The sequence below is a fragment of the Rhinolophus sinicus genome, linkage group LG06 (genome assembly GCF_036562045.2).
Source record: "Rhinolophus sinicus isolate RSC01 linkage group LG06, ASM3656204v1, whole genome shotgun sequence".
NCBI classification, from domain to species: domain Eukaryota; kingdom Metazoa; phylum Chordata; class Mammalia; order Chiroptera; family Rhinolophidae; genus Rhinolophus; species Rhinolophus sinicus.
The window spans coordinates 12533010-12656567 of record NC_133756.1 but is presented as its reverse complement, the minus strand read 5'-3'; the positions used below and the strand labels follow the sequence as shown (position 1 = coordinate 12656567).

The 123558-nt window shown below is 45.4% G+C and overlaps 3 protein-coding genes and 1 long non-coding RNA gene across 7 annotated transcripts; 3 read left to right on the top strand and 1 right to left on the bottom strand.

Moving 5' to 3' along the window:
• The first annotated feature begins 369 nt into the window (after positions 1-369).
• Positions 370-39256, top strand: TRIT1 (tRNA isopentenyltransferase 1). Of its 3 annotated transcripts, none has more exons than XM_074334473.1 (11): positions 371-568; positions 22556-22698; positions 26790-26886; positions 27604-27749; positions 29797-29939; positions 31641-31752; positions 32138-32250; positions 32486-32563; positions 35217-35326; positions 35636-35753; positions 37946-39256. In XM_074334473.1, the coding sequence occupies exons 1-11, from the start codon at positions 386-388 to the stop codon at positions 38110-38112; spliced, it is 1410 nt and encodes a 469-aa protein (XP_074190574.1). In that variant the 5' UTR covers positions 371-385; the 3' UTR covers positions 38113-39256. The 3 variants fall into 3 exon arrangements, with proteins under 3 accessions (XP_019592722.2, XP_074190574.1, XP_074190575.1); XM_074334474.1 differs by lacking the exon at positions 371-568 and adding an exon at positions 20592-21354; XM_019737163.2 differs by lacking the exons at positions 35217-35326; positions 35636-35753 and having other exon boundaries at positions 370-568; positions 22556-22696; positions 26788-26886.
• A 20167-nt stretch (positions 39257-59423) lies between these two features.
• BMP8B (bone morphogenetic protein 8b) lies at positions 59424-94829 on the top strand. The gene is made up of 8 exons (XM_074334478.1): positions 59424-59647; positions 63757-68230; positions 80773-80962; positions 81400-81548; positions 83741-83935; positions 84772-84851; positions 85437-85547; positions 89586-94829. Exons 2-8 carry the CDS (start codon positions 67897-67899, stop codon positions 89733-89735), a joined length of 1209 nt encoding a protein of 402 aa, XP_074190579.1. The 5' UTR covers positions 59424-59647; positions 63757-67896; the 3' UTR covers positions 89736-94829.
• A 199-nt stretch (positions 94830-95028) lies between these two features.
• PPIE (peptidylprolyl isomerase E) lies at positions 95029-108524 on the bottom strand. 2 transcript variants are annotated; one of them, XM_074334480.1, is made up of 10 exons: positions 108458-108524; positions 107309-107407; positions 106208-106251; positions 105711-105737; positions 104439-104520; positions 103843-103943; positions 101450-101573; positions 99030-99215; positions 95627-95769; positions 95029-95418 (listed from the first exon to the last, which is right to left on the bottom strand). In XM_074334480.1, exons 1-10 carry the CDS (start codon positions 108486-108488, stop codon positions 95350-95352), a joined length of 906 nt encoding a protein of 301 aa, XP_074190581.1. In that variant the 5' UTR covers positions 108489-108524; the 3' UTR covers positions 95029-95349. The 2 variants fall into 2 exon arrangements, with proteins under 2 accessions (XP_074190581.1, XP_074190580.1); XM_074334479.1 differs by having other exon boundaries at positions 108005-108508.
• A 48-nt stretch (positions 108525-108572) lies between these two features.
• LOC141572076 (uncharacterized) lies at positions 108573-112853 on the top strand. The gene is made up of 3 exons (XR_012497185.1): positions 108573-108865; positions 110516-110603; positions 112721-112853. It is a non-coding gene; the product is annotated as an uncharacterized LOC141572076 (long non-coding RNA).
• The last annotated feature ends 10705 nt before the right edge of the window (positions 112854-123558 follow it).

Genomic DNA, 123558 nt, shown 5'->3' with positions numbered 1-123558 from the left:
GGTACTGTGCTAGGTACTGGAGATACAGCAATGACCTAGGCAGAGTCTGTTCCTTGCTTTTATGGAACTCACAGCCTGGAGTGGAAGTCAGACAATAAACAAGAGGTCGATTTATAATTTTACATTGTAATCAGTGCTATGAAGAAAAAGAACTGGGTGACGTGAAAGAAAGAATAATAGGGATAGATTTATTTCAGATAGGACTGACATCCCTCACGTAAAAGAGTTGGTAGTCGAAGCTCTGACACTAGCTAGTTGATGGCAGTTACGTGGAGAGCCTCTCAAGCTTGGGGACGTTGGTCCCGTAGCTCCCTACTGAGCCCTAGGTCTGCGCAGGCGCACTGACGGTTGTCATGGGGACAGCTGCTCCCGCGCAAGCGCAGATATGTTCAAGATGGCTGCGGTGGCGGCTGCGCGAACAGTATCTGTGGGCTCTGGGCTCCAGGGCCTGCAACGGACACTGCCTCTTGTAGTGATTCTCGGGGCCACGGGCACCGGCAAATCCACCCTGGCGCTGCAGCTAGGCCAGCGGCTCGGTGGCGAGATCGTCAGCGCTGACTCCATGCAGGTATGACAGTGCGGCTGGTCCCCGGCCTGTGAAACCCGGAGGCGGGTCTCTGGCCAGAGTGGATTCCCTGTGACATGCAGGTAGTTAGTGGGTGAACCCCGAGGTTTATGGGGCGGAGAGGGGTTGGTGAAAGGAAATCGTGATTATTAAGAGCCCACCATATGTCAGACATAGTGCCAGGAGTTTCACTTTCATCACTTCATTTATTTCTTAGGTCATTACTGTTTGTTAGGTACTATTATTATAATATCTCCACTTATGAGGGAATTCACCTAGGGAGGTGAAACAGACTTTCTCCATGTCACATAGCGAATAAGCGGAGGAACAAAGTTGACATATAGACGCCCACTAAATACCTTTTGAATGAAAATTATTACAGAGCTTTTGCTGTTTCGACTGTTAAGCGACACCAAGATAAGTCGGTTACTGCCTAAGAGTTGCTGCTGAGGGAATGGAACAGGGTGGATAGTAGGGAGATTTGAATTCTAGTCACCAGTCTGACATCGGCCACGTGACCTTAACTGTGTCGTTATTTTGGACTTATTTATCTGTAAAGTGGAGAAAATGCTACCTACCTCACGTGGCTGTGGTGGTTAATAAGTGAAGTGATTAATAAGCGAGATCATGAGTGTTAGAATGAAGAGATGGGTGGCCTGTTCTGAAGAAGGCCAGGAACTTGGTAAATGCTTGTTGAAGCTGAGATTTTTAACCCACTGGCTGATGGGAATCTGGAGGCTTTGTCCTCTTCCTTGAGTCAGAGGGAGGCCCAGAAGGAGTTCAGTACAGATGCCCTTGGGGGCATTTATGCTCCGATTTAGAGTGGGTGACATTTTGGGCAAATCTCTGATAGAGGAGTTACAAGTGCTGTTTGTTGAAGAGAATTTACAGTTGGGTTTTCACAGAGTAAATGAGATGCCTGGCGCTGAAGCTAGCTAGCATCTGATGGGTACTCGGCAAAGAGGGGCAGTCCTCCCCGCTTTACCTCGTAAGTCTCTGGGCAAAGTTTCTACCCTCGTTAGTTCATTTAGTGTGACCCGAGCATCAACACACATGAAATGATTAGGGTAATTCAGCAAATACTTGTTTGCAGCCTCTACTTTGTGCTAACTTGGAGAGACAGACTTGATATGAAATCCCAGCCCTGTCTTTTCTAAGATATGCGACTTCAGCCTGACTTCTTCATACCTTTATTTCTTTTTCTGTAAAATAGGAAGAATAATATCATTAACAACATTGTGATGATTAAATGAGATAAAGTATGTAAAACACTTAACAATACACAGCACATAGTAAGTGGTAAAAATATGATGGGTGCTATTTTTCTGAAAGGCCCTTTTGGAGAGACAAAACCATAATTCCTGTCCTCAGGAAAATTTAGTCCTGCTAAACATGAAACAAAACAGTTAATAAGTGTTTGAATTGTGCTGTTAATGATGCTTTGCAAAGTGGACGGGGTGGGGAGAAGAGAGACAAAAGTGTTAGATTTTATGATAGGAATGGTGTATCTTGATCCACTCAGATTTTTTTTCTGTGGTTATAAGTAATTAGAATATGAGAATTAAATTTCTTTCATCTGGGGGGAGGCCGTGAGGATAAATTAATATATGATAACACTGTGAAGATTATTGAGCTTTCTGGCTATAGGTTGTATTTAATTTTGATTATATCTTGGGTGTTCATAACATTTCCTTTTGGTCCCCATGGGAAAACTTTGACCTTAGATATTACTTTTCAGTCCAAATAATGAAATAAAGTATCTCTGCCCCATTCAGTGTGAATGTACCCAATTCTTCATATCTACCTCTGCTTACCATGCCCTTGTTAGGGTAGTGCTGCTTTGCTTGCTTTTTAGCCAATGGAAGGAGATGATGCTTTTCAGTGAGTTGAGGTTGACTCAGAAATTTTTTGGTAAGCATGTGAACAAAATGGCATTCTTAGTGTTGAATCACCAGGTCCTTGAAAGAACATTTTTAATTTCGAATAAATCTACAGGCAGAATAACAATAATAATAACTTAAATGCATATAGCACTGTTTATAAAATGCTTACATTTTTTTTATCCTCAACAATAACCTCATAAGGTAGATGTTATTATTTCACAGATATGTAAACAGGCTCAAGGCTTTACAGTAAGTAGCAGACATGAAGTTAAAACATCGGTCTCTACTTTTCCTGCCCAGCGCCTTATGTACACAAAGCCATCCCTTTACGTGAGGCAGGAGCTGTGGGATTCAATCATTAGAGAGTATTTCTTAATTTGTATGCCACTTTTCTTTGACAAGAGTGTGCTATATTTTGATCAGGATATAAAATGTATTTTAGAATTCATATTGTGAATCATAGTGTGAATTCATAGTGATGTCTGTCAAGTGAAGTGTTGAGCTGAGTGGTGGCCACATGATGCATTGCTTAGGGAGATAAAACGTGCTGCAACTAAGGGATCATTTAATGTCAATAATTTAATGATAGCAAAGACAGAGAATGTTTACTGGAACAAAGGGGGAAATCTGGCCTTGTGGAGAGCCTAGACAGAGCAGTACACTTCTTTCTTGTAACAGCCACACAGACCAAAGGGTGACGAAATGGAACGTGATGGTTAGAAATGTTTTCAAGTTTCCAAGTCAATCTTTTTAAAAACCAATATTTGCATTTTAGTAATACCTTTTGGAATGCTGTCCAGAATTTTGGATTTCAGAAGTGTACTAGTAACCCAAAAAGGATCGTAAAATACTGCCTTGAATTTTAAATTGTGTTGCACCTCATGGGTGGTGTGCCATCCCTTTGTCCTACCTTAACTGTAGGGTCATTTCAACCCCTACCAGGGGAGTTCCCATCCAGGGAAAGTGCTGGTTTTTGGTAAATGCTGACTACGTATTAAGGTAAAACCACAATGGAGTGTTAAGGGTATGTCTAGGATGATAATATTGTCATGGAGCCTGATCGATAATGACTTGCATCTGTGGCCATGTAACTGCTGAAGGTTCTGTGTGTCCTCGTTTCTGGTTCTTCTGTATGAGATTTGTTCAGTGGGAAGTCAGAACTCTGAGGGATTACTTGCTTAGGGACCCCTGCTGGGCTCTTCTGTGGATTCTCCATGGCAGTTCTGAGAAAAGGGAGAAACAACATTTATGCTTTGTTTTCTGAGTTTTCCAAACCTCAGGGTCACAAATTTTAGAAACGTAAGTATTTTCAGTCAGTAGCAAGAGTCTAAATTCAAGGAGTAGCAGGTAATACAATCCCTGTTTTCCAGGATGGAAAAACTGAGGTATAGAAAGATTACAGAGCAGGCTGGGGATCACACTGCAAGACACTTGCACACCTGGGAATTGGATCGGGGACTTCTGACTCATGTGCAGTGTCTCATATATTGCAGGAAGATGATACTGAAGGTCTTCTTTTCAGTCTGAGTCTTTTTCTTGGCATGTAAATTCAAGGTACAATGCATTGCCTTCAGTGACTGGATGAAACATTGTACTGAGAAATTTGAAGGCACTTGCCAAAAGACGTACAATGACTGCCTGGAAATACAGGCTACCAACTATACGCCAAGAGAAAATACACAAAGTGTTCTATTTGGGTTTGTAGAGAGGAAGTATCTCTACTGCCTTAGTTCGTCCAGTCCTGTGGAGAAGCAGTAGTCATACATAGCAGCACAGTTCCCTTTGTGTTCGTCTAAACCTACAAGAGGAGAAGCAAATTATTTTTGGCAGTCTCACTAGTAAGCAGGCTATGTGTCATTTAATAGATGTGGAGTTCTGCGTTCTTTTTGTCTGCTTTGGCACATAATTTAGGAGCAGTGTTTTTTTTTGTTTTTGGTTTTAGCAAAGGACCACTGTCTAATAGTGCTCAAGGAGATCTGGGATGCATGAGGGAGAGATATGAAAGGAGAGATGGGATAGTGGTTTCCTCTAGGACATGAAATAAGTCACGAAAACCTGTTAACCAGGACAGATGCGGGCTACTTGGAGGTTATTGGCGGAGGCAATCTTTTAAAAGGACTGAGCCTGACAAGAGGCCAAGAAGGAAATCTCAAAATTTTTGACTCATGTGAAAAATATGAGTTTCTAAGGTCCCTTGGTTCACCTTCATTGTAAGTGAATTTAGTTTTCCTTTGGCTACAGTATTAAGCTTGGGTGAGTTGTACATATACACTTTTTTTGCAGCTATGGGAAGAACTTTGGAGTCAAACTTCCTATGTTACTATGTAAAGAAAGAGAAGTGACTCCTGGCCAAATAGGAAATCGTAGGAGAGCATAACTCGGACTTGGAGGTTCAGATTTGTGAGTATCAGGTGGTGCCCTGATGCTTTAGAGTCTGGGGCTCCATTTTAAAAAGGAATATATGTTTGAGGGGTAAAAGTTATTTGGGGTGTATAGGAATTCATCTGTGTGTGTATTCATACATATCTAGTATGGCTTAACCGAATTGATTTTGGTTTTGTATGTAGTTTGTTGAATAAATTTGAATCAGACAGGGTCCTTTTTGTCTCTTTGCTTACCTTTGGAGCCCTGCTTCTGTGCTGGAGCCTCACCACTGCTCCCTTCTCATTGTTCAAGTTCTTAGCACTGTACCGTAGATGATAATAATAATAATATTCAAATAATAATAATACCCTGTTTCCCCGAAAATAAGGCCTAGCCGGACAATCAGCTCTAATGTGTCTTTTGGAGCAAAAATTAATATAAGACCCGGTATTATATTCTATTATATTACACCCAGTCTTATATTATATAAGACCAGGTATTATGTTAATTTTTGTTCCAAAAGATGCATTAGAGCTGATTGTCTGGCTAGGTCTTATTTTCGGGGAAACACAGTATATATGCCAAACACTGTTCTAAAAGTTTGACATACATTAGGTTGGTACAAAAGTAATTGCGGTTTAAAAGGTTAAAAATAATTGCAAAAACCACAATTACTTTTTCACTAACTTAATATTACCTCATTTAAGACCCTCATCACAACCATATGAGGTAGGTACTATTAGTAGCTCACCCCTACCAAGAATTACTTTCTTCAGCCCTCATCTCCATGCTAGTCTTAAGTTTTTCCCCCACCTCTTCCTATTTATCCATTCATTCTCCATCCATTTGTTGCCTGTATTCCACTGTATACATTTCATTAGGCAGAGAAGGAAGAAGAATATTCTTGACAAAAAGAACAGCATGAGCAAAGCAGAGGAAGAATGAGAAAGTGCGCAGGACGTTTTCAAGGAATGACCAGTAACTATCTGGCATCTGGAAACTTGAGGGACAGCAGTAGGAGCTGAAATTAAAACTGTGGATTCTGGGAACAAGTTTTAGAAGCCCTTGAAAGGCATGCCATGAAGTTTGGGGTTTTAAACAGGTAAATAATAGTAAATCTTTTTCATAAGGTAACTTAGATGGCTGAGTGGAGGTTGGGTTAGGAAGGGATACACAGTTTAGGATTCTGTTTATTCAGTTCAGCCTGAGTGAAAAAGCCTGGAGTTGTGCTGTGGCTGGGGATAAGAGGTAACCATTTTGACATTTGGAGACAGAACTAGTAGGATTTTGGTTAATGAAATGGAAGCATTGTGAGAAAAAATGTTGGAGAACAAAAGCCTTTTTGTGTTTGGAAAAAAGGACACATGCTTATTGAAAAAAATCCAGATAACATAGAAAAGTACAAAGGAAATGTCATCATAGTCTTTGCATCCAGAGATAACCATTTTAAAATTTGGTATACATCCTTCCAGACATTTGTCTATGTATTTATGCATATGTGTACATGTAGTTTTTTCCCCCCAATTTTTTTATTGTGGTAAACTACACATAAAATTTACTATCTTAACTATTTTTAAGTGTACAGGTCAGTGGCATTAAACACATTCATAATGTGTAACTGTTACCACCACCATCTTCATAACTCTTTTTATGTTATAAAACTGAAACTGTGCTCATTAAACAGTAACTCCCCATTTCTCCTTTCTGCCAGCCCTTGGCAACCACCATTCAACTTTCTATGTCTATGATTGTGATTATTCTTAAGTATTTCATATAAGTGGAATGTTATAGTATTTGTGTGTTTTTTTGTGACTGGCTTATTTCACTTAGCATAATGTCCTCAAGTTTCATCCACATGTATGTTTTTACATAAGTTGATGCGTACATTTCATGCTGTTCTGTGTCCTGCTTTCCCCCCCTCTTAACAGTATGCTATGGATATCTTTGTGTGTTAATGTGTATAACTCCACTTCAGTGGTCTCAATTTGGGGTAATTTTGCCTCCTAAGGGACACTGGGCAATCTCTGGAAACATTTTTGGTTTTAACAAGTGGGGCGATGGGTTCCTGCATCGAATGGGTAGAAACCAGTAATGCTGCTAAACGTCATACTATGCATAAAACAGACCCTCACGACAAAGAATTATCTGGCCCAATATATCAGTATATAGTACTGAGGTTGAGAAATCCTGTTCTACATTATTATCATCTTTAAATTTTGAAGCAATTGTAGATTTATACAAGAGTTGCAGAGTCCAGAGAGTTCTTGTATACCTTTCACCCACCGTCTGAAATTAACATCTTACATCATCATGGTACATTTATCAAAACTAATACATTAACATAGGTATAATACTGTTATCTGTAGACTTTATTTGGATTTCAGCAGTTTTTCTACTAATATCCCTTTTCTGTTTAGGATGCCATACTGCTTTTCGTCATCATGTTTCCTTAGTCTCCAATCTGTGACAGTTTTCAGTCTTTCCTTGTCTTTCATGATTTTGATACTTTTTAAAGGAAACTGGTCACCTGTTTTGTAGACTGCATCTCAGTTTGGGTTTCTTATGATTAGATTGGCATTATGGGTTTTGGGAAAGCATACCACAGAGGTGAAGTACCCTTTTCATTTCATTATATGGGGGTGTGATATCATCATGGTATCACGATATCAACATGACTTATTTCTGGTGATGTTAACTATGATCATTTGGTTTAGGTTGTGTCTGCCAGATTCCTATGCTGTAAAGTCAGATTTTTTTCCCCTTTCTATACTCTATTTTTCAGAAATGAGTTGCTACCGTGTTTCCCCGAAAATAAGACCGGGTCTTATATTAATTTTTGCTCCAAAAGACGTATTAGGGTGTATTTTCCGGGGATATTTTGTTTTTGCATGTACAACAATCTACGTTTATTCAAATACAGTCATGTCATTTTCTGGAACATCGTCATAATGTACTAAATGCGTCCGTCTGGCTGGTGATCTTAACTGGGGCTTATTTTTGGGGTAGGTCTTATTTTTGGGGAAACACGGTAAGTCCAATCCACATTGAAGGGGAGGGGAGTTAAGCTTGACCTCTTGGAGGGAGGAATATCAAAGAATTTGTGGACATATGTAGAAAGCACCACAGTAATTAATAAATATTTTAGAGGAGATACTTTGAGAGCATTTATCAATGAATGGCTTTTTTGTACTGTAGTTACTGTGATAATTTCCGTCATTCCTTCTACTTTTATTAATTGAAATCTTTGGCAAAGATTTGTCTTTTCTCCCCCATTTACAATTCTAAGTTATTTATTTTGTTGCTCAAATTATTCCAACTTTGGTTATTGGGTGCTCTTTCACGTTGACTCTGTGTTCTTTGTCATGCCCTCTATTTGCTTGTTTGTTTAGCACTTCTTACTTTCTGGCACTACAAGATACTCCCAGCTTAATTTGTCCTGTCCCTGCCCTAGAATCAGCCATTTCTTCAAGGATCCCTGGTTCCTTTTATTGGTGAATGGTATTTAGAAACCAAGATCTGGGTGCAAGGCGTGCTTGTTGGTACTGGGATATCATTGCTTCTAGTCCCTTCAGTGGAAAGAGCTAGGAAACATATGTATGTACCCTAATCGGTGTGTACACAAATACCTGTACTTCTGTATCTGTGTCTATATTAAAATAAACATGAGTTTATACTGGTATCTCTGACTACTCTGGCACCACAGGATTCATTCTAGTCTTCCTCCCTTGCTTATTTGTGACTTCTTTCTCTGAATGTAAGAAATCTGGCTCTCATCATCTACAATATATTTACTGATTTGTTACTTATATATATATTTTTTTGTAGTTTTAGTAGTTACTTCTGTGAGAAAGAAATTTACCAACTTAGTTCTTTTTGTTCATTTTAACTTTATAGTATCCAGTCATAACATTTTTTTTCACAAAGTTACCTTATTTTGCTGTGTATAATGTGCACTTTATTACCCAAATTTGTGAGGGGAAAAACAGGGATGCTCATTATACATGGGTAGTACTAATTCCGTATCTATATAAATGTTTTTATTATTTATTTATTTATTTTTTTGGAACAGGACTTTATTGGGGAACAGTGTGTACTTCCAGGCCTTTTTTCCAAGTCAAGTTGTTGTCCTTTCAATCTTAATTGTGGAGGGTCCCGTTCAGCTTCAAGTTGTTGTCCTTTCAGTCTTAGTTGTGGAGGGTGCAGCTCAGCTCCAGGGCCAGTTGCCGTTTTCTAGTTGCAGGGGGCACAGCCCACCATCCCTTGCGGGAGTCGAACCGGCAACCTTGTGGTTGAGAGCCCACTGGCCCATGTGGGAATCGAACCGGAAGCTTTCAGAGTTAGGAGCATGGGGCTCTAACCGCTTGAGCCACAGCGCCAGCCCCTATATAAATGTTTTTAATTCTTTTATTTATACTTATGAGTTAAAAGTGTAACTCTAGAGATCAATAATGATATGTGTATGCAAAATAATACCCTGGAACATGATAATAGGTTTTGTTGAACTTATGACGAACTTGGAACAAAGAAGATGTCTTGACCTTCTATGATGTGTAAATATCGTAAATTTGTTACCAGTACATAAAATTTCTTGTACCATAATATGTTGAAAAATATTGAAATTCCTTTATAATACAAAAAACAAGTACCTAAATGTAAACAAAAATTTGAATTAAAAAATGAAAATGAAAGATTTTTTCCCCTGAATGTTTGGGCAGAAAACGTGGGTGTGCATTATATCGGGCAAAATACAGTCCTTAGGTCAGCTCCTTTTTTGCCCTCACCCCTTTCAAATGAGTTTATATCAAACATTTGTAATACAGTTAGATTCACTTGTTACAGTGTGTATTCTATCCTGGGCTCCCCAGCCATTCTGGTTATTAAAAAAAAATGCATACAGTAAAGTGCATTTTTTGTTATGTACAATTAGTTCTGTGGGTTTTGCCAAATGCAGAGTTAGGTATCCACCATCACAGTACCATACCAAACAGTTCTATCACTATAACAATTGCCTTTTGTGACCTCTTTGTAGTCAACTTCTGTACCTTTCTCAAACTTTTGGCAACCACTGATCTGTTTTCCATCCCTATAGTTTTGCCTTTTCCAGAATGTCATATACATGGAAGTCATAATATGCAGCTTTTGGGGTCTGACTTTTTTCACTTAGCAAAATACATTTAAAATTTTTTTGAGTTTTATTAGTTCATTACTCTTTATTGCTGAGTGTTATTCTGTTGTATGATGTACCATGGTATATTCATTCATCTATGAAAGGACATCTGGGTTTACAGTTTTAGCAATTATAAAGAAAGCTATTATAAACATTTATGTACAGTATTGTTTAACTTTACAGGATTGGTATAACTCTATAGGAAACTACTAAACTATTTTCAAAAATGGCTGTACCATTTTGCATTCCTACCAGCAGTGAATGAGAATTTCCTTTGTAATCTCTCCGGCATTTGGTACTTTTTTTTTTTTTTTCAGTTTTAGCAATTCTAGTAGTTGTGTACTGGTATCTCATGGTGGTTAACTTACATTTCCCTAAAGGCTAATGATGTGGAACATTTTTTCACGTTCTTTTTTGCCATCTGTGTATTATCTTTGGTGAAGTGTGTCAGATCTTTGGGGGGGGTGTTGTGTCAGATCTTTGTGGGGGGGGTGTTGTCTTATTGTTGAATTTTAAGAGTACTTTTTATATTCTGTGTACAAATCCTTCATCAGATATGTTATTTGTAAATGTTTTCTCCTATTCTTTGGTTCATTTTCTCATTTTCTTCAGTGTCTTTCAAAAAAAAAGTTTCAGATTTTCACTTGTCTAATTTTTTATTTTATGTATTGTATCTTTTTTCTTTTGTGGATTGATTGTGTCTTTAAAAACTCATTGCCAAACCCACAGTCATACAGATTTTCTCCTGCTTTTTAAAGAGAAGTTTTATTTTTACAAAAGTTTTATTGCATTGCATTTTATATTTAGGTCTGTGATCTGTTTTGAGTGAATTTTTGTGTAAGGTGTGAGATATGTATGGATGTCCAGTTGTACTAGCACTGCTTTTGAAAGACTATCCTTTTTCCATTGAATTGCCTTTGTACCTTTGTCAAAAACCAATTGTATTTGTGTGGGTCTATTTCTGATGTCTCTTTTCTGTTCCATTGATCTGTGTGTCTATTCTTTTGCTAATATTACATTGTCTTGATTACCGTAGCTTTATAATAAATCTTGAAATTGGATAGTGTAAGCTCTCCGACTTTCTACATTACTGTGTAGAATTCCATTTTATAGGTTTATCATAATTTATTTAACCAGGTTTCTGCTGAAGGACATTTGGAGTGTTCAGTTTTTTGCTATAGTAAATGAGGCTGAGGTGAACATCATTGCACATCTTTTTGCACTTGTGTGATTCTCTTCAGGGTAAATTCTTAGAATGGGATTGCTGGATGAGAGGATGTCCATATTACTTTTTTTTCTTCTTCTAATTTTCTAAGAGCTTTATTAGAAGATACATTATTTTTCTCAATTGAGGTGAAATTCACATAACAGTAACCATTTTAAAGTGAACAGTTTGGTAGCATTTAGTACATTTACAATGTTGTACAGCCACCACCTTTATCTAGTTCCAAAATATTCCCGTCACCCCAAAAGAAAACCCTGTACCCATTAAGCAGTTACTTCCCCCTTTCCTGTGACAACCACCAGTCTGCTTTCTGTCTCTATAGAGTTTACCTATTTTGGATGTTTCATATGAATGAGATCATACAATATGCAACCTTTTGTGTCTGGCTTCTTCACTTACATTAGTTGTAGCAATATTGCTACTTCATTCCTTTTTATGGTTGAATAATATTCCATTGTATGCATAGATCACAATTTGTCCATCTGATAATGGACATTAGCACCTGTAAGCAGTTGTGAGTATGCTGCTGTGATCATGTGTGTACATGTATTTGTTTTCAGTCATTTTGGGCATACAGCTAGGAGTGGAATTGCTGGGTCATATGGTAATTCTGTGTTTAACTTTACAGGAAACTGCCAAACTCTGTTTACACAGTGGCTACACCATTTTACATCTCCACCAACAATGTACGAGGATACCAATTTCTTTAACACTTGTTATTTTCCTTTTCTTTCTTTTTCCTTTTTTTCTTTCTTTCTTTCTTTTCCCCCCTACCTTATAGTCTTCTAGTGGGTGTGAAAGTGGTGTCTCATTGTGGTTTGGGTTTAAATTTCCCTCATGGCTAATGATATTGGGCATCTTTTCATGTATTTGTTGGCCATTTGTGTATTTTCTTTGGGAAAATACCTATTTAGGTCCTTTGCTCATTTTTAAATTTGGTTGGTTGTCTTTTGGTTGTTGAGTTGCACATATTATATTTTGATACATATTGCCAGACTGCTTTCAAGAAAGTTTGTACCAGTGGTATGTCTGTTTCCCCTCACCCTGGCAATTTGTGTATTACCTGTCTTTTTCATCGATGTCAGTCTGGTAAACAAGAAATGGATTTCGTTCTAATTTCATTTATTAGGTTAATTGTCTTTTCAAGGGTACATTGACCATTTGTGTTTTTCTGTTTTGAATTTCCTGTCCATACTTGTTGTGCCCACTTCTATATAATGGTTTTCATTTTTGTATTTATTGAGTTGTAAGAGCTTTTTGTGTATTGCGAGTTTTAACCCTTTGTATAGTCTCATATATTGGAAGTATTTTTTCACTTGGTCATTTGCCTTTGACTGTCATGATTTTTTTTTTTTTTTTTTTGCCATGTAAAGGTTATAAATTAGTATACTCTTGTACGCTTTTCAGGACTACAAAAAAATGCTTGTCTGAAGTTTATAACGCATTTAGCTGTTGGAACTTACAGATGCAAATTAAAAATGTCATTGATTTCTAGTGTAAATGAAGATCTACCTACCGGGTCTTCACTGCACCTGTTGCTCTTCCTGTGGAGTCCCTTACACATGTGTGTAGGTAATTGCAGATGAAATATGGGATTCTTCATTGTCCCGGCTTACTCAGATCTGCATACCTTTGGTTAGCTACCCAATGAATTTCCTTTTCTCTGGGGAGGTAGGGGGTTTACATCCTGTTGCACCGCACAATACTTGTAACAGGGTTCTCACTACTAGCTGCACACTGCAATCACCTGGAGAGGCTTATAGTGTTCAATAAATATTGATTATAATTAGATGATTTGCTTAACTCTTCAGGTGTCAGTATTCTCTCCTAATTTATAGTCAATCTTTATTCTAAGGTCTTTATTTAGCCTACAGTGTTTCCCCGAAAATAAGACCGGGTCTTATATTAATTTTTGCTCCAAAAAAACGCATTAGGGCTTATGTTCAGGGGATGTCATCCTGAAAAATCATTCTAGGGCTACTTTTCTGGTTAGGTCTTATTTTCAGGGAAACATGGTAGTAGGCAGTTTAATTTACTGGGAAAACTGGGTTTTAGTCTCAGCTTTGCCACTAACTCACTATTTTGTCACTTTGGACAAGTGACAGCCCCTCTCTGTGCTTAAGTTCTTCTTTGGATATATTAGGGAAGGGAAACTGATTGGATTAGTTCAGGGATCGCAGACTTTCTGTTAAGGTCCAGGTAGTAAATAATTTAGGTTTTGTGCGCCATACGGTGTCTGTCTGTTACAGTGTCTGAAGTTCCTTGCAGTTCTGGTATTTTGTGGTTCTCTTCTTTCAAACCCTAAGCAGGAGTCTCACCTTAAAGAGCCAAGGAAAATCTTTTTTAAATATATCAGTTAAATATAGATGACATCAAGCACTCATATAGTGCTTCTATTTGCCTGGCACTATTCTAAACATTTTACATATATTAACTAATCATCAGACTAACCCAGTGAGGAGTATAGGTGCTATTACTTCCGTTTTGTAGATGAGAAAATTTGAGGCCAAGAAAAATTAGATAAATAACCTGTCAAATGAAGGCTACAGCTGGGTAGTAGTGTCAGAATTTGAACCCAGGCGTCCTGCCTTCATTGTACTCTATTGCTTCCCCTAACTTAGATGTATACCTCCAAATAATGGAGCACCTTGGCTATTATACTCTATCACAGGTATCCTAAGATAAAATATCTGACACCATCAGAATTAGGCAATCATGAGATTGTAAAGATGACCACAGAATGGAACCTTTATTAATTTTATTTTCTCAAAAGAACCCTTTTGTTTCAATCTCAGCATTATAGTCACATGGCGTTGTCTGTGTCTATATTTCTGTCTTTCTATAACACTTACTCTTGAGAACCTTCGCGGGGATCAGTATATGTTAAGCTAGTTGTCTTCTCCGTTTCTGGAACTTTATTTCACCTTAGTAGGAATTAATTAAGTAAGCCAGTAGACCAGAGTCAAATAGGGATAAAAATTCTACTGGAAGGAGGCAGCAGAAACAGTTTGGGTTGTGTTATAGGCAGAGCATCCGGGCTGTAGTCCTGTCTCTACTACCAGCCAGTTATATGGGCAGGGGAGCTCTCTGAGCCTCAGTATTCCAAGTATACAATTTCCAGTGATTGGACTAGATGGACGGTTTCTGAATTTCCTTATATCCATGCTTTCGACTTTTAAGCAGCCAATGCAAAGGTTCTGCATTATAAAGTTTCTCATGTTTTAACTTAAAAGTATGTGCCAATTTTGCATTCTCTGCCCTAATCTGTCTATATTTATTTAGATGTGAAAATGTTTCAAATTCTTTCTACCACTTAGTAAGATTGATACTGTGGAAGAATGCATCCTGTACATGTACTTTTCCGTTCGAGAAGCATGGCCTTCTATTAACGATTGTAGTCCCTTTTCCCTTAAAGAGAGCTAGGCATAGGAAGAATAAAAGTCATGATCTGAGCTATGAGTTCCAAACCACTCCTCTCACCAGACTGACTGAATAGGTCAGGTACAGGTTCTTCCTCTTACCAAGCATCTTAATATCTGTCTGATTTATTCAGCATGTCTGCAGATGAATTTCTGCCAAACAAAGCTGAAGGGAGTAGTTGCCTGCCATGATGTTCCTACAGGTAATTCATTCTTTCTAACCTAGTAACATGTAAATTTTTTTAAAAAGTCATCCTTTTATTAAAGAAAAGTTAGCCAAGAGACTGACCTTTTCCCTACTCTTCAACATCTCAGTTGAATAATCAAACTCAAATTCAATTTCTTTTCATCACAAAAGAAAATCAACTTTCTGGTGAGTGCCAACATTCTTAAAAAAAATTTTTTTTTTCTTTCACTCTCCAATGCCAAAACTTTTTTCTGTGAAGCTTGGACTGTTAGAATTAGAAGGGATGTTAGTTAGATGTGAGAAACTTGAGGTTTCAAGAGAGAAAGCTGACTTCCCAAAGTCACAAAGCTTATTTGTACAGAACAAAGATTAGCAACATGGTGGAAAAAGAACACTGACTGTGAAGTCAGGAGACCGGGTTCCAAGTTTGCCTCTGCCACTAACTAACTGTGTGACTTTGGGCAGGTTACCTAATACGTCTCATCTTCTATCCTCATTGGTAAAATGGGCGCAGCATAACTTCATAGGGTGTGAAATTCTTAGTGTAGGATCTAGCAATTGGTACCTCAGACACCCAGTATTTATGAAGTATATTCCAAGTATTAGGCACCGTGCTAGGTGCTGGAGCCAGAGAGAAGACGCACAATTTCTACCTTCAGAGCTTGTAGTCTAGTGGGGGAGATAGAAATCTTTTTAACACGTTGTGTACGGATCATGAGAATCTTCGTTTTTCTGTTTCCCACTGCACAAAGGAAGCTGCTTTCTGCAGTATCACACCAGGAGGGATTACTAACATCATAGGTGAGTAAATCCTAAAAAATTCCATAGAAAAATAATAAATGACATAGAAGCATTTACGCTTTAAAGAGAAGAGTGCATTTTAAAGTAGTTTCTTTTAAAAACCTGCCGGAACATAGGGGTATGAGGGATTTAAACCCCGCCGTACGCAACGTGTTAAGTTGTGTACAATAAGTTCTGTGATAGAGGTAAATATAGGGGACTGTGGGAGCACAGATGGGGAGGACTGGGGAGGGAAATCAAGGCAGGCTTTCATTAGGACGTAATGCTAAAGAGTTCGGGGCTGGATGAGATCCGACTTTCACTTTAAAAAGATCACTGGCTGCAGTGGGGACATATATTGGAGGGGTTGTATCCTAAAGGTAGGAAGATCCATGAGGAAGCTGATGGAAGAGTCTAGTTAAGAAATCATGAAGCCTTCAATTGATGTAATGGCATGGGAAAGGTAGTAATGGTGGTGAGCTTTGAGATAATTCTAGGGACTAGTATGGTTAGAAGTTGAGACAGATTGGAAATGTGGGAGGGAGAGAGAGACAGACAGAGATATTAGGATCACTTCAAGATTTTTGGTTTGATTATCTAGGTAGTTCATTCAAGTATGGCTGGGACGATACGGAGTTCGATTTTGGACATAACAGGGTTCAGGTGCCTGTTTGGAGTGACGATGATGATGAAAATGAGGATAATGCTAGCTTGCTAACATTTATTCACTGCCTCCTATAGAGCAAGCCCTGTTTCATATGCTTGCATGTATTAATTATTCATTTCTCACAGTTAACCCTTTGAGGTTAGATTTAAGATTATCCTCACTTTAGGGGGTGGCCGGATGGATCAGTTGGTTAGAGCGCGTGTGCTGAACAAAGCGTTGCTGGTTCGATTCCCACATGGGCCAGTGAGCTGCACCTTCCACAACTAGACTGAAAGACAACGACTTGGAGCTTATGGGCCCTGGAGAGACACAATGTTCCCCAATATTCCCCCAAAAAATTAAAAAAAAAATTATCCTCACTTTATATAAATAAGAAATCTGAGGCATAGAGAGATTAAATAACTTGTGCAAGGTTACATAGAGCCAGGACTTAAATCCAGAGTCCCGACTGTTAACTACTTCACTATCTTATATGCCCCGCATTCATGATGGAAATGTCCACTAGGCGGTTACGTATCCAGCTGTGGCATTATGAGAGAGGAGGAGATTGCAGGTGTGGGTCTTGGGAGTTACCAGCACAAACATGGTTATGGAAGCCATGAATGTCAATCAGAGAAAGTTTGTGGTATAGAAATGGCAGGTCGATGCCATAAAAACTGCCATTTTTCAGTATTGTTCCCACGACAGACATTGCTGATAGATCAGTGGCTGGCCTCAGTAAAGGAAACTGAGGAAAGGCCAGTTATTTCTATCTGTGTCTCTTACTAGCCTGGCCTCCTTGAGGACAGGGAAGAAAAGCTAGAGAGACTGGTGCCATCGAAGCCCCAAAGGAGAGTGATTTATGAAGGAGGGAGAGCTCAGTACCGTGTTTCCCCGAAAATAAGGCCTATCCAGATCATCAGCTCTAATGGTCTTTTGGAGCATTTTAATATAAGACTGGGTCTTATATAATATAAGACCGGGTATAATATAATATAATATAATATAATATAATATAATATAACATAACATAATATAATATAAATAATATAATACTGGGTTTTATATTAATTTATGCTCCAAAAGATACATTAGAGCTGATGGTCTGGCTAGGTCTTATTTTCGGGGAAACACGGTAGTATCAGATTGGGGCTTTTTCCATTATGTGTTTTGAGAGGTGAGTAGAAAACTGTTATATTTAGCAGTCAGGTTCATTAGTGATCCCAGGGAGTGAGATATCCATAGAGTTGTGGGGTGGGTGGTGGGAGAGGGCAGCAGCAGATAAGGTGGATGGTTGTATTGATCCGTAATCCAAGATCGTGGTTTTCCAGGCAGGTATAACCCATAGTGGCAAGAAAGTGATGGAAGGATTTCAGGATCTAATTTGGATTGGGAAGGAAATGTAAGGAGAAGATAACTTGGAGAGAAGGAACCAAACTAGGGGGGCAGCGTTTCCTCTCGCTTGTAGACGGCTGTGTTGGGGCATCAGAGCCAGCCAGGACCCAGACAGAGCTTCGTGATCTGCCTAGTGCCCAGGGTACTGCTGCTGGGCACACTCATTAAGACCACCCTACAGCATGACAGCCCCAAAGGGTTGGAGCATAATGAGTGGGATCTTTGCTGTACACTTAAAGATTTGGGAGAGTTTCTCCACAGTGACGTTTCTTTAGATCAGGGTTTCTCACCTTCCGGACTGTTGACAATTTTGGGCCAGATAATTCTTTGTTGTGAGGGCAGGGATTTGTCCAGTGCATTGTAGAATGTTTAGCAGCATCTCTAGCCTCTACCCACTAGGTGCCAGCAACACCCCCACCCCTGCAGTTGTGACAGCCAAAAACGTTTCCAGACATTGCCAAAAGTCTCCTGGTAGATAGATTCACTTCTGGGTGACAACCACAGCTCTAGATTCTGCTGGGTTTCCTCTGCTGGGTCTCTTGAAGATTTCCCTCACTGTCATTAGCTTCTCTGAGCACTTCAGCTCTGTTGGTTTGGGGAGGACAGGTTATTTCAGCTTTCTGGCCTTTCCCCAAATTTTTTTAGTCTGGAAATAAACTCTCAATAGAGGTCAAAGAGGCATATGTCCTTATAGTACCCAGTTAGATACCTAGAACATTAAATGTTTAGGGGTTATATTTAGAGAAGTTTGTACAATGAAACTTTAATGTCTGTCTTATAAACTTTTATATCACTTATCTCTTTATAGTAGTTATTTCTATCTGTGTCTCTTACTAGCCTGGCCTCCTTGAGGACAGGGACCCTTTCTTAACCTTCTTTGCATGCCTAACATCTGTGGAGTACCTGGCACATAGTAGGCTCTCAGTACATGTTACTGAGATAAATCAGTTATCTCAGCAAAGTAGGCTAAGTAGGTTGAACCTGTAATTTTTCAGAGTATTTCAGTTGTCAGGCCTCACAAAGAGGCCAGAATTCCCTTAATATTGTCAAAATCTGATTTGTGCAGAAAGAAGCATTTTATCCAGTCACTTCTATGTACGCAGGTCTCAGGTATCCACTGGGAGAATGGAAAATGGAACAGAGTGACATGCTTCCTTTAAAAGATAACAAAGGGACTTTTCGCTCTTCCTAGCACCCAGGTCTGATAGTTCTATAGGTAGAGAAACTATAATTAAAGCTGGAAAAGATGTGAAATGTAAGGCAATAAGCTACAAACCTAACTATTCTGTTAGAAGAATGTTTTCTAGGGAAGTAATAAAATTATAAGCCCAATTGTGATGTGTACAATATGAGTATCTTTATAGACCAAATGTGACATTTACAAAATTGATTGGTTTTTTGGCTTAGATATTTGGTTTAGATATTTATCCTTAGTGCAAATATGTAAAACATTGCTGTATTTTTGCTTTTTGGCTATGCAGTGATTTTACTTGATTAATAATGTACACCATAACATGCATGATTCATAACTGTACAGTTCAATAAATTATCAAAAACTGGAAATACCTATAGAATGTGCTGGTAGAGATGTTTACATTCTGGCTTTTTTGGAGGTAGGAGGTGGTAATTGTACATTTGCAATTGTGCGTTTCCTTAACATTAATCTCTGTTAAAAATGAGGATCCATTTACAGAGTTCAGAAATGTTCTGGCAAAATTGAGTCATTGCTATGTAAGTTCTTTAACATTGGGTCATTTGGAACTCGAAGCTACAACAGAGCCAACTACAGGCTGTGGGAAAGGAAGGAGAGGAACATGCAGTTATTAACTCCTTTTCCCCTTTGATTGTTTTCATTTGCACGGAAGAGCCCAGTATACAGTGTACTTGTATGGCACTTTATAACGACAGGAGGAAGTATTGTTCAAGATAGACAGAAAAGAACACCCTATGATTTAAGATTCCATCAGTATTCACGTGTAAGAATCCAAGTGTGTTGTCAGGCACAGATTAAATGAATTTAAGGCAGAGCTGGTTCTTTCTATGTGACTATATTTTTTCTGTGCACTGTTTTACTAATTAATAGTTTTCTTTTACTTGAAGATAGCTTATATCCTTGTTGGATAAATAACCTCAGTAGCTAAGAGCACAGAGGCTTCAGAATGATGAACAGTGACACTAAAATTATTTCCCATTCTCCCTGTGTTGTGACAGGAGCAGTGGTAGTGGTCATAATATAGGTAGTGATATAATGACACTTGGGCAGCATTTACGGTGTGCCAGGCAAAAACTAAGTGCTTTACATGTATTAACTCATTTAATCCACACAGCAACCCTATGAGATAGATATTATCATCTTCATTTTGCTGATGAGGGATTGAGGCATAGAGAGGTTGGTAATTGACTACTCTAAGTACAAATAACTAGTGAGTGGCAGGGCTAGGAATTGATCTGAGGCAGCCTGGCGCCAGGGTCCTTCCTCCTAACCATTATACTGTACTGTACTTACTTGACACCCATATAAGTAAAGGGAAATGTGAGATAAAAAATGCTTTTAACGTCTTTGTGGGCTCTATGGAACTTATTATTTGTTCATTCAATGCTCCCTGTAGAATCAGTGATTACAGAGAGAACATTTAATCTCAAAGCATTCATCCCTACTTTCAAAGTAGTATTTTCAGATTGGTCTTCATCTGAGACCTTGCATTTAGAAAAAGTACGCTTGAACTTTTTAGTCGAATTGGCAGATCAAGAGCTTACAGACAGGATATTGCCTTTGAGTACTTAGACTGCATATGCTGACCCCCTGAAGCAGTAATTTGGGTAGATCACAATGTTTCCACCAGAGGACAGCAGTATTAGGGGTTCTGATTTCAAAGTGTGTGTTTTTTATTTATTTATTTATTTATTTATTTATTTATTTATTTATTTGTTATTAAAGTATAGTTGACTGTGTGTTTTGTATATATCCCTGTAGATAGGCCATTTCTCCACAGATGGAGGCAATCTAATACAAATTCTAAACCGTTCAGAGCCATTTAAATCTAAGAAATATGTAAGCATTTGAAGTAGAACTATAAGCAATGCAAAACATTACCTTTCTGAAGACTTCTGATAAGTAGAATAAATAAAACCTAACCATTTTTATATGCTTAAAGTTCAGGCCAAAGAACCTCTGGTTAATCTTGTGGAATTAGTTCTCATTTAGGAACTAATTTTAATCTTTAAGTCTGAGCTAATAGCCACTACAAGTATCCTCGCTTTTTGAAAGTATGTTAAAGCCTCTTTGCTTTTATGAAAGACATACGAGGTGTAATCAAAATATATGATGAATGTTGCTGCCGCGTGCCATCCAATGGAAAGACAGGGATCTCCAATACGGGAAGCGGCGTGTGGAACCTTAGTAACAGTGTGTGACAAGTTTCAGTTTGGTCGGTGCAATTAGTCAGGTGTGAGCTACGCTTGAGCGAAGGTGTGTTTCAAAGTGTGCCGTCAATCATCCTCCATCATGACAACGCTCCGTGTCACACATCGCTCTGGTATACGGCAATTTCTGTCCAATGAAAACATTACAGTGTGTCCTCATCCACCTTATTCACCGGATCTGGCACCATGTGACTTCTGGCTCTTCCCCAAAGTAAAAATGATTCAGGACATTGAGGCAGCCACGACAGTGCAACTAAAGACACTCATGAGAGAGGACTTCCAGAGCTGCTTCAGAAAGTGGTAAGAATGATAGGATAAGTGTGTTCGAAGAGTGGGGGAGTATTTTAAGGGGGATTAAAACAATGTGTCTTTACTATAATACATTTTTTAAAATTTAAGCATTCACCATAGTTTTTGATCACACCTCGTACATTAGTATTTGGTTTTTTTTTTCCTAACCAAAAAATCTGCAGAGGATTTTGAATTAAGAGACTTTTAAATCAATGATAATTTAAAATGTTCCTTCACTTTACACCATTTCGTTCTTCTTTTGGATAGCAGGGGAAACCTGTATTATGCTAACCAAAAGAAATCCAGTGAGAATTTTTGCTTTTATGAAAACAGGTGAAATACGAAAATACCATTCAGGATTTGTTTTGTAGCAAGTTGTTACAGAGGCAGTGCCAAGCTCCTTCCCTGGGAACTACACTCATCATCTCAGCATCAAACCGTCATAGCTTTTTTTTATTTTTTAAAAATATTCCACTGGGGAAGGGGAACAGGACCTTATTGGGGAACAGTGTGTACCTCTAGCACTCCTTTCCAAGCCAAGCCGCCGCCCCCCCAATCTCAGTTGTGGAGGGCGCCATTCAGCCCCAAATTGTTGTCCTTTCAGTCTTAGTTATGGAGGGCGCAGCTCAGCCCCAGGTCCAGCCACCGCTGCTAGTTGCAGGGGGCGCTGCCCACCATCCCTTGCGGGAGTCAACCGGCAACCTTGTGGTTGAGAGGACGCGCTCCAACCAACTGAGCCATCCGGGAGCTCAGTGGCAGCTCAGCTCAAGGTGCCATGTTCAATCTTAGTTGCAGGGGGCGCAGCCCATCATCCCTTGCGGGACCCGAGGAATAGAACTGGCATCCTTGTGGTTGAGAGCCCACTGGCCCATGTGGGAATCGAACCAGCAGCCCCCAGAGTTAGGAGCACGGAGCTCCAACTGCCTGAGCCACCGGGTCGACCCTATGAAAGGTTTTATAGGAATGCTCTACTTTCGGATAATAGGGAAAACCCATATTTGATAAGAAAGCCAGTGTTCTGTATTCTTCCGCTTCCTTTATCTTGGGTTCTGTGGATATGGCTGTGCCCTGGTTAGATCACATCTACTCTGGTGCTTTGGGACAGTCAAGTATTTGGCTGGAGGGAGGAACAGATCGCCAGTTCCACCCATCAGGTGTGCATTTTCTGGAGGCAGCTGACTTTCTCATGCTAATTTTCTTTTCCCCCTAGGTTTATGAAGGCCTAGACATCATCACCAACAAGGTTTCTGCCGAAGAGCAAAGAATGTGCCAGCACCACATGATCAGTTTTGTGGATCCTCTTGTGACAAATTACACAGTGGTGGACTTCAGGAACAAGGCAACTGCTCTGATATCCTTAGGAAAGAGCCACTGTGCTTGGTAGGGGCAAGGCAGCCCAAGCCAAGAAAGATGTTTCCTTTCTAGTGACAGTTTCTTCTAAGCAGGGCCACCCAGGACCTAACTACCGATAGGTAGAATCCCCATCAGCACTATGTGGATTGAAAGATACGGTGTCCTTGCTACTCAGTCTTCTCCTCAGACTGCAGCATCAGCATCCCTTGGGAGTTTGTTAGCCAGGCTGAATTTGGGCCTCACTCCAGACCTACTGAATCAGAATCTGCATTTAACAGGAGTTCTGAGTGATTCATCGGCACTCCTGTTGAAAATTGAGAAACACTGTTGTAGTGGAGAGAACCTTGATTTAGGAACCAGAAAATCTGTGTTCCAGTTTTAGAACCACCTGTTTGATCATGTGAATGTTATTGGGTAAAGCATTTACCCCACTGAGCTTCAGTTTTCTACCCTTTAAATGGGGATATAAAATAAATATAATGGAGTTCCAGTTAGAATTTCAAAGGGATTGTTGGGGGCAGGGGACTGGAAGAAAATAGTTCTGGGTATTAACAAGAAATGCTTGAAAGGTGAACAGTATAAGGAGGACTGTTCTTGTATCTTAATGTCTAGACTGTCTTTAATATCGACTGCCGGATATTAGAACATATTGAAAATTCATAATTACAATAGCATGGAACTCATATAATACTAGATAAACATATGGTACAGAGTAGAAAACTCAGATACTAATTTAAATAGACATGTATTTAGCTTATCAAGGTGGCAAAACAATGGAGAGATAATGCAATACTTAATAATTATTCCTGAGACAGTAATAAAATCAGGTCTTCATTATATATGACAAATTCAGATTTCAGAGTTAAATATATATGTTTTTAATGAAACTTTAAAACAAATGGGATAATATATAATTGAGTAGTTATGTGATTTTAGAGTAGGGAATGGGTTTTGTAGATTCTTTAAATTTTTTATGGATTTTTTAAATTCAATTTTTTTCTTTTTTGTGTTAAAATACATAACATAAAATTTACCATATTCACCATTTTTTTATTAGTTCTAGGTGTACAAAACAATGTAATAGTTAGACATTTATACCCCTCACAAAGTGATAACCCCTCATCCCCAATTTACTACCCCTCTAACATTGTGTATAACGTGTTGCCCCAAAAATAAGACTGGGTCTTATATTAACTTTTGCTCCAAAAGACGCATTAGGGCTTATGTTCAGGGGATGTCATCCTGAAAAATCATGCTAGGGCTTGTTTTCCGGTTAAGTCTTATTTTCAGGGAAACACGGTAGCTATTACAATTCCGTTGACTCTATTCCCTATGCTGTACTCCACATCCCATGTCTATGTTTATATATATATTTGGTTATAGTTGACCATCTTAACCATTTTTAATTGTACAAATTCGGTGGTATTAAATACATTCACATTGTTGTGAAGCAGTCACCACCATGTATGCCCATAACAGTCATTTTTTTTTTTAAAGGAACATAGCTAGAGTTGAATATGTAAGAATTAAGAATTTGTATTGGCAAGAATGTATATCAACCAGAACTCCTAGGTATCTACCCTAGAGAAACCTTGTCACAAGTATATCAGGAGACACATGGTAGATACCATTCCATAACAGAATTGCTCTTAACAGGAAAAATATATAAACACTGAAATTCCTACTTACAGAAGAATGTATAAAATTTGCTTTATTCATGTAAGTACTTTTTCAGCAGTGAAAATGAATAAATTGCAGCTACATGCCATCATTTAATGTGGAAAAATCTCAAACAACAAAATTTTGGAAATTATAGAAGGATACATATATGTGCTTACCAATTATTAGAAATGTTAAAAAATAAGCAAAACTAACCATATATTTAAATATTGTTATATATTAATTATTAATATTAATTGTATATATTAATGTATTCTCTAGGGGTACATACACATCAATAATAGTGTAAAGAAAAGCAAGGGAATGATGAAAAACAAAAAACCTCAAAATAATTCAAGATAGTGGTTCCCTCAGAGACAGGGGAAGTTGGGATGGAAATGAATGCACAGAAACTTCAAGGGAATTAATAATCCTTTTCTTACATTGGATTCATGAGTATTTGTTTTATTATTCGGCTTCATAATTTACATATGTTACAGTGTTCTTGTATATATACTGAATATTTTATAATAAAAAAGGAAAACAGCCCACTATAAACAAAATTAAAAAACAGACTCCAAACCAGGGGGAAATACTTGTAACATAGGAAAGGCAGATGGTTAATATATGAAGAACGCTGTTGAATCAATACAAAAAATAAAGGTCATGAGTAGTAATTCACAAAGCAAGAAATAGAAATGGTGATAAACATGAAGAAGGGTTTGCCCTTGCTGTTCATCAGGGCCATGCAAATCAAAATAATGAGATCATATTTTTTTGCCTATCAAATGGGCAGAGATTAAAATGCAGATAATAATTCTTGCCCTACCTGCTTTACAAGTCAGTTGTACCAGATTAGATAATGTATATGAAAGCCCTTTGCAAATTAAAATATATCACCAAATGTACATTATTGCTATAAGACACTTTAGTTGTTCAGAAAGAACTGATAGAAAATGGAGAGCTAATTAAAATTTTCAAAGGGCCACAACAGGGGATGACTTAATCAGATCACTTCCAGAACTGGAGATTTAATAAATTTAGATAAGCACCTACACAATCAGAATGTCAAAACAAATCAGAAGTACCTTAAGAAGTATCCAATCAACCTTGATTTGACAGGTAAAGGTACTAGACACTGACACCCAGAGAAGAGAAGGGTTTTGCCCAGGATCGCAGTTGTTTCATGGCTCGGGCAAACAAGTTAAACTCTTTCTCACCAAATCTTTTCTATCCCATTTAGCTCCCCCTTTTCCACTCTCTCTCCCCTTCTGATATTTTATTTTGCTTGTTCCCTTACCCTTTGGTAATCATATATTTGAAGTTTTATTACAATTACTATGCAATGGTATGCTCCCTGTACTTCATTTAAAGGGGGATATAGAATTTGTTTCTCTTTTTTAAAAAACACATTTCTTTTTAAAAAAGCATAACATTTCTTCTATATGATCTTTAATTGCTAACATCTTTCCACCCCATCCCAACCTCTTAAAGGGTTAGTGGGCTTCTGATAGAAAAGAGGTCATCTATGTCTGTGCCCACAGCCTGGCTGGCAAGGGGAAGAAGTATGTAAATGAGTCTTTGTTTGGGTTGAAAGTCTCTTTTTATCAATTATCCTCAGAAGCAGAGCCCTTCTTAAAGCAGATAATTATCTGTTCAACAGAGATTCTAAAGAGAAGAACTCAAAGTAGCAGAGATATAAAAACAGTAGTGACTAAAGTAAATTGAGTGCTTAATTACTCAGTTGAAAAAAATATTTCAGGCATTGTGGTTGGGGATTTATTTGCATTGTCACATTTAATGCTCGTAAGAATTCATGAGGATTTTACTGGTGAGAAAACTGAAGCTCAGACAGGTTCACTAACAAGGCCTAGAATTGGAGCTGATAATTGAAATCTATTTGTCTTTAGAACCAGTGCTTCTCAGTTTATCTGGTGGAGTCTCAAGTGGCTGTAATGGGCACTGCTACCACATAATGGTGAAGGCTGAGTCCAAAAACCACGGCTTAGAGAAATCAGCTTATATTTTGCCTTAGAAGGCAAAGTCACACAATGTACCTCAACTTGGTGGCTTTCTGAGCAGCTGACGCTTGGTTCTGTGAGGGTCTTTGGGCTTATGCTTATTTAGCTGATTTGGAATTCTAAGCAAGCTTTGAATTTTAGCAGCATTACCTAGAAAGTTCTGGAACTGGAAGGAATTAAAATTATGCACCTATCTCTGGTTTATGCAAATACCTCCAGAACTGATAGGAAATGGTTCTGAGACCTCATGGGAAAAATGGAAGGCTAGTTTCAGTTCACCTTGGTTTCTACCCTTTCTCCTCTGCTCTGCAGACAAATGAATGTGGTTTCTTGTTAATACCTTCCTTTCCAAGTCAGTCAGTATTCTCTTCTTGATATTAAATATTGTGATGTCTTTCTTAATATTCACATTGAAGATATATTTGCCCGAGATAAAATTCCTATTGTCGTGGGAGGAACCAATTACTACATTGAATCGCTGCTCTGGAAAGTTCTTGTTAGTGCGAAGGTATGTTTAGTTCACTTGTAACTCACTGAGGAAATGGGTTCTTCTTTCTTGCCAGCTAATTTTAGTGGGAGGAACGTTGACTCTTCCCTATTTCTTATACTCAGCAACTGTAATTTTCCTACTTAATATTCTGAAGCAAATGCCACCTCCATGTGTGAAGTGTGCTGCTTCAGGCAGTGCTAAGGGCAGGGGCTGTCTGTGGGAAAAGTGCTCCTCTGTGGGTTAATTAGCATGTGCATGTAAATTAACAGTACATCAGTCTGATTCAGCATTTCCTGACTGTGACAATCTATGTGTCAGGGAGATGTCCTACATTAACCTTTCTTACAGAGATGCAGTTGTATAGTGTGGGACCTTGCCAACTAGAATGTGCTGGCCATTCTGATCCACTCTGGTCACACTTGTTGGGAAGACTGTAGACTCCTCATGTGTTAGTAATGTAGACGTGTTAGCCCTGCTATTTATTTGTACTTTTGACAGGGAAGCTGGCTACCTGAGGATTTCCCCAGGGAGTCAGTCCTCCTTCCTCTTTGCTATGGCCGCACAGCACTCCCATGGTGTGTTGTAATTTTCTGTTTATGATTTGTCTCTCACTGTATGGCAAGACCTGGTTCATCTCTTCTGTATTCCTAACACTGAGCTAAGTGCCTAGCACATACACTGTCTCAGTGTTTGTTGAATTGTTGAATTAGTTATTTCTAAACCTTCATTTAATAGCCCCAGGAGATGGGCACTGAGAAAGTGATTGACCGGAAAGCAGAGCTTGAAAAGGAGGATGGCCATGCACTCCACAAACGCCTAAGTGAGGTGGACCCAGAAATGGCTGCCAAGCTGCACCCCCATGACAAGCGCAAAGTGGCCAGGTAAGGAAGTGTGGGCCCCCTGACCCCGGGTTCCTTTAGAGTTAGGGCAGTCATTTCTTCATTGGGTGATGTTGGGTGATGAGAGAGAGGTTTGGTAATAGTAGTTGTATATTCTACTGATGTGTTCTAGTTCAGCAGGTTAGGAGGCCCTGAGTTACTGCCTCAGCCAAACTCCCTCAATAAGTAGTTACACCCTACGTTGTAACTACATTTAAAATGCGTAATACAATATAGTTTTTCCCTAGGGCCTATGTAATGTTGCTTCATTTTCTATTTGATCTTTGCTTGTATAACAGTTTTCATATAAACTTTTTCTGGCATGCAGTTGGTTTACATTGTGATTCGAGTTTCATAATTGATTGTGCAATGCTGAGTTCTACCCCAGCAGCTTTTCCCAGTGGGAGGTAGATTTTATAAATGGTGTCATAGATCAGCTCACCTTTACACATGGAGATTTTCTTGAAGAGAGAGAATGAACTCATAAGGTCATGTTTTCTTAGGTTTTGAAATTGCAGCCTCATGTGTTACGTGTATTTTTCTTCAGTGTTGGGAGTGATACCATATCTGGCAGAGGATCTAATGAAGTTGTCTACTATATGGATGGTTGTACAGATGAAATATTATAGCAATATCTGGTATTGTAGGGATTATGAAGTGTTCCACTCAAATGAATGTTCTAGATCATGTTTCTTAACTCCTTTTTCATTATTGCCCCCCCACCCCGCCCAGAAGCCTTTTTAGAAATTTTTTTTCCAAATTGTGCCTCCCTCCATCCTTCCAGGCTTCATGCAATTTTAATACTGAAGAATAAGATTTTTTTAGAGGGGTTTGGTTGCCCTTTGGAGGATCACATGTCCTGTAATAAATATCTGGGTTTTTTTGCCCCCTTGAGGGCAATATTATCCTGGTGATAGTGCATATTCTAGATAAATTAAGTTTATATTTTTCAGTATCCAAACATTTTATTTAAACATTTTAATAGAAATATTTCAAAGATTTTTTTTTGGGAAAACTCAAGAACATTATGATGAGCGTTCTTTTTTATATTGTTTTATGATATGATTCTAGAGCTTGGTCTTATCCTCTTCTTTTATTAATCAGTTCTTTCTTATCACCTCTCATTTTGCTACTTCTAAACTAGTAATGAATTGAGAATTGTGTCTTCGTAAGAGTCAGTAGGTTCTAAGCTAGAGCTCTAGAGTGTCTCTTTTAGAGAGGTTTAGAGGACTTTTTTCATCTTTTAGTTTGTACCTATATTCTAACTTCCAGATAAGTGCGATATCTATTACTATACATTGTTGCCTTATTGGTCCCCTTTGAATGACCAGTGGTACAGAATGAAAAGGGGTCTCTACACTTGTGTTAGGGTTTCAGGAAGTAGAATTGGGTCAGGAAGGGAAAGATCACTTTCAAGCTGATAAGTTGCAATCACCCAGAGTGCTAGAGTATAGATTTGGGAGTTGAATTACCTAGTGCTGCATAACATAATAGATACTGACAGAATGGATGGTAGCTCAAGGGTAAGTATGTGAGTTCTTTCTGCAGTGATCTTTGTGCTAGTAGAGTACCGAATTAGTCAGAAGCATTCTTCATTAATTTTAGACATATTTAAAAAGAAAGTTGATGAGCTCGATATACAACATACTTTTGTACTGTGGGAAAGGCATTCTGGCGAGACTGGACTTGTTGGCTTGTAACAAAGTGTCCCAAACAAGCTCTTTTACTGCTTACCTGAAAGTGAGTCCCATTCTGTTTGTGTATAAGAAACCTGTTGTTTCTGAGTCTGTTTAACTGATTTCAGAACAATTTATTTGTGTTTAGAAGAATAGTATTGTTTCTTGCTTTATCTAAATGATTCTTCAGGACACTTTTCTGAGTAGCTATAGAATTATAGTAACCCTGGACTTTCATGTCTTCAGGGGCTATGCAGTGAGAATGAGAACGAGATGTTCTATAATAAATAGCCTCTCTCCGTGTTTCACTTGAGAATTAATAGTTCCTAATAGTTTTTATGGGTGTGCTCCCCCCACCCCTCCAAATGACTTAGGAGCTTGCAAGTGTTTGAAGAAACGGGAATCTCTCATAGTGAATTTCTTCAGCGTCAACATGCAGAGGAAGGTGGTGGTCCCCTTGGAGGCCCTCTGAAGTTCCCTAACTCTTGCATCCTCTGGCTTCATGCTGACCAGACAGGTAAAAGCCCTTTGATGTCCTAGAGTCCATCCGAGATAGAGCTTGTACATTACTATGTATAAAATTCTTAGAACCATGAGTGGCTCATAATAAGCACTAAATAAGTATTGGCTATTAATTTTACTTTTGTTACCACTGTTCATTGACTTAGTAAGGCAAATGCCATTCTCCTGAATGTACATCTGGAAAGGGAGTGAGGGTAGCCCTGGCACTAGGATGAGATACCAAGGGTGGGACAAGCTTGATGGGTGGGGTGGGAAAGAGACTGCCATCCAGGGAAGATCCAAAGGAGAGAGGGAAAGCTCCTGTGGAAGAGGTCTGACTCCCTGGGTTGGCTGGAAGCTGAATCACTGATTATTCTGGAAGCAGTAGGCCTGAGAAGTGGGTATGACAGTTAGCTAGCTGGCCTGATGGTGGTGTTTCCCTGTGATGGTAGTACTTTCTTTATCCAGGAAACATACAGGAAGCATTCAATGAAGTATCAAGTATTCTGTGTAATACTTGGATTTCAGAGATGAATGTGAGACAGTGCCTGCTTTTAAGCTCCCAGTCTAGTAGGGCAACAAATATTGAGATAAATACTACATTGTGATAAATGCTGAGCTAGATAGTGGGGCCACAGAGAAGAGATGATGAGCATTCTCTGGGGGGAGTAAGGGACCAATGTGTTGTAAAGGTAACCTGTGAGCTAAGTCTGGAAAGATGAGATTATTATGAGAACAGGTAGTATAACATAGTTAGTTATTAAAAGCACATTCTCTGAGCCAGTCTGTCTGGATTCAAATTCCTGATCCACCATCTTCTGGCTATGTGAGTTTTAAGGCAAGTTTAATTTATCTTTCTGTGCCCCAATTTTCTCTTCTGTAAGATGGAGATAGTGATAGTACATACCTCATAGTTTTGTTGAGGATTAGATGAGTTAATAATACATACAAAGTGCTCAGAACGTGCCTGACACATTTTGAACCCTCAATAAATGCAAATTTTTAGAAAGATAGAAAAAAAAGATTAGTATCATTGCAAGCCAAGTAGTAGCAATGGCCGACACGTAGAAGAGCATGACTGAAATGATGAAAATTTGTTATTAATCTCAGTTATAAGTGTATAGAAAAGTGATGTTTTAATAATGAAATGTTTGTAAATAAAAACATGTCCTACAATGCAGCATAAAAGAATGGTATCTGATCTATAATAAAGCTGTGTTTGACCACCACATCTGAATGATTATGACCTGTCACTCTTGACTCCTTTGTCAGGCTCAGTGTTCAAGATAGACTTAGGATGGCTTTGGACTCAAGTTCCTCTTCCTACCCAGATTGTTCTTAAATGTGAAATAACACAGAGTAACAAATACGATGGAAAAAATAAGAAACTTAAATCAGTGGGCTCTCAGCTGCCTCTAAAATGAACAGTGGACATATTAATACATTCCATATGAGAATAAAATATGTGTCCCTCTTAATAGCTGTAATTGTACGCTTTGTCTTTAATAAAAAGATGTGTGTTTCATTCTGGTTGTTTTTATTGGAGTTGCAGAGTCTTTAAGTGTGACTAAATATAATGTGAATTATATAATCCTTGGCCTCTGAACCCTTTCTCCCATGTGGACAAATTCTCTTTGTGGCAGCCACCTATTCATCATATAAGTGTATAGTACACACCTACAGCAGGCTTGCTGGTGATGGGCTAATTTGATTCAAGTTCTAGATGAGCGCTTGGATAAGAGGGTGGATGACATGGTTGCTGCTGGGCTCTTGGATGAACTAAGAGATTTTCACAGACGCTATAATCAGAAGAAAGTTACAGAAAACAGGTGAGGATTTGACTATTACTACTTTGACCTACTCCGTCCCTTGCTTATGGTCAAAAGAGCATAAACATAAAACTGGCTTTGGATCTATTTGTTTGTTAGCCTTTGTCTTTGCCTTTGGCGTTGGCAAGGCTTGTTGGAAGGAGGTGTGGTATACTTGTTACAGTTGCAATTTTCTAATCTGTCAAACATTCCCAGGAGTTAATTTTCAAGGGAAGTACCTGGGAGTTTATGGGGGGTGGTAGAGGAAGGATTTTAGAGAAGCAATAACTGCTAAGGATCTCACTTTCCTCATCAAAGGGATGAAACGGCTCAGCTAGATCATCTCCAAGGCCCTTGCTAGCTCTCAGATGCAATGGCTCATCTGCTGATGCTCTCCTGTTCCCAGCCAGGACTATCAACATGGTATCTTCCAGTCTATTGGCTTCAAGGAGTTTCACGAGTACCTGATCACAGAGGGAAAATGCACACCAGAGACAAGTAACCAGCTCCTAAAGAAAGGTGTGAATTCCTCCATCTAACCTAGCCGTGGACATCCTTGGGTGACAAAATACCTTGCTGGTGTGGTCTGAGGAAGAGCTAAGGCTAGAAGAGTCCCCAATGGCCTTCAGCTCAGAATTCAGAATTTTGTCTACCAAGTGTGCTGCTGTGGCTAATTTTCTCTTCTGCTAGGCTGGGCGGGTCTTTCATCAGGATGAGAAATACTCAGAGGGTCTTATGTTACATTATCTTTCAGGTATTGAGGCTCTGAAACAAGTGACTAAGAGATATGCCCGGAAGCAAAACCGATGGGTTAAAAACCGTTTTTTGAGCAGTAAGTCTCATGTTTTTCCTTATCTCCTGGGTCTGTTTTCAATAGAATATAGATGTTCTTAGCTCATCCAGAAAATTAACTTTAGTTTCTGAACCTGTTTTTTCGGATTTTTTCCCCCTTTCTTCCGCCTCCCCCCACTCCGGTTCAAGCCATTGGGTCTCAGTCCAGTTGTGTAGGACACAGCTCCCTGGCCCATGCTGGTATTATGAGCTTTGCGCTAGGCGGTCGCCAGTCGTCAGTCAGCCGCTGACAGCAGCTCACGGCAGCTCTCGCTAGCTCTCGCTAGCAGCTGGCCATTCATGCTGGCCATCGGCCGCTCATGGCAGCACGCGGTAGCCCACAGCAGCAGACGCCAACCTCCAGCTACTCACAGCAGCCCAGCTCCAGGGAGAGCTGTTCACAATCTTAGCTGTAGCTCACTGGCCCATGTGGGAATCGAACCAGCGACCTCGTTGTTAGGAGCACAGCGCTCCAACCACCTGAGCCACCAGGCCAGCCCTCTGAACCAGTTCTAAGATTGGGGACCTGACCTGGAGGGAGGGCCTATTGCATAAATGATTGTCCAGGAATATTTTCTTGTGATATCTCAGAAAACAAAGTAAATCTTTCCAGTGAGGAGTCAGCTTATGCCTTGAACAAATGCAGGTAAGAGCAAAATAGCAACACCTTAGGCAGAGTTGGTGCTAAGGGTTAATTTTAGCTTCCAGTTTTGTACCTGAAGAGCAATCCAGTTTTGGTAGGGAGGCTCTCCTGATTAAGATGGTTCTTAGGCCAGATGTGTAGTATAAAAAGACAAAACCACCCATTCCCCCAGCAGCACCTTTGGGTTCAGATACGTGGTGCTTCAGACTGTGTCAACTTTAATTTTAGTTGAACAGCACTTTAAGGAAAGGGGAAGGAAAAGCTCATTCATTTGACCCTGCACTGTGTCCTTGCACTAAATTTGGTGCTGTACATAATTATTGAGCCTTCGAGGTAGGTGTTATTCTTCTTTTTGCAGATAAGGAAATGGAGGCTTAGAGAGGTTAAATAACTTGCCCCAAATCCCCTAGCTAATGAGCAGTGGAGCGCTGAATGCAGGTCTGACTCTGAAGTCCACACTCTGCTTTCTACCACTCTTCTTGTTTCCTTTAGCTGTAACTAGCTAGACAGCGTTAATATTGGCCTTGGGTAAGAAATTGTGTATTTGTGAGCTAAAAGGAGATTAAGCATAAGTGAAATCCCAATTTTATCTTGGGGACACTTAAAGTACGGTTCTGAATTATCCCGTTGAACTTTTATTTCTGCTTTCAGTTAGGCATACGGCAGAGAGGCCTCCACCCATGCCCCTCAGCGCCTCTGAGCACAAACACCTTGAGTCACATTGTTGACTATGAGATTGCTGAAGTTCTCTCTCCCAGAGCTCTGCAGTGTCGTTCTGGCCCCCACAGGCTCTTTATACCTCCTTCTACTTACCTTGCTTTCTCTGCATGTAGATAGAAGTCTGAATTAGCTGAAATTGAAGTTCACAACCACACATTTCTAACGCAGCTTCTCTTTTCCCCAGGGCTAACAATTAGTCTGTAACAAAAGATGTTTTTTGTAATGATTTGGAACTTCCTCCTGTGGTAAAGCCACAATAACTCCCCCATCTCTGAGTCAGGAGGGGTTGGTGGCACAGTGCATCATATGCTCATTCCTCATTCATGTGTATGCCGGCACAGTCCTGGTGCTAGAGTGAAAGGCACAGCTGCCCTGGAAATCAAGAGCCGTGTGTGATTGGCCAGAGCTGGTCTGCTGGGATATGGTTCTGGCAAGAAGCCAGAGGGACTTCCCCACCCCAGCTTGGCCTTGGACTCAAGCCAGGAATAGCAGCTGGGAGCCGAGAACTTGTTGAAAGGTGCTTAGACAGGGCACAGAAGCCCAACAAAGGACTTAGAGGGGAAAGGAAAATATAGAGTGGCCTGCAAACAGGTGCAGAGCTTAGCCAAGGCCAGGTGTGCTGTGGATGCTGCCTGCATCCTCCCAGTCTCACCTTTCCGTGTGGTGGCAGGTGTAGCCCAGTCCACTTTAAGAAGAATCTTATTCGTGGTTGGCACAATCAAAAGGCCGGCACCTGCCAGCCGTTGGCATCCTGAGGACTTTGATGTTTTTTTCTATGGGGCAGTGCTCTTTGCCTTTAGACGACTGACTTACCCTAGCTGTGAAAGGCAGTTTAGTGTGTCCACAGACTGGAGAAGCTATAGCAAAGACTGAACATGGTTGGCTCAGGTGGATGAGATGCCTATAGCTATACTCTCGGCTACCTCCAGTCCCATCTCCACTCAGAAGTACTTTGTTTCCTCCTATGGTGTGCTCTCTTTATATTGTAGCCCACTCAGTGGTCACTATAGCTGTTACTCTTTATTTTTTTCCTGACTGATTTGGAAGGTCCTACTCCCGAGACTCGATTACACAGCTGGACTTGTTGGCTGCAGACCAGTCAAACTTCTAGGTCTTTCTTGGATTTTATGTAGCTATTTGGTTCATGTTTCTAGTTAGAATGAGTGACATGGTCAAAATGTTTATTATTCCTTTGGCCCCCATCTGTTTCCCTTGATTTTTGGAGTCCTGGGAGCAGAATAGATTAGGTGTTGGGGGCTGACTGCTCGTAACTTTCCTTTGTCATCATTAGGACCTGGTCCCGGTGCCCTCCCAGTATATGGATTAGAAGTATCTGATGTCTCAAAGTGGGAGAAGTCTGTTCTTGAACCTGCTCTTGAAATTGTGCAAAGCTTCATCCAGGTGATTATTAGTCCTGGTACTATTCTTTTGTCTGGTTTTCAGACAGCTTTCCTTAGCTTTCACCTTTATTGCTATGTGGGAAATCAAGCCTTTTCCATGGAATAGAGCAGAAGGGCTGGCTGCTTTTAGATCCCTAGAGGCGGCATCTTCCACATTCAGAAAGGTTGTTGCTAAAATCTGCTCACAGCCCACCTGCTCCCTGGGATGAGAAAAAGGAATCTTGAAAAAATCCCACTCTCCTTAATATCAATGATATCCAAATCTCTTTGAATTGAATGCTTCTCTCCCATCTATCCCTTGTTCTTTCAGGGCCATGAGCCTGCTGCTACCCCAGTAAAAATACCATGCAATGAAACTGAGAACAAGAGAAGTTATCACATGTGTGACCTCTGTGATCGAATCATCATTGGGGACCGCGAATGGGCAGGTAGAGTCTGGGGAAGGGCACAGAGATATCTGTAAGGGTGGGTCACATGGACTTCATGAAATTTAAGGTCTTTGCTAGGTTGAAGCTGGAGTCTGTTTATTTATAAAGGGAGGACCAGATTCCTCTGAGAACCTGCGCTCAAATTTCATGGATGCCTTCCCAAATTGAGTTATTTATCTCTGTATTCTGAATTTCAAAGGGAAATCATATGCCCTCTAGCTTTAGCTGGAGTAGATATTTTATACTGAGAGGTCTATAGGTAACTTTCCAGAGCTCCTTTGACTTTCGTGATCCTGCCTTGTAGTAATTCCTTGGCCTTTCATGTTCAGACCTCAGTGAGGGGAGGTAGGATTGTAAGAGAAGCCAGGCAACTCACCCAAGAAACCAAAAAAGCAGCAATAGCTGGGAGGGAGAAAGAAGTGCAGTTACTCTTCTTGAGTACGTTCTTCAGAAGTGGTGTCTCTTCAGAAGAAGTCAGTAACTTTTAAGGTAATACGTTGAAATGGTAGTTGCTAAAACTGATGAGAAGTGTTAAGGGAAGCTGTGTGGAAGCAAAGGTGGTTAAGGGTAATACCTTCTTTATAAGATACTTCTGACCACCCCAGCGTCGGCCCTGCCGGAAGGCTCTGTCTCTGTTTTAGAGCCTGGGTTGGCCTCTGCCACAGAGTCACACTGCACTCGTCTCTGTCAGATTTCTATAGTCATCCAATCAACGCCCAAAGGGCTTTAGCCTCCAAGCCTTGAATTTATATTGTATTTAGAAACTTGTTTAAGGCTCACTCCTTTTAGGCACAGTAGGGCCTGTAGTTACCCAGCAGCTAGAAGCCTCCTGTTCAGAGTACTGCTTTGCATGGGTTCTCACAGAAGTAGATTTTTCTCCCCATACCAACCAATAGAATGATTAGTTCTATTAACTGGAAATTCTGGCAAAATGAACTGCATTGTCAGAGACTGGGGATGGCTGTGATTGCCCAAGCAGCAGAAGAAGCCTCGATTGTGGTTGGTTTATAATGATGAAAGGGGAAGAGAAAGAGAGTGTCTGATTGTTTTTTCTAAAGAAAACTTAGTGGTTCAATTTGTCGAATGTCCTTCAGGGAAAGCCTTAGAGAAGCAACATTTGTGAGCCTGTCTGAGCTCAGCTTGTGGAAACCTTCTATAGTGCCATCTGTCAAGTTCTTGCTCCTGTCTCCTGCTGCCATAGCTCACGCTCTAGCTGGAGAACAAAGCTGACCTTTTTGCCAAAGTAAACTGTTTTTGACTTCTAACCTCTTCCTTACTTATTTTTGCTTCTAAGTCCTTAAAAATGATGTTTTAAATATGTATGAAAGAATTGAATCTAGTTGTCTATTTCTTTAGTGTTCCAAATAAGATTTCCTTGAAAAAGAACAGGCTGTGTGAGTTAGTCAGAGGGTGGGAACTGTCTTTGGGATGAGAGGTCAGAAATTGGTCTCAGGCAACAGTAGCTTTATTGCTTCTATGGACCCTCAGAAGGGATCGTCAGAGAAGAATGTTTCTTGTTGTCTGTCCGGAGCATTGTGTGCGTGGTGAGCCTTGTGGGTTAGTCATTCAAACGGCTTCTCTGACTTAGGCAGAGGAGTGTCGGACGAGGAGGGGACCACGGGGGCAACCTGTGAGCAGGGAAGAAGTGGGAGGGGCATCTGTGGGTGCTGCAGGCCTGTGGCCGGACAGCGCCTCTGTCCTGCAGTACAGACAGGACTTGGCTTTGTAACGTTTTTAGTCATGTGAGTTGAAATGTGTCTGTAACAGGAAGCCCCATACTGAAAATTGGAATTAAGAATCCTGATTCTGGAAAATTAGGTCTCGTTTTGGAGCTATAGGTAAGCTAAGGAGCTTATCTACTGTGTGATCTTGAACAAAATGTAAGACCTCTGTGAACTCAGTTTCCTCCTCTGTAAAATGAGCGGCATAGTTCTGTCGGCAGGCTTGTGGGGAGGATTAGCGAGGGAAAGCACCTCGCAGGGTGCACTTGATACATGGTAGCTCACTGTAGTTGGCTAGCTCGCTGGCCCTGTAACTTATTCTTCCCTTAAAAATGCTAAGCAGCTATACCGATACATGTGTTGATCCTGTTATTGTGAAAAAAAAAAAAAGGATTTCATGGTTAACTTTATATGCTTCTAGGATGAGTTCTAGAAAATCCTAATGAGTTATTTTGTTTTGTTTTGTTTCAGCACATAGAAAATCCAAATCCCACTTGCACCAACTGAAGAAAAGAAGATTGGACTCAGATGCCATCACCACCATAGAAAGTTGGAGTGTTTCCCCAGACCGTGACAAAGAGCTTAAAGAGAAGGGATCCCCAGGGCAAAATGATGAAGAGCTGAAATCCAGTGTTTAAAGAGACCTGTCCAGTGGCCTTTGCAAAGGTGGCAGGGATTCAGTTCAGGAGGGAGGTCATGTCTGTGTCCCAGGCTGGGCCGAGGAGTGCTGTGTAGAAAGTCCCCACCCTTTTTTTCATTCAGTGGTGTGGTTTTAAAGTCTCATGTTCTCTGTCCTGTGAACCGCAGGTCTTGTCATTCCTTGTGTGGCTGATGTGTCTGGCAATGATGAGTTCAGGAAGGGATTTTTTTTCTTTTATTTAACCTTAAAGGTTCTATTTTTAAGAAAGGCACAGATTGCACTTTTTTTACACTTAAGGATCTTTTTGGTGATGAATACCAGGATTCACCATATCCCTTAAAAAAGAAGTTGTAGGGGCCGGCCTGGTGGCTTAGGCGGTTAGAGTTCCATGCTCCTGACCCCGAAGGCTGCCAGTTCGATTCCCACATGGGCCAGTGGGCTCTCAACCACAAGGTTGCCAGTTCAACTCCTCGAGTCCCGCAAGGAATGGTGGGCTCTGCCCCCTGCAACTAAGATTGAACACGGCACCTTGAGCTGAGCTGCCACTGAGCTCCCAGATGGCTCAGTTGGTTGTAGTGCATCCTCTCAACCACAAGGTTGCCGGTTCGACTCCCTCAAGGGATGGTGGGCTGTGCCCCCTGCAACTAGCAATGGCAACTGGACCTGGAGCTGAGCTGCGCCCTCCACAACTAAGACTGAAAGGACAACAACTTGACTTGGAAAAAAGGCCTGGAAGTACACACTGTTCCCTAATCAAGTCCTGTGCCCCTTCCCCAATAAAAATCTTAAAAAAAAAAAAAAAAGAAACTGTATGTCCCAGAGTCTGGCTAAAAATATGTAATTTCCAGACACTTTTATAGATGACTGAAATATTGTGAGCCACAGGTCAGTTCTGGATTTGCACGGATGGCAGGAAAGGACTGGCCCCAGTGCTATGATTCAGTGAACCAAATCACTTCTTGGAATTCCGTAGGGAACAAGAGAATGAGACCAAGGTGGTCATGACATGGGGCTTGAAAAGCTAGAACCTTTGGCGATTCGTTGATTTCTCCTATGTGATAATTACTATCACTGCTGTCTTTCTATTGAGTTAGGAATCTATTCTTTCAATGAAAGTTAAATAAAGAGTTTGCAAGAGCCTCTTTAAGGCAAGAGCCTTAAAAAGATATATGTCCACATCTAATTTGTACACAGTATGCTCAATTATCAACATGATGGCTTTTTCTTAAATTTAACATTCTTCATTTGATCATGCTGACCATTTATTTTGCAAATGTTTATTGAGCACTTAATTATATTCCTGGAAGACATCTGGAGAGCATCTTTTATTGGAGATCTATGTCATCTCCAGTAAAATTTGAAACTCTCTTTCTGGAATGATATAAAAAGACATTCATTAAGAAATCTCACTCGTACCTCCATGCCCTTCTCCCCCTATAATCACTTACTAGTTTCTTACATGTCTCAAGAGTTTTTAAACAAAAAACAAGTACAAATATATATTCTTATTTTTTTTCTCTATACCCAAAAGATAGCATATAGTGTCTTCATCTGTCACCTTAACTGTTGGCAGTACCTGGGCATGTATGGATTTCTCCTGCTACCTCTGCCGGGTCTCCTGTTTTTGGCTCTGACCACTCTGAGGAATTCTCAGAGGCCAGCCCATGCATTCATTCATCCAGCACATATTTTAGAACTTATGTGCCATGTGTGCTGTGTTAGACTCTGGGAATACAAAAATCCACATTGATCAAATAATTACAGAATTCCAGCTGTGATAAGAGCTGCAAAGAAAGGATACTTGCTGTATGAGCAGGTCGTGTGAGGACCTGCCCCACCTTGGTGTGGAGGAGTGTGTGCGTGTTGGGGGAGGCATGTGCTGAGGCTCCTGGCGTGGCGTGGCACGACGCTGGCAGGAGTGTGGCCAGGACTGCGGGTGTGGTACCGCGTGCCCTGGAAAGCGGGGTCTCTTACTTCAGTGGCTTCTCTTCTCCCTCTCCCCAAGTCTGTAGGATGTCTTGGGCCCCTTCAGCCTTACCCCCTTTAACTGATTTGAAGCTCAAGAATAAATTTTTCTCTGGTCAAAGAAGAAATTGGCATTGTATCTACTCCATGTTGTTCTTTACATTAAACATGGTATAATTTTCCCAGTCAGTTTATTAACTACTTCAGGAGCTAACCGGAAGCCACATCTTTCCACTGGAAGTGGAGATGAATACTTAGTGTGAGTCAAGCAGAACCAAGCACTTTATATACGTTCCCTTCTTACACAGCTCTGGGAGGGAGATGCTGTTTCTGTTTCTGTTAACCACTGGGGAAACTGAGGCTCAGCAAAGGAGTACAGCTAGCGAGTGGCAGAGCTGGAACTGAGGTGAAGCGGCAGACTCCAGAGCTCAAGCCGTTCAGCACTGTGTTAAGCTGGCTGTTTTTAGGGAGGAACCTTAGTCTTTCTGAAACGCTTTTCACTCAGGTTGCTAAATGTGTTTGAAAGCTGTAGAAAAGTTTCAATGGACAAGCAGGAAAAACTAGTTTGAATAATCCTACCTCAAAAAGCCTTTAATCCTTCCATCTGAAATACCTGGAGCGGCAACTTCCCACTGAACTCATCGCTATCTCTATGGCAATTGGAAATCAGGAATTTCTTGAAAGAAAGAAAGTGCCTCATATTAACAAAGCCCCTACATAGTTTAAGGTACTGTGGTTGTGCCCACTGCTCCTGTTCTTAGAAACTGTAAATTCAGCAAGGTGGAATTTCTTCACCAGCAGCAGAGCCTGGGGGGAAGGCAGAACGCTGGAAATCTGCTTGTCGCCCTGGTCTAAGGCAGTGCCCTGAGGTAGCTAATCCTTTCTCTGCCTGCTGCCCTCTGAGTGACTTTGCTGTTAAGCGTAGGGACAGACAGTAGTTCTTCCTAGTGCTTGTCATAAATGTAGAGGTGAAAGGATCCTTAGCACCTTTTTGTACAGAAGGGGAAACTGAGGCCCGCAATGTGAATGTACCGCAATCACAGAGCAAGTTGTGGCAAAGCCAGGACAAGCCTCTCAACTAGTAAATCTCATTTGAGAGCGGGGAAAGGACCACAGAGAACAGCTCTGGGCTATTTGTTCAGCCTGGAGTGAGGATGAGGAATGCCATCTCGCACCATCTGGCATTAGCTAATCCCCAGACAAGCAGAGCCCTAGTCCAGGTACCCAGAGTCTCTAGTTCTAGCAGTGCTGTCTAAATGGCTGTGGTAATTAATTCCAACACTCAGCAAGCTATCAGGCCCATCTACCTCTGCCAGTAAAAATCGTTTTCCCCCAGTTTTATTGAGATCTAATTGACATAGAAAGTAAAAAATCTTGACTAGACTTGAGACAATTCTCGCAGTTCAGACAATGCAGTTTTAAGTGGTTAGGAAATACTTTGACTGAAAAGAAAGTTGGATTCTTAGTCTCTAAAATATTTTGCTTGAATTTTTAGGGCTAAGCAAGAAAACAATTTATAGGCACATGGTTTGAACCTTTGTAGCTCTCAGTAATTATTTATATCCTTAGCCTCAGTTCCCCATTCTACAAAGAGGTTTTTCTGCTTAAAACACACAGCACATTAAAAACACTCACTAGAAAGCAAGCTCTTATGACTGTAGGAACCTGTGTATATATCCTCAGCATTTAGAAAGTGAAATATTTGTTGAATTAATTACGTGAAAGCCAAGTGGGGGTATGTAAATGATCTGCTTCAGTTGTCAAACAGCCTTTAACTAGGGTGAAGAAATCTTGGGATAGTGGCCACAGGAAGGGATTTCATTATTTGATTATCACATACTTGGGAGGTCAGGGCTATTTTCCAGAACGATGGCTAACTGGTCATTTGTAAAGCTATTCTGAATATGTACAAAGGAACCTGCATGGTTGTACTAGTTAGGGTAAAAGGCTAAGCTGTTGTAACAGACTCAACAATACAGTGGCTTAAAGAACAAAGGAGTTTGTTTCTTTCTCACATAACAGCTCTGAGGGGAGTTAACATTTCTGAAGTGAGCAGTCCAGGTCAGTGGGGCAGCTCTGCTCCAAAGGGTCATTCAGGGACACAGTTTCCTTATATCATGTTGCCTCTACATCCTCTGGGGGTGGGCATTGTCATCAGCTGTGTGACTGAAGCTGGGTCATCACTGGTTTCAGCCAGTGGGGAAGGAAAAAGCACAGAGGAGGCACACTCGATGCCTGAAGGCCTAGACCCTGCAGTGGTTCGCATACTTTTGCTCACTCTCGGTTGGCAAGAAGTTAGTCATACGGCCACACCTACCTGCAAGGGAGGCTGGGAAATGTTGTCTAGCCGTGTGCCAAGAAAGAATGGGAAAACAGATTTTGGTAGGCAACTTGCAGTCTCCACCAAATGAGTACAGTGAAATGAGTGCCGATTTCCAGGCTGGTGTAACTAATTAGCTCTGATAGCTTGCTGAGGGCAAATCTCTCTATTTCCCCATCTGTGAAATCAGTGAGTTGTATGAGTTGACCTCTAAAATATTTCATAAAGTCAAGCTTGACAAAATCTTGGCTGGTGAGATTTTAAGACAAGAATTTAAAATGCATTATAGGGGACGTGAGAATGAATGAGCCTTAGCGCCAATGCTAACACTAAAGATGGTGGGGAAGAAAGAGAAGGGATTTGGGTGGCATTGGGGAATAACCCGACTAAGGGCTGTAACTATAATACTTACCTACAGACTTCTTTTTATGTAAAAACAAAAAACTGCTACTTGGTCTTGCCGCTGAACACTTTCCCATCTAACATACTATCTGTGTGACCTTGGGAAAATTGCTCAAGCAGCCTGATTTCCTCATATATAAAACAGAGTTATTACCTCCATTCCAGGGGACATCGTAAGGATTAAATGAGGTCCTTCTGAAAACAGCATAGTGTTTAGCACTGCAGTGCCCAGTAAATGGTAGCTATAAATTGGAGTTATTTGCTTCATTGTGGAAAAATAGTTAATGCTACTAAAGCATTGGTGTATAGTATGGTGTCAGTTCCCAAAAGTTATCAGGAAAAGTGCTGACTTACAACTGACTAGATTGGTGGTCCCCAGTGCTAATGGCCAAAAAGAGTGCTTCAGACTTTATCTGCCACCCAAATGGGCTTCAGCTACTAGTTATTATTGGTGTGTTTTTTAATGCATATAATTTCTTCATGAGTTAGTTTGTTTGCCAAAATATTTTCTTCACCCAAAATGCCCTGTCCCCTTCTCCTCACCTCGTGAACTTCTGCACATCCTTCAAGGCTTCTTTGCCTCCTCTAGTTTCTCCTTCCTATCTGTTCCTGTAGCAGTTTATACATAACATTAGCAAGTATTTATATAGCACTAGGCACAAGTCATGTTCTAAGTGCTTTAAACATCGTAACTCATTTAGTCCTCACAATAGCCCTATGAGGTGGTCTCCCTCATTGTTCTTATTAGCTCTTTTTCAATTGAGGAAACTGGGTAGCAGAGTTAAGTGATTCTCCTGAGGGAGCTGGGATCTGAGAGGAAGTGGGTGGCTCCAACGTCTGCTCATACCCACCATATTCTTTTCCTTCCTCATTCCTCTGTTACAAGCATATATCACCTGTACTATCTCTTGCTCCCATTGGAAAGTAAATCCTACCAAGATGTGAGTCCTATTTTAAGACAAATGTGGGACACACAGTGGGTGCCCAATAGCTGTGGAGACTAGTTCCTTCAAGGCATGACTCCCACGTCTAAAAGTGACCATGGCTCCTCATTGAATGCCTGCTATGTGTTAAGCACATGTGCGCCTTATAATGAGTCCTTTAAACAAATGGACAAGTTAATTTATGATCCCCATTTTGTACACAGACATACATATTGAGAGCTTAATGGTGGCTGGCACAGAGTAGATATGCAAATATTTGCTGAGTTCTAGAAGAAAGCCCTGTGAGGGCAGGGATTTTTGTTCATTAACTGTTATCCTTGGCACCTACAAGGGGCCTGCTGCTTGAAAGACACTCAGTAAATATTTGTTGAGCTAGGATTTGAAGCCAGTTGGCGCTGACTGACTCCAAACCTGTGCTCTAACCATTAGGCTGTACTTCTCCAAGGGCATTTAGGGCTTTTAAAATGTACAAATTATTTATATCCCATCTCCTTACAAGAAGGAATCAAGACAGAAAAAGCAAAACAGATTTCTGAAGAACTAACTCTTACTAAGATGTTTATTATGGTTAAGACTCATGGTTACAAATAAAACAAGCCAAACCTAACTCAAAAAGGTGAATTTATGATAAGGTTACTGAGGTGTCTCATCAAATTCAAGGACAGAAGAGCATCAAGGCCTCAGGTACAACCAGTACTACTTAGTGTGATGCTGTGGAGACTCCCTTTCTCCTTTCTCTTAAACAGACTTTCTCTACATGGAGGGAGACAGGGCTGCCAGTAGCACCTAAGCTTTACCTCTTAAAGCTTTTAAATCTGAGAGATTGTGCTGATGCTTTCTCTGGTTCTAAGTTCAAAAGTGCCAGGACATCTCACACCCATTAGGATGGCTCCTGTCAAGAAATCAGGAAATAGTAAATGTTGATGAAGATTAGAGGAAATTAGAATGATTGTGTACTGTTGGTGGAAATGTAAAATGGTACAGCCACTATGAGAAACAGTATGGAGGTTCCTCAAATAATTAAAAATAGAATTTCTATATGACCCAGTAATTCCTCTTCTGGGTATATATCCAAAAGAACAAAACGCAGGGTCTCAAAGACATTTTTGTATACCCACCTTCATAGCAGCATTATTCACAGTAGCCAAAAGGTGGAAATAACCCCCAAGTATCCATGGACAGATGAATAGATGAACAAAATGTGGTCTCTGCATATAATAGAATATTACTCAGCCTTAATGAAAAAAATTCTGATACGTGGATGAACCTTGAGGATATGCTAAGTGAAATAAGCCAGTCAAAAAAAGAACAAATACTGTATGATCCCACTTATGTGAGGTATCTAGACTTGTCAACTTCCTAGAGACAGAAAATAGAATAGAGGTTGCCAAGGCCTGGAAAGAGGAGGAAATGAGAAGTTGTTTAATAGGTATAGAGTTTCAGTTTTGCAAGATGAAAACGTTCTGGAGATTGATTGCACAACAGTGTGTAATGCTTAACCCTACCGAACTGTACCCTTGAAAATGGTCAAGATAGTAAATTTTATGTGTGTTTTGTCACAATTAAAAAACAAGGAAAGATATATATTAGCCCAGCTTGGGTCTGATGTTTACCCTGAGGCCCTTCAACCCATCTAGGGATGGACTCTTGAAAGAATAGGGCAGTTCCCATAGAAACCAAATGGATGGAGTGGAGGTGGAGTGATTTCCAGAAGTAGGGAACATGAGTTGGTGGGAGGGAGGGCAACAGAACCAACAACAGTGTGAATCCACTGTGGAGTTACTGCCTTCTAGTCAGCAAGACAGTTGTTTTTCTAGCAGCAGGAGTGATCCTATGCTAAGTCCAGACTCCACCTGTGTCGCACTGGCCATTATCTTCATCATCAGACATCTGTCAGTTGTCACTCCTTACATATTTATAGCGCAGTGTGGCTTTAAGTGTTAGAGATCTTCGTAGTCCTTGCCAAAAATCTTCGAAGTAGTTTCTACAAATGAGAAAACAGATTCATACTATTTAAATGACTTCATGTAGGGTAGGTGTCAATTCAGTTGTAAGGGTGAAAAGCCAATTTGAACTAATTTAGGTATAAAGTAGGATTTATTGCTCATGGAATCCAAGGACAAGTTGAACAACCGAGCGTCTCCCAGAGGGCAGGGCAGGTGCAGCGGGACATCAGGAGTAACTGCCACCGGGGACTCAGACACCACCAGCGCTGTCTCTGTCCCTCCTTTCTCTTCTCTGTGTGCTGACTTCACTTTTTCCTCCATGCCAGTCGGTTTTCTCCAAATGGTCAATTGGAAGTTTCCACACCTCACTTCTCATAGTTTTTTCCCACTGCAGAGAAGTGGACCTGCTTCCCAAGTTGAAAAATCTCAGGAAAGGACTCCGAGGAGAACTGAATTCTGTTGTCTCCCCCTGGATTACGCAGGAAAGCCAGTCACTTAAGAACATGGCAACTCCCAATAGAACCATATGAGTAAAGTGGGGCTGAGGGAAAAAGTAGTTTTTAGAAAGATGGTGGGTGTGGGATTGATGCTTAGCAGACCAAACGATAGGTGTCCACAGCAGTGACACGGAGCCAGTAAGTGGCAGATTAAGATTAAGAGGGTCTTCTGACTATAGCTGTCAGTAACTATTGAGTTCTTCCCATGCAAAAGGAAGGCCCTGTCTGTGCAAGGCCCCTGGGACAGTGCATTCTCAAGTGTGACCCCAGTCAGCCTTGGAGTCACCAGATGGGGGGTGACGAGCCAGCTGAAAGTGAGACTTACAATCATTTTGGCCTGTGTCTTCTGCCTGAGCTTCCTTGTTAATATCAAGTGGATTGAGGGATAAAGACCTTTATATAAATGTTATTTGTGGATTCAAAAATGTCTCCGTGTCCTACTAGATCTGCATAATGAGGTAGTCACATGAAAACCATTGGGTTCCTGATGGAGGATGGAAGTGCCAGCCCACCCTCTTCAAACTTTCACAGTCAGAATCTTCACGTGCTCTTAAGGAACTACCTTCTTGATACCGTGTTTCCCCCAAAATAAGACCGGGTCTTATATTAATTTTTGCTCCAAAAGATGTATTAGGGCTTATGTTCAGGGGATGTCATCCTAAAAAATCATGCTAGGGCTTATTTTCCGGTTAGGTAGTATTTTCCAGGAAACACAGTAGTGGCACTCATGGCTTTCAATTGTTTTAAGTTGCAGCATGTAAAGGATACTGAGAATTCAGTGATCACCTGGTTCAGTTTCAAACTTGCTTTAGCTGTGGATCCTTATTTTTCTTCCTCCAAATAAAACCTCACCTGAACTCATGTAATACAAATTGAAGCAGGGTCGCTTAGGGTCTGGGTGGGCCACAGGTGCCTCTGGACCCTCTAATGCAGTCTCCTCTCCTGTGGAGCACGCCTTGAAAGTCACCATTTTATTTCGCAGATGGAGAAACTGAGGCCCAGAGAGGTTGAGTTGGCCATCCATTATAGCACAAAGCCTAGCAGTTTTATGACTGGAGCCCTGGTCCCCTGGCTTAGGAGTTGTGTTCTTTCTGTTGTATCCCGGTGCTTCTAGCTGTTTCAAATGAGCACTCCAACAAAGTAGATGTATTTTTCTCCAGGTTCACAATAACTTGAACTGGACTAACATGAAGGCAAGTAGAGGACGTTGGGACCCTAATCTAATAAACAGGTAAGAGCTTTATAATTAGTTATAATTAACTTATTCAGCAGACTTAATGAGTGCTTACTGTTCACCATTCTAGGTGCTAGAGGTATGTCAGTGAACAGGACACTTCCCGTCTTCCAAGAGTTCCAAGCTGTCCATGCTATTTCAATGATAATGCTGTACTGAGATGTTCAGAGAACATGCACAGTTGGACCTGACCCAGTTCAGGGAAGTCTGGGAAGTCTTTCTGAGGAAATTGCATTTAAGAAAATAATGGGGAAAAGTAACAGGAGTGAGCCAGCCAAGTAGGGGAGAGTTAGGACAAAAGCTGGAGAGGTCTGCAGGGACCAGGTCACAGAGGGCCCTGTAAACCATTAACCCCAAAATAACAGTGTCAGATGTGTTTACTGGAGAGATCACTCTGATGCAATGTGGAGAATGAACTGGCTGATTAGGGAGATGGTTAACGTATTTGGCAGGTAGAATTTACAGGACTTGATGATTGGTTAAATATTGGTGGTGAGGGAGAGAAAGGGCTCAAAATAAGGCTCAAGTTTCTCACTCGAGCAATTGATTGATGGTGGTCCTTTGGCCAAGATGGGGAACACTGGAGGAAGAGCAGGAGTGGGCTGAGGGCACAGGATGAGCTCAGTTTGGGACTTGTTGGGATTGAAGTCTGCAGGGAATCCTAATGGGAATTACAGTGAAGCAGTTGGTATTCAGGTTGAGTCCAGAAAGAATTCTGGGCTAGAGATAGGATAGGGATCTCTTAAGTCATCAGCATTGATGGTATTTCAAGCTGTGGAAGAGGAGGTCACTCGAGCAGGGGCTGAAGAGAGAAGAGAAACGGTCTAGAACAGAACTTGAGAAACATCCGACAACTGTGGAAGAGGTGCTAGCGTCAGGAACTGAAGAGTGAGAGGAGAGTAACCAGGAGGCCAGGACCACAGAAACCGAGTGGAACAAGCTATGAGAAGGGAGTAGTAAGCAGCAGGGAAGAAAGTGTAGAGAGGCCATGTCCGAATGAGACACATTTAGTGGATTTTAGTGACGAGGGCATTGTGCTAACCTTGGTAAGAGAAGGCTCCGACAATGGTTAGAAACTAGAAGCCACATCTCTGTGGTTTGAGGAGTGAGTGTGAAGAGAGAGGGTGGCCATACTGAGTGTGGTCTGCTCTTAAGTTACAAAAGGAGAGAGGGTACTTGCCAAAGGGAGGCTTGGGGTTGCAGGAAATTGTTTCCCTTTATTTCTGAGAGACTTTCACATGTTTAAATGGTACTCGGAAGGGCAAATAGGTCTAAGTACTAGAAAATGGTTTCCTCCTTTTGTGACAAATTTGGAAGAACGTCTGTACCAGTATGGCAGAGCTCCTCAGTGCTGTCAATAGCTGGAGGTAGGGTGACCAACTCATCCTGTTTTGACTGGGACTTTCCTGTTGTTAGCACTCAAAGTCCCATGTTCTGGGAAACCCCATCTAGACAAACCAGGATGGTTGGTCTACACCTACTTCTCCGTAAGGATAAATGAGAAATATTCTACAGCTGCAGAGAGGGTGATTTATCATTTCCCCGAAGTTTGAGAAGAGCTGCCTACCTCAGAAAAAGACCTATTGCGAGGAACAGAAGAAAGTGTAGGCAATACCTGATTGATGTAGCAGTAAGCTTAAAAAAGATGGTACACAATTAATTTACAGGCCTGCAAAAGGGATAATCTGAGGTAAGGAAATGTGGAGGGGAGATTAAAATGTGGCTGTTCAATGAAAAAACGGCATGGGAGCAATAAATGCCGGGGGGAATACAGTGGGTCAATTTAGTGAAGAAAACAAACTTCAAGAACACAGACGAAACCGATAAAGATGAAAATAAGGGGAGATACAGAGCAGAACAATGAAAGATTAATTTTAAGAATTTATATGAATGGATTAATGATTAATAATGAATAAGTGAAAACATGTTGAGTGTGTACTCTGATAAGCACTTTGTAAGCCCTTTACGTGTGTGAACTCATTTAATCCCCAATACTGTGGGTACTTTTATCCTGTCCATTTTCCATATGGGAAGACTGAAACACAGATCATTTAAACAACTGCAAGTTTGCACAGATAGGAAGTGAGGGAGCTGGTGAACCCAGGTGATCCGGCTCCAAAACCTTTGCTCTGAGGGGCGGTGCTGCGCTGCCTCGTGGTATAACATTGAAACCAGATTTTTCAGGCTTTCATTCTAGTGTTTTTTTGTATCTCCTAAGTGCCAGACTCAGTTCTGCCACTGGGACAATATCAAAAAACGTGAGCCAGACTAGGTCCCTGCTCAAATGGAGCTTACATTCTAATATGGAGAGAAAGAAAATACACTAGTTAAACAAACAAGGGGTTTTCAACAAGTATTAAGTCCTATGAAGAAAAAACCTGAAAAACAGGGTAGAGAATGACTAGCATATGTGTCTACGGAGGTGGGTATTACTACTTTAGGTAGGACGGTGTCAAGTAAGACCCTCTGAGGAGATGACGTCATCTGAATGTGGAATGATGTGGGGTCAGCCATGCAATAATGGGGGGCAGAGAGAGGAGCAAGTGCAAGGGCCCTGAGGTGGGAATGAACTTGGCGTATTGGAGGACCAGCAAGAAGGCCCCTGTGGCTACAGTAGAGTGAATGAGGGGAAGATTTATAAAAGATAAAGTCAGAAAAGTAGCCTTGGGCTAGATCAGGGAGGGCCTGATGGGCCATGGTAAGGGGTTTGGATTTTATTCTAATTGCAACAGGAAGGAGTTTTTTGTCGGCCCCCCCTCCCCCTAGTATTTAGCAGGGGATGAATCTAATCCGATACACATTAAGAGAGAAGCCTGGCTGCTAGGTGGAGAATGGACTGTGAGGCACAATAAGGATGTGAAATGTGGATGCAGGAAAAAGTTTAACTGGATGTTCTGGCTGGACCTAGGGCTGGGAGTCTGGGGTAGGTTAATGGTTAATGCTAGCTGTCTCTGCCCTGGGGCATTTCCTCCTGTCGATCTAATCACACCCACTAATTTACATAGAGATGAAGGATCCTTCTGGGTTCCAACCCCCTTAGAGGTAAGAACGACCCTGCCCTTCTGGGTCCTCATATATTAGACCAAGTTGAGCCAATCTGACTCTACCTGAGAATTTCAAATTGCAACTAGTCTTTACTGAGTACACTTGAACACGGAAATGGAACAGTGGTGTTTGGGCATATACACAAAATAAATATTTGTCGTGTGATTGTGGGTGCATGGCAGAAAGATCTGCAGAGAAGGAGAAAAGAAGCAGAGGTGTGAGGGAAGCCCAGACGAGGAGAGAGAGATTCCTTCTGACTTTCTGATTCCTGGTTTCTGACCCTCCTGAGGGTAAGGTGCTTCCGTGGGCTACTGAGATACCTCCGTTTCCTTATTTAAAAACCCCCATTTTTGCTTAAGTGGATTTATTTTATGTGGTACCCAAGGACCCCTGTTCCAGGGGGTGCATGGTATTATGGCTCCTGTCCTTCATGGCCACTGTCATCTGAGGCTGGTGGTGCCCTTGTTTCCCACAGCCTCACCCACGGAGGGCTTTGCTACCTACTTTTGTTTTCTCTAGAGGGGAACAGTGTGTTTCTCCAGGGCCCATCAGCTCCAAGTCGTTGTCCTTCAATCTAGTTATGGAGGGCACAACTCAGCTCCAAGTCCAGTCACTGTTTTCAGTCATTAGTTGCAGGGGTTGCAGCCCACCATCCCATGCAGGAATTGAACTGGCAATCTCCTTGTTGAGAGCTCACACTCTAACCAACTGAGCCATCTGGCCGCTGCTCGTGTTATCTTAAGGTAGCTGAGTTTGCATTTATTTTATTCACTGGTAAGACCATCATTTTCCTGAGGTAACTTTATATTCATATTGTTTACATGTTAAACACTTTCTGAGTAGAATCCAGTTTCACACATAGCTTACAGACTTAATTCAGTTCCTTGGAAAATAAACATATCTTTTTTTATTGGTACACATATTTTTCCACATTCTCTTTCTTTCCTTTTAATATTCCACAGAAGATAACATACAAAAGGATCTACTCATCATGAATCCTTTGAGTTCCCCCTATTTGTCAGCCCTGGGCAGATGAGTATGTTAGGGTCCCCCCTCCACTGCGTTTGCCCACCCTCAGAAGTTGGTTGCCCTGGCTCTCCTCTCCTCCTGGGCCACCGCCCTCCCCGAATGATCTCATCTGCTCTCAGGCCATAGCTCCCACCTGTTCTGCAGGATGAACAGACTTTGTTGTTTTTGTAAAGATATGTGACTTTTACCCCATACACTTTGTATTCCATGTTTGAATGCTCAGTTTGACCCATGGGAAACTCCATGAGCTGTTTCTGTCACTGTACAAATAAATACCTTGGTGCTGCCCACAAGTATAGCTGGAGTTAAACTGGCTTATACACTAAGCTGCTGCTTCGAACGGACGAGTGGGACAGGGTTGGCTTCCGGAGCTAATAGAGCTCCCCAGCAGCAACCCGGCAAAGCTGGTCTACGTGGACCTTTGGGCTGCCCTGCAAGACCCTGGCAGGCGTGAGGGTGTCGGTGCCATGGAGGTGACTCACTGGGCACCTCCTTAGGGGAGTCAGTTTGGATTCTGCCACCTGGAATAAGTCTCCCACCCAGTCCAAAGGGGTATGAGGAGGACACTAGCACTGGGGATGAAGTGTTTCACCGTTGCCATCTAGGAGAGACTTTTGGCCGCACATCACAGAATTAGAGCTAGAAAAGGAAACCCATGTTTCTCACCACAAGGGTCTCCCAACATTTTCAGGCCAGAGCCTGTGCACACAGGCGGCTCCAGACCTTCCTCCGCTGTGTAGGAGGATAACATCTTGAAATACTAATATTTGTACTTTTCCATATTTCCTTGTATGTGACCCTACCCCAAGTCAGCCAGAGGCATTTGTATTGTTTTCAGAAATTAGTCCTTTTATAGCAAGAATGCAAAGAGAAGGGGAAAAAAACTATGTTTAGGTTTTCAACTTTCAAGCTAGGCCTCAGTGTGGACCCCCATGTGAATAGTATGGAAAGCCATGTGGTGGACTTTATGGAGAGAAGGGATTTGGGGAGCCCACAGAGGTGGTCCTGAAAGACGCAGGGTGTAAAGCTTATGCCTTAGTAGTGGACTGGAAGGAGTGAAGAAGAGAGCCTGGACCATCCTGTGCGTGGGAAGGCTCGTTTGGGGTCACCAGGTGGGGGAACGGGGATAGGAGTCGATCTTGGAGGAGATCAGAGTGGTCTGAGACAGAAGCAAAGATGTGGAGAGGAACAGAGTCGGCGTCAAGAGCTGGTCCCACAGAGGTCGTGTTGCCAAGCCAGCAACAGTAACCATCCATCGCCCCCACATCAGCACTGCCATCACCTGTGCTGCTGAGCCACAATCACCGTTCTGCTCCTCGCTGGCTGACGAAGTCCTTCTCGTGTCAGCTGCCTGCCGTTGTCCTTGATTCACCCAGCAGAAATGCCCACCCATGCCAAGGCGCATCTGAGCCATTTCCTGTGAGCACTCGCTTTTCCTAACAGCTCAGGAACCTTATAAGCCTCACAACACAAAGGGTCAGATCTTGACCCTGAGTATCAATGGTGTGGGAGAGTCCCCAGCACCTGAACTTGGGTAGAACTCGACAGTGATGCTGACTATTTTACACAACTACATGCCAAGCCAGACGGAGTATCCCTAACACATGGCTGGTGCTTGGTAGGTAACTATAGTGAAGGAATGAATGAAAGTCACTGTTTAGAGAGGAAGACATACATAAACAAGTTTATGTGAGTCTCTGTCATATAAGTGCTATGATAAAGACTGTAGGATCAGGATAAAGACTGAGTGAACAGAAGAGGAAAAGGGACCGGAGACGCAAGGGATTTCCTGAGGCAACACCAGGATGAGGGCACAAGTCTTAACTCCAGAGCGCCACTGGAGTAGATAGATGTCCTTGAGAGTGTCTGCCTAGCCCCTGCTGCTCTCTCTGCACTGGGTCCCTGGCAGTCCCGTTGGCCACAGTTGATGGGCTCTTGGTGAATGACCCCGCCTGGGCAATGGTTTTGCCGTTGGGATTCAGAGATGCCAGTCCGTTTCTGCTACTCACCTGACCTGAGAACCAAGAGCTGCTTAGATTTGGCTGTGTGTTCAGAGACATGAAAGATGGTGAGGCCCAAAGGGGAAGAGATGCTTCCTGACTGCTCAGTGGCTTTTAAGATCCTGACTTCCGTTCCTTGAGGCCTGGCTGCCCCCTTCCCTGGGGTTCCATGTGACACCTCTGAAGACTTGTGTTACATTCTTCTCTTTTGATTAAGCTTGCCTGAGTGTTTTCTGTTCTGAACAACCGACAGTCTTGGATAACAACCTAACGTTATCCTCATTAAATGTCACCACCATGATGGCAGCAAACACGTCCACAGCTGTTACAATGTCCCAGCCTTTGTTTTGAGAGCTTTACATCAAATAACTTGTTACATCCTGAACATTCCTATCAGGTAGGTACAACTACCATCCCTAGTTTTCAGAGGAAGAAATTGAGGCACAGAGAGGTTAAGTAACTTGCTGTGGCCGTACAGCTAGTCAGTGGCAGAGCTGAGACGCGTTTCTAGACAAAGCCATGTCCAACATTGCAATTTTATCATATTTTGTTGAGCAAAAGTTTATATGTATTTTTATCCCATTCTCCTGGAAGAATGGAGTAGTTCTAAACGCCAGACACTGTGAGGAGCCCTGAGTGAGTTCCTTCTCCTGCAATGAGGCTGAGTGGCTGGGAGCCCAGCCCGTTCTACCCCACAGGCCCTGCCTCTCACTTTGCCGGGCCTGGCAGAGGAAGCGCGGGAAGGAGCTGCTGAGCCAGGTACAAGGCTTGGCGGCAAAGCTGCTTGTGCAGCGGGAGGCCAGAGCCGCGCCCTGGCACCTGGCAGGCAGCCCAGCCCCACTGTTGAGAAAATACCTGGAACAAAGGAGTCCTCCCGCCACAACTGGCCGCCTCTCCTTGTGCCTGGAGCTCCTCAGCTGACAAATCTGACCTCCGGGCCGGGCCAGGTCGGGTCCTTACATGGCCTCAGGAAGCTGCGCAGAGGCCTCAGTGCCCAGCCTGGAACACTTTCTTGGCTGCCCTGGGTGGTGGGCATCCCAGAGGGAGGCCCTCATCTCACCCCACACTGAGTGGGTTCCAGGTCAGTTTCCACCCAGAGGCTCTGCTGGATTGCCTGAACTTCCTGTTACTGCCACCCTCCCCCATGGTGTCCAGAGTAGGTGGCTTCACAGCTCTGGGACCTGGAATCTCCCCAGCTAGGAAGTCCATCTTGTAGCAGTGGCTTGTCAGAGGTGCAGACTGTGTGTCTGCGGTGAATAATCAATGGCCCTGCAAAGGATTTGGGCATAATCAACAACAGGCATTTGGGGGAGTAAACCTGGCCTAGGGGCCTGAGAGAATGAAAAGTGGAGAAGACTCTGGAACCCCCAAGGGTAGTGGTGTGGTTCTTGTTGGACATATCTTGAACAAACAACCAGAAGCTCATCAGAGAGGATATGACCAGTTCCTTTTTCCTCTTTTCTTATGAGCAAGACATCAGGGCATGGATCTGGACAAAAGCCCACCTCACTGCAGCTCTTCCATTCAAACAGGATGGACTCCCAGCCCCAGGCCAGCATCCAGTCTTACCCCAACCTTGTGCTTTTAGTGACCACTGCCATCAGGGCCACTGCCAACCCATGTAGTGCCTATGAGGACTCAGAAAAAGAAGTTGTTCCTCCAAGTGGACACAGCCCTCCTCCAGGGCCCCCAGCAGTGCCAAGTGGAACAGGGTGTAGAGCTGGACTGCAGCCCCCACTTGCTTCTTATCTATATGACCTTGTGCAGACCCAACCTGCACCATCTTATGCAGGGGCAATGCCTGTTAGGTATTGACCATGATCGTGGACCCCCGATCCTCATGGCCAAACCACTCACCTGGATATTCCCTGGGGCTGGACAAAAGAAGGTCATTACAGAGGTAATGGGCCCCTCTTTACTGGCCCAAACCCACTTTAGACAGCAAGGCAAGGACTCAGGAGGGGTCATCTAGAAGCAGTTCCCAACAACACTGGCAGGAGCCTTCCCAGGCAGAACCACTTGGCCCTGGAATAGTCCTTGAATGAGGCAGCTCCCAGGCCTGTGGGTAGCCCAGAGACTGCTCCAAGGGCAGAATGCTGTCCAAGGGATGCTCTGACCTCCAGTGTGTGCTTCTCTGTGGGAGATAAGTTCTGGTCAGGCAGAGGTGGCAGTGAGACTGCACCCTCAGGCCTGGCTTTCTGTAGCCCAGATTCACTGCTCAGTGCCTAGACCCAGGAAGCCCATAGCCTGTAAGCCTGCCAACCTCAGTTTCTGCTGGTTCCACTTGCCGTCATTTGCCTCAAGACCCAGGACATGGCACCCCGTGCTCACTACAGGGCCAGGCTCAGAGTGCATCCTACACAAATAGTCAGATGAATGAGTAAAAGAATTGTCCAAAGGAAGAGGCCCCTTTGAGGCAGGTGTTGGCACCATGGCCCGGAGTCCCAGGATTCCTGTTCCCCGCTGTGGGACACTCTGAGCCTCTCTTCCTTAGAACAGGCATAAATGACTGACACCTGCCTCCCTTGGTTGCCAGGCAACTTGCCATTAATAATAAAATAGCAGCAACAACAATAAAGCAGCCACCGCTTCTTTCTTGAGAACTTCCTCTGTGTTAGGTGCTTTTCACGAGTCCTCACCATACTCCTATGAGGGAGGCGCTGTCCCCACTTCACAAAGAACCTCGTCAGGACTCAGGGGTGATGAGCCTTGCTCAGAAAATGGCAGCTGTCTCCTTTCTGTGCGCAGGGCAGTGTGGGCTGTGTGGAGCCACGGGTGGCTGTGGAGTCACACCTGGGTCAGAACCCCGGCCACAATCCAGAATCCGTGCCCACCACGTCTCCCCCCAGGTGCTGAGGGTCACCTGAGTGTAGGGCCAGGGTCAGAGCTGCTGGGAACTTGGAGTCTTGGGCTCTGGTTCCACTTCTGCTCCTGATCGACTCTGCCACCTGTGTGGGCCACACCCCTCCCTGGCCTCAGCTTATCCTGTTGTAAAGTGAGAGGTGGGGTCACAGATCCCTTGATCATCAGGATCTCTGACCACAAAGGAAGGCTAAGGGAAATTCAGGAAAACGTGGAGCCTGTTTCTGAATTCCTGGCTCCTCTCTGCCCCCTGGTGGACTTCAGCCGCCCAGCACCCCGGAGAAAATGACAGACTGAGTACAGTGACTCCTAGGGACTTGGGGACTAGCTTTGTGACTTCTGCCAAGGTTCCCACCCCTCAGAGCCCCAAGCCCCATCTGTTAAGTGGGGATAGTAATAGTACCAACATCATCAGGATGTTGTGAGGATTAAATGTAACAGTGAGTATGAAACTCTTGAGCCACATACATAGAATGGGCCCAATAATTGTTAACCATTTTCATGACCTCTCCTTCACCTCCACATGCTGATTCTTGATCCTCTTGCATCCTTTCTACCCCATAGCTCAGGTCTCACCATCTCTCCTGGATTCCTCCAATACCTCTGCTCCTTTCCCCGCCACACACACCCCTCCAGCACTCCTGCACCTCCCCTCAGTGACCCCATCTACTCACAAGGCCAGACCTGCAAATACCCCATACAGCTGTCCAAGCCCTTCAAGAGGTCCTCAGGGACCCTGCCCACCTCTGCAACTCCATCACCCTTTGTCTTTCTGCTCTTGTATTCTGACTATACCCAGCTCCCAGGATCCCTCCGCTCAGACCCAGAGGTCCTGCCTCCCTCACTGAAAGGTTACTTTATTGATATTTTCTTCCCCTTCCCCATCTCTGCCCCAAACCCTCCCTAGGTCTCAGTTTCCTTATCTGCCAAATCAGATGGTTGTGAGGGTGAAAGAGATAATATACTGAAGTATTTGGCCCACACCAGCCAGGTTCCTATAGTTGGGATGGAGGATTCTGTCATCAGTGCAGTGGGGAGTCACACCTGCCATTTGGGGTGGGGGAAAGCGTGGGATGTAATGAGAGCTCTGAGGCTCCACCACCATCCCGAACCCCGACAGCGGCAGCACGCACTGAGCAGTGAGCTGAGATGAGGCCTCTGGGTAGAGCACAGAGCTTGTTTGGCCCCTCAGTGTGATCTCGCTCTTCCCACCCCACTGCAGGACCAAGTGGAAAATAGGCCTTCTGCCTCAGGGGTCCCAAGGAGCATCAGTTCAACTAAAGTTCTGACAGCTCTGACCCCAGTTAAAGAGGAGGGAGACACCTGACATGAGGCAGACACCTTCCAACCCTCTGTCAGGGCTGAGGCCAGAGCAGTGGAGTGGAGTCCTAGAGCCTGAACAGAAACTAGGGCAGCCAGTGAGGGGAGGCCCTCAGCGGTCCTCCAGGCCACTTGGGGAAACTGAGGTCAGGATTATTAGGGAAAATAATTTCCAGAGGGTCATATAGAGCATTCATTAATTCAACACTTTTAAAATTCAGTTTAAAGTTTTGGCTAAATAATATATTCACAACATTCAAGAAACCATATATCGAAGGATAGGCTTTAAGAAATCTCCCCTACCTCTATCTGCATTCTACCTCTTCCATCCCCTATAAGTAATCAGTTTTATTAGTTTCTGTGTATGCTCTTCATGTAAATAAATACAAGCGATTATGAGTATACATTCTTATTCCACCCCTTTTGTACTCAAAGGAGAGCGTACTACGTTCTGTGTTCTACCTTTTCACTTAAGAATTGTATCTTGTAGCTTCATCAGTCCTTAGAGAGGTTTCTTGTTCTTTTTTTCCTGTCCAGTATTCCATTGTGGGCTGTTTTATAGTATATTTAAATATTTCCTTCCTTATTAATGGACACGTGGGTTGTTCCCAGACTTTTGCCATCACAAATGATACAGCAGCGAATAACCTTATGTACGTACACAGGGCTGATGACTGGCAAGATTACCAAGGGCATGGCTGTACCAAATGTTAAAATATTGAAATACTTCCATAGTGCTTGGCAACTAGCACGATGGCAACTGTAACAATTGGTAAACTTAATCAATGATATAAATTCTGTGATCAAATCTTTAGTTCAAGCTATGGTTGTAGAGTGTCAGGACTTACCCAGTGCGCCTCGTGCCATCCAGGCATCTGGACTATTAGAAACATTAGTACTAGTTGGGACTTCAGCCTAGGCCAGTGAGCAGTGTGACAGTATGACTGTCCTAAGCCTTCTTTACAGAGTACTCTGCCTGCAGTTCAGACGATTCACCAGTTTATCATTATCCTCTAATTATCTACTTGTTACTGCTTGTAAATATTTTAGTTTTCACTGAGCTTTTATTGGTTCATTTTAATCTTGTTAATTTGAATGAAAGCAGTGCTTCGATATTTGCAAATTTAAGATTGATAATAAAACATTTAAAACCACCAAAATGAAGAGACAAGAAATTCTGCATATTTTGTCACATTCCTTTTAAATGCTTAAACAAGAATCCTCTGTTTCTGAGAGTAAGAAGAAAGAAGAAATGATAATAATAGTCACAGCCTGGAGTATCTTTGATTACTGTGCCCAAATCTGAAGAGCCTAGAATATTTATTAGCATGCAAGAATCAGTACAAAATAAAACAAATAATTTGTATTTCTGGAATAAAAAACAAATTTATAGACTTGTACGCAGGTTATGATGGGCTGGGGCATTCTGATCAATCCTATTCCTGAGGACAACTAGAAAAGATGGACAAAACCATTTAAAAATCGCTTCTATTTAACCGCTCACTGGGTTTAAAATATGTCCATAAGTTCATGATACTCCTTTGTTCAAGAGGTAGAACCTAATTTCCCCTCCTCGGTGTGTGGCTCAGACTTCACGACTTACTTCTAATGACCAGAATAAAGTGGAAAGGACAGTTAGCATCTGGATCATTAAAGAGATTGATGTTTCCTACTCACTTTCGCTATAGGATTACTCACTCTGGGAAAAGCCAAACTACCATATTATGAGGACACTCAAGCATCCCTATGAAGAGGTCTGCAAGGTGAAGAAACTTAGGCCTCCTGACAACAGCCAGCACTATCTTGCCAGGGGTGAACGCATCATCTTGGAAGCGGATCCTCCAGCCCCAGTCAAGCGTGCAGATGCCTGCAGCCCCAGCTGACAGCCTTCCTGCACCCTCTGGAGTGACCCTGAGCCAGAACCACCCAGTTACGCCGACTGCATCCTGACTCTCAAACACTCTGTGAAGTAATACATTTTAATTTACTATTTTAAGCTGCTAAATTTAGTAGTCATTTGTTATTCAGTAATAGATAACTAACATGAAGGCAGTGATGTACTCACAAGTTAGTAAAGAATTACCAGCCAGGGCAAGATTCTTGGGACTTTAGCGGTTCAGGGATGTGAGCCTTGCATTTGGAACTGCTTTTCCCTGAGGGGGCAGCTGAGAGGCTGAGGAGTACAGTAAATCCTCACTTAATGTCGTGAATAGGTTCTGTGACCTTAAGTGAAATGATGTGTAACAAAACCAATTTTACCATAAGCGAATTGATACAAACAAGAGTTATGTTCCTAGGCATCTCATCAACAGTACAATGAGACAACATTGAACGAAACAATGTTATTCAAGGACCTGCTGTACTTCCACAAATTTCCAGGGGAAGTGGGACAGGATTTGGAGTCAAGGAAACAGTACAAATGTCCATCAACTGGTGAATGGCTAAACATAATATATGTCCATATAATGGAATGTTGTTTGGCAATATAAAAGAATGAAGTACTGCTACATGATACAACATAGACAAGCCCCCCAAAACATTATGTTAAGTGAAAGAAGCCAGACACAAAATGTCATATACTGCCATGATTTAATTTTTGTAAAATGAACAGGCAAGTCTATAAAGAAGGAAAGTAGGTTCATGATTGCCTGGGGCTGCGGATGGGATTAGGGATAAACTGCAAATGGGTGTGACATTTCTTTCTTTTGGGGGTGATGGAAGTATTCTAATATTATATGGTGTGATGGTTGCACAACTCTGTAACTGTACTCAAAATCATTCACGTGTACACTTAAAATAGGTGAATTTTATGGTGTATAAATTATTCCTCAAAGTGTTAAAAATATTTCATAAGGCAAGCATTCAATTTAAGATGGTGAAAAAGAACAATAAAGCAAACCCCTGAAAACAGGAAAGAAGAAAACAATAAAGATAAAGTAAGAAACCAAGGACAGAGAACAAACAAAAGAAAGAAAAATATTTTAAACTTGGTATTCTGAAAATTATTAATAAACTATATAAGGCTGCTGAGTTTATTTATCCAGAGGTGGGTTAATTATCACAGGGACCATGAATCCATTTACAGCTTAAGCAAACAACTTTGGTTTCCAATAACAAGCATGTTTTATAAGTTTGTAGTCATTACGTTCTTCATGGATGACAAGACTACCATCTCAATTGTAGGATCTGGCTTCTGCTGACTGGCTAGGCTATACTTGCCTCTGTCCAAGCACTTCTCATGTATTATCTCTTTGCATCCTCACAACAGCTCAAAGAGGTAGGTATTATTATTACCCACATTTAAAGATGGGGATCAGGGCTCTGAGGTGGGAACCTTGGCAGAAGTCACAAAGCTAGTCCCCAAGTCCCTAGGAGTCACTGTACTCAGTCTGTCATTTTCTCCGGGGTGCTGGGCGGCTGAAGTCCACCAGGGGGCAGAGAGGAGCCAGGAATTCAGAAACAGGCTCCACGTTTTCCTGAATTTCCCTTAGCCTTCCTTTGTGGTCAGAGATCCTGATGATCAAGGGATCTGTGACCCCACCTCTCACTTTACAACAGGATAAGCTGAGGCCAGGGAGGGGTTGTGGCCCACACAGGTGGCAGAGTCGATCAGGAGCAGAAGTGGAACCAGAGCCCAAGACTCCAAGTTCCCAGCAGCTCTGACCCTGGCCCTACACTCAGGTGACCCTCAGCACCTGGGGGGGAGACGTGGTGGGCACGGATTCTGGCTTGTGGCCGGGGCTCTGACCCAGGTGTGACTCCACAGCCACCCGTGGCTCCACACAGCCCACACTGCCCTGCGCACAGAAAGGAGACAGCTGCCATTTTCTGAGCAAGGCTCATCACCCCTGAGTCCTGACGAGGTTCTTTGTGAAGTGGGACAGCGCCTCCCTCATAGGAGTATGGTGAGGACTCGTGAAAAGCACCTAACACAGAGGAAGTTCTCAAGAAAGAAGCGGTGGCTGCTTTATTGTTGTTGCTGCTATTTTATTATTAATGGCAAGTTGCCTGGCAACCAAGGGAGGCAGGTGTCAGTCATTTATGCCTGTTCTACAGAAAAAGAAATGAGCTTACAATGTCCCACAGCTAGCGAGTGGTGGAGCTGGAGATTCTAGGACTCCATGCTTGCCGCCCAGCCAGGAGGTGAATGAGGGGCAGCTGTCGTGCCATTACCAAACCTCTCTCGGTCGGTACAATTATGATCCCATCTCACACACGAGAAGTCAGTTTGAGAGAAGTTAAGTGTCATACGGCTGGTGTGGAGCTTTGATAAGAGTTCCTGTCTGTGTGACTTCAGAGCCTGTGTACTTAACTATTATGTTGCCCTCAACCATTGCCCTCTCCTGCAGGAGTGTGTAAGTAATCAATGCAGACTTTCTGTCATTGGGGTGTGTGTGCATGGTCATTGGACTCTATACCTGTTCCCTGCACTCTGCTCAGTCCATTCTAGAGTGTGGTTTGAGTAAAAATGTCTAGAAATTACTTTTGGTCACTTTTTTATTGTAAAACATATATAACAAAAATTACCATGTTAACCATTTTCAGATGTACAGTTCAGTGGCATTAATTTTATTCACAGTGTTGTGCAACCATCACTACTACCGTGTTTCCCCCAAAATAAGACCTAACCAGAAAATAAGTCCTGGCATCATTTTTCAGGATGACATCCCCTGAACATAAGCACTAATGCGTCTTTTGGAGCAAAAATTAATATAAGACCCGGTCTTATTTTCAGGGACACACGGTATCCATCTCCAGAACTTTTCATCATCCCAAACTGAAATGCTACACCCATTAAAAAATAACTCCCCACTCCCAGCACCCCAGCCCTTGGCAACCACCATTCTACCTTTTGTCTCCGAATTTGCCTAGGAATCTCAGATAAGTGAAATCATACAATACTTGTCCTTTTGTGTCTGGCTTCTTTAACTTAGCATGCCTTCAAGTTTCATCCATGTTATAGCATGTGTCAGAATTTTCTTTTTAGGACTGAATAATATTCCATTGTATGTGTATCCCACATTTTGCTTATTTATCTGTGATGAATTATTTGGATTGTTTCCACCTTTTGCCTATTGTGAATAATGATGCTATGAATGTTGGTGTACAAATATCTATTCAACTCTCTGCTTTCAATTATACCCAGTAGTGGAACTGCTGGATCATATGGTAATTCTGGTTAACTTTTTGAGGAGCCACCATGCTATTTTCCACATCAACTGTACCATTTTACATTCCCATTAGCAATGTACAAAGATTTCAATTTCTCCACATTCTCACCAACACTTGTTATTTTCTATGTGTGTGTGTGTGTGTTTTAAATAAATTTTATTGGGGAATATTGTGGAACAGTGTGTTTCTCCAGGCAGTTGTCCTTCAATATAGTTGTGGAGGGCGCAGCTCAGCTCCAAGTCCAGTTGCCGTTTTTAATCTTTAGTTGCAGGGGTTGCAGCCCACCATCCCATGCTGGAATTGAACCGGCAACCTTGTTGAGAGTTTGCACTCTAACCAACTGAGCCATCTGGCTGCCCTGTGTGGTTTGTTTTGTTTTTGTTTTGTTTTTTAAATAATAACCGTCCTAATGAATGTAAAGTGGTATCTCAATGTAGTTTTGATTTGTATTTCCCTAATGATTAGTAATATTGAGTATCTTTTCATGTACTTACTGGCTATCCATACATTTTCTTTGGAGAAATGTCTGCTTAAGTCCTTTGCCCGTTTCTAAATTGGTTGTTTGTATTATTGAGTTGTAGGAGTTCTTTATGTATTCTGGATATTCTGGGTATATGATTTACAAATATTTTCTCCCATCATGTGAGTTGCCTTTTCTCCCTGTTGATAGTGTCCCTTTGATGCACAAAAGTTTTAAATTTTGATAAAGTCCCAAAGTCCAAGTGATCTGTTTTTTCTTTTGTTGCCTGTGTTTTTGGTGTCAGCTTGATAACTTTTAACTGTATTTCTAACCATTCTAACAGAGAGGTCCCTCTCTATATAAAGTTCAAGCAATATTTCTCTTCAGTGGGGCTGTTCATAAAAGAATCCCTAATAAACGGCGAGGTTTGTGTGTGCTTTTCTCAGGCAGCACAAGTTGGAGGAGGCCCTGCTGTTTTCAGGCCAGTTCATGGATGCTTTGCAGGCCTTGGTCGACTGGTTGTACAAGGTGGAGCCGCAGTTGGCTGAGGACCAGCCTGTGCACGGGGACCTGGACCTTGTCATGAATCTCATGGATGCCCACAAGGTGAGGGGTGAGATATGGGCTGCGTGGAGGCAAAGCCGTTGGGGCCTCTACCTATGTGTGCCGTCTGCTCATGCACACCTTCCAGGGGAGAAAAGAAATCTGAAAGAGCCTGGATCTCTGCTTGTCACAGGGGCGGCTCCCTGCTCTGTGTGTTGAAACAAACTGCTGCCAGGATTCTGCATTGGTCACGGAGAATTTACAAAAATTGGTTAGATTCAGATTTGGCAATGTGTAAACTTCTCTTGGAGAGGTTTTCCCCACTCCCGCCTCTACTACCATCCCCAGTCCATTCAGCCATTGGTGTCTCTCATATGAGTCACAAAATGGATTTAATTTCAGGTGGAAACCTTCAAAGATACCCATTTTCACTGACTCCCAAAATAAATGTGAGAACTGTTTAACCACTTTAGACCACACACATCAATATGTAGTGGAGCCTGAGCCTGTCGTCTTGAGCTGTATAACGTCTTCCTGTTTCAGTAGGATGGATTCTGACGAAGTGACACTTTTATCACTCTCTGCTACTATCCTTAATCTTGATATTAATATAGCCACTCCAGGCTTCTTACTCTTTAATTTTCATGCTACATCTTTTTTCCATTCATTACTTTCAACCTGTGTTTTTCTATTTGTAGTGCATCTCTTATAGACAGCTGGTCATTTGTTCCTGTTTTTTTTTTCCTCCCTTAACTTATCTGACAATCTCTGACTTTTAATTGGAGCATTTAGTCCATTAATAGGACGTGACCTGACCCACTGGCTGGAGATTCTCCATGAAGACAGGATCTTCTCATTATGTTTATTTTTTTCTTCTTGCGATGTAGGCACACCTTGGGAACATGATGAGCTGGATTTTCCCAGCATCCTAGATGCAGCCAGCCAGGAAAGCGAGTGAGTCACCCTTTAGGCCCCTCAGCAGTCATTTAATGAGGCATTATTGTATACCTACCCCATGGCGACCTCTGGGTTTGACATGGTCATGACATAGGAGCTAAAAACAGGATCCTTTGATAGGATTAAAGAGGTCCTCAGATCACAGAATGCAGAGGTTAAAGGTGTCAGTGGTAACATTATCTCCATTCCTGTAATATTTTTCTTATGGACAATTGTTCTCTCTGCTCTTTTACATTGCTGTTTCATTTTTATGTTCTTTATACTATAGGTCTTGATGACCATGAATTTAACCTTGTGCTTCCAGTAATGAAAATTCATGGGTTTGCATTTGTGGCTGGTGTGCAAGAAAACCAGTCACATAGCTAAGAGAATAAGCCTGGCTGGCTACCATCCCCCACACTCCAACACAGCTTCATGCTTCTGCTCACTGCCTCCCATGCAATAATAAACAATTCTTAATGAAAGGATTCGTGAAGGTTGGAGGCCACTCCTTTCTCAGAGACTAGTAAATTCAGCAAATATTTATTCAAAGCCTGAACGTGAGTCTGACACTGGGATCCAAAGGTAAATTGGGACGACATTCTCTGTCGAGAAGTTCACAGTGGAGAGAGGGAGTGGAGGGCGCAAACAGGTGAACAAATAAATGCCCTTCAGTTTGATAAAATGAGTGAGTGGGGAGGAGGAGAGATCGACCTACCCATGAAGGTGGAGGGGGCATTGGGAAGATAGGTCGTTGCTTCAGCTGCATCTCAAAGAGGGGTAATACTGGACCAGGCAGGCAAGGGGATCGGGAACCACACAAGCCGATTAACAGAAATGTCAACAGCCGTACAGGTGAGGGGGCCCCAGCTAGTCCCGTGTGACTGGAGCAAAGAGTACACCATTAGTGGCTAGATAAGGCTGTGAAGAGGGGCCAGCAGCAGAGACCAGGTGACAGATGCAGACCACTGAGATCACATAGTGCTCTCCTGGTCCCCAAGATGTGGTCTTCAAAAAAACCCTCAAAATCATGGTCAAATGCATTTGGAAGACATCGAGTTAAAGCCAAGCAGATTTCTTTACTGCAGGATTTCTCAGCGCTTACAAAATGACAATTGCGTTAGGGCTCTCCTAGGGGAAATGTAGCATACAGTATTTACTAAACTCCCTTTTGTAGAAAAGCCTTCAAAAGCCTCAGTTTGGGGAATTCTGCTGTTAGCAATGAAATACTGTGGAAGGATTTTGAATCGTTTACAGATAGCAGATTTTTATTGAGAAATTCAGTCCGGGGAATGAGGCGTGAGGGAGGGATGGGGAATAAGATGGGAACCAAGGAGGCCAGTGGGAAGCCTGTTTGTTACAGGCGTCCAGGGTGGAGGGGATGCTATGTGAATCACACAGTGTAGGAGGGTGTGGAGAGGCTGGAGGATTCACGAAGCATAAGAAGGTAGAGTCTGTAGACCGAACTGCCATCAGGAAGGAGGGACCCGCATTGACGCCCAGGTGTCTGGCTTTGATCGTGTCTAATGAGTGATTGACTATAACTTCCGACCTCCAGGAGTGGGGCTGCGCTGGGCTGTATTTGGAGGTCAGGAATGACTATGATGGCACTGAAGTCTCAGGGGGATGAGCTCATCACCAGGTTAAAAGTCTAAGAGGGGAACACGGCTGCGGACAGAACTCAGAGGAATGTCCGTTTTTAAGAAGTGGGCGGGAAGGAGGAGAAGCAGTGGTGTCCTGGGAGCCAAGGGAGGAGAGTGTTTCAAGGAGAGAGTTAGTAATCCCCCCACGTGCACATTACAACAGCAGAGAGCTGCTTTCACCTGTCACATTGTCAGAGATTTATTTATTTTATGTATTTAACAATAATACCTAGTGTCGGCAAGGCTGGAAGACTGTGAGGCTCTTCACAATTAAGGTGCGCAAAGGCGGTTGCCTGGCGCTCACTAAGGGCGCGAGAGCTCCTTGGCTTGGCTGGAGGCAGGTGCGCGTCTCCCGCGCGTGGCTGGATCAGCACCGGCGTCCGCAGGGGGTACAGCGACAGCTGGCGGTGACCCCGCAGCCGCGGGAACAGAGTGGGCGGCCCACCTGGGGCGCTGGCCGCGCGTACGCGGGTGGGCGCGCTGCGAGCAGCAACTGAGCTGGCGTCGGGGAAGGAGAAGCCCCCAACAGTGTACACAAGGGGACAGCGGGGAAGGAGCCAGGAGGCCAGCTAGGAGCTGCGGTGGCGGAGAACTGGGCCTGGCTGCTGCTGGCAGAGGAAGGCGCCCCACTCTCGGGCTGGCACCCACGGATCCCTTGCAGACGGGACTGAGGCCTTGTTTCGGATCCTGGGGCGACACTCAACTTACCAAGGCGTGGCCGCCGGGTCACTCGCTGGCGAGACTTGGGATCCCCACTCCGGCGTAGGCACTTAAGGACACGCCCCGCAGGAGCAAAGGTTCCTGCTTCCCCCCGACGGCGCGGCCAGCGGTCGGGTGAGAAGCCCAGAACGACCCTGGCCACCCAGACTGCGGGGCTGCGAACCACTAGCCGGATCCGCCCACCACCCTCCAGCAGGTGGAATCTCCGGGGCGCTACCACCCGCGACATCAATCGCAACTCAGCTTTCCCGGGGAGGTGGGTCCCGCGGATTTGGCCCCGCCCCCCGAATCTCCATTGGCCCGACCCGGAAGGGGCGGGATCCAAAGGCCGGGCGCTGGATCTAGAACGGCCGTGACGCGGGAGCTGGGCAGAGACTGCAGGTCCGACGAGCGGCTCTCCCAGGTCCGCATCTCCCTTAGCTCGGACCGGAGTTTGCCCGACTCCGGACTGAGCGGGCCTCGGTAGCAGCCAGATTGGAGGGTCCGGCGGCGGCCGACGATTAGCCGACGGTCCGCAGTCCCTGGAGTAGCCTCTGCCCCGAGGCCTTGGCTGCCGCGGCCACCGACCCGGAGCCACGACAGGTGCCGCGCGAGGTGTGCTCTAGGGACGGCGCTGCGACCGCGGGCGAATCCCGCGCTGTCCCACCGTCCCCGAGCCCGGCCCGCCGCTTGCCGTCAGGGTCCCGGCCCAGGGCCGACGGCACAGCGGATGCGTGCGGGGTGAGAGCCCCCAGTCGCCCCGCCATGGCCGCGCGCCCCGGGCCACTCTGGCTCCTGGGCCTGGCGCTGTGCGCGCTGAGCGGCGGCGGCCCCGGCATGCGCCCCGCTCCCGGGTGTCCGCAGCGCCGTCTGGGCCCGCGCGAGCGCCGCGACCTGCAGCGCGAGATCCTGGCGGTGCTCGGGCTGCCGGGGCGCCCACGGCCCCGCGCGCCGCCCGCCGCCGCCCGGCTGCCCGCGTCCGCCCCGCTCTTCATGCTGGACCTCTACCACGCCATGGCCGGCGACGACGACGAGGACGGCGGACCCCGCGAGCGGCGCCTCGGCCGCACGGACCTGGTCATGAGCTTCGTCAACATGGGTGAGTATGAACTCTAGGGATGGGCGTTGCTGACTGCGGTAACCCTGCCACCTCGGCGAGAACGCGCGTGTAGGGACGGCGAGCTGAGTGTCCTGGCGCCCCCACGGTGGCCCCTCGGGGAGGAACACGGGATGCAGGATCGAGTGCACAGCCTTGGGCAGCGGGTGCCCCTGCGGTGAACCGAGAGTCACCGCCTGGTGGACGGACCCCGCGGAGGAGTGGGAACTGCCGAGGTCAGGGCAGCCAGGTCTAAGGGGCGTGGGGGTCGGCGAGCTGTGGGTCTGGCGGGGCAGACGCAGGAATGTGAGTCCCAGGGGCGTGTACAGTCACCCGCTCGCAAACACACCCAAGAATAGGAATCATGTAATGTCGGGTGGACCCGGGCAGTGCCAGGAAGACAGTCTGGTCCTGAGAAGACGGATGAGTAAACAGAGGCTGTGATGCTGTCACTGTGATAAGGGCTGTACTGAAGAGAGGGACAAAGTTCACTGTGGAAAACCCTGGTCACATCACCAAAGTGACCAGAGCTGAGAGGAGAACCCAGATGTCCTGAGTGCTCAGCAGCCTCTTCCCGGGGCCAAAGCCCAAGAGCCTGGAGGTGGGGGCGTGGCTGTCAGGGGAGCAGGTGGGAAGGAGGAGACTCGGCTCAGTGGGGCAGTCTGTGGTCATGTCACCCACACCCAGCACCTGGGACATGGCTTGACATGCAGTGAGTGTCCAGGCCTGTGGAATGACCTGCTGGGCAGCTTGGCTCCTCGTTGTTCTCCCAGGCAAAGCCTAGCTTTTCCTCTGCAGAGATTTCATTTGAAATCGTGGAGCCATTTACCCTTAAAGTTCTCTAAGGTATCTTTTTCCATTATACTAAACTCTTTAATCTACAGTCATGAATATTTGTCCCCCATCTGCTCTGCCTCCTCTCTGTGACCAGTGAGGGTCAAGGGTCTGGACTCAGGCAGACCCCAGACTGGACCTGGGGACCCAAGAACGACAGCTCAGCCCAAGGTGGGGAGAGCGATGGGGCCAAGGGCAGAGCAAGGACTCTTGCCAAGGCCACCAGCCTCCCTTCACCTATGGCATCAATCTTCATCCTCCCAACAACCCAGTTAACAGCCTATTCATCCCCATCTCCCAGATGAGGATCGTGAGGTCAGAGACATTGTCACGCCCAGGATAGCACGGCCTCTACGTGGCTGAGCCAGGACAGGCCCAGGTTGTTTGGCTCTACATCCAGTCCTCGAGGACATCCTGCTGTCAGGGGGGCAGCCTTTCAGGGTGGAGGGAGCTTTAAGAGGGGTTTAGGCAGAGGGCTCCGGGGACACGGAGCAGCAGCAGGTGTTGTGGGGTCCTCAGCTATTTGTTTCCCACACAAAGTCAGGAAGAGGGGACAGCTAAGGAGGCCTCTGTCCCTTCCAACCCAGAACTGGTGGTGGCCTAGGGTGGGGGAGCGAGCTGCTCGAGGCAGCTGTTAACCTCTGCTGGGAGCCCAGTGCCAGGCACGGGACTCCAGCCTGTGGGTTTCGGATGCCAACTTTCTGGTTAGAGGGCAGGGGTGGGGACTTCGGACAGAGAGCATGGGAACTGAGGCTGGAGCTCTGTCCTCGGAACAAGCTGACCCAGGGCTCAGGACCAAGAAGAGCTGTGGAGGCAGTAACCCTGAGAATGTCCCCCAGGAGCCATCTATTAAAGTGAGTCACCACCCAGGCCATGTCCTGCTTCCTCCCACATCCCCTGGGTCAAAGCTTGCACAGCTCTAGTGGGAGCTGCTGCTGTGAATTGAGCAGCACCCTGAGCTCAGGAACACCTGGTTCCCCTCCTGACTGCTGTGTGATCTTAGGCAAGTCCCTCGCTCTCTCTGAGCTCTAGGTCCCTCCTTGTAAAATGGGACTCCCAGTCATCAGTGACTCCTCAGAGTTGTGTGATTAGTTGATACATGGGAGGAGCAGAAAGTTATCCTCTTTTAGGGTGAACCTGGCTCTGGTCACCGCCCCTGACTCCAGCCCCTCCCAGCTGCTGCCCAGCCTTGCGGTGGATGTGATGGGAATGTCCCCATGTGCCTTATACACATGTGAAACCCAGAAACAGATTTTAAAAGCGAACCAAAGGTGTTTCCACCAGTTTTAGATTAAGAGCATTTGAAATTCCATAGCCGTGTAAGTCCTCATTCCATCCATGCAGCGCCATGTCCAGCTATTTTACCAGCGTCATTTTATGGGCTCCGAGAGGTTAAATGGCTAGGCCAGGGCGACACAGCACATCCATGCCATCATCCAGGCTGTGGATTCCAAACCCCAGCTTCTTCCCCCGCCATCTCTGCGTGTTTCATTAGGATCTAAGGCCTCTGACGCTGTGGGATCAACAGGCAGGTCCTTGTTCAGTGGAGCCCAGTTGTGGGCGGGGCCAGCCAGCTGCCAGCAGGGCCTTCTTTATTCTGTCCTACTAATTGCACTAGTAGAACTCTCAGTGAGAGTGGTTTGACCTGGTAATTACCTGGGCTGATGTGGGGGCTTAGGCACCTAACAGGATTCTCTTCTTGTTTGGAGGCCCAGGCCTCAGGCATGTGAAGTCGGGGCCCCTAAACCCTCTGGAGTCTAACAGCAGAGAGTCTGTGCTAACAGCGCCCACGCCCAGGCTCCCACTCCTGTTGCTTCCCGCTCCACCTCTCCTATCGGCCTCATCTGGCTCCTGAGAAGCCAGGCCTGCTGCCTACTAGGTCCCTGACCATCAATGGCAGCCTGTAGGACGCAGAGGCCACGGGCCTCTCCCAGGCCTCCGGCCCTTGGGTCATGCCTCTGTGGGCAGAGCCGGCGGCCCTGCCTGGCCTGTCTGTCAATCTCAGCCTTGTAGAGCCTTGGCTGCTTTTGGCCAGGATGCAGTAATGGGGGCCAGTACTCATGTGGAGCAGACAGAGCCAGACCCTGGTGTCGCATGTGCTCAGGGAAGAGAGAGCCCTGAGCTGGGAGGCAATACGCAGGTTCTTGTGTTGTCCGGCCTGCCATTGATTTTTCCATGTCCCGAATCATGGCCCCTTCCCTTCTCTGGGCCTCTGGTTTCTTGTCCAGTACAGTGACGGTGTCAGAAAAATGAGGGGCCACGCAGCCCTGACCCTGTGGTTCTGTTGGAGGCACCTTCTGACAGCACTCTGTCCCCTCAGCCTGAGCGCAGGTGTGACTGGTTGTACCTTGGGCACTTCGGGCTGACTCAGCCCCTCTGGAGGGAGGAAAGAGGCAGGAAGTATCACCTCTGCTTGTTCCTCCTGAATCCTCTTCCATGTGTCAGTGGGGTGGCAGGTGCCCATCTTCCAGATTGAGAAACTGAGGCACAAACAGCACTGTAGGCAGAAGTCCAGTCAGAAATGAATGGAGCCATCTTCACTTTTGTCCTGACCCTTCCCTGCACCAGACTAATTTATTCCTGGGTTCTCAGGCAGCCAAGGACAAGGGTGTTGACGAACTGAGGCTGTTGGATTTGAGAGAGGCTGGATCAGTGGGAGTAAGAAATCTGGTCTCCGTCACTTTCTTTGATTCTTTACTAGGGACTTTCATTTTTTCATCAATTCATGCAACAAGTAGTCACGTGGTACCTGCTCTGTGCCCGGCATAGTTCTAGTCATTGAGATATGACAGTGTACAAAAGACCCTGCTCTCATGGAGCTGACGTTCTAGTGGGAGAGACAAAGAACAAATACAGCAGCCATAAAGACGATTGTCACGTGGTGTAGACGGTGATACCCCCTGTCTGGAAACCCAGAGGGGAAAAGACACTGGGAGGACTGATAGGATCGGTGTCGGGGGTTCTGACCTGGACTCAGACTGACAGGATTTGCATCTTCGCCCTGCCACCTACTCTCAGTTTGATCATAACTTTCCAGTCCACCTCTTGGAGACTCAGTTTCCTCTTCTGTAAAATAGAGATTCTCACGGTCCCTACCTGTGGGCCCCTTAGGGATCGTGTGAGATGACACCCAGTGATGACTATACCTGATGACCACAGAACTTCCACATCTGTTCCTTCATTTGCATCTCACAGTTACTATCACATCTTTGTTTTAAAAAGGCGAGTGAGGCTCAGAGAAGTTAGGTGATTTTCCCAAGGCCACACAGCAGGTGGTCTCCCTGTCTGCACATCCTCTGCTCTTCTCCATAGAAGCTGCCTCTCCACCCAGATAGAGGCCTGGTTGATCATTAGGTCCAGTAAGTGCTGCTGAATTGGACTGTATTGAATGTATGTTGTAGACTGAGAATCTCATTTAAAAAATGTATTTGTTTTGGGGAATTATAGAACTAAGGCGTGTTCATTGTAGAAAATTCATATATAGATTCATTATAGAATTTCATTATAGAAAATTCAGATCATATGTTTAGAAACATGGAAACCCCTGGTAGTCCTGCCTCTACTTCAGAGAAAACCAGCATTTTAATCCTTTGGTATAGCACCCGCCATCAGCCTTGATATTTTATCAATATAGATACTAACATTTTATTATTTTTTTTGCAAAGTGGGACATAAATTGCCCACTGTTTTGCGACTTTGTCTTTCCTTTAATAGTAAATTCTTTGTCCGTCTTAAAATTATCTTACTATTAGAGGGACCACCTGCCCAAAAGTATTTCTCTTTTTAAAAAAAACTAATTATTTCAGCTTTATTGAGGAATAATTGACTTATAAGATATTTAAAGTGTACATCATGATGATTTGATATATGTATACACTGTGAAGGGATTCCGCCACTGAGTTAATTAACGCATCCGTCACCTCACATATTTATCGCTTTTTTTTACTTGGTGAGAACAGTTAAGTTCTACTCTCTCAGTAAATTTCAATCATACAATACGGTGTTATCCCTTACAGTCATTTGTTTTACCCTAGATCTTCAGACCTTATTCATCTTGTAGTTGAAAGTTCGAACTCTTTTATCAACTTACCCCTATTTTCCCCCCCTCCCTCCCCAGCCATTGGCAAGCACTTTCTACGTTCTGTTTCTATGAGTTTGACTTTTTCTGTGTGTGTGATTCCACATATAAGTGATACCATGCACCATATATGTTTGTTTGGCTTATTTCACTTAGCATAATGCTCTCAAGCTCCATCCATGTTGTCACAAATGGCAGGATTTACTTCCTTCTCATGGCTAATATGCCATTGTGTATGTGCCACATCTTCTTTACCCATTTATCCATCGATGGACACTTAGGTTGTTTCCATGTCTTGGTTCTTGTGAATAATGCTGCAATGAGCATGGGAGTGCAGATGTCTTTTTGATATCCTGTTTTCATTTCCTTTGGATAATACCAGAAAGTACGATTGCCAGATCATATGATAGTTCTATTTTTAATTTTCTGAGGAGCCTCATAATAATAATTTCAATAATGGCTGCACCAATTTACATTCCCACCAATAGTACACAAGGGTTCCCTTTTGCCACATCCTTGCCAACACTGGTTAACTTGTCTTTTTGATGATGGCCATTCTAACAGGTGTGAGGTGATACCTCATTTTGGTTTGGCCTTCCATTTCCCTGATGATTTCTCTGATGTTGAGCACGTTTTCATGTACTTTTTGCTATTTGTATGTCTTCTTTGGAAAAATGTCTACTCAGTTCCTCTGCCCATTTTTAAATCAGATTTTTGTTTGTTTGTTTTTTGCTATTGAGCTGTATGAGTTCTTTATATATTTTGGATATTAAACCCTTATCAGATACGTGGTTAGCAAATATTTTCTCCCATACCGTAAGTTGCCTTTTCGTTTTGTTGATGGTTTCCAAAGATGTCTCTCTTCCCAAGAGCTGAAGGTGGATGCCTTTTCTCCAAAATCCTGTCTGGCCCGCAGGACGGTTTGCCCTCTGGATCCCTGATAACTGACTCCTCTTTCCCCACCCCATTTCCTCAGTGTTTTCTCACCCTGCTGGGGTAAATGAGTACTATTGCCCCCAGCTGACAGAGGAGGAAGTTGAGTCTCATAAAAGAGAAGTGACTGGCCCTGTTCCTGGGTACCCAGATCCATAGGAGCAGATGTGAAAACTGGATCACAGCAATGAGGGGAGGTCGGCCCGGGGTGGGGGCGCATAATGGTTGACTACTCTGCAGTAGGACACACTGGTTTTTAATCCGGCGTCTGCCACTCAAGAGCTCTGAGATATTGAACGGGTTACTTAAAATCTCAGTTTCTTCACCTTTACAATTGGGATAATACCTGTGTCATAGTATAATGGTTAAATACAGTAGGTAAGGCATTTAACAACTTAGCAAATGCCTGGCCTGCTCAAAATGGCAGTCAGTATGATGAGGGAAGAGCCTGTTGTATTTATCTACACCCCCACCCCATCGTTTACCTACGGACCTCCTGGAGCCAAGGAGTAAAGAGCACAGTTCCAGGGTCAGGCTGCCTGGGTAAGCATTACTAGAAATGGCATGTAACGTGCCCAGTGTGGTGCCTCACACAGTTCAAATGGGAGCTGGCACATTATTTCCCACCTCTATGCCTTTGTCTAGAACACTCTGCTCCATTTCTGCTTGTCAGAATTCTTCCACCACTCTCACTAGGCTTCCTAGAAAAGTATCTCTGACCCCCTCCCCCAAGGCTCCCTCCATGCTTAGAGCCCCCTCTGTGCCCCATTGTGTGTGTTTCTCTAGGGATTCTAGTCGCTTTCTGCCTGCAGATTCAGGGGCATCCCCTCTTTTTCTTCCTCCGCAGGAAACTATGAGCAACCTGAGAATAGGGACCAAATCTGACTCTTCATGATCCCCCCCACCCGCTGTGCACCCCAGATTCTGCATGAAGGAAAGGAATTCAGTGGGAGGCAGGGGACCACGTGAAGGAGCCTGGCCCAGTCAGTGGGGCAAAGCAGGGCCAGCCCTTCCTGTTTTTTCGGAAGCTGACAATGGGTGCAGCATGTCCCTGGGACCCCAAGTCCCCTCAGGGCCCTGCCTGGAGGAAGGGGGCTTTAGGAGGCATTCTCGGGGCACCGGCTGACAGGAGAACCTGAAGACAGGTGACCCCCTCATCCCAGTATTGCCACTGAGAGGAACTCTAGGGCCACTCATTTTGTACCGGCTCCGAGTCTGCAAGTCCACATGAAAGGCTCCTAACCTGACACGTGACCCCTGGCAAGTCTCTGCCCCTTTTGGGCCCCAGTTTCCCCCTCTATGCAGGGTTGCCCAGAAGGGCTTTCCAGCTCTGACCAAAGAATGTGCCCACTCCTAGCCTCCTGATGGAGGCTCCTCCAGGGGTGAGGCACGGGGCAGGAGATACACCCAGCCTGCCTCCTCACGGGATCCCATTCCCCCTGGGAGAGGGATGTGTCACCGAGACCACAACTTTCTGGAAAACGCCCACAGTTCACTTCTTCCTCCGGTTTGAACTGGAGGAATCGCATCCTTCTTGCTCACATCTCCTTGGATCTATTTTTGGCTTTGGCAGGCTTGATGTGGTGGCCTGTGCGGGTGTTCCCTTTTAATTTGGGGTCTAAAGCCGTCTGAGGCCCCGACCAGTAATTATGAGTGCAGAGCCATTTATGGAAACAGCTCTGAAAAAAGTCAGTAATGGGAACTCTCTAAAAATACCTCAGAAATGAAGCCTTGGGCTGCCTCTCGGAGCGCTGAGATTTCTGGTTGGGAGGAAGCCCCTCAGGATGCAGAATCGATAGGTGATCAATTCCATGGCGCCCCTGTGGGGCAGCACAGGCCGTGGGGACACGGGTCTTGTTTTGGGCCTAAAGTGGGCCCCTCGACCTCTGTTACTGGCAGGACCAGCCAAACAGGCCCAGCCCGTCCGCCTCCAGGGCCCTGAGGGAGCCTGCTCTCCACCTTGGGGGCCAGGCAAGTCCCACAGCAAAGTGAAAACATGGGTGGCCCCTGATGGAGACATGCTGGGACATGGAAGCCACTACCAGACCAGCAGTGATACTGTAGTCCAAGGACCAGTGGATGCTGGACACTGAGCCACTGTCCTGGGGACCAGGAACCCTTGGGGAGAAGGGGCGGGGCCTCCCCTCTGAGCCCCTGGAACACAGGGGACTTAATAAGTGGGCCACTGAGAGCCTCCAGTTTCCACCCCACATTGTTTGGTCCCTGCCCTCAAATTGCTCACCTTCCAGCCGGGCAGATGAACCAGGGCCCGGGGCTCCTGGGGTGGGGGAAAGGGCGAACATGCAGGCTGATCTATGTGGGGTCAGAGCGAGGAAAAGGGGCTTTTACAGCAGGACTGAGAGGAAAGCAGCCTTTAGACATGGTGGGATGGGGGCCAGGCAGGAGAGAGCGGCTGGAGGAGGGCCTGGGGGAGGCTGAAGGCAGCCAGGCGGCCCAGGAGGCCATGTGGATGAGACGGGCCAGCTCAGGGGGCCTGGGATGCAGAGCCGAGCTGCGTCCCTCCTGGGGACCCTGCGGGGCTGGGGAGGGTTTGAGGGCAGGAAGGATGGATGGACACAGAAGATTCTGTTCCCTGAACGGCTGCTCTGAGCTTGAGGAACAGGGGGTCTTTTGAAGTCTTACTTTTTGGTCAGAAACAAGACAGATTTGAGTTGTCTGGATGACTAAATTTTGTCCAGGGCACAAAAATAGTTGAAGCCTTTGCTGGTGTCGCTTGTGGACCCAGGTGTGGCATCTGGAGGTGTAGCCTGTAGGTGGTGGGTGCAAGGCCTCAGAAGTGGAAAGGCGGAAATGTAGGCTGCCTCCTGCCCATAGTGGACCCTTCCCGTAAACATGGGACCCGGAGGTGGTTTAATCAGGGGCCGGAGGAGAAGGCCCACAGTCCCATTATCCCACGGTGATTCATGAGTGTTTGTTGTTTCAGAAACCACATTAAGGCGATTCAGAAACTAAATTCATCTGTTGTTTCTCCAGACAGAAGCTGGTTCAGTGTTTGAACATTTTTGGCAGCTTTTATAAATTTGTGGAAAATAAACATTCAGAGGATCCTATTGAGCCAGGCGTAACTTTGGCTGCTCATATTTTAGCCATTGTGTCCTTGGGATTGTCATGTCAAAGGGGAAGTTCATGTGTATTTGTTCGGGTGTTGCCAGAGGATATCGTTAGATTCCTCTCCACAGCTTCCTCCCAGCAGCGTGTAAGAATGCTCATGTGTGTGCTTACCTATCTCTCGAAGAAATGCCATACTGATCACCCTGTGAAAAGCACCCTCTACCTTTTCCCATTACTTTGGAGCCCATAACCCTCTATATTTCACATACAATACATACAACATGCCTTATTTTACTTTTTTTTTTTTTAATTGGGGAAATGGAACAGGACTTTATTGGGGAACAGTGTGTACTTCCAGGACTTTTTCCCAAGTCAAATTGTCCTTTCAAGTCTTAGTTGTGGAGGGCGCAGCTCAGCTCCAGGTCCAGTTGCTGTTGCTAGTTGCAGGGGGTGCTGCCCACCATCCCTTGTGGGAGTTGAACTGGCAACCTTGTGGTTGAGAGCCCACGCTCCAACCAACTGAGCCATCCGGCAGCTCAGCGGCAGCTCATTGACTTCATTCTAGTTGTGGAGGGTGCAGCTCACTGGCCATGTGGGAATCGAACAGGCAGCCCTGTTGCCCAGAGCTCACGTTCTAAGCAACTGAGTTACCTGTCTGCCCCTTATTTTACTTTTTATTGTTCTTTATATTCCGTCTCCCCCATTAGAGTATAAACTCCATGAGGGCAAGACTTATCATTCTTGTTTGCTCCTGGGTTCCCAGTGTCTAGAACAGTCTTACATACAGTAAGAACTTGATAAATTTGTTTATAAATTGAGCTTGATAAATTGATGAAAAAATATATGTGCAAATGAGTACATTGATTTAGAAAAACATTATTCATAGTCTCCCCTTCCCTCCACCCCATGGCCTTGGAATTTTTACGTGGCTTCCTTACAGGTATCTTGGCATAAAGTTTGGCTCATCTTAAACTCCTATTGAATGGCCACCCCGCCCAGTCCATTGACTGACTGTTTACAGAGCCCTCCACAGCCCCGTGAGAAAAGCTGGGCAGTATCCTTATTCCCAGTTCACAGATGAGGAGACGAGGCCAAGAGGGGAAGTACATGCCTGGTTGGTGCAGGGTCAGGTCCTGCAATGAGTACTGGCCAGAGTGGTCCATGCTGCCTAAAGCTGCCTGGCTGAAGCAGACTTGGTTGCACAGTTAACAAGAAGGAGATAGAGGGGTTAGAAAATGTTCTCCCAGAACACCACTTTTGGGAAATACCTCTCCTAACTCAAAGCAACAGCCACTGAAAGAGGCAAATCCACAGGTGTCCTCTTCCTATCTTCCCCACTGACCGTCATAAACGGGTTGATCTCTTTACCCAGTTCCACACTTTAGGAAATCTCACCAATTTTTTATTAAAATTATTTTCCTAAAAATGTCCCACCCTCTGGTACTTGCCTGGAAGAGTCAGGGTGGGCCGTTTCCTGTGCTGGAACTGCTGGGGGTTTTATTGATTTCAAACCCACAGAACGGAAGTTTGAAACTGGGGTGTGTTCAGGTGAACAAGGTGCTCGTGACCCAGCAAGGGCAGGAGGCCGCGAGGCTTGGTGCCCACACAGAGCTGGCAGGTTTGTGGTTTGTTCCCTCAGTCCCTGGATCCAACGTGAAATGAGCCTCAGGCCTGCGGACAGAGTTCCCAGTGAGCCCCCAGGTCCCACCCGTCAGCTGGGGACGGATGCACTTACTGATGCTTTGAGAAGGGGCGGGCAAAGGATGTGATGGAGTGACCCGTCCTCATTCTCTGTCACAACAGCCTGGACCCATTTCATCCTGCAGATGGGGGATTGTTACACAGCCACGCAATGGAGGTGGTCTGTGTGGTCCCTGAATCCACGGGAATTGTCACCAGTGTGTGTGTGGAGGAGGGGAGTCCTGTGTAGATATTCATGGTGACCATCGCTCGGGGAAGGTGCAGAACCCTGCCCTCCATGCTCTCTGCCCATGCAGGACCCCGATGCCACCTGGGCCACGCTGCCTCGGAAACAGCCTGGCTCCGGGGGGGGGGGGGGGGCACTTGCTGCCTGTCCAGCGCCCTGACTGACGATGGATGTTCTGTTTCTTCTCCTCCCTGGTCCGGGGGTGAAATGCCCACCTCCTCCTGCCCAAACATGTGTGTCCACTGGCCCCACCCAGCACAGCTGTTTGCTTGTGCATCACTGGACCAGGTCCCCACCGCGAGGACAGGAAGTGCTCCCCACATCCGCCTCTGCCACCAGCCTGGTGACTTGTGGTCACTGAGCCCAGTAGCCTGAGAGAGAAGTTTTAAAAAGACTCCCAGACATGTAATTAAAATCTCAGTGTTGGGTTTTGGGGAAGGCGCTGGACGGCTCCCACCCCTGCTCTCCGGAAACACAGATTTTTAGTGTTTGAAAGTGACAGGAGGCTAAAGTGAGGCGGCTCTAAATATACTGTCCTGGGCATTTCCGGGCAGCTGGGGAAATGTGGGATTCATCCCACGTCCATGGCCTCTTGCCCAGAGGGTTGGACCAGCACCCCCACCTCTGCTGCCTCAGGTCCCCGCCCACCTGTGCTTTACTCTCCCCTCTCCCCACAGCTTCCACCCCAACCATCCACTCCCTTGCTGCCTCGAATCTTGGCTTCCCCCTGACCAGAGGCACAGCCTGTGCTCCGAGGCCGGAGCTCCAGTCCTCAGCTGTCAGGTCACAGCTATGCTCATGCCCATACCCACACCGCTGACTTGTGCATGGCTATGGCACCCTTAGCCTGTGCATACGAGGTCCTCTCTGCCTAGAACGCCCTCCCACCACCTCTCCATCCTCCAAGACTGTCCCATCCAACAAGGCCAGTTCAGATGTCACCTCCTCCTGGAAGCCTACTCAGATTTCGCCATGTTTTCGGCCCTTTCACTTCCCCAGCTTGACTGGGCCTCTTAGGAGCTGTCACTCCTGCCTTGCTTCTTGTGCCTTTCTATCTCTCCCTCTGGCCCTCCTTCCTCCTTCACCTTGCTCCAAAAGGAACCTGCCATCTTTCACCCTTTGCTGTGTTTCCTGGCTGTTGTTTTCCTGCCTGTGCCATGTGTCACTCAGCTCTAGGCCTTTGCTCATGCTGGTCCTTCCTCTGCAGTGTCCCTCTCCCATGACATCATGGCAAACGCACTCTCACCTTTCAAGGCCCAGCTCCATTGTCAGCTGTGAGCAGTCACTCTTTCCCACGTACCATCCACGCACATCGGCAGACTCTGAAATACACTGTCGTGTCCCTGCCCAGCCCATGGCCCTTTTTTGCCTTGGGTCTGATGTCCATCTCCCCAGGACCTGTCTTCGGCCAGAGCCAGCAGTGGGGCTGAGCCAGGATCTGCTGGGTTTAGGGCTTGGTGGCAAGAAATGGAAGCTGCCCTTGTTGGTACCCACCGTGTGCCGGGTGCTGCGATTGGCATCTCACTACAGGCCTCGTGGGGCCCTCTCAGCACCTGGCAAGCAGAGCCTGGGGTCAAGCCCATTCCCCAGGGAGGGAATGCCCTCCCCAGGCTGCCCAAGCCCCTGGCTCCCACCGGGCCCTGCCACCCCAGAGCCCGAGCCCAGAGCCAGGAGTGAACACCAGCCCACTTTGTCTTGCAGTGGAGCTTGACCGCACCCTGGGCCACCAGGAGCCCCACTGGAAGGAGTTCCGCTTTGACCTGACCCAGATCCCGGCAGGGGAGGCGGTCACAGCCGCTGAGTTCCGGATTTACAAGCTGCCCAGCACCCACCCGCTCAACAGGACCTACCACGTCAGCATGTTCGAGGTGGTCAGGGAGCGGGCCAACAGGTGCCTGTCCTGCGCCCCAACTCCCGGTCAAGCCTCTGTCAGTGTGTCTGGCTCAGCCCTCAGGCGGGGGGCGGGGATGACATTTCCCAGAGGACAGAGGGGAGCTTCCTGGGCGCACACCCTCACAGATGCAGGATGCTTGGCTCAAGGCCCCGGCACCTAGGGAGAGGCCCAGTATCAGTCGTGGCTTCAAATCCCCACCCTGCCATCCTGGCTGTGGGACCTTGGATGGGTCATTGAGCTCCCAAGCCTCAGTTTCCCCATCTGTCCACGGGCACAGTAACACCTTTCTACGGTAGACACAGTGAGACAAGGCACATAAGGTGCCCAGCCCAGAGCCAGGAGGATTGATGCCCCACTAATTGTCCCCCAGGTGGGCACTGGAAACACGGAGGCAGCTGTGCCGGCTTCGGTTAATTGTTCTTTCGTGTCCACAGGGAGTCTGACTTGTTCTTTTTGGATCTTCAGACGCTCCAAGCTGGGGACGAGGGCTGGCTGGTGTTGGACGTGACAGTAGCCAGTGACCACTGGTTGCTGAACCGTAACAAGGACCTGGGACTCCGCCTCTATGTGGAAACAGAGGAGGGTAAGACTCAGGGGTCAGGTGGTGAACTTTCTCCTGGGGGATCCTCCGAGGCTTCTGGCAGCAGGCACAGCTGGAGCCCCCTCAATTGGCCTGGAGCCCACCCCTTTCTCATGTGGCCACTGGGGTGAAAATGCCCTTCCCACTGTGGGGGTCAGTGGGATAAAGAGGGCGAGGTTCCCACAGTTCAGGACAGCAGGAAGCCCTGACCAGCGGTGGTTTCCCTCCTGTCCTTCTGCAGAACCAACATTGGAGTTGCTAAGAGAGTGAGTCCATGCTTTCTTTCCCCAAGAAATGGGTGATTCTTTCTCTCTGGGGAGCCGCCTTCTATGTTGGGAGTTTCTGTGCTGGGCAGGGCACGAGGGGAAGAGGTTACATCCTCAGGCTCTGGATTTGAATCCCAGCTCTGCAGCTTTCTAACTCTAACCTTGGCAGGTTACTTATCTTTCCAAACCTCCGTTTTCTCATCGCCAGAAGGAGTCATGCATTCATTCATTCACCAGCTGTTTTGGGGGGAGAGCCTCCTTCATCCCAGGCAGTGGGGATAGAAAGCCCGAAAGTGGGCACAGGACTGGCGTGTTTGACTACATCAGGGGCTGCCATGGCCAGAGCAGAGTTGGCCAGGGAGAGGTTGGAAGGAGAGGAGATTGAGAGTCAGGCAGGGGGCATTCTGAGTTACGACAAACCAGGGCAAGGGGCTGGAGTTTTTAGGGAGCACTTGCACTTAATAGCAGTGGAGGATGACAGGATCTGATTCGGGTTTTTACAGAAGACCCCTCAGAGACACCCCCTCAAGGAGGTGTGGCACCCCTCCCAGCCCTTCAGTGTGGGTTACGCTTAGTGACTGGCTTCCCAGAAGGACAGTATGGAGCGGGGTGGGGCGGTAACTTGACGGTGGACAAAGCTGGCCAGCACCACCTCAGCCAGGTGATCGAGGTTCCCACAAATAAGTCATGTGTCCCTGTGTTCCCTGGATATGATGGGCTGAGAAAGCCTCTTCTCCTTGGTGGATCTTCTCTGAAACCCATCACCCCATCTAACAATGAGAAAAACATCTGGCAAACCCAAATGAAGGACATCCTACAGAACACGTGACAAGTACTTCTCAAAACTGTCAAGGTCAAAAACAAGAAAAGCCTGGGAAATTGTCACAGCCCAGAGGCACCTGAGGAGTTGTAATGATTACAGGCCACGTGGGAACCTGGATGGGATCCTGACAGCGAAAGATGACTTTGGAGAAAACTAATGAAATCTGAATAAATCGTGGTGTTTAGTAAATAAAATTCCAATATTGGGTCATTAGTTGTGGCAAATATACTATAATAACCTAAATAAATGTTAACATTTGCCAGGGGACACTGGGTCTGGGTATATGGGAACTCTTTACTGTCTTTGCAATTTTTCTGTAAATCTCAACTATTGTAAAGTAAAAAATTTATATGTATATGAAATAAACAACCCTCTGGCCTCAGTGGGATGTCTAAACTGTGGGGGATGAAAGTAAAGTGAAGCCGGAGAAGCCCCAGGAGCCAGTCCAGGTGAGAGGTGTGAGGGGCTTGTTGGTAGCAGCAGAAATGGAGAAAAGTGGATAGAGGAATCATGGATAATGTGGATGCAGCCAGTGGAGTTTTTTAATAGATTTTTTTTCCGCTCTTGGGGGCTGCTCGTCAGAACAAGCACCCACCACGCCCCGGCAGCTGCTCCAATCAGCTGGGTGTTATCAATCCTACATTAACCGCCCCAGAAAGCATGGGTGGCTGGGCTAGTCCTCGGGCCTAGGAGTCCTCAGACCGAGGTGGGAACCCTGGTTCTGAGAGTCCCTGGCTGTGTGGCTCTGGGCCGCCATGGAGTGACTCTGAAGGTTCTCAGTGACACATGAGGTCCAGGATTACTGTCAAGACAAGTGGGATCATCGGTGTGAAATGACGTTGAAACCTGTACATGACTGTCACCAACACTGACCCTGTGGTTCACCAGCCCTCCTTCCACCGTCTCCCTCAGGCCTGCCTGCCTGGGGGCAGGGGCTGGACTGGGGACTCTGGGCTTCAGATGAGGAAACTGAGGCACAGTGGGTCCCCCTCAGGCCTTCAGCCCCTGTGCTCCTGGGCCCACCCAGGCCCCGGCAGAAGTCCCTGCTGTGTCCATGTATAAGGCCACCGCCCTTGAGTGACCCCCCTCTCCTCTCTCTGTCTCAGGTCACAGTGTGGATCCTGGCCTGGCCGGTCTGCTGGGGCAACGGGCGCCGCGCTCCAAACAGCCTTTCATGGTCACTTTTTTCAGGGCGAGCCCCAGCCCTGTCCGAGCCCCTCGGGCAGTGAGGCCCCTGAGGAAGAGGCTGTCGAAAAAAACCAACGAGCTGCCGCAGCCGAACAAGCTCCCAGGGATCTTTGGTGAGGTCTGGGGCTGGCCCGGGTCTGAGCCCACAGGCTTTTGGCCGAGAACCAGTGGTGGCGACACAACCCTCTACCCCTCAGTAGGGTTCAAGCCGATGGTCACCCTCCACCCACCTTTCCTGACACCCTCCTTTTGCCCCATGCCTCTGGGGACCAACTACACTGTCTCCAAGACATCTCTGCCACCCAGGAGTCCCTTCTCTGCCCTCCCCTGGCTCACCAGGCCTTCCCTGGAATCTCTACCAGAATCCAGTGCCTCTTCCTCCAGGCAGCACCACCCCTGGTGGCCCTTGTTTCTTCCCTAGTTCCCCTGTGGGATGCACAGTGGTTTAGGTGAAGGTCTCCCGGCCAGTCTCAGCCCCCGGGGATCAGGGATGGTCCTGACCCCACTACGGGCCTTCCTTTCCTGCATGGGAGTCGGCCCTTTGGCTGACCTCAGTGTGAGCTACGTGACCTGTGGAATGGGTGTGGCAGGAGAGGTGAGGTGCCTCAGGAGGAAGGAGGAGGTGCCGCAGCCTAATGGCTGAGGGTCCCCAGGGGTGTTTATTGGAGCATCAGGAGGCCCACAGGTTGAAAGTCAGGGGAGGGTGAGCTGAGCGCGGGGTTACTCTGGAGCCATTGGGAGCGTCTGGAGCCATTGGAGGTTCTTGAGCAGGGTCATGGCACCAGCAGAACTGCAGGGATGGGCTTTAGGAGACCAAGTGATTCAGTTTCCCATCATTCATTTATTCCATAAATGTGCCCATCAGGGCGTCCCCTGCCCTGGGAGTCCCCTGTGGTAGCTGCACAGAGCAGGACCCCAGAAAAGACCTTGCACCATCTGTCCCCTGCAGATAACGTCCACGGCTCCCACGGTCGGCAGGTTTGCCGTCGGCACGAGCTCTATGTCAGCTTCCAGGACCTCGGCTGGCTGGTAATTTCTACTCTTCTCCTTCTTTCTTAAATGACCATCCCCACCTGAAGATCGTAAGAGTATCTCTAGGAGGAGGCAGAATTATGGGGAATCCCATTTTCTCATGTATTGTTTCTTCTGTGTTTTCCAAGTTTTCTAAAGGGAGAATATGTTACTTTTATAGTGAGAAAGTGTTTTCTGATAAAAGCCATGAAAATGGAGACAATCTGAATCCTGAGCCATAAAATGTCAGAGCTCCAACAGGGAAATTGAGCCAGGTTGGCAGTGCCTCTGTGCCTTTGCTGTGACGACGGCAGCTACAGGAGACAGGGGTGGGGGTGGGGGACAGGCTGGGAGGACGTGCTGAGTGCTGGTGCAGGTGAAGGGGAAAGCTTGTTTCCAGTCCTGTCTGCTGAAGGGCAGGTGGATGTCAGGTGTCTGGGGGACGGCCCGCGAGGGGCCCGAGGGTGGTTTGATGGGGCCCTGAGGCTGAGGGAGGGTAAGGGGCAGCCCTGAGTCGTCCCGTGACAGGTGCTGGACAGGGGGAGCTTGGGAGGAGACACATGATGGGACTCACCTTCTTCCGTTCTCCCCCTTCTCCCCCAGGACTGGGTCATCGCCCCCCAAGGCTACTCAGCCTATTACTGTGAGGGAGAGTGCTCCTTCCCACTGGACTCCTGCATGAACGCCACCAACCACGCCATCCTGCAGTCCCTGGTCAGTACCTCGCCATCCTGCCTGGACCCTGGGGGGAGGGTGTGCTGAGGAGAGGGCCTCAGAAAGCCAGGAGGCGATGGGAGCACCTGCTTGGGTCCCGGGGAGCTTTCTCTGCATGGAACCTTTGCTGCGTGCACGTGTGCTTACATCCCACACCTGTGTACAGGCTGGCCCCTGTGTGGTCACGCTGTGTGTGCAGACTCAGTGCTGGTGCACACACACAAGCACACACATGCGCGTGGGGACATGCAGGTACGTGTGGTGGGACCGAGGCTCATACAGGCAGCCCACTAGTGGTCACAAGCACACATATACAGAACAGGTGTGCATCCCACCTGGGCACCAGTGTGCTCTGAACACACGTGTACTGTGCACACTGGTGTGTTTCACCTCCTGTGACATGTGCACATGGGTGAGAGACGGGTGTGTGTTCACCCACCGCATCATGGCGTGTGCAGGGCGAGTCACTCGTGTGCCCATGTGCCGTGTGCCGGGGGCTGTTCTGGGCTTGGGCTCCGCCTTCCGTTTACTCCCCGTTGGCTTTTTCTCCTGGTCCTCCCAGCTCTTGGTTTTCCACAGATGGTGTGCTTTTTGATGCCCTGGTGTCTGCGGTAACTTTAAATGAGGAAAAATGTGTCTGTGAAGAATATCGTTGCTGCTGCTTATTGCTCAGTGTTTAAATGTTTGCTGTGCTGAGACTTCTTTCTAGAATGTTTACCTAGACTGCCTAGTACCTAGTATCCCCAGCCTTGTGTTTACCTCATAAGAAGTTGTCAAGGTGATGCCTTAGGGTGAGAGTAAATGTAACAAAAGAGGCTTCAACCCTGTAATACCTCCTTTCTCAATGTCAAGTGGGATTTGCTGGCCCCAAGGGGCTGCCTTCCTCGGAGAAGCCGAGGGCTGACAGGCTGCGTCCTCCAGCACGTGCGTCTCCCAGCACCCCCGAGAGGGATGCGGGGTGTCGACTGCACCTGCACCTCCAGGGCCGTCCCACCCCACCCCTGCCCCACCCGAGCCCACAGACCCCAGGACAGCTCCGCAGGAGCGAGCGCTCAGGCTGGGCTGGGTGCAGAAAGGCCGCGGCTGCGCTCTCAGGAAGGCTGTCAGTGAACTCAGGAGCCAAGGCCAGGCCAAGACGGTGGGTCCTGTGAGAAGGGAGGACGCGGCCTCAGCACGAGGAGGAGGTTCTTTCCAGGCGGAAGGATCCAGTGCGCAGGCCCCAGGACAGGAGCCACTGGGAGGGCTCAGGGGAGGCAGGGCTGGAGAGCAGCGAAAGGGCTAAGGGAGGTTACTCTGGGCGGGGCCGGGGCCACCAACATAGGCCTAGGGGTCCCGGGTAAGGTGGCAGGTGAGTGGATTGAATCCCAAGTAAAGTGAGAAGGCTTTGCAGGGTTTCAGCAAAAGAGTGTTATGATCTGACTCGCGAGAAGCATCGCTCGGGCTGCGGTGAGAGGATGGGAGGCTGGACCATGGGTGGAAGGTGGAGGCCAGGAGAGTGAGGAGGCTGCTGCGGTCACCTGACAAGAGGACCCGGGTGGCTGCTGGGTGGTGAGCAGTGACTGAGGCCACAGGATGGTGGAGGCAGGGCCCCTGTCAGGAGCGACTGGAGGGAGGGCCAAGGGCAGGAACCAGGGGCCTCCAGGGAGGGCTGAGCGACCTGGTGGGTGCGGCCTGTGGGCTGAGGAGTCAGTCATCTGCTTCTGCCACACGTTTGAGGCCTGATGTGACCCCATGTGGCCAAGTGGGCAGGTGGCTGGATCCCCGAGTCTGGACTTCAGAGGAGGCCAGGGTGAAGCTCTGAACTGGGAGATGTGGCCCGAGGCTGGTCTTCGGGTCTTGAGAACAGATGAGGTTCTCTGGGGACACAGCAGGTACAGGATAGGAGAGGCCTGGGAAACAAGGGAGCCCTGGAGAAACTGGGGGAGTCGTTGTGGGGGCCCTTGAGGCATTTGGGGGCCAAGAGAAGGAAGGTGTCCCTCCAGGCTTACCCTCCAGGTCGTTCTCCACGCAGTAGCTGGGTGGTCTCACAAAAGCACAGACCTGACCTCATCTCAGCTGAGAAACTTCCCTTCCTGCACATTATCTCCAGGAGGCAGTCGGAGCCCTCAGCCTGGGATGCGGGGCCCCTCATTAGCCGCCTTGCCGACCTCACCAACGTCCCCCCGCACCCACCCCCCTGCCTTCCTCTCCCTGCACACGCTCAGTGCCAGCACATGCCCTGGGTCTCCTGCCTCCCTGCCTTTGCACTTGCCGTTCTACCTGGAGGGCTTCCCCCTCTACCCTGGGCCCAGCCAGCTCCTGCCTGCCCTACATGCCTCACCTGCGGGCCTTCCCTGCCAGGGGTGGTCACCAGCGCTCAATGCCCCACAGCGCTGAGGGCCCGCTGTGATTGTTGTGTCACTCCCAGGGGTCCCGGCTGTCTATTGGAGTGTTCCCCATGTCCCTTTCCTCCCCCCGAATATGGGAACAGGAACCATGTCTGGGACGTTTCTGTGCTCCCCGTCCTGGCGTGGCAAGCACAAGGCACGTGTCCGATACATTTGTGTTGGACATGAGAAAAGTAGCATTATACCCATTTGGCAGAGGAGAAAAGTGAGGCCCACAAGTGAGAGAAATGTACCTAAACTAACAGAACCTTCATCTCCTAGTGGCTCAAAAACAAATTCAATGGAATGGCACATTAGACTCCACAAATCAACCTGTTTGGTGCCAGATGGTATACAAGGCTGTTTCTCTTTCTGTCGCTGATCTGATACAGTTCTGGTCTAGGGTGGAGTCGCAGAATGGCAGCACCTGTGTGGTACCTGATTTCTGTCTCCAATGTCCCAACTCAGGAAAGGCCCTCCCTGGTTTCCAGCCACTTAGAGCCCCATGGCTGGCGCACGAGCGTGGTGTCACCTGGTTTTTTTCACGTGGGTCTATGAATGCCAAGCCCAGACAGCACATGTGGAGTGCCAGTGGCCCCCACGTCCCATTCTGGCTGGACATCTTCAAAGAGGCCTCAGCTTCCCCAGCGGGACATAGAGGAGCCCTGGGCCTCGAGCCAGCCCAGTGCCCACTGACAGTCCTGGCAGGCTGGCTCAGACCTGGGGCTCCCAGGACAGGGCTGGGCATTGGGGAACGGGAGCCAGGCTGCCGAGCAGGGTCCCCCTGACAGCCTCATCCAGGTCCTGCTCAGCAGCCTCCATGAGGGCCGAGCAGGCCTGGGCCCTCGGAGCGGCCATGATGCAGGAGATGGAAGCAGGTTTCCTTTCCTCTCCTGCCCCCGACAGCTCGGGGCTGCCTTCATGGCCCATCCGTGTGGGGCCCGATGAGGAGTCCAGTGTAAACTCAGCTCATCCTGCCAAGCAAGTCTCAGGATGTTTGTCTGGAGGCCGAAATAGCTCCCTCAGTCAGGCTCTTCTTTGGTGGGTAAAGCTGTTTAGGAGGAGGGTGTGGGGCCACTGCACCCAGGTCCAAGTCCTGCCACAGGCCCCGGGGCCCGTGTGCCCTCAGTTTCTTCATCTCCCAGAGTAATACTTAGCCTTAGATGCTGTTAGGAGAGGTGAAAAGTGCTTTGAGAAACAATGGTGCAGAACACCCAGGGTGAACCTAGAATCCTCGGCTTCGCCGGTTGTCCCACGACTCTCAGCTCCCAGAGGAGGAGGAGAAAGAGCATGAACAGTGCAGGCAGACAAGACAGCGTCAGGGACGTTACAGAAGCACAGAGAAGAGGGAGGCGTGGAGGGGACCCCAGAGGGTCAGTGCTTCAGGGGCACCAGGCAGAGGGACCAGTCACCAGGCGCACCTTGTTTGGGGACCAGCAGGGTCTAAGGGGAGTGGACGTGGCAGGGAGCAGGTGGGTGCCCAGGTGGTGCTCTGAGAGCCTCGGGGGGAAGGGGTCAAGGAGGGCAGGGTTGGGCACATGTGCACGTGACGCCTTTCCTGGCTGGAGAATGGAGGCTCCAGGGGCAGGCAGGAGCGGGGGGCCGGGGCCGGGACGGAGGGTCCTGGGAGGCCAGCGTGCTCATGCCTCTGCCTGCCGCCCCTCCCTGGCAGGTGCACTTGATGAAGCCAGACGCAGTCCCCAAGGCGTGCTGTGCGCCCACCAAGCTGAGCGCCACCTCCGTGCTCTACTATGACAGCAGCAACAACGTCATCCTGCGCAAACACCGCAATATGGTGGTCAAGGCCTGCGGCTGCCACTGAGGCCCTGCCCTCGGGAGGCTGCAGCCTCCACCTGGCTCAGGCCCCTCTCCGGGGGCAGGAGACCTTCAAACCCAGCGAGACCTCAGGCAGGATTGGCATGGAGGGTGCCCAGAGATAACATGTCCCTGGCCTCCCTCCTTCCTGCCAAGGCTGGAGCTTTCCCAGGTTCCTCTGCCTCCCTTCCCCGCCTGAGCTTGTGATAGACTCCAGCCTCCAGTCATGTGGTCTGAGTCAGCAAGCAGGATTCTGCCCCAGCCATCTCCCCCAGAGGCACGTGCTGACTGGCTCTTTGGGGTTGGCACAGAAGTCCCAGTTGAGGACCTGCCCATGCTCATGGCGGGTCCAGGCTGTGGGCTGATGTGGGATGACCTGAGAGGCACCTGGAGCACAAGATGGCCACCTCAGGCCCTCCACTGTTCATTACAGGGCTTGGGGATGCGTAGACAGGGTCTGGATCACCTGCAGTTGCCTGCCTTTCCCAGGTGCAAAACTAGGCATTTCTGGACACTTCTGTTAAAGAGTGTGGACTTACACTCTCTGTTCTATATTCGTGAGTTTGAAATACTAAACTGCTGGCCACAGGGAGGCATATGGGGCAACTCAGAAAGAGCTGAATGAATAACATGGTTTAGGGCTTAGGCCAATGGCATTTATCTTTCCCATCTTCCTGCCTTGATCTGCCTCTGTGTGGGGAAGACATGGACATTTGTGTGCAGGGCATCGACATTTTGCCTTTGGAGAAACAAAAAATCTTGGGGGCCTACCCATCTATGTGTCACTGTGTCGAACCACTGGGAGTTCAGCTCTGTGGGAAAGTTATCTTTTTGCCTAGCCAAGGGTGGTGAGTCCATGGAGTGGCCTGGGATGAGAGTGCTCAGCGCAGACGATATAATTTCCCTTTCACTTCTGCGTGGCAGACATCAACAATCAACCTTGATATTTTTTCTGCCAAATCTGGATAGAATTTCAAAATGATCAGCACAAAACTCCTGGTAGCCATTTCCAACAGTTGACACGTGAAGTGAAAGCTGTTTGCCATCTCCTGCTGAGGGGCAATCCATTCCACCCAGAGCAATACATCTGCGACACTGGGCACTCTGTGGCCAGGTGTGGGGCCAGAGCAGGGGCTTGTCAGTACCTGTGGTACCCATAAGTTGTCAAAAACTGGCTGGGCCCCAAGTCTGTGTCACCATGTGTGCCCAGGAGCCCCATCCTGTTTCTTGGGGCCTCTGAGCCAAAGAAAAGGCCCCTGTCCCAGGGGAATGACAGGTGGTAATTAGGCTGAGCTGGGTGGGGAAGTTCCCGGAAACCACTGTTCTCCTTGGAGCAGCAGAAGCAGTTGGAGTGTTTATTTGATTTCTGACTTGCTAAGCCTATAATTTACCTGCTGGAGCAGACAGAGTCCAGCTGCCCGAACCCTGAAATACTGTGTCATTAATAGCAAGTCCTGGGCCTGCCCCAACCCACAGGCACAGCCCACAGAGGCAGAATGACCCATGTGCCCAAGGACACACATCCCTGGAATTCACTGCACCCTGAGGACAGGTTCCCGGAGAGCAGGTCTGGAGCAGGGGTGGAGGCTGGGGCCACGCTGCGGGGTCAGCAGTCCCCCCACCTGGACCTGGGAGGGACTCTGGAAGCGAGTACAGAGGAAGAGGCCCCCCCTCCATGTACACAGGGGACTGGTCCAGACTGTCCTGAAGGATGTAGTAAGTTCCCCATCAGTGCAGGGATCTGAGCTCTGGCCTATATGTTAAGAGACCGACTGATAGGTGGCTTCCTTCTCTGGGCCTCATTTCCCATCTTTAATATGAAGGCAAGGGACTTTCTGACCTCCAAAAGACCTTCAGCCAGGGAATGAGTGTCTGCTGACCCTTTTTAACACTGAGCCCAGCTACAGCCTCAGGACCCTGAACAGAGCTCAGGTGGTCATCAAGATGAGTCATGCTCCAGGTGTCTGTGACGAATTGGCACATCACATGGAACCTGTTTGCCATTCTAGTACTTGTCTAACAGCTCTCTTCCCCACATCAAGGAGTGTCCTTTAGGGAACTGTAAATGTAAAATTAGCCAGTCATTTTGACAAGTAAGTGTTTTATTTCCCCTAGTACCTTGAGTGCCCAGTCAATGGCCTGGTGTAGGGAGGGGGGCAGCAGGAATGTCTGTCCAATTACCCAAAGGCTTGTAGATACTGAGTACACCTTCCCTATCAATCTACACACAGTAGGAATGGAATTGCAATCCTCCTTTTTCATGAAGAACAGCTGAAAAACTGTCACTGCTTTACCCACCCGGCCATCCGCAACTTCTGAGATCTAGTCACTAAATCAGATCACCTGGAAGCCCTGAGCAGTGACACTAGTGTGGACACAAAGCCCATCCATTTTATTCCCTGAGTTATCTATTTGCTGAGCCAAGCATGGCAGCTGCAATGCGTGGCCCAGGCTGGCAGACACGCATCACAGATGCCACCATTTCCCTTCCTTTTGCTGAGGACATCGCTCGTTTATCTGGTCACACCAGACCAGAAGGATAAATAGGGGTGGTCAGACCCACTGACAGCACTGAGAAATCAGTGACAGTTGACGAGGACACATGGAAAAACAAGCTAAGGAGAAATGCATAGTAGTAGTCTTGGTATCTGCACTTGAATCCTGGCCTTGAGACCAAGTTGTCAGAATGGTAGTGTTCACTTTTATTGCCTAAGGAAGGGAAATAACATGTTCTGGAAATATCTCTAATAAATAAATAGGAAAGAGGCAGTGGAGCAAGGGTACAGATTTTTGGAGCCTCCACAGCAGAGCAGGATATTGGTTCTTTCCTTCCAAGCTATTATAAAGATCAGATACCGTGTTTCCCCGAAAATAAGACCTACCCCGAAAATAAGCCCCAGGTAAGATCGTCAGCCAGATGGATGTATTTAGTACATTATGACGATGTTCCAGATGACATGACTGTATTTGAATAAATATAGATTATCATACATGAAAAAAATAAGACATCCCTGAAAATACGCCCTAATGTGACTTTTGGAGCAAAAATCAATAGAAGACCTGCTCTTATTTTCGGGGAAACATGGTATGTGCATAACCATTTAGTACAATGTCTGGCTTCTAAATGCTTAACTGGTACCTGCTTGTATTGTTACAAATGAATTTGCTAATTTTGAGCCCCTTTGATGCTTGTCCACTAAACCTCCTCCCAGAATGTGTTCTGTGGATGATGGTGTATTTATTTCAGAGCTGTGCTTTTCTGTAAAGTATCTACACAGTGCAATCCTTTGAGGGCAGGACTTGAATTCTCAAGCGCTTGAAAGGCCTGAGGCAAGTGCCCAGTTTTGCCCACAGTGGTCAGGGCCGTGAAACTTTGCTGTGCTCCCAGAAACACGGGGTCCCACTGTCCTGCTGAGGGCATTCAGCACCCACCAAGTACCGCTTTCAGCAATTTAAACAAGGGGTTGTCCATCCCAGGTTTTCCTACATAAGGAAAAGACTATGTGCAAGCACTTGACCCACTTCTTTTAAATGTGTTTTTCATTTACTACAAAAATAATGCAAGTTTGGAGGAAAAGTTTTAAAAATATATATATGTATATATATGTATGTCTATACACACACATATATATATATGAAATACAATTCAAATGACCATAGTCGTACAACTCAGATAAACACACTATTGGTATTTGTGAATTTATTTCACTTTTTTCATAGGATATACATATATAGATGTTTACATATTACAGCTATTTTGACAAAATTGGTATCATACTGTACTATATAAAGTGCTTAAGATATGCTTTTCCCACTTTATTATATGGTGAAAATTTCCCTGTTAATAAATATTTTTTAAAAACATGGCCTTGAGTTTTCTATCACCTAAACTCTATAAGATTCAGTTTTCACCATTAAAAAGTGGGTCCCACAATCCCTTCCTCGGAGTGTTTTGGGGAGGCTGCCGTGACTGTGACGAATGTATTGTGCCAGCAGCGTCTGGAGGCAGATGTGCTGTTAGAGGAAACTCCAGGACGGATCCTGGGGCCACAACCCCAGGTCTCTTCCTTCGTGCATCCATCAGAGGAGCAGCACACGGACAGGGCTCCACCCTGAAGGAAGGACTGAGGGAATGAATCGGCAAAACCGAGCCCCATGTCCTCAGTCCTGGTTCTGGAGCAGCAGGAACGTGGACAGGGAGGCCGCCTTCGACAGGAGCCAAACAGTCGCAGGAAAGCAGCTTTGCCCTTCAGGCTGCAGCAAAGGCCCCACAGCACCCCAGGGGTCCACTTCCCACAGAGCCCTCCTGAGCAAGGGGGAGAGGGGTGAGTGTTGTGCTGAGTAGCTGAACTAGGTGGCTAGGTTACTGCTCCCCAAGCTCTAATACCTTTCTCCTGCTTGGAAGAGTCAGGCTGTGCACTCAAGTCGCAACACAAGGGTCCAGACCAAGCATGGGGACTATGACTGTTCTCCCCCAGGCCCTTGGGCGTCCCTGCCGTAGACTGAGCCTAGAGCCCAATAAAACTCCCAAGACTCCATTATGATGGAGGGGAGGGTGGGGAGATGGGCCAAGCTTCATGTCACAGCTCTGCCACATTGTCCTGGGTGACCTTTGCAGTCATGTTCCCTGAGCCTTGGTTTACCTCTGTACAGGGTTCTGGGGTGGACACGGCAAGGTAATACCCATGGACATCCCAGTAGGGCCTTGAGAGGGGCAGCAACCAAACTTGCTAAGCTTTCCCATCCTGGAGTCGCAGGGCCAAAGGGCAACAGGCCTCTCCTGCCTCCTGGCTCATCCAGATCTCAACAGAAGATGAAAAAGTCCAGCCCAGTGGATTCAGAATAGCTTGAGCACCCAACGCACAGGGAGGTACCCAGTGGCTACAGGGCAGTCCCTGCTCAGAACCTTCTGCATGAGGGATCTTTAAAGCCACCTGGCCAACCAGAACATGGAGTGGGAATGGAGATAAAGCCAGCCCGCGTTGAGCATCAAGCAGAGACTGCACACAGTAGGACCAGACTGTGAGCTTAGTATGGGATAGGGCCATTTGTCTCATTCAGGGGTCAGCAAACTTTCTGTAAAATTCAGGTAGTAAATATTTTGGGGATTGTATTGGTTAATTTTATGTACCCACTTGGCTAGGCCATGGTATCCAGTTTTTGGTCAAACACCAGTCCAGATGTTGCTGTGAAGCTATTTTTCAGACATGATTAACATGTAAATCAGTAGGTTGAAGTAAAGAGTTACCCTCCATAATGTGAGTGGGCTTCATGCAATCAGTGAAGGCCTCGAGAGAAAAGATTTTTCTGTCATTTATTGTATCTGGTAAAAAAAAGTTTATTTTACATTCAGGAGCCACAGTGGTGGCCCAGCAGAAGCCCTGGCAGCAAAGGCCTGGAAAGGTGGTGGGGAGGGTGGTGCCAGGGCTGGCTCCCAGGCCCACGGCCATGCTTGGGAAAGAGCCAGAGGAAGCCCAGGCTATGCCTGCAGAGGAGCTGCTCCAAGCTGACCCCGAGAAGGGCCACGGCACAGACCCCTGCTTCACGGGACATCCTTGGGTGCTGGTTCCCCGGGGCTCATGGCTCTGGGACGCGCAGCAGCCATGTAGAGAAAGTGCCTCTTACACGTACTCCCCACAGTCAGCAATGATCACTTTCTGCTTTGGCTTCCCATCCTTGCTGCCCTGGGCCTTTGCAGGTGGAACAGAAGAGGAGAAACCGGGGGAGAGAGGGCGAAGGTTAAAGGCAGGCTCAGGGACACCCCCACACACCAGCCTGAGCAGAGGCAGCCTCCTCCTGGGAGCAGCTGGGGCCCCTCACTCCAGCTCTCCAGGCCACAGGGGGCCCGCTCCAGCTCTCCCATGGGGCTGTGCACCAAGGGCCCGGACGGCCACCTACCTCAATCTGTCGCAAGACATCCAGGCCTTCTGTGACCTCCCCAAATACCACATGCTTGCCATCCAGCCAATCCGTCTTGTCACACGTCAGGAAGAACTGGGAGCCATTGGTGTTTGGGCCGGAGTTGGCCATGGAGAGCAGGCCTGGGGGAGAGAAGGAGCACGTCAACTCCCTCCACCTGGCTCCTCCGGCCAGGCAGCCTCAGACCCGGGGATGTACTGACCACGCGGATGCCTTACCTTCCACTCAACTGACAGTCAGTGAAGCGGTAAGCAGGCTTGTTTCAGTCATTTTATACTGGTGTGTTCTATCATTCGTTCAATAAATACTTATGGTCTATTTTGAAACCAGGCCCCTGTTGAGCCCTGGGGACCTTGGTCCCAGCGCTGGTGGAGCTCACAGCCTAGTGGAAAAGTCACTGAAAAGAAAATTGTGCTGTGACAACCGTGACATAGTGAAGCCCAGTGACACAGACATCTGTGCAGGGAATGGAAGCACACGAGGCAGTCACCTAACAGAATATGTGCGTGTATGTTTTATATATGTGTGCTGGCACCACCGTCATGGAAGGCTTTCTGGTGGAGGTGACATCGGAATTTCGTCTAAAAGGCCCTGGTTTGGCGGGGCTGAGGGTGTGTAGCACGAAGAGCCGCAGCTCGTCTGTGGTGGCCTCTGTACCGTGTGCTCCCTCTCGATGGGGACTGTGTCCCCTTCTCCTCTCAAAGCCAGAGTAGATCAGGGTCGGACACACATCAGAGCAGCCCTGGGAATATCTGTTTCAGATATTCAAATATTAATTGTGTTTATTATGTGTCAGACGTTGTTCCAGAATACAGTGGTGAACAGAAAGCCTGGGTCTTGCCCTCATGAGGCTGACATTCTCAGAAGGAGAACAGAGAATAAATAAATAGGAAGATAAATTTATCATTTCAGGTAAAACGTGTGTGACAAAAAAGAAGCTGAGTAAAAAGAAGAGCGAGAAGGCAGGACAGCCCATTTTGGAGAGGGCGGTCAGGGCAGGTCTCTCGGGTAAGTGACGCGTGTGTGACACCTGCAGGAAGTGGGGGTGAACCCTGTGGAGACTGGAGGAAGAACGCTCCAGGAGAGGAAGCAGCAGTTGCCGAGGCCCCGAGGGGCGTGAGCTCTGGGTGTGTGAGAAATAGCAAGACTGCGGTGGGGACGCCGAGGGCAGAGCAGCTCGGTCCGCGAGCTCGGGGAGGTGCCAGGCTCTGACCACCTCTCGAAGATTAGACTCCGAGGGGGAAGAGGCGAGAGCGGACATGGGGACGTGAGCTCGCAGCACCCAGGTGGGTGTGGAGGGCAAGGGCGGCCGGACCAGGAGGAGATGTGAAGGTGGACCTGAGGTACGGGTGACGGAGGAGAGGGGTCACGGATGAGCCCTAAGTTTCTGACTAACCGGCTAGATGGGTGGTGGGGTCACGGGCTGAAACAGGGAAGAGGGGGAGGAAGAGTTTGGGGGAGAAGAACAAGAGCTGTTCAGGTCTGTGAAGCCTGTGGGGTGTCCAGAGGGGAGACGACAGGGAGAGGTCGGCATGGAGTGGAGACATAAAGTGGGCAGGATTAATTTACGGACAGGACTGAGAGCCTGGGATTAGAAGTCTGCCTGTGGTTCTCAATGGGGTTGGTCCTGTCCCCAGGGGCCCTTTGGAAATTTAAATGTATTTTTGAATATCAGAAATATTAGGGGGTATAACGGCATTAGGGGTTGGGAGCCTGGAATGCTACATGTTCTGCAATATCTCACTCAATGAGAAACTGTCCCATATCCTCTTAGACTTTCAAATGTCCTGCCGCACACTGGTGTAGGTGGAAGATCTGTTTACAATTACCTGCACCCAAAACCTAACTGCATTATACATTTTAGCCCAAAGTTTTTTATTTTCTTTTGTGTTTTTTTCCAACTACTATCAAGAGAATACTGTTCTTGAATTCAGAATTTAACCAACTGTATTTACCATTCCACAAAATCACGCATGTCACCAACAGCAATTCTACTGCTGGCATCCACGGTGCATTTCTCCTTGCTGTACCTGAAAGGTTCCCTTTGTCATCGGGCATAGCTATACCTGAACATTTATATACGAAAAGCCAGATTCTTCTATTACAACTTACTTTTTTTGATGTTCTTTTCTATTAGTTATACAATAATATTGATCTTTAAATAACTGTATGGGTAGGTAGAATATATCACCCAAGAATTTTGCTTCAGCACAGCAAAGAGGGGCACTACAAACTACCAGACAGAAAAAAGGGGTAAAGGGTGACAGGAGTCCATGGGGGACACAGACTGAACTCCGAACCACTTCTATTTCGGGGGGTCAGGAAAAGGAGGAGACAGCAAAGACTGAGAAAAAGCAGCCAATCAGGTAAAAAGAAAACTTGAAGAGGAAGGAGTCCTGCCAGAGAAATGAAGAAAGATTCAAAGAGCTGGGGGTTAGCAGCGTAAATGCTGCTGGGGACGGGACAACATGAAGCCAAGAACTGGCTGTTGGAGGACAGAAGCTGTTTGCATCTTTGATAAAAATGGGGAGATGGGGCTAGAAGTCTGGCTAGAGGGGTACAGAGAGAACAGAAAGCAAGAGTCTACACAACCTTTTCAAAAAGTTTTGCTTAGGGGACCAGAGGCCTGGGTGATAGCTGAGGGGGGATATGAGTCAAATGATGATTTTTTTGAAGATTGACACCACATACATTTATGCTGATGAATGCTCTAGCAGAGCAGGGGAATGGAGTACACAAGGCAGCAGGGGGACAGCTGCAGAAGCGAGGTCCCTGAGGAGGGGGCAGGGGTCAGCCTCGGGAGAGAGCTCATTCCCTCACTCAGGGGAAGTCAGAGCAGCCACGTGTGCGGAGATGGAGGAGGCCACGCTGAGGCAGAGGGTGATGTGGGGGCTTCGGGAGTAAAGGAAGGAGTGGAACCACCACCTCTGATTGGGACTAAGCATTAACGACGGAAACCTAGTAAGGTTGCCCAGGTCCCCTGAAGAACTGTAGTCACAAAGTTCAAGTGGGACCATTCAGTACAGTTCTGTGTCTTTCTCTAGTTGCTGGGGGACCAACCACTGAGATTTTTTACTGGGTAAGTCTGACAAAGAGAGGGGGGCAGTGGGGCTGAGGAAGTAAGAGAGAGCTTACAATGGCAGACCACAGAATCTAAACAAGGTTGATAGGGAGTGTGGACACCGTGGGGGGATGGGCAGTATGTGAACGGAAGCACGCTTACTCCACTGTAGCCAGGCTGAACGCGGCTCCTCTGTGCACCAGCTGGGTCTCCTCCAGACCGCCGACCCCTCAGCCAGAACCACCGCCTGTCACTCCATCCTGCACAGCCATCCTGCCCCGGCCCAGCCCCATTCATCACCACCCACCGATCGGGTCCCACCTGGTCCCGTGTGTTTGAGGATAAAGTTCTCGTCATCAAACTTCTTTCCGTAGATGGACTTGCCCCCGGTGCCGTTGTGGTTTGTGAAATCCCCGCCCTGGCACATGAACTGGGGAATGATGCGGTGGAAGCTGCTCCCCTTGAAGCCAAAGCCCTTCTCGTGGGTGCACAGGCACCGGAAATTCTCTGGGGTTGAGAGAGGACGAGTGCTGAGGTTAGAAAACAACAAACAAACAAACAAACAAAACCTCCCTCTAACTAGATTCTGAAAACTGCATTTGTTTAAATTTTCTTTTTAAATCTTTGTGGTATCTTAAAGGACTCGGGATTCTGAGTAAAGGAGGAGTGAATACAGGCATTCTAGCTCTGCTCCACACTAAATTCACCAATTTGGTAGAGAGATCCTTTAAAAGAAAACTCAAACAGGATCTTAGAAGAAAACATGGGGAAATCTTTGTGACTTTGCATATAGCAATGGTTCTTAAATATGACACCAAAGTAGTGGTAACAAAAGAAATAGACAAATTAGGCTTCATCAAAATTAAAAACTTTTGTGTATCAAAGGATACTCTTAGAGTGAAGACATAACACACAGGATGGGAGAAAATCCTATCTGATAAGAGTTTAATATTCAAAATATATAATGAGTTCCTACAACTCAATAACGAAAAGACAAACAACCCAATTAATAAAAAGGCAAAAGACTGGAATAGACAATTCTCCAAAGAAGATATACAAGTAACCGATAAAGCACATAAAAAGATGCTCAACATTAGTCATTAGAGAAATGTAAATCAAAGCCACAATGAGACACCACTTCACATCTACTAGTGGGACCGCTACGATAAACAAAAAATAACCATTGTTAGTGAGGATACGGGGAAAATGGAACCCTCATCCATTGCTGGTGGGAATGTAAAATGGTGTTTTCCACTGTGGAAAACAGTTTGGCAGTTCCTCAAAACGTTAAACACAGAATTACCATATGACCCAGCATTTCCATTCTTAGGTATTTACCCAAAAGAACTGAAAACGGATTTATACACATACATGTATATGAACATTCATCCCTCACAATAGCCAGAAAGTGGAAAGAACGCTCAAGTGTACATCAAGCAATAAATGGATAAACAAAATGTGGTCTATCCACACAATAGAATACTGCTTGGAAATAAAAACAAATGAAAAACAGATACATGCTATAACACAGGTGACCCTTGGAAACATTAAGCTAAGTGAAATAAACCAGGCACAAAAGGACGACTACTGGTAAGATTCCCTTTATATGAGATATCTAGAATAGGCAAATCTGGAGAGACATGAAGTAGGTTAGAGGTTACCAGGGGCTGCAGGGAAAGGAGAATGGGTAGTTATTATTCAACAGGTACAGAGTTTCTGTTTGGAGTAATGAAAAAAATTTGAAAATAGTGGTGATGGTTGTTTAACATCGTGAATGCAATTAATGCCATTGAATTGTACATTAAAAAATGGATAAAATGGCCAAAAAAGGAGAGAGACAACAGCAACAAAAAAATTTTGAAAGCTAGAAAACAAATAGATGATATAGCAAACCTAAGAAAGCAGAATATTAAGTGGGTAAAGCCAAGAAACAACTTAATTTATGTTGCAGAAACGTCAGAAGCTCAAGTGCGGGAGGACAGCAGCAGGACTGCTTTCTTTCAAAACAAGCTTTGTGAATTTGACTTTTTAAACTATATGTCTATATAATAAAATTTTGATTAGAAGAAGAATAAATAACAGTCAGTATTTAACAAACTAGAAAGAATACTCAAGAAACTTAGTTAACAGCAATTACTTCTAGAGAGGCTGTGGAAAGGCAAGGCGACTTAAATTTTAAATTTATTTTAAAAATAATTAAAATTTTTTTAAATTTATTAATTTATTGTCTTCAATATTATTGGAATATATGTGCATGGTATTTTCCATTTATTTTTTTACCATGAATACATGTTTACTTGTATTTAAAAAAAATGTTTTAAAATAGTAACCCAGCACTTCTAAAGCTTCAAAAATGCCTGCTCTGACTCATCTGTTACTAGATCTCAGGATCTGAGCTGCCTTACATCAGGGGTGTCCAAACTGCAGCCCGTGGGCCAACTGCGGCCCGCAATCCATTTTTAATTGGCCTGTAGCAAATTCAAAAAATATATTTAGTTTACTTAAATAAACCAGGTGAGGCAATACGTACTTCACCTCGAGTGAGTGGCCCGGCTGTTTGTGTATTTTACTGCATATGGCCCTTGGTGAAAAACGTTGAAAAAAGTTTGGACACCCCTGCCTTGAATCAACTCAGGTCAGAAACAATGTCAAGGGCACAAGAACTGAGGCATGGAGAACCTTGGGAAGGCTCACTGCTCAGCTACCAGCTTCCTGGCCGTCCCGAGCCGAGTCCTGCTCACCTGCTGTCATGGGGACGACATCTGAACGCAGAAGCATCTGGATGCGGCCAGCTGGCTTGTTCCCAATCTTGATGTCCATGTACACCTGAGGATTTGACCGGGCCTTCTTTGCAGTGGGCTCTCCCTAGGCGCAGAAGAAATCATTACATTAGAGTGAAGTCCTTGACTCCCCAGGTAGGAGAGCGAAGATTCTTCGGAATACACGCCCAGAAGCCAACTGCAGTGAGCAGGCTGGAGCAAGGTGCTGACAGAGAAAGCCCTGGGCCTGATGGGGCTGCAGCAGGGAGAGGCCAGGGCCACAGCGCCCAGCTGGACGTGTAGTGACAGGAGAGTCAGCGCTACCTAACTGGAGCCGCACCCCCCAGGCATGTAACGTCAGCACACCCACTCTCACATGTCGCTGGCTTCACCCCCCCTGCAGGCACAGGAGGACACTGTCCTGGCCCACAGTACACTCTCAACGTCTCCAAACCCCAGCTCGAGCCCACCCACGTTCCTCCAGTTAAACTGACCCATTTACGCGACATCACCTCCTCCTTCTGTGCTTAGCCCTGCATAGCCATAGGCCGGCTGCAGTGGAAGCAAGGAGGGCAGCCCTCTGGCGCGGGCCTAGGTGCTCAGAAGACAATGGAGGAGGTTAAGGGGGTCCTTGCTTTAATACTCAAGTAGACAAGGCTAAGCAGAGAATAAGGAGACATTTAATACAGCCCTCACATTTGTTCCAAAGACAAAAGTCAGGTGTTCATCATTTGTCTGTGGTTCAGCTGAACAAACATGTGCTGAGGTATCACGCTGGGCACTGAGGAGGCTATTACTATCATTTGCTGCTAACAATAGCAGTAGCATAGTAACAGTAGCAAATACATAGCATTTGCCATGTACAGGCTACTATTTCTAAATGTTTTTTATATAGTATCTCATTTAATCCCCATAACCACCGTTGAGATCAGTATTGCTATTATCCCCATTTTATAGATTGGGAAACTGAGGCACAATTCAGTTCAGTAACTTGCCCAAGGTAAGTGGAGAAGCTGGAATTGAAACCTAAACCACTCTCTCCCTCTCCACCCAGTCCATACTCTGAATCACTTTACCCTACATGACATTTTTATTAACAAGATGTATAATGTACGTCCCCTATCCTCATAGAGTTTACTGCCTAGAAAGGAAAAGGCAATAAGCTCTTGACTAGCCTGTACAAAAGCAAAGACATACAGGGAAATACAAAGCCTAGTTTTACCAAGAGTGTAAAATGGGGACTGCAATGTGGAAAGGTGGGATTGAGACCAGCAAGATGGGCAGGGTCAAGCACGTGGAGAGTCCATCTGTCTTGGACTTTATCCCAAGGGATAGGTCATGGGGAGCCACTGAAAAGGTCTCAGCAGGAGAGTCAGATGACCGGTCTTTAAAAAAATCATTCCAGCCGTCTTTATGAAAGACTGGAGGAGAGAAAGATTGCAGCCAGAAGACTAGTTAGGAAGCTATTGCAATTATGCAAATGAGATGAGAAGTTAACCTGGGACGATGCAACAATTGAGGAGGGATTCAAGGAAGACTTAAGAGAAAAACTTAGCAGAATATGATGATGTATTGTCTCTAGGACCAGTTATGAGCTCTGCTTTGCATCTGAATTTCTGGCTTGGGTCAATGTGTGGCAAATTAAAAAGCTTGAGAACACAGGAAGAACAGAATTAGAGAAGGGAAGGCATCCATTTTAGACAACTTTAAGCTGCCTGTGTGACTGGCAGCAGCAATGTCAGAAGTTCAACACTAGAAACAAAGACCAGGAAAAATCAATAGCACAGGAGAGAGGCTGCAAAAAATCAGACTGACTGCTACTATTTCGGCGGAGAGAAGAGGACGATGCCATAATCCAAGAAAGAAACGACATTCACCAGGAGGAGGGGGAGGCCTGACAAGCAATCGTGAGGGGGCTGCTGAGAACCAGGAGGAAGTGCCAAGGTGGGTTCTGAGGGAGAACCTCACACCTGTGTACAGACTGAAGGGATGGTACCACTCCCTGCCCTGACTCTCCTGTGTCAGGGCAACGATAGGAAGACCATGAGCCTCATGCCAAACGCTTCGGTGAAGGAGTGGGCCTGACTGGGGGGGAGGGGGTGTGAAGAGGGGCACGCACTACCCTTCTTCACCATGGGCTTTCTCCCTGCCAGCCGCCAATCACATATCAGTACCTAAACCGAGCTGAGAAGCTCATTACACAGAACACGAGGATGAGAGGCCGAAGGCTTCTCTCTTTAGTTCATTCATTACCGCCTTTACTGAAGTACTAAGAGTTCATTTTATGTTCGCTCTGCTTTTGTACATATATTTGCAAATTTCCATAAAAACTTAAAAAGAAAAGTGTTCTGTGGAAGCACAGCCTTCGATCTCACCTCCTGCGTTTCCGCTTTGGGAGGCTCCGATCCTTCTTCCTCTTTATTCTCTTCCAGAGTCTTCCCAGAAAACTTCTTCAGCCAGTCATCATCTGACCAAACTGAAGGGAAAGAATCAAACAAGTGTTAAAAGAGATTCGAGCTATCAGCCAACTGGTCATTAGCTGCTTTCGTGGACAAAGTGGGAATATACTCTGTGGACCTCTCAGCCCGAGGATTCCGCTTTGGGAACTCCCCAGGGTAAGGAAAGTTCCCATTGGGAATGTCTGCCCAGAAGTCCTCCAGCTCTCAGCAGGGTGAAGTGAAAAACTACGCCAAAGGGAAAAGTGTAGCCCTCGGTTCCAGCCCTTGGTAGAACACCCCAGGAATGAAAACATTGAGAAAGACAAAGGATTAGGCAGGCTTTCTCTCATAATGGAAACAATTACCCCGAGAAGCTCATACTTCTTTTATTCCCCACAAAGGTGGCACATGCCCTTCGCCATCCTCTACTCCTGTCCACCAGTAATGGCACTCAGCACATACTTCGAAGTAAACAGGGATGAAAAAGTCACAGTGGAGGATGTGATGGGGAATCCGTGGTTACCGCCACTCACCTGGTCTGGACGAGCCTTCTTTAATCCTCATTGGTTTGGCCAAATTGACACGAATTGTCCGTCCAAAGAGCTCAGATTCATTCTGCAAAGATTGAAAATCCAGCTGTTGAAACACTGTTAGGTTCAATGAGAGTCAGACAGCTTTTCCGTTTGCTTCTGATACTTCTGAGACATGCTCATGATTTGTTCTCCCTTAAGCCCTGAGCCCCTAACAGCAAGCTTGGCACCCACCAAGCAGCCCGTGGGCTGAAGGGAACAGCCTCCCTGGAGCCATCACACACCTCCTTTCTTTCAATACCAGCCAAGACCTGTGCTACCAAAGTAACTCCGGGTTCAGAGTGCTCTGAAATTACAAGGATAAATGTAGTTTTCAAGTACCTAAGTTCACCTTCAAGTCAAGATCAGCTTTGAAATGGTGAGAAATGATCTCCGAGAGCTGAGGAATGTGTTTGGTGAATGGGTAACAGAGACCAGGCATAAAGGAGAACCTTACTATCTAAATATTCTTGGTACCAGGAAAGGTTACTTTATGTGAACCCATTTACAGCAGTGAAGAAAATTGCATGGTAAAAAGTGAAGGGAAAAAATGTCCACTGGGACTTTATAGTGATGTAACTAAAAATAATGAAAATAAATTTCTTATAATTAAAATTCAGGTTTAACTATGCACAAATTTGTAGAACAAATATGTAATGGGTGCTGATTAATTTGCAGTATTTTTTCCAACAAAATTCTATCAACAGTATGATATGACTGACATCTCTGCACATAGTATCTGATAATGAAAATCAAAGGATCGCAAAGAAGGCATAAATACTCAAGAGTGTCATCATTTTCCCCAGGAACCTCTCCGAACATTCAAATCCTTTGCATCAGTAGCACACTGTCATTATCCTTATTGAATTTCTCTTCTCAATTGTTAACTGGTCTAAGGCTTCATGATATCCTGCCTCTTTTACAAAATATGCAATTTCACTGTGCAATCAGTTTGCGTAGTGTTTGCAATTTATTATCCTAGACATGGGGTAGCCAGTGACAGACTGGCCAATAGGGCAATTAGGATTTACATTATTGTTAAATGGGGAAGGATGTTTGAGTAAGGATTAATCTTGTAAGTGATTAATTCATTGTGAATATTTTCACATGAAGACAATTTTTACTTCTCCATGCAACCTTGTAACTTTGGAGGTTCAGCAAACCAATATATAAACAAGGACCCTCTGTACCACCACCCGAAACCAACTTGAGTAAGAATGAAGATACCAGACATACCATGTTGTCAATAGCTGCTGCAGCATCCTGCCAAGAAAAGACACGGTACAAGTTTAGCTTCCTGTGGTAGCTAAACAAATACTCAGTAGGAAAAAGAAAACAGGAAAGAGTCATCCCTATACTTCTTGCCTAGGTTGCATGTGCATCTAACACAGAGCACTTCCTGGCTGACTTTAGAGCTGGTGGTACAGCAATTGGCCATCTAGTGGAAGGCATAAGAGAATCACCAGTGCTGCCAGGCAAGAATGCTCTAGGAGCAGGCCTGCAGGAGTTCTGCAGACCAAGAGGGGCAGGACCTGGCAGGTCTGGGATGTTAACCACAGTCTACAGTTTGATTAAGTAAGGGAGGTTTTTCTTCAAACAGCACTTCTTGTCTCTCTGGAAGCATCAGCATGAGGCCCAGAAACCTAACCAACTGGAGAACAGCTCCTTTTGTAATCAATAATAACACTAACACAAGCCAAAGAAGAAACATGGGTAACAAAGAATTTTCTCACCTCTGCCAATTCAAATTCAACAAAAGCAAATCCTCGGTGCTTTTCTAAAAATAAAAAGGAAAACACAAACAAGTAATTTCCACATGGGGCAATGGGAAGAAACAGATGGTCACAAGAAAAGTAAAGTTAGTCACATGCCATATCCAGACACTAGAAATTCACACAATCACTATTTGGGCTCTCATTATTTGACTCTTCCTAGTTTAAACAAGATTTCAAGCAATATTGAATGTTCTTTAGTGAATATAGCTAAATAATAAACTACACTTTTAATCTTTAAGCATTCAATTCTTCTACCAAAGCCAAATTAAAACCTTAAGCTTTGCATGCAAGGCAACTAGAAAAAATACATCATTTATTCCTCAATTATTCATTACAAATATATATTTTGAGCATCAACTGTGCATAAAGCATGAATCCTAAAGATAAGGATGCTCAGTCTTTATCTTCAAGAATATGCTGACTTACCTAAAAAGGCCAAGCACAAAAGTTTTAATTAAATTAAATTAACCAACTAACCTTAGAGAACCAATATAACATACGATTTTTTACAGATAAAGATCCCAGGCCCAGGGAGTTTAAAGACATTGCTAACAATCATACAGGGTCAATGATAGAGCTGGGCCTAAAACTCCAATGTTAAAAATGACAACAAAGGTAAAACAGAAAACTGAACTGTGATACCTATTGTAGAAAAACTTACCCAGGTGCAGAGGCCAAGGTCCCAGTGTTGGGTTTGGGTTTCCTGCTGCCATGGTTAACAGCACAGCTGCCAAGAAGGGAGCACGTGTGGTGGGGTAACCAGCAAGGATCCCCATGTAGCTCAAAACCTATCTTCCTATTGGGCTACTGAAAATTTTGTGTTATCTCAAACCCAACAGATGGGACTCTGCAAACTTATGTGACAGTTCACAAACACAAGCCTCAGAATATTCCTTCGGCATCAAGATGGCTGCCATGCTGCCCTACTGAGGCACTCACCAGAACTTTCCTACATACTAACCGTATTTGGAATGCACTGTGATATAACTTTAAAATTTTTTTAAAAGTTATTTTCCTAGTAGGAGGATTCTGAACATGAGAGACACTAAAAGGACTCACCTGTTTCATAATCCAGAGGAATCTGAATATCTGTGATGTCTCCAAAAGGAATAAAAGCGGCATGAAGAACTTTGTCGTCCACCTCCTCTGCAAGTCCACCTGCAAGGACATCAAGGGCCTTCTGAGTCACTGTCCTTCATTCTCTTAAGAAGTCCCTGCAGCCTAGTTAGCATGCTATAGCCAAGGGGAGGGGTCATTCCATCCAGGACTTTGGGTATAAGCACCCCTCTCATCTGCTCCCTCATCTATACTTATGAAACACACTGCTCTCTCTACCCTTCTTGCAGACCCTCATCTAGACCTAGAATTACTACAATGACTTACTAACTGATCTCCCTCTCCTCCACAGAGCCAATTAGAATGATCCTGGGAAGGTGCCGATTTTAACCCATCACTTAGCTGTTTAAACTCCTTCAGAGGTTTCCCACTGTCCTCAGGATAAGGAACAAATTCCTTAGCAGACTCTTCTTAAGCGGAGCCCTGCCCACTTCTTCAGCCTCTTTCCCTCTGCTTCCCCAATTCCATGGGTTTCCCGCAAAATGACCCACCTGCCCCCACAAGTAAGACTATATCACACCGCTGGGCTTCTGCTCTTGCTGCTCCTTTTCCGTAAACACATTTGCCTCTACTTTGGCTACCTGGCTAGCTCCGGCTCATCAGCTCCGGAGTCACCGCATCCTGAAAGTCTGTCCTTACCTCTTCGGATGGAAGCATCATTTCTCCCCGCACCCAGGCCCATGTCATCACTGTCCGTCCCTATCAAAGCGCTTAATCAAACCGTGCTGATTGAGATTACTCTCACTTCTACCTGGCTAGTCTGGCAATCCCCTCCTTTAGGGCAGGGGCCAGGACTGAGCCATCGCTGCAAATGAATGTTTGTAAAATGAGTGGGCGCGAGGATTTGGAGGCCCATAATATTCCTCTACCAATCCTCCGGGCCCAGGAGGCGAAGAGGTTCCTGTTAGAGCTCAGCAGACTTGGAAGGGAGCCGGCAAGAGCTCTACGTTTCGGGCTAACATCCTGAAGCATAGCAGTAAAGCCATAGGTGCCGCCTAGACAGCTGCTCGCCGCCCTTCGCCTCCGATCCCACGCCTGGCCCCAATTGGATCGGATTCGCCCAGCCCGCGCCTAGCGCCTGCGCCTGCTCACCCACGTACAGCACACGCTTCGTAGTGGCCATCTTGCTCCCGGCAGTCCCTCCGGAAGCCGGCGCTGGGCCCACCCACCTCGCCCACAGCCCCGCCCCTCCGCCCCGCCCCCGCGTCTCGGCGCTTGCAGACCCCGCCCACTCCTGCAGGGCACACCCGCGGTACCTGAGCTGAGCGTTTAGAGGGAAGCTGCGTGGTCCAGGTGCCGCCGGTGCTCAGTGCTGCTGGAAACAAGTCTGGTCGGAATCAGGCGGAGTCCTCAAATAGTAAACTGCTACAGATAAACTGCGGTCCGCCGGCCACCCCTGGCCGCCTGTTTTCGGGCAACCTGTAAGCTAGGAATGGTTTTTACATCTTTAAATAGTTTGGGGAAAAATTAAAGCAAGAATATCTCGTGACACGTGAAGAGGTATGAAATTCAATTTTCAGTGTCCATAAATAAAGTTTTATGGGAACACAGCCATGCTCATTCCTTTAAGTATTGTCTGTGGCTGCTTTCACGCTACAAAGGCAGGAGACTTACGGCCTGCAAGGCCGAAAATACTCGGTATTTACCACCTGGCTCTTCAGGAAAAAAGCGTACAGATTCTTGGAATAAACCAACTAAAGCATAAATCACAGATTGACGTGCGGTAGAAAACAATAGGGCCACCTATTGTAGAGCAGTGGATTAAGACCTGCCTGAGGTCACATTTAAGCTGAAATCTGAAGGAAGAGGAGCCAGAGAGGAGGGAACTGGGAAGAGGATTTCAGGGAGAGGAGACAGCTTCTGCACAATCAAGGAACTGAAAGGCCACAACGTGGGGGATATGAAATCAGGCAGGAAAGATGGGCAAGGGTCACACCCTGCAGGGCACTGTAAGCCACGTGGAGGATTTGGGGGCTTTGAGAAGCTACCGGAAGTTGTAATGGGAAGTTCATGGTCGCATTTATGTTCGAAAATGGTCTCTCTCTGACCACTGTGCCCAGAATGGATTGGGCGGAACCCTGGAGACCAGGAGGTTAATGCCATAGACTAGGGAAAGGTTGATGGTGGCTTTCTCCCTCCAGTCCTAACCTGATTGAGGTTAGGACAGTCCAACCATTTAATCCCCGGATGCTACCTTTCAGAAAACCCGGGACGGGGAGAGGTAACAGTCTCTGAGCAAATTCAGCCCACTGAGAGGGGAGTGGTGGGAATATAAAAAAAACCTACATACATTTTCATATGTATATATTCATGTGTATAATAAAATGCAATATGATTAGAAAGAGGAGGTGAAATGAACACATACAGAACACACCTGCTCTGTGTCAGGCCTAGTGCAAGGCAGTTATTCCACAGACATTCAGTCCTCACAAAAGTTTTCAGGTACAGATTATCATCCCATTCTACCCGTCACCTAATGAGCTCAAGTAATGAGCTCAAGTAATTTGCAAAATAATAGTATTGAATTTGTTTATTAAATATACAAAGCTACAGTAACTGTCTTTTAGTGGCACAGCTCTTTTCTGAAGACTACCTTACCGCTTTGGAGGGACTCCCAAAAGTGACTGGGCCAAAGGGCATGACTATCAAAGCAGTTATTATGTACCATACTACCTCTCTCATAAAAGCCTCTAGAAATATTAGATGTTTCTAGATGTCAATGTCTACTTCTTTTAGGTCAATGATGATCTCAAGCCTAAAAGCAGGCCCTTGAAGTCTATAGAACATATTCATATCTTTTCACATGGCATTAAGTTTTGGAAATCCCATCTTTAGAGACTTTTAGGTGAAATGAGTGGGAGAGTGGGATGCATAGATTTCTGAAGGGAACAGTTAGATACCTTGGTCATACTTAGCATGATTTATATCTACTTTTTAAAATTCCCTTCTCTCCTACTAGAAAAAGAGCCTTTTGAGAGCAGAGACCATGTCAGTTTGTTTAGCTCTGTAACTCCAGCTCACTGAACAATTCCTTGGCATTTAGAGGAGTTTTAATATCTGATGAATGAGACAGAGAAAAGCTTCTTTCAAATAATGTTGAAATGGAAAATTCTATTCTTAGCACATTGAGTGCCTGGTCCTCCTTTGCAGACACTGAATCACAGGCCGTGGGCTGCCAACACTGGAGGTGCATTGATGTGGAGCCATAGCACGAGGAGGAGCGTGAACAGGTGCTACGGTAAGTGCTGCACAGCCGCGGGAACCCCTAAAGAAAAGAACAAGCCAAATTAAAGCCCATCACTCCGGGCAATATCCGTCTCCAGGAGTCTTCCTTTGATTCAATGGTTGTACCATGGAGACTGTTAGAAGGACTAGAAGCTAAGACATTCTCTCTGCTAGCCAGGGACACTTTTCTTCACTGGTAGCAGGAGGGACAGATGTCCAGGTTTGCCAGACCTAGAGCTGACGGTCACTTTTCCTGCCTTATACTATTGTCTTTTAGCACTGGATTCACCAATGCCCTGGATTCCAGTCCTAGGTATGGCAGGTTCCATATTCTCGGATGGTGGACTTGAGCAGACCTCAGAATCATCTGGAGGGCTTGTTAAAACTCCCCGAGTTGCTGATTTAGTAGGTCCAGACTGGACTGGGAACTAACAAGTTCCCAGGTGACATTGAAGCTGCTGGCTGGGGAGGCCCACTTTGAGAACGACTTTTTCAAAGAAAAGTCATAGTATATCAAGAGCAGGGCAATAGAAGCAATCTATTATGGGTGCAAACAATAAAAGGGTGTGTTGTCTATAGAGAATTTTCAGACAATAATAAAACCACTAGAAAATCAGTCATCGTGCTCAGGCAACTCTGAACAATATCAGTTACAAAATACTCCTGGTGGGGGCAAAAAACACCTCAGTGGTCTAAATTGAAACAATTCCTGTGACTACTCTTGAATACGCTTCAAATTAGCACATTTTTATTACTTATCCTTAATAAACATTGTATTCTATATAACAGCTAATTTGGGAATCTAATTATACACTTGGTCCCCCACACACTTGGACTCAGCTACATATGCATATTTGGAGAGTAAGTTCGTGGTGGTTTGAACTCCTTCAAACTCACTTTGGGCACAGTTTGTGTCTAACCCTTCTGTTGCTACGGATTTCTGCATTTAAATAGTACATTCAAAATTTTAAAAGGATATAGTTGTATATGACTTTTCTTTTCCAAGTGAATCTTATTTTTCTGGTGTGAAGTTTTAGATGAGGTTAATATGACAAAAATATTCGCAAACAGTGGGACTCAGCCTTAAACAATAAAATATTAAACTTAAAAATTGTCCCTTGGATTTGGCAATGGTTTCTTCAGTAAGGCACCAAAAGCACAAGCAACAAAAGAAAGAATAGGTAAATTAGACTTCATCAAAATTATAAATTCATAATTTTAAAGTGTATATTCACAAAATTGTGCAACCGTCACTGCAATCCAGTTCTAGAACATTTTCATCACCCCCAAAAAGAAACCCCACACCCCTTAGTAGTTGCTCCCATTACCCTTTCGCTCCAGCCCCTGGCAACCACTAACCTACTTTCTATATGGATTTGCCTCTTCCGGACATTTCATATAAATGGAATAATACAATATGTGGTCCTTTGTGATTGATTTCTTTCGTTTAGCATCATTCCTTCAAGGATCCTCCATGTTGTAGCGTAGCTCAGAACTTCATTTCTTTTGATTTCCATATAATAAGCCATTATACGAATATGCGTGCCACATTTTATTTACCCACTCATCAGTTGATGGATTATTCGCTACTATGAATAATACTTTTATGAACATCCATATGCAAGTGTTTGTGTAGACATGTTTTCAATTCTCTTGGGTATATACCTAGGAGAATTTCTGGGTCATGTGGTAACTCTGTGTTCAGCTCCTGGAGGAACTGCCTCTATGTCTGGCTCTATCACTTACCATCTGTGTGACCAAGGGCAGATTACTTCATTGCTTTGTGGCTCAGGTACCTCATCTATAAAAATGGGACAATAAAGGACATTTTTTGCTGATTTCTAAAGCCATTGCACCATTTTACATTCCCACCAGCAATGTATGAGAGATCCTATAGCACCTCTCATACATTGCTGGGGGGAATGTAAAATGGTTATCACCTGTCTGTTTCATTATAGCCATTGTAGTTGGTGTGAAGTGGTATCTCACTGTGGTTTTGATTTGTATTTACCTAAATACTGATGATGTTAAACATGACCGTGGTTTTCCTATCCTGAGATTTGCTTGTACATATCATTAGGCTTTCCTTTTTCCTCCCCTATTGGATTGTTTTCTCTTGTTTATTTATAGAGATTTTCCAAATGGAGAGCCCAGTGTTCCTATACTACCTATTAGCGCAGTCCAATCCCCTGCCTCCACTTGCCATATAGTAAGTCTCCAATATGTTTGATCTGTATCTGAGCTGTCTACCCCTTTAAATTGATCTGAGATAATTCTACCCTATTTAATTTCTATGGTTTAATATTAAATCTTTATCTCTGGTATCTTGTTCTTTTTTTCAGAATTATCTTGGATATTCTTGGATATTTACTCTTCCATATGAATTTTAGAATCCACTTAGCTAATTACACAAAATATCCTGATAAGTTTTTATTGGCATAAATTGAATTTGTAGGTTTATTTTGAGGGAGAAGTGACATCTTTATGATAATGAGTATTCCCATCCGTACACAGATTATACCTCTCCATTTATTCTTTTATTTCTTTTTTATAGCTTTGAAAATATTTTATATTTTCCTCTGTAAGGTATAGCACATCTTTTATAAGATATATTCCTAGATACCTTACAGGTTTTATTGACATTGAAAATGGTATCTTTTCACCTATTATATCTTCTAGTTTCTTATTTCTGTATTTAGTAATTATTGATTTTTATATGTTGATGGTGTACCTAGTAAAACTGCTAAACTCTCTTATTAGTTCAAATAGTTTTTCTCTAGATGTTCTTGGATTTTCTAAATTGACAGTAATATAACCTGCAAATACAGACAGTGTTGTCTCTTTCTAGCTTTTACACCTCTTATTTATTTCTCTTATTACATTGGCTAGGAGCTCCAGAATAATGGTGAATACTGGTGGGGATAGAGAGCAGTCTTACCTTGTTCCTCATTTAATGGAAATGCTTCCAAATTTTCATCTTAAGTATAAAGTTTAGATTTGGGGTCAGTACCATTTAATGGACTGAATTTTTCCCTCCTATTCCTAATTTGCTAAGAGTTTTTGTTATGAACTCATGTTTAGTTTTGTTGACTGATATTTCTGCATTTTGGAAAGGATCATATGATTCTTCTCCTGTACTAGTTAATTGGCAAATCATAGTGATAGATTAACTAATGTTAAATTACCTGCCTGTGAGTCAAGGGAAAATTAATATCAGGTCTGGGCGATGCATGCCTGCCTGACTCTTGGTCTTCCACGGTACTGTTTCCTTGGAAACTGCAGAGTTAAGACAAATGGGGGATACTGTGTATGCCACCTTTGTTGCGTGCATAGGTTTAGAGGAGTTGTCAGAGGGCATGCAGGCTGTGGGCTTACACAACCAGAAGGTATAAAATATTGGTGGGAAACAGAGGCTGCAGCTTCTGTGAGTTAACAGGTCCACAATCCTTATCTGCAATTCCAAAATTAAAAAAGTTCTGAAAACTGGCACTAGGCTGTTTGTTTTTTCCGCGGGGGTGGGAGGGAGGAGGAGGCATGTTTTCAGCCAACTCATTTGGCAGCAAAACCTCATCTAAACTGATCTGAGGTTATTTATAGTGTTTATTTATCCTACTTAGTATGTTTTGCTGCAGAAATAGTAACTATTTGACTGTGGGAGCTGGTCCAGACTGTGCTGGGGATGTTATACACAACCTACACACTGCATAATCTCTCTAAACTCTGGAACCTCAAAAATGTTTAAGATAAAGGATTATAGACCTGTTTTAGCCTAATGAAATGAATTGATCGGATTTTCCTTTTTTTTTTGAAGTAGTTTGGGTAAGAAAGGGGATAATTTGTTTCTTTGAAATGTGGGTTACTTGTTTGTAAAGCTATCTGGGCTTTTTGTCGTGTGTGTGTGTGTGTGTGTGTGTGTGTGTGTGTGTGTGTGTGTGTGTTGGTGGTGCCTTTCCTGGGAATCAATTAGTTGATGCCATTCTGCCCTGCAGTACCCAACTGGGCCAAGCCTTCCTAGTTTCCTTTGAGGAAGCCTGGTCTTGCAATTCAAAGACATTGGAGATGCTAAAAACCAGTTGTTACTGAACCATTTGATTTGCAAAAGCTACTGGGTTTTTGGCTCAACAATTTGGGAAGAAAAAAGGCTTTCTGGGATTGTTTGGAGGGTAGGGTTTTTTAGCTTAGTTATGGAGTCTGTATTTTAATTTTACCTCTAGGGGGCAGTCTTGGATCATAAATTGGCATTTTATTTTTAAAACACCTCAAATAGATTAAATGGAGTGTCTGTTTAGGTATGGCTTATTTTCACACTTTACAGATGAGGAAACTGAGACTTAGAAAAACTAAGTAACTTGCTTAGTTCACAGAAGTTGTAAATAGCATAAGGCAGATCTGGGATTTTAACCTAGGCCTTAACAACATTATACTTTCAGTCTCTCTCTCCCTCCCTCCCCCACCCCTATCTTTCCCATAAAAGTACTATAGCAAAGTGGTTAAATGTATCAACTCTAAAGTCAACTTGCTTGACCAGGAAGGTTTGGCCCATATGAGTACCTGCAGGGCAGAATGGCATCAGGAAATTGATTTTCATGCAGAGTAAGTAATCTACCATACCTACCGAAGTCTAGCTCTATCATTTACCATCTGTGTGACCAAGGGAAGGTTACTTAATTGCTCTGTGGCTCAGGTTCCTCATCAGTAAAAATGAGGTGCTAAAGGAAATTTTTGCTGAGTCTTGAGCAAGTGCAAATGGACTTAACCTACGGCATGATTCTAAGCCTGTGTTGCTAATAAAGTACAAGAAAGCACTTGTCAGGGCCCCAGAAGAAGACACCAAGGAAACTGCTTCTTGGAGAACTAATCAGAATCAGCCAAGAAAACAGCCTGATAATGAACTTGTTATATTTGTGATCTGTGCCTCAACTGTACTATTTGCCCTCAACCTAATGGACTTACCAAGTCAATGAAGTTCCAAAAACCACAAATGGAATTAGGACTCAGCTCCATTACAAACAAAACAATCTGTGCTGACAAGCTAAACACTTGTCTACACCAGCCAGTCACCTCTCCTTGTGAAACCGTGCCTCTTGTCCTTGTCTTGTCTTTGGCCTGGGAGTCAGTCTTCAGGGGGCCACTTCTCCCTTGTGTATTACCTGCCTAAAAGTAAACCTCCCCTACTTTAGCTAATCCCCCAAGTTATTTGCTAATGTTCATTGTGAAGACCCATACCCACCTGACCTAACTTCTGCATTGAATCAAGTGTTCTGGCCGCACAGTCAGTTTAACAATCGCTACATATCAGTGTTTATTTTTCCTTTTATTTGGATAATGGTTCCCAGCTCATAAGATTATTTTAATGATAAAATGAGATGATACGTGTAGGGCACTTAGAACAAAACCTCAGTAAGTATTACTGCTATTAATTCAACAAACATTTTTTTTGGAGTTCCTGCGATGTCAGGCACTGTTCTCTGTTCAAAGGACACTGAGGTATGTGTATCAGGAAGGGTCCGAGCAGGGGATAGAAACCATACTAGTTATTTACCCAGAGAGAATTTAATCTAAAGAATTGTTCCTTGGGTATAATTGACTGGTTAACTGACAAGGCAAGAAAAGAACAGTAAGTTATCTCAGAGACAGCAATTACAGGGAGCAACTATAGCAGTACCCCCTTATCCACGGGGTCTATGTTCCAAGACCCCCAGTGGATGCCTGAAACCGCGGATAGTACCTAACCCCATATATACATTATGTTTTTCTCTATACATACATATCTTTTCACTTAAAGGAAACACTTTACAGTTTCTCTTTCGCATATACAAATTGCCAGCATTACTACTGTTGCCCTTTGGGGCCATTATTAAGTAAAATAAGCGTTACTTGAACATAAGCATGCGACAGTTGATCTGATAACTGAGATGGCTACTAAAAGACTAACGGTGGGTAGCATGTACAGCGTGGATACACTAGACAAAGCTGTTGAAGGGATTAAGAGGAACAAGAATATGAAAAAGAATATAAAATTGCTATTGGATTTGGCAAAGTGGAGAACTTTTGTACCCTGGGTTGCCTTTAGATAGGAAATGAACATGTCTCCATTTTCATGGGGCAAGAGATATGGATCCAAACATAAGTGGTTCGTAAACTTGGTAATAGAAAGACAATGGAGGTTTTCTTTTTTCCTGATAAAATGTCAATAAAATGACTTCATGAGTTGTGACCACTAGTCAAAAAAGGCATATGAGATCATTAAAATCCCATCAAACACGTTTTAGATAATATGAGCTACAGGACTAACCCTTGACATGACTATAAAAAGGGCTTGTGTAACAGTTGTGATGGTGAGGAGAATCACCATGGATGTTTGCAACTCCAGATCTCACCAGGTGAAAATCTCTAGTCATTTGTAACTTCAATAATGACCAGAGGTGTTTATTAGTTGGGGTAATTAACAGCTGCTATAACAAACAACTCCAAAAATGTAAGTGGCTTATCTTAATAGAAAGTTATTTCTCATTCACACCATAGTCTGATACAGATTAGTGAAAGCTTTGCCTTATACATTCAGAGGCCCAGACTTCTTCCACGTTAGGGTTTTGCCTTCTTCTAAGTCCTCGAAGTCTTCTCCATTCAGCTGTAGATGGAGAAGAGAAAGGATCATGCATGGGAGGTTTGTACGGGCCAGGCCTGGAGGCGATACATATCACTTCCATTCACATTCTGTTGGCCCGATCTCAGTCACATGTCCACACCCCTACTTTCCCAGCTAAGGTCCCCATCGACACTGGCATTAAGCACCTGACGTGTGTGATGATGTCTCCAGATGACGTTAGTGCTCAGCTGTCAAATTGTCCCAGTTGAAGCCCCAGACAATGAAGAACAGAGATACGCTGCCCCCCAAAATGCCCTGAACGAATCCCTATAATTGCATAAATTCTAATCCTTTAATAAATTCCTTTTTCCATACTATTCATGGTGTTTCTGCTTGTCTGATCCAGCCCTGATTGATACAAACCATGAATTTTAACAGAACATAATTGCCATGCTGAATGGTACAAGTGCCACACAAGTTGAGCACCTTTAATTCTTTTTTTTAAACATGATATAGCCTTTTTCTTTTTTCTTCTTTTTTTTTTTAAGATTTTATTGGGGAAGGGGAACAGGACTTTATTGGGGAACAGTGTGTACTTCCAGGACTTTGTTTTTTTCCAAGTCAAGTTGTTGTCCTTTCAATCTTAGTTGTGGAGGGTGCCGTTCAGCTTCAAGTTGTTGTCCTTTCAGTCTTAGTTGTGGAGGGCGCTGCTCAGCTCCAGGTCCAGTTGCTGTTGCTAGTTGCAGGGGGCACAACGCACCATCCCTTGCGGGAGTCGAACCCGGCAACCTTGTGGTTGAGAGGATGCTCTCCAAACAATTGAGCCATCTGGGAGCTCAGCGGCAGCTCAGCTCAAGGTGCCGTGTTCAATCTTAGTTGCAGGGGGCGCTGCCCACCATCCCTTGCGGGACTTGAGGAATCGAACTGGCAACCTTGTAGTTGAGAGCCCACTGGCCCATGTGGGAATCGAACCGGCAGCCTACGGAGTTAGTAGCATGGAGCTCTAACCGCCTGAACCACAGGGCCAGCACGAGTTCCTTTAACTCTTAATATATTTTTAAATGTCTCCCCCAGATTCAGAAACTTTTCATTACTGATATTTAAAGAAACACTATCCAAACATCATTGTCTCTTTATCCTGGGTGTTCATCTTTAAAATTTTTCTGTCAGTTCTGGATTTTTTAAGAAAACAAAGCCATCCTCACTTACTACTTATACAAATATGCACCAACAATAAAACCAAACTAAAGGGTAAACTATTTAGAGGCACTAACACGTGAGTAATTTGAGGATGAAGATAAACTGATGATTCCTCTAAAGCACAGAGTGCTTCATAAAGAATGAGCAATGCAGTGTGTGCTGTCTGCAGAGACGTGGGCACAGTAGCAGACAGTGCCCTCTGTGTTTCTCAGAAGCGGCTATTTTAGGAGGCCTGTTTATCAATGTTCATGATGGCATCCAATGAATTAACGAGTTTATACTATAACATTTATAAATAATTAATTGTACTATTTATTGCAGTTGCTAATTACCATTCGCCAACTAGTATATTAGTATTTCAATATTTCATCAATTGTCCCAGTCACCTGTCTCCCTGGGGGTGGAATTGGGACCCAGTTGAGGTCTTTCCCCACCTGCAAATTCTCCTTTCAGAATTTAATTGTAGAAGGGTTTTGTTCTTCTTAAACAGGAAAATCATTTCCCTTATGCAGTCAAACCCTGTGTCCTCACCCTTTTCACATCTAGTTTATTCTGGGGGTCAAATATACGAGGTCTGACAATTAAGTTTGCAAACTTGTTGCAACCATGTTGCTTACCTTTTTTGATATCAGAGGGATTATTCATGATGAATTTGTACCAACTGGACAAATAGTTCACCAAGTTTACTATTTGGAAGTGCTGAAAAGGCGGCATGAAAAAGTTAGACGACCTAAGCTTTTCACCAACAATTCACGGCTCTTGCATCATGACAATGCACCAGCTCACATGGCACTGTCTGTGAGGGACTTTTGAACCAGTAAACAAATAACTGTATTGGAACACCTCCCTACTCACCTGATCTGGCCCCCAATGACTTCTTTCTTTACCCAAAGATAAAGGAAATATTGAAAGGAAGACATTTTGATGTCATTCAGGATATCAAGGGTAATACGATGACAGGTCTGATGGCCATTCCAGAAAAAGAGTTCCACAATTGCTTTGAAGGGTGGACCAGGCACTGGCGTCAATGCATAGCTTCCCAAGGGGAGTACTTCAAAGGTGACTGTAGTGATATTCAGCAATGAGGCATGTAGCAGTTTTTCTAGGATGAGTTCTCAAACTTAATTGTCCAACCTCCCATATACATATGTTTCAGAACTCAGTCTAGTTACCCGCTATCTACCAGGAAGAGAGGAGTAAGCTTAGCGCTTCCCTCTACATGGGGTGGCTAAGTCAGTGTCTCCCCTCCCCAGCACCCCAATGCACAGGCATCTTCCTACACAGCACCCACATGCCCCTGATATCTGCAGTGGGGGTCAGGCTGCCAGTCACCTTCCATGTTATAGCTGTGGGAGGCTGTGAGAGCAGAATTGCAGGCTCTCTTCCCATCACCTCTGAGCTGCTCGCCCGTCTCCATCGGGCTGCCAGCACTCTAGCCCAGACCTGCAGGCCCACAACCATGCCACCTCTCACCGCCCTCTCAGGCCCCCTCCAACCCTCTCTCTACCTAGAAACCTGAGTAATCCTTAAAAATGTGATTCATGTTATCCACACCCAGCCACAAAACAGTCTGATGGCACTGAGGCTACCACCCAGACTTCTGGCCACAGTCTTCTCTCAGCAAACTCACTTCTCTCCAGCCACAGAAGTCTTCTCTGAGCTCATGTGACAAGCCACTCTTCCTCACTCAGGGTCTCTGCCCATGTGGTCCCTTCAGCCTAGAACACTTCCTCTTCTTTCACCTGGCTGGCTACTTCCAATCCTTTAGATGCCATCTTCTTGGAGGCGCTCCCCCACACCTCCAATCGGTCATCGATTTTAGCACCCCCTTATTTGATCGTTGCACCCTGTTCATCTCTCTCACAGCACATCATGACAACAATGGGTAATTACATAGTTACTGGCTTACTTTTTGTGTCTGTTGCTCCCATGTGACTATAAAATCCCCAAAAGGAGCTGCCATTTGGTCTTTATGATGTTTAATTTCATGTGTCAACTTGACTGAACCATAGGATACCCAGAACATTATTCTGGGTGTGTCTGTGAGGGTGTTTCTGGATGAGATTAGCCTTTGAATCAGGGGATGCAGTAAAGCAGATTGTCTCCCCGACACCTCCATGGGGGGTAGACCTTATCCAATCAATTAAGGTCTGAATAGAAGAAAGAGCTGAGGGAGCATTCCCTCTCTCTGCCTGGCTATTTTCTATCTTGGCTATTGGTCTTCTCCTGCCTTTGGACTTGCACTAGGGCTAAAATTTACACCATCAGCTTGTCTGTCCCCAGCTTACTGATTGTAGATCCTGACATTTCTCAGTCTCCATAATTGTGACAGCCATTCCTTACAATAAATATATCTATATCTATATCATCTATATTTATATATGCCTCTTGGTTCTTTTTCCCTTGAGAACCCAGACTAGTAGAGTCTTATTCACATCTGTATCCCCAGAGTTTGAAACTAAATAGGCATCCAATAAATATGTATTAAATGAATAAGTGAATGATGAAAGTTGAAAGAAGACGCATGTAGGATTCTCATGAAAAAGGAGGCCCAGGGTTGTGAAAGTAGAGAGAGCTGAGCCCTCCCCATCCCCCCACTTAGCACATGACCTGCTTCACAAAGACTGCAGAGAGGCCTGTGTGAGGGGAGGAAGACTCTTGACTTCCACGTCTGCGCCCAAATTTTCCAGTGTTTGTCCTAATTTCCTTTCCTATCACCTCTAAGGAGAAGGTGCCCCATTTCCCTTTTCCAGATTGTTCCACCAACCTTTGCCCTCAGAATCTTGCTTCCACCCCTTCCTCTCCTCTTCCACACCAAGCGCCTCCTGACAACATCCCTGTTCTCTGGAAGCATCCAAAATCTGTGACCACTGTGACCGCTGGTCCTCTTTTTTGTTCACTTGTCACTTTCCGGCTCTATCTCTGACTCTTTGATTATGTGTTCAGTGAAACAAGAGCAATAATCGCTAAAATGTTTGAACAGTGTATGCACCAGACAATGTTCTAAGCACTTAAGAGGGTTTGTTGCATTTAATCCTCACAACAACCTTGTAAGGTAGGTTCTAGTTTTATCCCAGGTTTACAAATGAGGAAACCAGAGAGGTTAGGTGACTTGCCCAAGGTCATGCAGTGAGTGAAGTGAATGATATAGCTATGATTGACTGGAACAAAGGCTTCGATTTTCCATCTCACCACCTCCTTTTGTGCCCTCCCTACCCTTGCTAGGACAGGACACCGCAAGAAGAGACTTGTTCTCATTGTCTGGCTCCTCTACCCATCTTCCTTTCAAAGGCCTCCAGAACCTCTGGGGCCACTCAAAGGCCCCTTCAAAGTGTGCTCCACAGCGCTCTCTGCTGGCACCTGCCTCTCACTGCATCTTCTGTCTCTGCCCTTACATGGCCTTTATTAGTTGAGTGGTTTGCTGAGCAAGCTATAGAAACCAGCTTTGGCTAACTTAAGGGAAAAAACGGTGGTGGTGGGTGGGGAGAGCAGGGGATGAACATTAGAAGGGTCATAGGGTAGCTCATGGATTCCAAGACAGGGTTAAACAGCTAAGGAATTGTCACCGAAGGGCTTGCCTAGACCCCCACCCCTACCACTGCAGCAGGAGCTCACAAGAACTTCTTCCTTAACTGCCATCAACTTGCTTCTGCTCTAACGACACTGAGATTTCTGTGCCTCTCCATTCCAAATTCTGAATTCCTAGGGGACAACATCTGATTGGCCTTACTTGACCCAGGTGTTTTCCACTAGCACAAACTGAGGCTGTGGGGCCTCCATGGTGGTTCATTTCTTCTCATGGTGCCTGTATGCCTTAATCTGCTCCTGTGTTCCCAAACGCCCTTGGAAATCTTAAGGGCCAGAGAGCCAGCTGGGCATGGGTGTGTGTGTGTGTGTGTGTGTGTGTGTGTGTGTGTGTGTATAAGTGGCCAAAGGACGGGCAGGCCCTGGGCTGAGAGGCTGAGCATCCTAGGACCAGGGTGAAGGAGGATCTGTGCCAAGGATTGGCAATGGAGTCAGGGAAAGATCTATAAGGAGATCAGCTCTTGGATCTAGGGAGTTGATGTTTTCACCCTCCCTCCCATCCGTGCCCGAATCCTGAGCCCATCATTTCAATCACTTTTAGTGCTTGAAATTCAATTCAATTAACTAAATTCAGCTTCACATGTGACTCAAAAGCTCTTTCCCAGCCTACTCTGTGAAGGGCAGACTTAAGGCTCCAGAGGCTGGGGGAAGGGCGGGAGCGCTTACACACTCACCTCCTGCCTTGTGATTGTTCCTGTGTGGGCTTTAGGGAGGAGGGAGAAAGGAAAGAACAGGTTTCTCCTGTGCCTGCTCATGGTGAGCTGGAGCAGGCCTCTTCCTGTGGGTTATAACTGCAGTTCCCCTGCACACGGAACCACGCATCGGTTGCTGTGCTTTTAGTGTCTAACACCAGGGGCGATGTTCCAAATATTTAACAACCAGAAATGCATAGACACCAGCCCATCAGAACAGTTGCTGGCCAATCCCAGAGCAGGGTTCTGAAAGCTCCCTGCTGTGCCGGGCCAGAGGTAGGGAGGGACCAGTGGTGGTTCCACTTCGTGGTTCAAAAGTCCAGGGAGAAGAGGGCAGGGTGGCTGGGGTGGCAGGAGTTACTGGGGGAAGTGGCTATTTACCAACTGATATGAAAATGTTTGAATATTTTAATAATTGGCGTGGTTGTTCTGGTGTGTTCTGGTTGAATTTCAGCCTTGCCACACTAATCAATCCATTGTCTGTAGACTCAGAGCCAGTAACAGATCCCTACAGGCCCTGCTGGTGAGAGACTTGATCGCAAACCATTCTCTTGGGTATTGATGGTCTCTTGAAACACAACTACATTTTTTTTTTTTTTTTTTTGCTGATCCCAAGTTGGCAGCCTGCCATGTTCCTTTGCAGCAGTCCTAGCAAGCCTCCAGCTTTCAATCTCATGTAGCCTCTTTACCCCAACTTCAGGGTCTATAGCTATGCTGTCCGGTCTAAAAGTACAACCTACCTGTGATTTAAATTAAAATTAAACAAAAATGTAAAGTTCAGTTCCTCATTCACACTAGCCACATTTCACATGCTCGATAGCCACACATGACTAGTAGCTACCATACGGGGCAGCCTGGACATAGAATGTTTTAGTCATTGCAAAAAGTCGTCTTGGTCAGTG

Excerpts from the sequence above, each read along its gene's own strand:
- TRIT1 (XM_074334473.1), top strand. The coding sequence starts at position 386 with ATGTTCAAGATGGCTGCGGTGGCGGCTGCGCGAACAGTATCTGTGGGC. Across the intron at positions 569-22,555 it reads TCAGCGCTGACTCCATGCAG|GTTTATGAAGGCCTAGACAT; the intron begins GTATGACAGTGC and ends TTTTCCCCCTAG. Across the intron at positions 26,887-27,603 it reads AAGTTCTTGTTAGTGCGAAG|CCCCAGGAGATGGGCACTGA; the intron begins GTATGTTTAGTT and ends TTCATTTAATAG.
- BMP8B (XM_074334478.1), top strand. The coding sequence starts at position 67,897 with ATGGCCGCGCGCCCCGGGCCACTCTGGCTCCTGGGCCTGGCGCTGTGC. Across the intron at positions 68,231-80,772 it reads CATGAGCTTCGTCAACATGG|TGGAGCTTGACCGCACCCTG; the intron begins GTGAGTATGAAC and ends TTTGTCTTGCAG. Across the intron at positions 83,936-84,771 it reads CAAGCTCCCAGGGATCTTTG|ATAACGTCCACGGCTCCCAC; the intron begins GTGAGGTCTGGG and ends TGTCCCCTGCAG.
- PPIE (XM_074334479.1), bottom strand. The coding sequence starts at position 108,047 with ATGGGCCTGGGTGCGGGGAGAAATGATGCTTCCATCCGAAGAG. Across the intron at positions 105,738-106,207 it reads TTGAATTTGAATTGGCAGAG|GATGCTGCAGCAGCTATTGA; the intron begins GTGAGAAAATTC and ends TTTTCTTGGCAG. Across the intron at positions 95,419-95,626 it reads ATGTCTTGCGACAGATTGAG|GCCCAGGGCAGCAAGGATGG; the intron begins GTAGGTGGCCGT and ends CCACCTGCAAAG.